This window comes from Saccostrea echinata, unplaced genomic scaffold (assembly GCF_033153115.1).
Source record: "Saccostrea echinata isolate AGI-Se365-2 ecotype Australia unplaced genomic scaffold, CSIRO_AGI_Sech_v1 ptg000022l, whole genome shotgun sequence".
Lineage (NCBI taxonomy): Eukaryota > Metazoa > Mollusca > Bivalvia > Ostreida > Ostreidae > Saccostrea > Saccostrea echinata.
In genome coordinates, this window is record NW_026889771.1 from 8,502,527 (window position 1) to 8,624,706 (window position 122,180).

The window sequence follows — 122,180 nt, forward strand, 5'->3', positions numbered from 1 at the left end:
ATTAAGGGGGTGCAAGCATAAAGTATATGTACATGTAGCTATATGTTTTCTATGGTTTATGTCTGCAAAATTATTGGCGGAGGGGGCAACCCCCAACCCCCATTCCTACGGCCATATATGGTTATTTATCCTGCAACTACCCCTTGCATTGACCTAATAAAGGTAACCTAATAAACCAAAGCTTTATTCGGTCAATGCCCTAATAAAGCCTCGTGCATATATTTCGACGTTCTAAAAGCATTATGATGTCATGTGTATTGCAGTGTTTACGCCATGGCATCTTAGTTTCAGCTGCAGAGATGTGTCTAAATCAGGTTGAAAGTAGCTCGTTTTGGAGCTCTGATGTAAAAATATGTTGCAGGGTAAACAAAATACATGGATATTGTCTTGAAATATAAGCGATATTTGGGCTCGGGTCGAAAACGTGATGGAGGGCTCGGCAAGCCTAGCCCTCTATCACGTTTTCTTACCCTCGCCCAAATATCGCTTATATTTCAAGACAGTAACTATGTATTTTATATATATATACTAATTAAAAGTTGAATTTATAACCAGAAACCCTTTTTACAAAAGAACATATAACTAAGACCAAAATGTTAAGTTGATTTTAAAATCTTGCAAAATAACTGATTCTAGTAAAAAAATTACTTGCATTTAACTATTTCTTCTTGAATTTTCTTTAATACTGTAACAATTAAACCATTTTCAAATAAATGTAAATTAGAAAGTTATTTGCAAAGTAACATTTTTGTCTTTTCATTAGTTCTCTTGTAAGTTGTAAAACGGGGCCCAGAGTTATTGCAGCATCCTTGACCATAAAAGTTGGGTCATAAAGTACTTTACTGAGTAAACAAGCTGGAGCAATGTAAGGGGGCCTGATCCCCTTCTAAAGATAGGCCAAGTAAATAAAAATAATGGACCCAAATTGTTTGATAGAGATAAACCTTTGTTCACCTTCCATGACCTTTGCCTCTACATTATATAGAGCACAGAAACCATCTGTCAGTGTCTATTATTCTAATATTGGCTTATCTATGTTTTAATGTTTTAAAACTTAATTTCAATTTTTGTTTTATTCTTCTTTGTGTGGCAGAAAATTATTTACTGTTGCTAATTGAAAGAGATTTTTTACATAGTTTTTTTGAATCAAAAAATGTAAGTATACTATTAAATCAGGAAGAAAGGAAAACGAAAATTACTAGTGAATAAACTGTGCCTAAAAAGAATTTTAATTAGGATGATGTTGCCCTTTTCGATTTAGATTTTGACATACTTATATGTATAAGTAGTTCATGTAGTTGAGGCTAACATTGAAAATGTTCACCCCAAGAACACCATTGTGAACCAACGTGCAGCCGAGGTTGACAATGGTTTTCTTGGGTGAACATTTTCAATGTTACCATCAACTACATGCACTATTTATTATATTATACTGAATGTCTTAAACAAATACAAATAAAGCTGAAGCTTGTGCACAGATTCCGCGCAGTCAATATTTTTAGCTCACCTGAGCTGAAAGCTCAAGTGAGCTTTTCTGATCACATTTTGTCCGGCGTCCGTCTGTCCGTCTGTCCGTCTGTCTGTCTGTAAACTTTTCACATTTTCGACTTCTTCTCAAGAACCACTGGGCCAATTTCAACCAAACTTGGCACAAAGTATCCTTGGGTAAAGGGGATACAAGTTTGTTCAAATGAAGGGCCATGCCCTCTTTCAAGGGGAGATAATAAGGAATTAGTGAAAAAATAATGGCATCATTTAAAAATCTTCTTCTCAAGAACCACAGGGCCAGGAAAGATGAAACTCATGTGGAAGCATCCTCAGGTAGTGTACATTCAAGTTTGTTCAAATCATGACCCCCAGGGGTAGGGTGGGGCCACAATGGGCGATCAAAGTTTTACATAGAAATATATAGGAAAAATCTTTTAAAATCTTCTTCTCAAGAACAGCAAAGCCATGATGAGTCATATTTATATGGAAGCATCCTCAGGTAGTGTAGATTCAAGTTTGTTTAAACCATGACCCCCGGGGGTAGGGCGGGGCCACAATGGAGGATCAAATTTTTACATAGAAATATATAGGAAAAATCTTTTAAAATCTTCTTCTCAAGAACAGCAAAGCCATGATGAGTCATATTTATATGGAAGCATCCTCAGGTAGTGTAGATTCAAGTTTGTTCAAACCATGACCCCCGGGGGTAGGGTGGGGCCACAATGGAGGATCAAATTTTTACATAGAAATATATAGGAAAAATCTCTAAAAAATCTTCTTCTCAAGAACAGCAAAACCATGATGAGTCATATTTATATGGAAGCATCCTCAGGTAGTGTAGATTCAAATTTGTTCAAATCATGACCCTCAGGGGGTAGGGTGGGGCCACTATGGAGGATCAAAGTTTTACATAGAAATATATAGGAAAAATCTTTAAAAATCTTCTTTTCAAGAACAGCAAAACCATGATGAGTCATATTTATATGGAAGCATCCTCAGATAGTGTAGATTCAAGTTTGTTCAAATCATGACCCCGGGGGGTAGGGTGGGGCCAAAATGGAGGATCAAAGTTTTACACAGAAATATATAGGAAAAATCTTTAAAAATCTTCCTAAGAGTCATATTTATATGGAAGCATCCTCAGGTAGTGTAGATTCAAGTTTGTTCAAACCATGACCCCCGGGGGTAGGGAGGGGCCAGAATGGACTATCAAAGTTTTACATAGGAAAAATCTTCTCAGGAACAGCAAAGCCCAGATTTGTCATATTTATATGGAAGCATCCTCAGGTAGTGTAGATTCAAATTTATTCAAATCTTGACCCCCGGGGTAGGGCGGGGCCACAATGGAGGATAAAAGTTTTACATAGAAATGTATAGGAAAAATTTAAAAAATCTTCTTCTCAGGAACAGCAAAGCCCTGATTGGTCATATTTATTTGGAAGCATCCTCAGGTAGTGTAGATTCTATTTTGTTCAAATCATGACTCCCGTGGATAGGGTGGGGCCACAATGGAGGATCAAAGTCTTAAATAGAAATATATAGGAAAATATCTTCTGATGAAGAACTGCAAACCATGATTAGTCATTTTGATTCAATTTTGTTCAAATGATGACCCCCAGGGGTAGGGTGGGGCCCAATGGGGGATTGAAAGTTTTACATAAGAACATATAGAAAAAATATTTCTTCTCAAGTTCAGAAAAGCTATGTTTAGTCATATTGATACGGAAGCATCCTCAGGTAGTGTTGATTCAAGTTTGTTCAAATGATGACCCCTGGGATAGGGAGGAGCCACAATGGGGGATCAAATTTTTACAAAGGAATATATGGGAAATTTTTTTTAAAAACTTCTCAAGTACAACAAAACCATGTGTTATATATTGACATGGAAGCATCATCAGGTTGTTTAGAATTCATGCCCCCCCCCCCCCCCCCCCCCCCCCCCAGTAATCTTTTCAATACTGAACTGATTTGTGCTTTTGCCTAGCCAATGTGCTCAGGTGAGCGATGTGGCCCATGGGCCTCTTGTTTGGAATAGCATTCTTCGTCATGCAATATTGACTGTTGCTAAGTTCTGTCGCGCTGGAGGGGGTGGTTTTATCATTCAGAGGGTAACTTTTTTTTAACAAATGTTTCGCGACGAATCAAATTCAAGTAATTTACATGAAAGTATTATATTAAAAAATGTCTCCGAATAAAGAGATATAACTCCTTGATCATTTTTGCAAATAAAGATAGGTAGGCATTTGATTTAATTTTGTCAATGAAATAATTATATTAAGTATATATATAAGTCCCTGATGTGTGAAATTTACACTTTGTTATAAAAAGGTTATACAGTAATGTGACACTAGCTAGAATCCTAATCAAATTTTGTTACCATTGAATGTGCTTATTTTCTTGCATTAATAATGATTTCCATTTCTTTGAAGAAAATATTATATCACAAGCAATTTATATCAGAAAGTAGCTACCCAGTTCTTACTCATCTTATAGCCTTCAACCAAAAATTAGCAGGGAAATTGCAAATTGCACGAAGAAAAAACACAGTTTATTCATTAATTAATATCATAAAAAGACCTGCAAGTAAAAGAAAGGGGAAAAAAAAAACAAAAAATAAAAAAATCAGTGATCAGTTCAAAAATTTATCAATAAATGTACATGTACTTCAAATAATTTGAATTACTGTGTTCAATAACACAAATCTTATTTGTCAACCATTTATCCCAAAATCAGCATTATATACAACACAACAATAACATGTACACATAATTATTGATTTGCCCAGCTACAGGACATATGCTTTGACCCAAAGGCACCACAAGGCTTTTACAAAATTCCTTTTTGCTTACACATTGTTTGGTTGTCAAGATATTCAAAGATGGAGGTCAGCAAGAATTCAGCAAAATCAGACATAATTAAAGAAAGTTATCATTTTCTCTTCAGGATAATTCACATGAAAGCATAAACATAATCTATTTTTAAGATGGACTTCATTGATTAATCTAGGCATAAGTAAGTCATCAGTGATACAATTTTGTTATATTTGCAATCCTTGTTGTATACAGGTGTGCTATTTTGATAACGATTGACTTAATTATCACACTTCATATCATACTATCATTTATCGTACCACATCAGATCTCTATGTACATATATACAAGATATTTTGAAATCTGTTGTGATTTTTAATGACTTCTTTCAATATGATCCAAGTCATATGTTCATTTGTTCATGTGAAAATGATGAACTGGGAAATCTAAGATTTAATTGGTATAAAAACAGGAAATATTTTGTACCTTTAATTTATTTTGTGCAAGGTTTGCAAATCACACCATTTATGTGTGTCTATAGTAGCTAGTGGATTACAGATCGTACGTGTTATAGGGTGTATAAGAAGAATGTCTGTGCAAAAATATGGCAGACAACGTGATTCTGAGAGACAATATATTTTGGAAACAGAAAAGGGTAAATTTGATATTTAGTTTTTAATTAACACTTTGATCTAAATTAACTAGCAGTTTCAATAAACATATGTTGATTGATTTTATAAAAAATATACTGAAAGGAAAAAGAAACTTTTGATGTGATTTAATGATGATATTTTGAATGTATTTTCCAATATTGTTATCTAACATTTAGACAAATCTTCAATCAACAAGTTAAGAAAATTTCATTTGATTTAGAAAATAATTCAAGAGAATTTGAAACTCATTTAATGGTACCCCCACAAAAGTGAAATTGAAAATGTAGACATTATTTCCTATGCCTCTCTTATGGATCGGTCACAGCCTTACTACTCCTGTGCCTGGAGGTCTTCGGGGCATTAATTTATCTTTCTCCTGGGGATATTATTCAATCCTTCCAACAAGGTAGTCCTTAGCTGATCAAGAGGGGCTGGGATATTCTGACGCCTTATTACTCTACAGTCCAGTTATATAGTCCCACAAATGTTCAATTGGAGACAAAGGTAGATTGTATGGACACAGTCGAATAAGTTAATGTTATTTTTTGCTAGAAAGTCTTGATATACTCTGGGTGCGTTGGGTGGGGGTAAACATGCTGAAAAAAAAGGCATACAGTGCTCATGTGAGCGTTTGAGACAAGCTCATTTCATTTTCCTTTCAGTATAAAATTCCACTTACTCTTTAATTCATGTAAATTTTAAAGTCTGCAATTAAAGCTTAAATTGGCCTCTTTCTTATAATTGCCCATTGTCAAGTTGTCCCAGACAAGTATATTGCCAGTTATTTTCTTTTATTCAAGTTTAAATTATTCATATTTGTTAAAGATCAATTTCCCTAATGAACATGGCTGATGTAAGAGCTTATATGTATTTGCAGGAAGCTTGAGTCTATTGTCTATCCCTCTGTCTGTCTGACAGTTTTCAAAATACGTACTACACACTCCTCCTACAGTTGTTAGCTATGATAGTGCAAGGCAACATGTTACATAGACAAATCTTTTATCAGTTTTTATTTAGATGAATTATGGGTATTGCCATGGTCACCTAAAATAGATCTTTTGGTTAAATTTTCTTTGAAATGCTATTCCTACTAACAGATATATTTTTAGGTCCAAAAAGTTGGTACATGCACGAGTAAACTTTACATCAAGATATTTAATTCATTTTTTTTTTTTTTTAATTTTTTGCTAAGTGGAATTGCAATGGTTACCAAAATACATACTGCTGGATGTTGCTATGGATACTAAATAGAATTTCCTGTTAAAGATTTCAAACTGCCACTCTCTAGCCACTTTTCACTTTTGATTCCCACGAAGCTTGGTATGAAAAAGAGAATGTTTCTCTGTATAGTTTAATTCGTGTCATGATTATTAAAATCATTAAAATGTTTGTTTGTTTGTTTTTTCAATGATTTTAAGCAGAGATTTCCAGACATTAAGAAAATGAATAGTTAAATTAGTTAAATTTATGTTTCATAACTGGGAATTTACCATGTTACAAATTCTCAGTGAACTCTTTAAAATATATATCATGCCTATATTGATAATACTTTTACATGTTTCCTTTCAGAACCCAACACAATGGCCACATTTTTTCAGCAGTTCAAGGCCCTTATGTACAAAAATATTCTGTATAAGAAAAGAAACAAAGGCCAGCTTATACAGGTGATCATATGAACTATTTCTTTTTTTTTTAATGATATGTTAATTTCAATCAATAATTTTTATTTTGTATTAAAGAATGATAATAATTTTTCATTCAACAGCAAGAAGTAGTTATTGCTTATTTTTCCTGTTAATGTAAATTGTCATTTCAGATAAGAATAATAGTTTTTTTTTTTAAAGTAAAAAGGAAAAGTAATAAGTATATGTATATCAAAAGCTCATGCAGTAGAGATGTAGTTTTACGGTATACAATCATGTCCATAGCATAGAAATATTTCTATATAAGCTTTCTTTCTCTTTGTAGGAAGTATTATCTCCAATTTATTTTGTTGCCATCTTGGCCATGACCAAAGCGTTCCTTCCCCTAGATCCCAAACCCGCTGTTACCAACATTCCCTTGGTGCATCCGGAGAACTTCTCTGTCAAGAGCACAGGGAAAATTCTAGTATGTCCTGACACAAACTATACCCGCTCAATAGCATCTGATGCCGCGGGCATTTTTCAGCAGTTGTTGAGTCTTAACTCCACTCCTACGCTGGAATATTATCCTGATGATGTCGCCATGGTAGCAGCGTTCAAGGCAAATTACTCCGGTATTTCAGGGTAGATATTTCTTATACGTTCTGATTCGGACACAGTATATTTTGCAGCAGAAATTGTTCATGATGTTGCCACATAAATTTTTACGTTTTTGACTTGGTGAATTCTTTGGAATCATTTTAATTTATGGGGAGCTATTTTTATGGTGCCTGAAAATTAATAATTTTGTGGGGATGTAATTTCTTAGACGTTTTTCTCATTATCAACAATATCATGTACATTGTAGACTGACTATTATTCAGGACAACTATCATATGCAATTTCTTTGAAATCCATCTGTGACAATTAATTTTTCAGACTGAGGAAACATTCTTAGACTACGTAAAACACAATTAAATTAAGTTTGTGGAGAAAAATATTTGCCAATAAAAGAAGGTTGTGAAACTCATGGAAATTCATATGGTCGTAAATTTCAATTCAATTCACTTTATTGACAATTACCATGTCGGCATACAGTCATGACATAAAACGAATTAACAAGAATAATACATACATATACAAAGTGACAAATGTGAGTTGAACAAAATAATGTAGAGTATATTCACATATTTCTAAGTATTCATTGCTGACTTTCTTTTCTGGTGTCAAAGCACTTTTTCAAAAAAAACATATCCTTCTAGCAGTTGTAATATTTGTAGGATTGACAATTTTTCTAATGGGATTATCACTAGTATATGTGTTTACATTAAATATATCAGTATAATTGCATCTAAATTGGTCATACTTTGAACAGTATAGAACAAAATGTTTTTCATCTTCAATAAATAATTTACATGAATAGCATAAACGTTTTTCTCTAGGAATAGGGGGTTTACAGTATCTGCCCGTTTCAATATACAATGGATGGGCACTGATCCTTAATTTTGTTAATACAGATCTAAAACTTTTCTTTAAAGGCAGCTTTAAATAACTTTGCAATTTGTATTCATTTTGAATTACAATTTTACTATAAAAAGCTAACTTTCCAGAGTTTGATTTGCTTATATTTTTCAGTTGTTCATGTATCTTGTTTTGGTAATTCTCTTGTAATTTGTTTTTCCAAAGAAGTGATATTTAATTTTTGTAGTAATGAAGACAGTTTTCTTTGCCAAGATATTCTAGATACAAGTTTTTTGTCTTCTTTAAATGCAGAAATCACTAAATAATTATTATAATCATGTTTGTTTTCCATTTCCTTAAGTCTCTTAAAATATTTAAACATATATTCATAACATAAATAGTACAAAGGAAAAAGACCCAATTCACATAAAACAGCAAGATTTGATGCCTTTCTATGTACCCCTAGTATGTCTTTAAATATTAAGTGTTGTGTTTTTTCAAAAGGAAATTGGTCTGAAGACATTAAATCACATTTGAAGTCAGTTATCCATACTTCAGATCCATATGTAATAATTGGTATTATCATTGACTGGTATAATTTTAACATAATTTCAGCTGAAAAATTAATGTTTGCAGGAAAATTTGATTTAATAGTATAATATGCTTTCCTAGCACGTTTTGATAGTTGTTCAGCTGCAAATTTCATTTTTCCATCAGATCTGAACACAACACCCAAATATTTATATTCATTCGTTATGTTAATCATTTTGTGATTGTAATAAAATCTAAATGATGTTTCATCATCTGTTTTTCTTGAAAAAATCATAACATCTGTTTTATCCATATTAACACACAATTTCCAGTCTGAACAATATTTTCCTAAAACATCTATACAGTTTTGTAGACCAACTTCTGATTCTGATACAAGGACCAGATCATCAGCAAAAAACATATGATTTATTGGCATAGTATCTAGATATGCAGGATTTGTGCTTACATTTTTAAGATAATTCACAAAATCATCAACAAAGATATTGAAAAGTGTTGGACTTAAATTATCACCTTGTTTGACTCCTCTATTAGCTTTAAATTTTTCACTCATTTGATTGTTTTTTTTTACAAGAATAGTATGTATTTGTATACATGTCTGTCAAAAGTTTGAGAAAGTTACCACCAATACCCTTTTTATTCAATTTGTATAAAAGTGCAGATCTCCACACAAATAAAAATAATAAATAAAAAATTGGTTTACAATAAATTGATATTTGTGAAGGTTGTAAATTCATGAAGAATAGATATTGCTGAAGTATAAGGAATTTCTTAAGGAAGATGATGCTTTCACAGTAGATTATATTACAGATAGAGGAATGATCAGTCTGTAGATTTTGTCTTTCTATTTAATTTGTCAAGGTTTGCAGGACTACAGTTCATGTATAATAATGGAAGTAATCTGTCATATGCCATCAGGATGCCCATTCAGGACATTGTAGATACAAAGAGTAGCAGCATTTATAGAACTGCAAGTAAGTTCAGAAGATTTCTCCAACAATAAGTAAAGTTTCCAACTTTGTGTATTTACCCAATACAAGTTTCCAATTTTTTGTATTTACCCAATACAGTCAAACCTTGTTACTCAAACCCAATGGGACCAAGTAAAAAACTTCTAGATTTTGTGGTTAAAATATATAAGAAGTGGTTGAGACTTTTAACTCACTTAAACATATCTACGGTATTTGTGATATCAAATAAAGTTCGCGATTGCAAAGTTCAACTGTATTTCAATTTCTTATTGACATGTTCAGCTAAATTTTAAAACAAATTTGGTAATTTGGAAGAAGTACATGTATCAGTAAAATGTTCTACAATTATACTTGAATAGCAAATTTGTCCCTAGAAAAGGATAAAATCTTGTATGTTGTATCAATATTTCAGATGACCAGTGTCGAGGTGGTAATGGTCTTGATTCTTATTCCTGTGACGCTCTGAAGTATTTGCACACTGGCTTCAGCATGATCCAAGTGGCAACAGATACGGCTCTGATGAGGGTATGACTCTGTTTATTTATTTCATAATGATCTAAAAAAAAATGTCAAATTCAAGTTTAAGTATGTTGTTTTATGTATTCAAAGGTTCTTAAAATTTACTGGTATTTTCACACATAGGAGTTTCTGAACAAACATTTTTAAAACTCTATAACTACATGCAAATTTTATGATAAACAATTTCAGAAAGTTTCATCAATGTAGGCCTACATTACAGTGCATTGAGTGTAACTTTTGAAATGTCTTTTTTTTAATAGAGTCACTTTGGCATAACATCAATACAACCACCTGATCTCTCATTCCAATTGATGCCATTAGACAAATACCAGCCAGACACTTCTTACATACAAATCATATCTTCTCTCTACTTTGTGCTGGCCTATGCTCAGTTTGTCAATTTTCTCGCTGCCAACATTGTTAATGACAAAGAGAAAAAGATCAAAGAGGGAATGAAAATGATGGGTTTGAGAGATTCCGCATACTGGGCCTCATGGGCAAGCATATATTTCGTCCTGATAACCATAGTTACAGCTGTTGTGACTCTGATAGCATACTTGGCCCAGTTTTATAAAAACAGCAACATGTTCTTGTTTTTTCTTATTCTGGAATTTTATGGAATGTCTCTGATCACTTTTGCCTGGCTTATAACACCATTTTTCCAAAAAGCTCAGACAGCTGGTGGAATTGCCAGTTTGACCTCGATGTTGACCTCGACACTTTACCTGGCGGTCAGTATGACCCGGACGGTCACCAGCACTGGTGAGGTGACTTACACTATCCCCCCAGTGGGCAGAGGTTTCCTAAGTCTGATATCCCCTTGTGGTGTGGCTTTGGCAATTGATCAGGTAAGGAAAAACTAGAATTTAAATGGACCTCTATCAATTGTCTATCATTGCAGTATCTGACAGCCCTTTGTAAGAATTTAAAATGTATGAAAATTTGAGGTTGTTTTTTTTTTTTTATAAAATTATGCAGGAAAGAAATCAATGCTAATAATGAATTCTGATTCAAACTATTGTTTGCAATGATCGAATATAAATTATATGTTATTATTTTAACCATATAAGAATTATTTTGCAGAGTTTATTCCTGGATATCACTGTTGGGATGGACTTTGAGACAGTTAAGTCTGGAGATTTCCCATTATATGGATACATACTGATGTTGCTGCTTGATGCTGTTCTCTATGGCCTCCTGGCTGTTTACCTGGATAATGTTGTCCCTGGTAAATAAAAGATTTTATCATAGTTTTTATGCCCCCCTTCGAAGAAGGGAGGTCATATTGCTTTGGTGCTGTCTGTCGGTCGGTCGGTCTGTCGGTCCACCAACAGTTTCCGTTCATTTTCTTCGCAGAGGTTGCACATACTGAAATGAAATTTTATATACAGATTTATCATAAGAATATCTAGGTCAAGATCTGTTTTGGATATGATCGAGCAATTTTTGACAGAGTTGTGCCCCTTGGACTTAGAAAAATTCCAATTATTGGGGGGGGGGGGGGGGGGGGGGGCATTAGTGTTTCACAAACATCTCGTGTTTTTTTTATTTAGGTGAGCATTGTGGCCCATGGGCCTCTAATTTTTGATGCCATATTTAAGAAAGACCAACTTAGAGTGTTTTCTTGATATACTGTAAACCATTTATTATTCACAACATCTTTTATTTGTGATTCTTCTGTTTAGAATCCATCCGTGACTTCCAATTTTCGTGACCGTGGCAACATTCTACATAAATACATATGCAAATAATTGATTCATGATGAGAAATATTCGTGAGTAAAAGAAGGTTGCAAAACTCATGGATATTTCTCACTTGCAAATAAAATTTGGTTTTACAGTACATGTCCTCGCTGTGTGATAGAGAAAAGGTTATGTGGTATGTCTTAGTTTTATGCCAAGATTGTAAATGCAAAGCTCTCCAATATTTGAAATTCTAGAGAGTTGATATCACTTGTTTACCTGTATTTGTAAATTCTATTTATTCTACTGTGTTTTCAAATGATAGGTAAGCATTTTGAGTACTTCTCTGGAGGGGGTTATACAATTAATCTCAAGCAAATCTACAACAAGTTAGAACTAAAGAAGCTTGAGATGTTGCCACTGTCTTACAAGCAAGGCCACTAGTTAATTTTTGCTGAAGTTGGTGAGCAGACTGGAAAATAAGCTTAAAAATATCTTCATTTTCTTCATTTGATATAACATTAAAGGTAACCAATTCCTTCTTAAAAGAAGAGGCCCATGGACCACATAGCTCACCTGAGCACTTGGACTAGAGAAAAGCATAAATCAGTTCAGTGTTGAAAAGTTTAAATATATTAATCCCTCAAAAGATTTTTGAAAGATGCCATAAAATTTTCACTCATTCTTAATCATCTCCCCTTGAAAGAGGGTGCGGCTCTTCATTTGAAAGACATTAACCCTCCTTCACCCAAGAATGCTTTGTGGCAAGTATGGTTTAAATTCAGTGGTTCTTGAGAAGAAGCTGAAAATGTGAAAAGTCTACAGATGACAGACTGACACTGGACACCTTTTGATCAGAAAAACTCACTTGAGCCTTCAGCTCAGGTGAGCTAAAAAATTTTTTTTTTTAATTTTAGGGAATTTTGATTGAATTCTTATAATGGGCAATATGTATTGGGGTAAACAATTTAAAAAGTACAATGAATATCATTATTTTAGGTAATTATGGTCCCAGATTTCCCCCTTATTATATCTTTACAAAGTCATACTGGTTTGGAAAAAAGACAAGCAAATACTCCAGCAGGGGGGATGACACTGCATTATTTTTTGGAAATGACACTGAGGCTGTAACTGCAGAAACAAGACAGAAGCAGGGAATCAGGTTTGTATAGCAAATCTGGTGGTGGATCCAAAAGTTCTTATGCATTTTGTTTAAAGTTAATATAATTGAGATCCATCTTTTAAAGAACTACATGTAGCTTGTAAATGGATTTGAAATTATTTTAGGTCAAGATACTTATGTGTATGATATTAATTTTTTTTCTTTGTAGAATTTACAATATTACAAAAGAGTTCAAATCCAAGGAGAAGGGTAAAGGCATGGTCAAGGCTGTTGATGGTGAGCAACTTTGATAAATTTATTTTAGCATTCCTTTCTATATGGTATGATACACTGTGAATTACTTCTTATAGGGCATTCTTTTACTTAAGAAACTTCAGACATTGTCTGGTTTGAACAAAAATGTGCAGACAAAAATGATAGATGAAGAGCACCTGCCTTCTTTTTGTATTTTTTTTAATTCTAAAAGAATGATCGAGAAATGTACACCATATGTACAGAAGCAAAAAATGATTTAAATATTGTAAAACCAAACAAAAATATATTGATTCTGAGTTATATGGACTACATTTGTACTTTATTTTTGTCACAAAAAGGTAAAACGTATGAAGTTAATAATTCAAGTGACATCTTGGTATGAGTGAAATGTTTTTGCTGGGATGTTAAATTCCATAAAGTTGAACAAATGTTCATGTATATCACTTGTTTAGGTATATCCCTTGAACTCTATGAAGGGCAGATAACTTGCCTGTTAGGTCACAATGGGGCAGGAAAGACAACTCTTCTGAATATGTTAAGTGGTCTTGTGACTCCCACAAGTGGTACAGCTATAGTGCAGGGATACGTAAGTCATGCTGTAGTCTTGCTTTTTTTTGTCATGGTTAACTTGTTTTTGCTGAATATTGCTTACTTGTCCAAGTATGAAACAATTGTGATCTCAGTCTGAAAATAATTTTTGAATACAATAAAATGGAAAGTGAATAAGTATTTCAGGATATTTTATAGAAATAAAAGATCATGAAAAAAGGCATAAAAAGTTTGATTTTCCTTTAAATATTTAAATAGGATGTATCTAACCCATCTGATGTGGTGAGAATGAGATCTATTACCGGAGTGTGCCCTCAGCACAACATTCTATTTGAAGTTCTGACGTGTGTGGAACACCTCGCCTTCTACGCTGGTCTGAAAGGAATTACAGGAGATGAACTGACCAGAAGGGTAAGTAAACTGAAACTACAGGGATAAATAAAGCTATATTCAGATAACTGAGTGACTTTTTTTTTGTTTTGTGTGTGTGGAGGGGGAGGTTTACATATGAAGTATTCAGTCTGAGTAAATTTTTTTTTTGGGGGGGGGGGGGGGTTATGGGGATATTTGGACTCAAATCTGTGACAAAATTTCCTACTATCCCCTTCTTTTTTCATCAGTTCCTGCCTAATGCATTTAACATCATGGAAAAAGAAGATTACATTTCTGTTTAATATCCTGTTCATATCCAGGAACAACCTTTGGAAATTATCTGGCAAAGATGTTTTTAATATTTAATAAAAATGCTCACACATAATATATTCTCCCTATTTTAATAGTGATGTATGTTTTGAATATAAAATATGTCTAACTTAAAAATTGTAGATTGACCAGACTATAAAAGATGTTGGACTTGAGGACCAGAAGGACACGTTTGCCAAGGACCTCAGTGGAGGGCAGAAGAGGAAGCTGTCAGTTGCCATAGCAATTGTTTCAGACCCTAAGGTATAACAATATACCTTTGTACCTATCACTGAAGAGAGGGTTTTTTTTTTATTAAAGACAAAGTTACTACATATACTTATATGATAGTTACATGTATGTAAGATAGTGATTGAAAGATTTACCAGTTAAAATGTTTAAAGCTAAGAATATACTGTAAATCACTTTTATACTTGAGAACTTTATTTTCATGTATTTACACAGACATTCTACTCCCAAAAATTTCATTCTCATGTAGGTTTGTATTCTAAAATTCTATAGAGTAATAACCAAAATTCATGAAAATTTTGACTTGGTAATAAGAGTAAATAACTATGTCATGAAAATAAAAGTGTTCTTCAATTTTGGCTAGAATAAATTTTTTTTAAAAATTCTGTCAGATTATTTATCTGGATGAGCCAACAGCTGGTATGGATCCATATTCCAGACGGCATCTGTGGAATGTCCTGAAAGAGAAGAAAAAGGACAAGTTGATTCTGTTGACCACTCATTTTATGGATGAGGCAGACATATTGGCAGGTAAAATATTCTCTGTAGATCAAATAAATTCCAGTATCTCCTATAAAATAAATCAGAACCTTCTATTGAAACAGCTTTAAAGTAGAGTTTATTTTATTTTCACAGACAGGAAAGCTTTCATAAGTAAAGGAAAACTCAAGTGCTGCGGTTCCTCCTTGTTTCTGAAGAGTAGATTTGGCATTGGATATCATTTGAAGTATGTTAAACAAAAAGATGTCCAGTATAGTAGTCTGTTGTTGAAAATTACTGTATGTTAGAAAAATTCTTAGTGTTATGAAGTATATACAAGAATATTTACAATTGACATTGTTAATTGTTAGTATGGTGGTTGAACCAAGTTGTAAGGACACTGAGGTCACAGAGTTCGTAAAAGGTCATGTGGATGGGGCAGAGTTCACTCGGGTTCATGGGAAGGAGCTCTCTTACACACTTCCTCTCAGTAATGTCGACCAGTTCTCAGGTAGGTAATCCCTGACACTATTTCAGTATTACCCTGGTACTTTTAGGCAACCCCCCCTTTGCAGGGGGTTTCCAAGTATTGTGAGAATGAACAAATAATGAAAGTGTTTGCCCGAGACATCTTGAAAGGAAAGACAACTTCAGACTAAAAAATGGCATTGGAAAATTGAGATTCTTGAAAGAAAGTAACTTTTTTAAACAAGAGAGGTTTTCAATTTAGAAATCATGAAGATAAAACTTTTGACATTTTTGTGAAAAGTGAAATAGGGAATTAAAAAGATATCATGCTTTATAAATATTTACATAGTACAAGTAAAATTGTTTAGTGAATGTTTTATCAGTACTACATTTATTAAACTTAACAGGTCTATTCAGTGACTTGGATGGAGGTAAAGCCGAGACTCTCGGTATCAGGTCCTATGGAGTCTCCATGACATCATTGGAGGAGGTCTTTATGAAGCTAGGTATTTGTAAAATGCACAGTCTAATACAGCTTATTTCTTTAAAGGCCACTTTTTCCTTAGTGCAATGCAAATGTAGGGTAGTGATTAAGTGTATTGATCAAAAAAAAATTTTATTAATAAGTTATTCTAGAAAATGATTGCTTGAGTTCATATGGTCTAAAATGACACCATTATTATTGGTATAACTTGAATTGTAATATAGCAAACTAAATATAAATGACAGGAGGAAACAAGGAATCGTGAGTTTTTTTGGCTGTCATAATGTTGCACTTGTATCACTGCAGTGCAGTATTAAGGGCATGTGTGAATAGACAAACCTATTTTAAATATTGAAAAGCTTTCTGCATGTATTGTTGCATTTCTATTTATGGCAACAAAATGTTGACAAAATATTTACAGAGGAAGATGACTCTACTGAGAATTTGCAAGAACTGATAGAGTCAACAATGGACACTGAAAATGTCCATGTCCACAAGAACAGAGTTAGCCCGCTTACTGTAGCTGATGTCCACACCACTGAAGTTAACATTGACACAGATTTGCTGGACCTTGAGAAACAGACTGAAAATCTCTCCAGTAGGCAGTTTAAAGCCATGGTGAAAATGTGGGCTGTTCTCAACTTCCGTAATAAAGCCAATTTGATTTTTGCCCTTGTTTTGCCAGTTGTTTTTGTGGTGATTGGTATGGTAATAAATAAAACGGCAACCAATGTTACAAAGGACCTCACACCAACACCCCTTAGTCTGATGGGCTTGCCGGCATATGCCAGGACAAGGAGTATACCATCAGGAGCACCAAATTTATTACTTCGCAATTCTAATGGTTTGTTTAATTTACTCTATGTTTTAAGTTGAGGTTAAGGTTTTTAGAGAATTTTTCTGATCAAAGTTTCTTCAGGCAAGTATATTTGTGTGTGTGTTGTCGCAAATTTTGTCTGCAAGGTGATCCAGATAATTGGCTTCTGGATCATTTATAGCATTTTGCATAGTTTGTGACCAGAAGGACTCTTGTATCTGTATTTATATGACACAGAGAGAGAGAGGGCAATGTGACTCGGGTGAGCATTGTGTCCCCTGGGTCTTTTAAATTTGGTTCTGTTGAATTAATATTTTTACAGTGGAATTTAAAATCTATAGGAACATTTTCTCCTTTAGTAATTTATGTGAATTGCATAAAATGAATGATCAATAATCCTTAATTCCTAGGACCTCTATATATATGTAGTAATGTAACTTATTTTAATATTTTTTAGGTTCTTCAGCAAATGATTGGATAAACCTGATAAATAGCTCCTACTACACTGATGTTTTTGACAACACCACCAATCTTTTGAGTATAGCCCCACATTATGCTGGATTGGATATCTCCAAGCTTCTGTACACAACTTCTGTAAGTCTTTGTCTCTTCTATTGGCTAAAAATGTGGTTTTAGCAAAAATAAAAACAAATTTTTCAAATAAAGAGACTGTATTTCATAGTGTTTATTGTCAAAAGAAAAAAAGCCATATCTTGTTCATACATATATTGTCAACATGTGGATTACAGTGAAGACCAGAAAAGTGTTTTTCAATGATAAATGTACCAGTATATCTTAATTAAAACTGTACCGGCCATTACGATCAGGTTTTTAAGTAATGTTAATAAAATGTTTTTCTTTATAGAAATATGCACTTTGTTCAATTTTGCGCTGTTGCCTTTGTTTTGTGTCTTCTTTTAGTGTAGCAAAAAATTACCTTCTTATTTCATTTCCTCTTTTTGCAGTTTGCCAGTGCATTTTCCATCTTCTACAACGCCACAGCTCCACACAGTATCCCCATGATTCTTAATGCCTTGACGAATTCCTTATTTAGCCTGCAGGCAAACAAATCAGGTGTGACCACTACGTCTTTTATTTCTGCCACAAATCTCCCCTGGACGGGAAAGGAGGATAATAACAGATACAACCAGGGGGCATTCTCCTCCATTATTCTTATTGGCATGGCATTCATTTCTGTGGCACCTACATTCTCAGTGTATATGGTGAAGGATAGAGAGGTTTGTATAGATGAAATGCATTCATACATCATCTCAAACTTAGTGGAGCCAAGATAAAAATTTTGCGATATCCAAGGATTTGAGAAACTGAGATTAAAATATGTAAAGAAAAGTGGTTTGGACTTCAACTCGGACATATTCATGGTATTCAAGATACATGTACAGTTGAACTTTAGTATCTCGTACACCAATATCTCAAATACCATGGATATTTTGAAGTGATCTGGAAGTCCCAACCACATATTCCTTTAGTATTTTACCTTTGATATCTTGAATCCTGGTACATGTATATCTCTTAGTTTTTTTCTTGGTCCCATGGAGTTCGAGATAACGGGGTTTGACTGTATTTGTGTTCAGGATGCTGAAGTTTAGCTGTATACATATCTTTGCCTTTTCTATGCCATTGATTTTTCTTAATTATTGAGTGAAATACAATTGCATAGTTTATTTTACTGGATTGTTTTAAATACTGTAAATTCCTAAATATACGCGAGGAATAAATTATCACGTAATTACGCGAGAAGCACCATTCGCGAAAAAAAATTACTTGCTTTTATTTTTATGTTGCTTTAATGTATGTAAAATCTCTAGATAAATCACCGATTCGCGAATTACTGTTCCCGCGATTTGACGCTCTTGGGCCATTTCGCGATATTAAGTACTCGCGTAAAATATGGAATTTACAGTAATTTTGATTGGTGGCTTTACAGATGATCTGCCTTTAGCTCCCCTGTCCTAAATTTCAAAATAGCTTTTATGATTCAAATTGACTGGGGATATAATCAAGAAATACATGTAGTTAAATATGATGGGGTTAGAAAAGGCAAAACTTAATGAAAGCCTCCTTAGATACAGTGTATACCTGTAGTGTAGATTCAAATTAATTCAAATGATAGCTCTTGGAACTACATTTGTAGGTGTGGCCACAAATAATTAAGATAAAATTTGGTGTAGGAATTAACATGTATATAGTGAAGGAAAAATTTGTTATTCAAGAACAAAATGGCCACATTTAGTCATATGTATATATAGACATCCTTATAGAGTTTAGATTCAGATTTATCAATCATGGCTTTGGGGGGCTTTGCTGGAACCAAATGAGGGTCAAAAGTCCTATATACTTCCAATATATATTTCAAATTCTTTTCAAGAATAGCAGCAGGGTGATATCTCATAAGTGGACAAATCTATAGATTGTCACCAGTTTTTAAGCATCAGAATTAATCAAATATTTTTATTTTTTAGACAAAATTCCGAACCCAATTGCGTTCTGCTGGAGTCAGTTTCTGGATGTACTGGGGCACTCACCTGTGTGTTGACCTAATTAAATACAGTTTTCCAGGAATTCTGTGTGTAATAGTTGTGCTCATTATGCAGGTATGTTCATAAAACTTCAAAACTCTTTTACACATTTAGTGAAAATTTCAAATTTCATTTTCAGTTTTGGGTCAAAATATACAGAAGTGTGTGATGTGAGTGTGCACAAGTTGTCTTTTATATAGAAAGCATCCTAATTTGTCAACACATCAGCTGAAGAAATAGAAATATTTTTTTTATAAAGAAGGGTGTTTAAAAAAACAGTTTTTGACAGTTTTTGAGATTTGGGCAACAAATGATTTGTTGATCCCTCAGACAAAAATGTTGCCGTCAGCTGCAGGCAACAGATTTTCTCTTCAGGTCAAAGAGTACCAGTCAAACATATCATATATTGCCTCATACTTGGTCACTGTCATCTTTAATTTCTGTTTATAAGTACCTATCATTGTAAGCTTCTGTAATATGCTGCTTTAAGTTTTTATTTTATCTTTATACATGTATTGTGATAATGAAGTATTGAGAAGCTCCATATTTTTGACTTTTCTGTACTTTTTCCAGCTTGACAGTCTCAGCAGTGCTGGAGCGGTGGGGTCCCTGATTCTACTGGTTCTATTCTATGTTCCATCTGCGACCATGTTCTCATACTTGGCTTCCTACATGTTTGACAAAGCAGTGACCTGTCAGCAATTTATTGTAACAATTTTTATATTTGTAAGTACATGTTCCACTGTATTGTATTGTTTGTTTTTGTTTTTGTTTTTCTTTTACCTGAAGGATAAACACAGGTGATTGATTCTATATATATATCCTATCATACAACTACTGGTCAGGGATAAATTTATCATCAGAATAGATTGACAGCTGAAAAGTCTCTAAATATTAATGCTGATGTTTGTTCTTGTAATATTACAATGAATTAGATAGACCATCATAAGTTATGGAACATGTAACAATTTTATATGTTTATACAAAACACAATATTTTCAAATCAATTAAACTGCTAAAATCTCTGTCAGAGAATGCTTATATTTGAGCTATTGGTCATATAAACTCTCAAGATTCAGATTTATTTGATATTTAGTGCTTTATAAGTTTTAAGGACATACACTCAATCCCCATTTTTTATCCAAAACTTCTCTGAACTAGCAAGGTATGATGGCATAATGAAATATGATATCACGTTACTGCTGTAATGATATGGAAAATGCCATATAAACTTTACTTTTTATTTTAGACTGCATGTAAAATGTTAGAACATTATTGCTGAAGACATGTTTTAGTTGTAGTCTTAAGCATGAGGATGCAGATATATTATTTAATACATAGAACATGTACATGTACTACTGTATTTTATTCCTCTTGATTGAAATTCAACATATATTGAATACAAAAAAAAAAGAAGAAAGAAATAGACTTTGACATTTTCCTTGTTTCATGAACTGTGTTTGAAGGTAGTAGTTAATATGTGTGCATAAAAGAGACTACTGCAGGTGATTAATAAGAATTGACTTAAGTCATTTATATATTTCGTGGAAATCCATGAGAGAAGTATGTTCTCGAACCAAATCTTGCATAGGAAAAAATGTGTAATTATTTTGCTTTCTTTTTATGAAATTACAATGCAGAGTGGAAAATACCCACAAGTGTGTGGGTAAATTGAACTCCTACAGAAATATTTTGGGCACAAGCAATACCATGTCTTTTCCCAAGCACTTTTCAGTTACACTAAAATACATTGAGTTCATTTATGTGAGAAAAAGTAATTAAAAAATTGTGTTAATCACCTGTGCCAAAGCGATTGTCTGTCCCATGATCAACCATTAAGTCTTGTGATATATCCTAATAATTCTGTTTTTGTATAGCTAGGAGAACACTGAATTCAAATTTACAGTACATATAATTAACAAAAATCAAAATCAGAACCCAGTTTGCATGCAATGACTTGTTTAGAATGCATTCCATAGCTTCAGGAAGCTTTAACTTAGCTGTGTTAAGAATCCTTGCCCAAATTTATATGAATGTATATATTTGAATCAAGGTAAATGGTACCTTGTGGATTTACTTAAGTTACAAAATTCATCTGATGTCACATAATTCATTTATAAATAGTAATGTTTATTTTTAATATTTTAGCTTGGCTTGTTGCCCTATTCAGCAGTTTCTGTGTTGGACATGTTAGATAAACAGGATGTTGCCAGAATTCTACATATTGTATTCTGTTTGATTGATCCCCCCTACATTATATTTGGGGGACTGTATTATATTGATAAGGTAAGATTTAGCACTGTACTGCATTATTACATTCATTTGATAAGGTAAGATTTAGCATAAACTTTGTGAATCAGATTGAAACGTTGATATCATGCTCACCCCGACAATCCCCCCCACCTCTTTTTTTTTCTCTCTCTCTCTTCTGATTAATTTTCATAAAGGTCTTGTTTTTTGTTTTGTTTTGTAGATTTACAGGGTTAAGGTCTTCTATTCCCTCGGCACTGTGGAAGATGGAGATTACTTCAAATTAGAAAATAACATAGTCTACACCTACATCCTGGTAAGTTTTCATTTTTTAGCTCTACTGGTCAGAGAAAGGAAGAGCTAATGTGATAGTAAAGTGTCCATCATCTATCTGTTTCTCTAAACAAACACTGTGATATCACAATTTTTTGTGGGGGTTTAATTTTCATGATAGTAAGAGACCCATAAATTCATGTCTACCAAAAAATGTAAAAATTTCAAATGCATAATCACTCAACACTTTTAAAACCACAAAATTAAATCCCCTCAAACCAATGAATTTTTCCTCAAACCACAAAAATTTTACCCTTCGAAAATATGTGAGTTTTTATTAAAGTGTTAAAAATGCTATTCCTACTACAGAGTTGCCGAAAAAATTTTAAAATTGTTACGTATTCTTAAGCCTTTAAAAAAAATTGCTTCTTACTGAAAAATTACTTTCAGATTAAATCATTATAATTACTACAAAGAGAAAGTATATTTCATGCCTACACCTGTAGCCTTTGTTGACGAGAAATAGAATAATGTAACTGTGTCTCGGGCTATGCCCTCACCATAAAACAGGTTCATAGGACAATATCATTTTAACTATAAAATGTTCTATCTAGACAAGAAAGTGCCCTGCTCATTGTTCAGACATTCCATTCTAAAACACAGTTAACAAGTTTCAGACTACAGTTCAGTCATTCTACAAAAACATGACCAATTAAGAATTTTTTATGTTGCTTACAAATTAACCGTTGTAATATCTTAACTATAAATTTAAAGGTCGACGTCAACTCTAAGACTTAACATACACACATGGTTTTGTAAATATTTACCAGTATATATGAATTTAAAGTTTTGATATGAACATAATGTAATGTTGATAAACATATTCCACTGAAAATCTTAATGTTGCTTCATTTATTTACGAATTTCAAGGTGGAATTTTCAGCCGTAAAAGTGTTACAAATAGATTGCAATGAATGTTAAAAAAAGTTTTTTATCCTATATAAAAAGAAATCAAACCACTCCTCGCAAAGAAATGCATGGATCTTCTTTCATGCAAAATCATAAACATGTCGCTAAAATTCAATTAACTTCCGTAATGATTTTGTTTTAAATTTCACGCACAGAACGCAGATTTCAAAAAGAACTTAAACTTATCTGAAAGTGACCACGGAACCTTATATCATCGATTCTAGTTGCGAGTCAGCTATTTTAGACAATTACTTTTTCGACATAACAAAATGAATTGGACAAAAACAGTTGTCTCTGTTAAAAATTTACTTCCGTAACAGTAATTCAGGAAAGTTTTTGCAATAAAGGTATAAAAAAAAAATTATTTTTTTGGGAGTGAAATGCTTCATACTTTTGTTTAATATCCTAAAACAAACTTTTATTTTAACTATTGAAGAGAATTTTAACTTTTATTGCTGGGAATTAAATTCCATAACAATTAACCTCTGTAATGATATTTTTCCTGAAAATTTAATTTTAATTCAATTTCATGCGAGACTTCATGAATCTTACTTTAGCGTTCTTTACTGAACATCAGAAATGAAAACATGGTCAAATTCAGCTTTATTTAAAAAATATTAAGGCTTGATCAAGCATTAACTTCCGTAACATTACCTTAAGATCAATGGTATCTTGAAATTGTTGTAAAAAGTTAATGATACCAGATTTGTGGACAATTCTTTGTTTTCAAGTTCACTGATATGTCCTTTAGAGAATTATGATGTTCATTTTGCTATTTGAAACAATTATTTTTTCATGTTTTATACTCTGAATTGGTCCATTTATCGCAGAATGACTGAAGTATCTTTCTGATTTCAGTGTATTGTCGATATAGTAACAGTTTTTGTGCTGTTACGAATGTTGGACATCAAAAACACTGGTGGAGATGTCAAAGAAGCATTTCCTTGTCACGAAAAACAAAATACAATCCCTCATACAAACAGTGATGTCATTCAAAATGAAGACGATGATGTCAAGGCTGAAAGAGAAAGGGTCAAGGCCATATTTAATAAAAACAATTTAAAGGTAAGAAATTTATACAAAGTTGTCCATGTATTTCAGTGTGGATATATTTTATTTACATGCATTTCTCCTAATAGTGAGAGAAGGAATTTGCTTTAAATAGAGGCATATGTAATATTTAAGTTTCTGCTTTAAATAATCAGACAGAGTGCATGTATTATTGGTTATGTAGCGTAAACTGAACCCAATATGCATTTCTTTCAAGGACCCCATATATTTCCGTATTACCCCTCTTAGTGCCTGCGTAAAAAATTTATTCTATCAAAGTTTTTTCAATAAAGTTCATTTTCTATGAGCAAAGCAAACCATTCCTTACAATCGTTTACACTGTGATGCTGTCTGATACTTACGTAACATCAGTTATTAGGTTTCTTGTGAGGAAAACAGTGCTTGGAATTTGATATTAGGTCAGTAGGTCGCGTGGAGGGGGATATTGATTTATATCTGGTCAGTAGGGTCACTTGGAGGGGAGAAATTGATTTGATTTCTGGTCATTATGTCACACGAAGGGGCATATTAACAATATCATGTCAGTAAGGCTGGCTGTCAGGAGGCAGCTTGATTTAGTTTCATACAGTATTCTTCTTGACCATGTAATGAAATTTCAAGATTTTAATGAGAGGCACGATAAATCTACATATTAGTATTTGATTCAAAACTGAATTGATGCAAATAAAAGTTTAAGAATTTTTTTGATACCCAAATTCAACCCAATTAAAGTTAGATTATGCTTTGTCATATGCTCTATGTTGCATTTGTAGGGCCCAGTGGCAATTGCTGAAAACCTGAGAAAAGAATTTGAGAAAAACAAAAGCAAACGGACTTGTTGCGGTAAAGGTGAAAAAGAAATAAAAACCGCAGTTAGGAATGTGTCCTTTGCAGTAGATGAAGGAGAGGTCTTTGGGCTTCTAGGACCAAATGGTGCTGGCAAAACAACATTGCTGAACATGATGGTTGCAGAGATGGGGCCTACCAAAGGACGTGTAAGGAAATGTTCCATTGCTTGTTTTTATACATCTATTCAAATAAGTGTAAATTCTTGGTGCAGATGTACACAGATGAAGTAATTATTATTATTAAATTCATAGGAAACTGTTGCAATAAGTCAGACATGATCACTACTGTATGAAGGTAATCTGTCACAGGGTTAGATAGAAGATGTAGATTTTGTGTTGTTTTTGAGGGAAGAGTCTTTATAATCAGGAATTAAATGTGATGATTACATTTTTTGAAGATTGTTTAAGCAATATGATTTTTTTATACGCCTGATACTGTGTGCACTTAATACATACATGTATAAAAGAATTTGGAGACTTGGGATAATTTTTCTGCATGTATTTTCATCCTTTGTTTTTCACTTTTAATCCCTTCTGTAGGTTGTAGTCGGAGGCTATGATATCCAGTCATGCATGTCAGAAGCATTCCAGGCCATGGGCTACTGCCCACAGCACGACGCCTTGGAGGAACTGATGACCCTGAAGGAGCACCTGCTCCTGTACGCAACCATCAGAGGTGTGCAGGAGGACAAAGTCAATGATATTGCTGATTGGTAAGAACCAGGATGGTGATCTTCTGTATTATCATCTTACATTTACTATGTATGCTATGATGAATTTGACTGATTGAATGAATGTTTTATTTTACAGGTTTATTGAACAGCTGAAGGTTCAGGAGCATGCCAACAAACATTCCAAGAAACTGTCAGGGGGAACTAAGAGAAAGGTAAGACCACAGCAAAGAGATATTTTTTTGTTGTCATAATAGATATGAATTAGACTATGTAAACCAATTTTGTATGTGTGAGAAAGTTATCTATAATGTTTGCTATGAACTCGCACTAAAACTTGTTTGTTAGCTCACCTGAGCCTAAAGCTCAAATAAGCTTTTTATGATAAAAGTTTTCATTGCTGTCCCTGTCTGTCCATCTGTTAGTCCATTATTAACTGTTCCCATTTTCAACTTCTACAAAACCACAGGGGGAAACTTCAACTTAACTTGGGACCAAAAATCTTTGGTTTGTTGGAATTCATTTTTTTTTCAAAGAAATTAAGGTCTGCACTCCTTTTGAAAGGAAGCTTATTACTAAAATTATTATACATGGAGTGAAAATTGTTATTATTTTAAAAACACTTCAGTGCGGTCTCAACAGGGGTTAAATTTGGCATTAAAAAAAATAGAACAAATCTTTAGAAACCTTGTCAAAATTGTATAGGCTACAATCAAACCAGCTAGCATTCAAGCATCTGGTCATACATACAAATTTGAACAAATCACATTCCCTGGGGTAGAATGGGGTCGTAGTAGGGGAATCAAAGGTTTACATTGCAGTAAATAGGAATTATTGACTACCGGCTTAATTCAAATTGTTATCCATCCATTTATTATTATTTTACAGCTGAGTTATGCTATCAGCATGCTGGGAAAACCAAAGATAGTATTACTTGATGAACCTTCAACTGGAATGGACCCTGCCTCTAAAAGATTCCTTTGGTATGCTTAGTATTTCATTCTGCCATTTTAAAATTTCATTTTTCAGTCAACAGAATGGTTCAAGTGACCTTTTCTTAATTTATTTCCAGCATCATCATGTATCTGCTTGTGTCAATTGGTAAACTTTAGAACATTTATAAAAATCATCTTTATATAGTCATATACATGTACCTAACTCACAGAGAAACCAAAAAAATTATCAAAAATTTGTTTGTAAAATAAGAACTTTAGAACCTTGCATATAATAAGAAGGAGATTGCCCTGAGCATACTCAGGTGGCCATTAAGGCCAATGGGACCACATCAGGGCCTATGGTACCTTTGTCTAAGATTTTGAAGGTTTGGTCATTTGAATATCCCTGGTCAGGCATATTCATTTGCTGGTGCCCAAATTGCTCAAAGCACCTGCCCAAAGTTCAATAGGTCAAGGTTCATATCCTTGTCTGACTTTTTTTTCTTACTTTAAAAGTATCCTAAAATTGTCTGACATATATTTCTTTTCTTTCTTTTTTTTTAACCTTAAAAGTATCAAATAATTTTGTAAATTTTTATACATGTATATATTTTTTACCTATAGTTATTTTAATGAAATGTACAAGTATCACTATAACTATCAAGTTTTAAAGTTGCATATTATACAAATTAATCTAGGTTGGAGTTAATGAGTCATGTTTTGACTGGAACAGTATCCATGAAAATTGTGATAATTTTTACAGGGATACTATCAGTAGCAGTTTCCAGAACAGAGAGAGGGGATCCATTCTTACAACTCACTACATGGAAGAGGCAGATGCTCTCTGCTCACGTGTAGGAATCATGGTCAATGGAAAGCTTGAGTGAGTGAGATACTTGTAATATTATCAACAATTTATCTATACATATACTACATATACTTTAATTATACCCCCCGCAAACAAAGTTTAGGGGGGTATATTGGAATCAGCATGTCCGTCTGTCTGTCCGTCTGTCTGTAGACGAGATTTTGTCCGGACCATTTCTTGGAAACTGTTGCAAGGATTTGTCTGAAAATTTGTACACTTATTATTCGCCATATGGATGTGTGCACCTGGTATTTTCAACATTATTGGATAATTTTTCTGCATTTTACAGGTGTTTTTTTTTTCATTTTTATTGACTTGGTCATTTCAGGTTCATTTCTAAGGTTTGAGACATAGAATCTAGAATATCTGTACAAAAATGTGGACTACAGCTTAAAACTACTCATTAGAACTAATAAAAAAATCACAAAGTATTAAAAACAGTTTTTACATTACACAGAAGATAGTGTAAATCCATTTGTCCCTTGGGAGTAATGAGTGGACATGCATCCAGTTAAAGATTAATTAATGAGTTCAGTGTGGGAAGCTGTTAGGGCATCTCTGATCAAGCAGGTCTTATCTATATCTCCAGGGGATTGGGCAGAAAGAAATAAAGATCTCTGTTGTCTAAGTCTCTTAATTGTAATTTATGTCTGTCAAAATACATAGTTACTGGAACCAGCCTTTTATTTTTAAAATGAGTTTGATATAAAGGTATTAAGATCAATTTGATTTTGTATAATTTAGGAATGACTCTAATTCTTGGCCAAATTATTCGAGTATAACCTGGTTTGGGTCAGTTTACACTTTATAATCCGCGAAGCGGATTATAAAACAGCGTAAACTGACCCAAACCAGGTTATACTCGAATAATTTGGCCAAGAATTAGAGTCATTCCTTATAATTTAATTTTAAAATCATTAAATAACTAAGGGTGTAAAATTTCGTTGCTTTTCATTAGTTCAAATTTGCCGCTCAATAATACAACCGTAGTAACGGAAGTAACGGAAGTGATGGGAAGCGAGGGGAGGTAAAAACTGATGCATAGGCCTAGCGGCAGCCTTTTTGTTTGTTTACATGTGGTAAGATCGAATTACTGTTAAGTTAAAGGTACATTTATTAAATCTGGAATTTTCCATGAATCCCGAGGACTGGAAATGAAGGGATTGCATGGATACAGATGATTCAGCTGGTTGTCAGGGGGGGTGTCCCCATACCAAACCAGGTTATACAGAAATAATTTGTGTTCCTTTTTGGATATTAACCAATCAGAGGCTAGAATACAAACAAAATTAAATTATTTAATTATGATGTTTTTTTTCAACAATCAATTTGCAGAGTGTCATGTCTCACGAAGATGACAGATAGTTGCAAACTATTTTTTCAATGTAATGAAAAACACTATACTTATTAGTATTGATGTTTTATTAGGCTGCACCTTAGTTTCATTCATTCGAAAAAATATGAGTAATTAAATTTTCACTCTAAATATTTAAGCAAATTGTGAACACCTCTCACATCTAGAAAACATTAGTGATTTGGTACCTTCTCTGAAAAACCCAGCTGGGGGTATTTGTCCCTTTTGGACAGTTCCAGTTTAATATGTTCTTCAAAGGACTTGTATCTGCTCTTCAAAGAAAATCCTTGAAGTATGTGTTTCAATGCAGTACTATTTACAATACTGTAGATCACTTAATTTTTGCAAACTTTATTTTTGCGAGATAGTCATTGACTCTTTATAAGCATGACAAAATTTTCAGGAATTGTGATTATTGCTCTATATATAATCTTTAGGAATTGTTATACATGTATACATGAGAAAGAAATTTCCGCGAAAATAAAGTTCTCGCAAATAAAGTGATTTACAGTACATAAAATAATGTTTTGTGTTTTTTTTTTTTGGACGTGATGAATTACATACACTCACATAAAAATCAGATATTTTTAGTGCATGTAATATTACATAGTGCTTTAAATCAACAGTAGAAGAATTGATTTTGTAAGTTGATATACATGTACTTTTAAGATGCCTTGGACCTACACAACACCTGAAGAACAAATTTGGCAGTGGATACATACTAGAAGTGAAGCTGAAGGCAGGGGCAGCTAATGAGTCGACAGAGTCCGTGGATCAGAGGATGGATACATTGGAAGAATACGTCTTCACCATGTTTCCTGATGCCATTATTGTGGAGAGATTTGGATTACGAGCTCAGTACAAAGTGCCCAAGAACAACGTCAGATCTTTAGCTCATGTCTTCTCATCTCTGGAGGAAGGTGAGCGAGAGATTTTAATTCATTGAATCTTTTTGTTTTGCTTCAAGTTTAAAATTCAAGAACATTGCAATTTTCACAAAATCCTGTTATCCAATATATGCATGGACTCTCAGATGAACTTTTTTTCATGGATAATGAAAGCATTTTAAAAGTCTTTATTTTAATGTTTAGCATGGGACATAATATGCAATCCATTATATGTAACTGAGGTGCATATATAAACTACTAGGCCTTTTTCTACATAAAGTGAATCTAGCTATTTGTTTAAAAAAAAGTACTTGAATGTACTTTTAACCTTCCTCTATCACTATTTTTTTTTTTTTTTTTTTTTTTTTGCACATGATGCTTTATTAAATTTATATCCAGTTTTTGGGAAATAACATTTTATGGATCTGTAAAAATGAACTTTATTTGAGAATATCTTCTTCCTTATTGATCTAGAATAGGTAGCAAACAAGTTCATCCTTTGTGTGTGGAGATAAAAAAAAGTGTTCCATGGTAATAATGTCTTGCTTCAAAAAAGCATAATCATGAAAAATAAAAATTTTCAAACAGAAAATGGCAGAAACATAATGATCAAATCAATAGGGACATCATTAAACAAGAAATCATAGAAAATTTGTCGACTTTTTTTCTTGCAATGAAATCATCACCCTAACATTAATATGTAAGATTTTATTGAAGTTAGTATACATGTACCCGATTTACTTAGTTCCTTATTAACATATACTATATTTATAATATTTGTTGTAAAAGGTCATATACTATATTTATAATATTTGTTGTACAAGGTCATATATTATATTTATAATATTTGTTGTACAAGGTCATTCTTCATTTTCAGGCAAGAGAACACATGACATGGAGGAGTATAATTTCAGCCAATCTTCTCTGGAGCAGGTGGGTAGATGTAAAGGGAGATAATTACTATCATCGGATGTAGTGTATAAATTATACAATAATTACTTTCAATTTTAGTGGGGATTTTCTTTCAAAATCATGTATATGTATTTCAAAAGCAATTTTTTGTTAGGTTTTAAAATGACTTAGCAATTAATGAAGAAAATATCTGGTCAAAACAAAGCTGGTGTAAAAATTGTCACATTTCTTATCCAATACCATTTAAGTGTGATATATATATTTATATTTACCATTAAGCAAGTTTCTCTTAAATATTTTGTTTTTATATATGTAAAAGGTGTTCCTTGAGTTTGCCAAGCGTCAGTTGGATGAAAATGCCACTGAAGATGAGCGACAGAATGAAACAAATGAACTCACACAATCTATACGGCGCCGTACCTCGTCCAAGGCGAATGTAGAGAGTCCGTCACACACAACCATTTCTGTTCCTTTATAGTTGTCAGGGCACCAAAGTTGTCATGTACATTTGTTGTGTTGAACCGGTACATTGTTATAATTGCTGTTGTCAAAATATTTTTAAAAGGTGAATCAGAGACGATATCAAAAAGAACATACCCTGGTGGTGTTATTTGGGTGCTTTGAATTCTGAATCGGTAGGAATTAATAGAAAGTGCTACGAATGTTCTTAAAAAATGTTTTCTTTTAAAGCCAGCATTTTAAAGTCATTTTTTAAAAAAAATTTTATTTAGATATATGTGATACATGTATATATTGAATTCCATGATTTTATTTTATTTTTATTTTGTTACATTATTTACATCTTTCCATCTATTAGTGATTTTTTTCCCTATAGAGAAATAGATACCTTAATGAAGTTTATGAGACACTTGAATGATATGCATGTATTAATGGAATTTAGTAGCATTTAGTTTTGTGTGTGTATGAACCTAAATCTGTACAGAACAACTTTTCTAGAAAATAGAATTCCACATTATGTATGACCTTATTACCATTATTATAGAAGGAATATTTAAAGTATTAAAAGTAATCATTATTTATGTGTCCAAAGAATTTAAAAAAAAAAAATTACAATCAAACAAGATTACTTTGAGTGAAGAAGATGTCAGGTTTTCATCGAATGAATTTTGTTTACTTGAGAATGAAATTGTTAGTGTCAGTGTTTGAAAACAGATAAAATAAATGTATCAGTTTTTGTTGTAAAGAGGAGAATGATGACATCAACTGTTGTGTTAATCAAAATAACCATTTCAACCTGTTAATATATCTTGTTGTAGTAACTATAGCATAACATCAGAGCCATAGATATAGTTATAGACAATCTTTTAAATTTTGTACACGTACATCTTGTTCTTCTGTACCTGGTAATTTATTTTTTTGTCAAAGTTGATGGATTGTATAATGGCTTTCACTTTGCTCAGATATATTTTCACTTGTAAACAAAATATTTTTACTTTAATTAGAATCTGTGTATATATCTACATGTATATTTTAAGGTTATTTTCTTGGTTTTACTTGGTCAAAAATAAAACTGCTGTAAAAAATATGTATTATGTGTCTCAGTAGTATGAACTTCAATGTACTGCAAAGTTTTTACTCAGGTTATTAAGTAATCAATGTATATGTTCGAGGGTTGTCCATAAATTTTGTAGACAAATGCTATAATTTTCTTAATGATGACCACACTGCCAAGTTTTACTATATAGACCATGCTTTAGTAAATGTTTAAAGATTAAAACAATTTTCAGTTAAATCTGTTATAATATTCCCAGTTGATTAAATAATTATTTTGTCTCTGATGCCGTTTTAATCATATCAACACATAATTTTATGGTTGGATGCAGCTCTGTTCAGATGGCTGACGTTCCTTTTTCTTGCATTTTCAAAGACATATTTCTTGCATTTCTTCTTGATGTTTCTATTTGTGGTCCAAGAACCGATATTAAAGATACAAGGAAAAAATGGGAGTTGCCTTTTTACGAGACATTAAATCTTAATTAATTTATTGAACTTTGACTCCTTTTCTGTATAAGATAATCATTTTAATCCAAAAACTTCATTTCAAAATTTATAACATTTCAACCCTCAGGGCCATTGGCACTATCTGCAACCTTTAAAAATGGTGACTTTGACAAAAAAACTAAGTTCAATCACTCCAAATCAAACTATCCTGACTTGGATTTTCACAACAAATATTTCGGTATACAGCATGTATACATGTATTGTAGAACCACTCAAATTGACAAAAACGCCTTGTCCACGAACTTTATGGACAATCCTCGTACATGTAATATACATGTTTAAGTGGTGCTTGTTTCAGGTACTTTTTCTGAAACTTTTGCTATCTTTTAGTGGCTGTTTTACAAGTGGTATTACATTTGCCTATTATATTATATACGCTGTATATGTACTTGACTGTTGTGCAAGTATAATTACAATAAAGTTAGAGTATTTGAACATATTCAGTATGATTATATGTTACCCGGTAAACAAAAAGCTATGAAATTTATTATACCCATCAACCTTTCTTGATGGCTAGACTGCAAATCAAGATCTGATCAAACCTGGACAGAGTGTACAATGTAGATAAATTAGTGGGAAGATTCACTTTCAGATTTGATAGCTACCTACTGTATGTAGTCTAATTATAATTAATTAGAAATGACTCTAATTCTTGGCCAAATTATTCGAGTATAACCTGGTTTGGGTCAGTTTACGCTTTATAATCCACGAAGCGGATTATAAAACAGCGTAAACTGACCCAAACCAGGTTATACTCGAATAATTTGGCCAAGAATTAGAGTCATTCCTTATAATTTAATTTTAAAATCATTAAATAAATATGGGTGTAAAATTTCGTTGCTTTTTATTAGTTCAAATTTGCCGCTCAATAATACAACCGTAGTAACGGAAGTAACGGAAGTGATGGGAAGCGAGGGGAGGTAAAAACTGATACATAGGCCTAGCAGCTTGTTTACATGTGGTAAGATCGAATTATTGTTTGAAGTTAAAGGTATAGTTATTAAATCTGGAATTTTCCATGAATCCCGAGGACTGGAAATGAGAGGATTGTATGCATACAGATGATTCAGCTAGTTGTCAGGGGGGTGTGTCCCCATACCAAACCAGGTTACACAGAAATAATTTGTGTTCCTTTTTGGATATTAACCAATCAGAGGCTAGAATACAAACAAAATTAAATTATTTATAATTAAATCTCTTGAGCTACCTAAGATATTTATGTGGGTGAATCAAAGGATCTAATTTTTATGCCCCCCTAATCGAAGATTCGGGGGCATATAGTTTATGGTCTGTCCTGTCCATCTATCTGTCTGTTTATCTATCTGCAAAAACTTTAACCTTGCCCATAACTTTTGAATGGTTGCATTGGTTGGTGCTAGGGCTTTCATATTTCACCTGTGATGTATTCCTTGTGTCAGGACCTGCATGCCTTAAGGAACCAACATATTTGATATCTTGACCTTATACATGTAGTTTGACCTACTTTTACAAAATTTTACCAAACCTTGGCCATAACTTTTGAACAGTTGGTGCTAGGGCTTTTATATTTCTATTGTTTTCCATGTGACTGGACCTTTCTTTGGGTACTAATATTTTTTTACATTTGACCTTTGAGTTTGACCTTCTCTTGACAAACTTGAACCTTTAGCATAACTTTTGAATGGTGTGCTAGGGATTTCATATTTCACATTTGTATTCCTTGTGCAAGACTTTTCTTATTATGCCAACTTTTTTTTACCCCATGACCTTGACCTTTGAGTTTAACCTACATTTAAAAAAAAACAAAACAAAACTTTGACCTTGCCTATAACTTTTGAACAGTTGATGCTAGGGCTTTCATATTTCACATACATATTCCTTGTTATAAGACCTTTCCTTTGGTACTAATATTTTTGACCTCATGACCTTGGAGTATGACCTACCTTTGAAAAACTTTAACCTTAGCCATATTTTCTTAATGTTTGGTGATGAGGCTTTCATATTCCACATGTGTATTCCTTGTGACAAGACTTTTCTTTGGGTACCACCATTTTTCAACTCTTGATCTTGGAATTTGACCTACTGGTATGACCTATGATTTGAAAACTTCGATCTTGGCCTTGAACTACCATAAGGGGGGCATCAGTGTTTCACAAACACATCTTGTTATTTTTTCACAATCAGTACCTACATAATGTGATGAATGCATGCATCCTTTAAGAAGGTTGCATAATGGCTAGTGATTGAGGCATTTGACTAGGAAAACACCTTCTTAAAGGGCCTTTGATGGATAATTCATATGGTTCCAAAAATTATGGATTGACTTTGATTTCATTTTTCAAGAATTTGTTAGGACATGAGGAAAAAGCTATAAAAAAAATGCTCTGTGCAATAATTGGCTTTGCATGTTACTTGCACATAAAAGTACTGAGTTAACTTCAAAGCAGTAGCGATCAAGTGAATTACTTCTTACAATTATACACTGTTGAAAAAAATGCACAAAGAGTCAGATTTTGTATTTTTATTTATATAAATACCTTTTTCAAATAGTTCTGTCAATGAAAAATTTTACACATTGTGAAAAGTTTACTACTTGTCTGTCCCTTTCTGCATTTTAAAAATAAAGTTGAATACATTTACAAGGACAATGAAAGAGTAATTTTGAGTAACACACAGGCTTTCAAAAAAAATAGGATTTCATAATGACATCAATGGAAAAGTCAATTCACTGCAAACTATAATCAGAGAAATATTAAAATAACTCTATATCTTGTAAGTACATCCCTGTAAACAGTAATAATAAAGAGCCAATCCACTGAACTGATACAAAAAAATAACCAATATGGCCTTATGATATGAGAATCATTTGCAAATTGCACAAAATTTTCAATAAAATCGAATAAAACCATATTAACAATACATATGAACAATACATACTAACTGAACAAGGCAATTCACAATACCTAAATAGGCCCTCTCCATAAAAAATGGCACACACATAAACTGTTGGTATCAATCCAAAATTTGTAGAATACTGACATTTCAGCCTGTACTGTCAAACAAGAATGAGATCTGTGTGAGGGAAATGACTGCTGGGAGTACATCTATAAGAGGGGTAGATCCAGGATTTTACAATCAATCCTCCTGGGGGTGGGTCCAAAAATGGATCTCTCAAATTCTAGAGACCTCTTTTGTTAGGGAATTGACAGCAAGTTGACAGCAAATTCTAACAACAACTCGAAGCCATTTTCAGGTATAGTTCACCAATTTAAAATCACAGAAATTTTTGGATAATTATAACAAGTCAACAATTGTTTCTAAAAAAAAAAAGAAGGACAAAATTGCTTTGAAATAACACTGTTTTTACATGTATCTTAAATAATGAGCAAAAACAATGGTAGATATGGCAAAGCTAAAACAACTTACATGGCAAATGATGACTACTTAATAATAGTACATGGCAAAAACAAATGATATCATGTAATTTTGAAAGAATACTGTATAGCCGATTATTTTAGTAGGGTGCTAATTTTGGCTTATTTTAGGGTTTTGGTAGGAGCTTGCTAAAATTTTTTTAATACAGCAAGTGACTAAAATATTGAGTATTCTTCTAAATGTTCTTTTTCAAAGTTATGAAACCTTGTGTACGCTTAAATAAATTCTGCCAAAATTACAAAATTATTGGCAAATCCTTTAGCAACCAAAACGCTTAATTTTACATCCACCAAGAAAACCTGCAATACAGTATAGTCATGTACATGTATACCATATATGATTTATGAAGGTCTGAGTAAATACATAATGATAGGAAGTATCTGAAAGGTTAAAAAATTCCAGTTTTGATCTTTTATTTTCTCATTATGACTCAAGATTGTAGGGTTAATATAATATTTCTTTTTAAAAAAAAATTCTACTGTATAAAACCAGTATCAGTAACAATTGACCTATATACTAGATTACTGGTGGATTTAGAGGGGGCAGGGAGTCTGAGCCTCCTTTTTATGATCCAAAATCCAAAATATATAAAGTGTATTAAGATTAAGAAATCAATTTTTTGTTCTTAGATATTGCATTTATTATACATTATGTCTCCCAGACCATTAATTCGTTGGCCCCCCTTTCCAAGAATTTTGGATCTGCTACTGTATATATATATATATATATATATATATATATATATATATATATATATATATATATATATATATATATATATATATATATATATATATATAACATTGGGGTTGAATTGTCTACACTAGCTAGCTGCCTATCAAGGTTATGACTTTATATTTGTTTCCTGGTAAGATGCTTACAATTCTTACTTGTATAACAAACTTCATCAAGTTTTACATTCAATTTTCTTCAAAATACAAAGTAAGGGGATATCACCAATGGGAAGGGTTCAGATTGCCAAATCTAGCACAAATGGTCAAGATATTAAATATTGTAATAATATATCCATATATAGGTACTAAGGAAGGTAGCTGATTTACCTGATATGTAAATACATGTACTTGAGAAATTCAGGACACCTAAAATTATTTGTTAATTCAAATCCTTCACTATGTGACATTTGGAAAATTGAACCATTTTAAAATACAATTGGAATGTTACTATTGGGATACTAGTATTCTTGTGACACTTAATCAAATCTATTTAAATGCAAATGATGACAAACAATGAAAAATATTACCCTATAAAAATGCACATATACATACATGTAGTATTGATATATATATTGAATTTATAATGTGAATGAGCAAATGAATACATATATCACCATTCATAAAATACTTTAAGGAGGTTGGATCCTGCCATCAAAAGTAATGAGAATTTTTTATCAAGTATATTTTTAGAATTTATACATATAACTTTATTAAAAATCAAAACAAAAAATGGGGGTCAATGCGCTTCTTTTGGCGCTACAGAGCATTTAGTTTGACCTTTTTGCACTGTAAATACGTCTTACACATAAATCAATTTTTAAAGTTTTTCCTTCAATATTTTTTTTTCAAATAAATTATGGTGAACAAACACAGTCTTATTTCATCTTAAATAGACACATTAAAATTTTTAACAACGAAGAAATTTTCGAATTACTCCGCATGTTCAATTATTTGACCTTTTTGCACTCAAACATTCTCATTTTTCTGGCATTAAAATTTAACAAGCAAAAAAATCATTTGACAGTAATGACATTTTACTGAATTTAAGAAGAATGGTTAAAAGTATCGTATATATTCAGAAAAGAAAATTAAAAGTGGGGGTCTGTGATGTTAATTTTTAGATATTACTAAAATAGTGCTAATTTTAAGCTTAAATTAGGGCTATTTTTTTCCTTCATTTCCACAATATATTTGCTATATTTATCAAATATGATGATAAAATTCATGACAGTTTATTTAATAGATAATTTAGTACCAGTACAAAACAGTCCACTGCACAAAATACATTGTAACTATGTGTGCAGCCTGCATTTAAAAATAAGAATCCAAACTTAACATACTTTAAATACTTTGAAAGAGAAAAAATGATCATTTTCTTCTAAAAAACCTTCCGCCACAAAATATAGTTCCTCACTTAATTCTTTTGGTATGGAATTTAATCATGGAGTTTTAACTGAATATAGTTAAATTGGCATTGTAGAATCCAAAGTTATTGTAAGAATTAAAACATTATGCAGAATTTTTGAAATATAGGTTAAGATAAGAATCTGCTCAAAAGCTCAGGAGCGAACCTCGTTAATAATACATGAAAACCATGTTTAAAATGACAAAAAAAAATTAAATTCTATGTTGTGGTTAAAAACACTAAGATGGTTTAAAAACAAAATAAACAGGTTCAGAGAACTTGCAGAAAGAATAATTTCTTTAATAATATTTGCTAACAAAATGAGATCCACCTTGAAATTACAGTAACATATACTTGTTTCACAAATTTAATCATTCTCACCAAGAAAAACTCACAGAAACTTATTTGTATATACCTTTGATTATAGATCATCTGGGTGTCAAATTCCTGACAATATTTACACAAACAAACAAGAGCTGCATTAATAATGTAATAGTTTTGATTGATCTAGTTTAATGTATTGCAGCAGATGTGCTTATAAAAAGGGGACATATGGGTGTAAATTACGTGCAAATTTTTTCCATGTTACACTGGCAACATATTGCACTATAATTGCATTGTTCATGTTTTGAATTTTTTACAGTAACACTAGAAGCTTTAATATTGCTTCTTGAAAACTTTCTATATAACTTCATAAACCCTCAAAAACAATGCAATATTTAACATGTCATTTTGGAAGCATGATAAACCTGCACAAATAGAACGAGATCATTCTGTTATCAAACCTGTACACATTTTTCAACTTAAAAAACATGTATGACTCCATGATTTAAAAATATAGCTACAATAATAGTGGCTCTCAAATTTAACTATAATTGCTGAAAACTCATCCTTTGAGTGATTATAAGTTAAATACATGTACATAGAGACTCAAATGCATCATCTTTTTAAAAAAGAAAAGAAAAGAAAGAAAGAATTCAACTTGTACATGCAGCTTTAGTATCTTGACCCCATTTAAGCGCCAAAAGTAAGTCTTACTATAACTAGCTCTTTATGTTTTCAAAAAAAAGAATGGTTTTTGGATTTAAAGATCATTGTGTCAATCTGCATAAAAACACACACACAAAAAAGATATACACTTGACCCGATTTTGTCCGAATACTGGCCGCTGAATAGGAGCAGCTTCTTTGCTTTCGTCATCTCAGAACTTTTTCGTTTGTCTCTGCATGCATTTTCTTCTCATAGTCACGAATGTCTTCTATTGACATACCTATAAGAATATTTTAAAAAATCTCTTTATGCAAGATATCTTGAATTACTTTTTGGCATTTATACACATGTCAGACCAAATAGACTAAGGCGTAAACAACCTTAAATTTAATACATGTACTTTTATAAACAAGCTAGTTCTCTTTTCATTCTCCAATCTACCTTTTCAATCTGGTCTATTTTTGTGCATGTCACCACCAATAAAAAGGGCATACATGACCTTATGAATTCAATATTTTTATAAACAAGTTTTCATTTTATTTGATTTTCCAAGTGACCTAAATGTTTTGATTTTTTTTTTTTTTTTTGGCTACAGTATTTATAAGAACATGAAAACTTTTTTTTAATTCAATCCCTTTCAGATTGCATTTGAATACCTAATTATGATATTAGTTTAAATGGCTCTTGTTTCATTTGTAAATTCAAGATTGCACATTTAATACCTGTTTAGTGTTCATTCATACATATAAAGGTTTTTCCTTCCTCTTTCACCTAAAAACTACTTTCTTTGCAGTACATAATAACAATAATGAATCTGTGTCCTCCAAATTAAACACAGAAGTGGAAGAATACTTCAATTTCTACACCACATCTATAAAACACATAGTCACAATGGATAAATGAAGATTTCTCTGCTAACTTTTGCTTCAAAAAAATTATTTGAGGCTGTTTTGGTTCAAATAAACCAATAAATGGAAAGTGCTTATAAGATTTTACCCAACCCTTACCCTAAAAAGGTCAAGATTGTTCAAATGACCACTGTGATGCAATGACTTTGATTTTAGTTTAAAAATAAAATCTTCTTTTCTCACTACATAAAGATTGGGACGAAGAAGACATTTTTTGAATACAGGTCAAGGTCAAAGGTCCAGACTTTAGATATTCACATAATGCAGTACTGCAACTTGGGAATTTTTTAATCTAAAAGGAACATTTTCACTTCATACCTGAATGTTAAGAGGATGACATCTATAGATTTCAACCTTTTCATTAAAGGTCAAGATCAAAATGTTTTTCTTTTTTACAGGGAAACTCATTTGGTACAAAAAAAATCAATTTCAGCATGCAGACTTCTTATTCATTATGCAATTGAAAGAGACCTCTATAGATTTTGAAGCCACTTGCTCAAAGGTCATGGTCACATTCAATAGGTCGAAATTATAAGAATGGGTACTATAGGTCCTGTATGACTTTGTCAATTTTCTAGTACAGTTTTCATATTACTTTTTAGTGGAAATATAATCCAGAAACCAAGTTTTCAAGGTTGAATGAACACATCCAACTTTAACATCAGTTGTATGTGCTATTGTAGAGATCAGATTGCATGCTAATAATTCTGAGGACAATAATTCCATTCAATTTGTTAACAACACATAATTCAATCAGCAGTTACGTAAACGTCAACTGTTTATTTCTATAAGGCCAATTTTTATGTTAATCTGTTCATCAGGTTTAAAATATGACAGTAGATCTCTCATTAGATGGTTTTCTTCAAATAAAATGCAGGCTAATCCTGAAAAATTTCAGGCAATTTCTATTGGTAACAAAACACAAAGTAAGAACATTATATTTGATTTAGATGGAGTCAAAATTCCCTGTGATGATGAGGTTAAGCTTCTAGGCATCACCATTGACTTCAGGTTGTCATTCGATACACATATCACAAATATGTGTAAAAAGGCAGCAAGGCAATTAAATGTTCTTAAACGAATAGGAAAGCATTTAACTAAGTTAGGTAAACTTACAATATATCATTCTTTCATAATGTCCAACTTCAGTTATTGTCCTTTAACATGGCACTTCTGTACAGAGCAAAACACTCGTAAAATAGAAAAAATTCAGGAAAGGGCTTTAAGATTTATCTATGAAGATTATAAAAGCTCATATGAAAGTTTATTAAATAAATCTAAACTACCATCCCTGAAAACTAGAAGAATGCGAGCCATTGCTCTAGAAACTTTTAAAATTATCCAAGGTTTAAGTCCTGTCTTTTTGCAAGACCTAGTTGTTTATAAAAATAATTCATACAATTTTAGATATACAAATACTGCAGAGGTCCCAAGACCAAGAACAACAAGGTATGGAATGAAATCATTCAGGTATGAGGCAGCAAAGCTCGAACTCCCTGCCAAATGAAGTCAGGAAATTCTCCTCCTATAATCAGTTTTCAAACTACATTTCATCTTGGTGTGGAGAAATAAATTGTAAATGTAGTTCTTGCAGACTCCAGACTTTTAAGCCTCATACCTGATGTCTCCCCCTTTGTAGCTTACTGTTTGTTGGTTTTAAGTTATGATTTTACTATATTAGTGCTATCTTAACCCCTCTTTTTTTTTTTTTTTTTTTTTTTTTTTTTTTTTCTTTCTTATATATGTGTGTGCATGATCTTTGTTATATATGTGTGTGTTTGTGTGCTTTCTTATGTTGTGTCTTTTATGTCCTTTTTATGTGTGTTTACCAGTGTCTTTAGTTCCATTCTTGTGTTTTATGTGCTTCTGTCTATGTCAAATTTAAGCATGTTTTCTCTTATATGTATATGTACATTTTATTTGTGCTAAATGTGTTTCTATGTTACTAGTCGGTAAAAGAGCCTTAAAGCTCATGTTTTTTGTTAAATGTATATATTCCGACTATAAATAAAATTTACTACTACTACTACTACTAAAATACCTACCAAACCACTCATCTATCCAAGTGAAAGCTTGTCTGTGTCCCAGTAAGAGGATGTCCCTGATACACTGTGATAATATAACATCAGATTATTCAACATCTGTTTATATACAATGGATAACAAACACTACTATTCAAACAGTGTTAGTCAAACAGATGCAATCTTCATTTAAAATTCTCAAACTTAGCCTACAAACCTAAACTTAGAAATATAGCATTCAAACATGGGCCCTTTATATATACATATATGTATATACCTGAGTAATAAATTTGGACCAACATGCTTTTTTTTTCCTTTAAAATTTATGATGTGGGAACAATCAGTATTCATACCTAATATATAAAATTCAAATGATAGACATTTTAGTAACATTGTACCTTAATTAAAATGTATAATTTGTACTCTTTGTAAAATATCTACAATTGCAAAATAACTTACTCTATGAGTGAATTCTTCTACTTTTGTTTGGAGTCCCCAGACTTCAAATTTCACTTTCACTGCTTTATACGAGCACATTATAGGATTAACAATATCCTGAAAATCAAATGTTGGTATTTTAATAAATTTGAGGTTAAAATATATTTTGAGAGGAGAGGGATTAAATCATATCAATTATTTACAAAACATCATGTACAGAGCATGTATCATTTTCACACAAAATGAACATTAGTTATATCCGGATTTAATCAAAATATTAATGATTGGACCTGGACAACAAATTTATTTCCTTTGTAACCAAATAAAGTTGATACCTTAGTCAATGATTTTATACAATGGTATATAAAATCATTAATAAGATTGACTATCTGCTACAATGCATCATGATATTACTTTTTTCACTCTTTTTGCTAGAGAGTCTAGTTTATTGTGTCACGTCATTATTTACCCCCCGTTTCAGCTGAGTGTATGGAAATTTACACCCGGCTTGTTTACCAATCAAAACTTGTCGTACAAAGTACATAGGAAATAATTAATTTTACCCTTCAAACCATTTCCTTTGTAAACTTTATTTTTCAGTACAGAGATTAGTGTGACATAATTATATATTGGAAGGAAAGCAGAATATTAATATTACAAATTGATTTACCTTTATATTATCAAATATGATATAATCTATGACATAATCTTGTTTCAAACTTTGAAACATTGTTTTCAAACATAAATTTCCGAGTATTTATTTAGCTCACCCTCCAACCCTTTGAAAGTGGACCTCTTCCTGTTTTCTTGGAAACAAACTTTGTAGGATCCTGTTCACATAAAAAAACAAAAAATTAGGAAAAATCAGCATTTATGACGGAAACCGCACCCTTAACCCTTTCAGAAAGGATACAAATAAAATAATACTTTCTCACAAGTACATGTACAAGTTCTTCAAGATAAAATTGTCACAGGATTCTTAAATACACTAACCTCAGCTTCTTTGTAATGTTTTTCTGAAATTTCATCATAAGCTATATCTATCTCCTCTATTTTCCTCTCCTTTAGGTCAGACTCACATAAGTTACATAACTGAAAAGAGATTATAATTACTTCAACACATATTTTGGAATAAATATTAATATTTCTGATCAAACTTTGTTCCTACTCTGTCATCCTCATTGTTGTCGTTAGCCTCATTGTTATAAACTTATCAAAAATTCATTTTCTTCTCCAAAACAACTGGGCCAATTTCAACCAAACTTGGTACAAAGCATCTTGGGTGAAGAGGATTCAAGTTTGTTCAAATGAAGGGCCATGCCCTCTTTTAAGGGGAGATAATTAAGAATTAGTGAAAATTTAATGGCATCATTTAGAAATCTTCATCTCAAGAACCCCGTGCCAGAAAAAAATTAAACTTATGAAAAAGCTTCATTACATATATTGTAGATGTTTATTCAAATCATGACACTTGGGGGAAGGGTGGGGTCACAAGGGGTGAATACAGTTTTACATTGGAATCTATAGGTAATTTTTTTTCCCCAAAAATCTTCTTCTCAAGAACAGCAAAGAGATGATAAGTCATATTGATATGGAAGCATCCTCAGGTAGTATAGATTCAGAATTGTTCAAAATCATGACCCCTGGGATAGGGTGGGGCAATAATGGGTGAACAAATTTTACACATGGTGAAAAGAGAAGAGAAATGGATTGTCACCCTTGGCTAGCAAAAAATGGGTTTTACATAGGGTGTAGGAAAAATTCTTTAAAAATCTTTTTCTCAAGAATAATAAAGCCATGATTAGTCATATTTAATTAGAACTCAGGTACTGTAGATTCAAATTTGTTCAAATCATGACCCCCCCCCCCCCTCCCGGGGTAGGATGGGTCACAATAGGAGATCACAGTTTTACATAGGTATACAAAGGGGAAAAAATCTGCTGCTGAAGGACAGCAGGGCCACAATTCTCAGGTGAGTGTTGTGGCCCATGGGTCTCTTGTTTTTACAGTGACTTCAATTTTAAAAACATTTATTTCAGACAGGTTAAATTAGCTCCTACATGGAAAAGAAGAATTGGCCAACATTTCCAAAATATAAAGGCCATTTTCAAAACAATAATCTTCCCTTCTAGGTAACAAAAAAAAATATTACTGCTGCAAATCAGGCTTTCTATAATCATAGCTCTAAAAATTGCCTGGTACATTATTTTGTCCTCTTCTATCCATCCAAATCAACAGGGATTAAGGCACAATTTCAACCATTTTGCAATGGCTTTTATAATGACAATGGATGTGGATGACAATGAAAATATGTGCTTTCTAAGACTGCCTATATAGACATATTCCTTGACAATTTAGGCCAGAAAAAGATAATAGACACAGGATTTTTTCAGTTTACTCCTACATGAAAAGGCTTTGAGACATTTTGTGAGAATTAAAACATTAGTTAGACAAATACCTCTGTGCTAAAAGCAATCAAGATGTCTTCCAGAAGGAAGGGGAGGGGGGGGTTGTTGTCAAAAATCCACAGGGCACACACTAAAATTTTCAAGGTTGCCCTTTTACTTTTTAGTCAGTAAAGTTTCAAATATGGAAAATCTTCGAAATTTGGGGTAAATTGACCAGAATTTATTAGGAACAAAAGCCTGTATGAGGCTATCACATTTCTGATGTGAAAAACCTGGCTTTGGGATTACATATACTGTATATATTGGGCAATCCTTAATTATATAAACATGCTGGAGTTCCTGTCATATTACGCTGGGAATTATATTTCATCACATTGTGCCTAGTAAGGGTTATTCTGCGACAAAGAAGACATTAATGAAAATGACCTCACAACATTTACAGAAATTGGTCAATACTTTGCTCCAAGTAATTTTACATAGTCAATCTGCAAGAAAATGTGAGGTTACATTTGCTTTGGTATATAAGAGCAAATGGTTATATTTTATTTGAGACAGATCAAATTATGCAAAAAAAAGAGTCACCATCAGAAAATTCATGAAAGGTTAAAGCAAGACTTCAGTACGTCAGAGAAATTAATCTGTGTCTTCGTCAAAAAGGTTGTAATTAATACATGTAATTAATAAAGTTCAACTGATTATTCAACATGTCTGAGAAACAAATAGATCAAAGAGTAATCTGTTAAGTATTTGAGGCATTATTTCTGAACATTTAATTAATAATAAGATAACCTGTTGTTAAACACCATTCATAATAAATGTACATATGAAAAACTAGAAGATATTTAAACAAACTTTAAGATCAATGATGAACTTACATTCTCGCTGCAACCATTGTCATCTGCATACTTTGTTTCAATGTAGATTGTAAATTTTGGCATAAATGAACACTGAAAAGATAATAAAATTCCAATATTTAAAGGTTTCAGAGTACTGTCTTAATTAAATGTCGATTTGCAAGTTAGCATAAAATTTAAAATTATTACTAAGACTTGTAAAAACTTTAAGTTATTGGTCCATAAATTACTTTGCATTTATTTTGATAATGAAAACTCAGTATACATATGTATTTTTTGATTTATTAGTCAAAGTTATGATGATTCTGAAGATAGCCAGCCTAGTAGGTCAGAGATCTCAAGAGCAAAATGGAAATGCAGTTTGTTTGTAATTACTAACAATTTCTGCTTAGGCATACCTGTATTCTTTATAAAATGTTATTTATATATATACATGTACTGACAAATATGCTCGTGAAATGCATATCTCAATGATCATACCAAATTTTGCTGCCAAAGTCTTTATTTAACATAAACATTATAATTTCAACTAATATTACTGTTAGTATATCAAAAAATTATATGCAAAATTGGTTCATATCACTTTAAAGAGAACCAACAAGAAACTAATTGAAAATACAAATGGAAGTACAATTTTTTTTAGACCAAAAATGCTGCTTTTCGTGTTCTCATATAATTATGATCAAATATATTGGTTATAGAGGAAATGATATTTTGATCACCATAAATGCATTCATAAGAGTCTTAAGTTTATGATTTAATCTGATATTAAATTTTTTTTTTTACACTTACTGTGTATTCTGGAAGGATGATGTCACATGAAATGAAAAAGAAAATTCAGATTTTAGTTTATACTTAAAACAGTTTCATAGATTAAGCATTTATATCATATATCATTCATAAAAATCATTTGTGCATGTTTTCAATACCCTAATACATCTGGATTGTATTAACATGAATACTTTTTTAATAAATTAAAATTCTTATACACAAATGCTTCCCATAACACAATCATTCTGCATATTACATGTTTAGCCTATACCGGCTCTGGTTAGCGTTATGTATACTGACAAGTTCACATGATAAATATAAATGATCACAAGTTAACACAATATTTATTCATTTTCAAGAGAGAAAAAATCTTGCATAAAAACTATGACAGTTTCTCCTCAGCTTAATGAAGATGTTGCACCAGAATCTGACACGTCTGGCACAATAATTCATCATGCACTAGAGAAGTAGACCTCTAAAATAACAGAAATGTGCTGTCGGTACAAAATCATTCAAAATCATATTTTAAAAGTACATTTTTCATGGATTTTGTCTAAGTTATGTCTGCTATTTGAGCCATGTGTAGATCTGAGAGATGAAACAGCTTAAAGAGCCACTGAAAACAATTAAAAGATCATTTCCACTTTGCCTCATTTTGAAAAAAAAGAAACCTTCTTAGTGTAAACTAAAGAAGCTTTGTATGTTAAAACATTAAGGGCTGTCTGTGTAGAGCAGCAGAGATGCAGATTAACATGTACATATAGTTCAGAATGTTTATAATTTGATTACATTATCTTGTCTACTATGTTAAAAGGTTTAAATGTAAACAAATTCAAGAATCCACCATATTTTGAAACCCTTTTCTTTCTTTTAAAATGGAAACAGGATGCAAAACTTTTTGAGAGGGATAATTACGAAGACATAATGTCTAAATTTGACAGATATGCTATACAAGATAATCAATACAGTACAGCAATTTTTTAGTTTAAAGTCTTGAAGCGGTATAAATCTGTTGCCATGTTACCATAAACTGTCATTTTTCAGATTATTAACATCCATTTACCAGGCCATTATGTCCAATTCTTTACATAATACATCTAATTACATGTGGACAAATGGTCAGTAATGAACCAAATTTACCTGTAATAGTAAATGGGTAGTAATTCCAGGCCTTTTCTGTGATGTAGAATATTTTTGGAATCAATTTTTGAATCCAAGTTGGTAATCGACTGAAAAAAAAATTATATATATAAAAAACATTGCATGCCACTTAAAGTGCCTTCATATGTCACATGAACATACTTGATATTATCTAAACAAAAAAATGCTTCCTTTGTTTATATATGGGGATGAGATGTTGCAATATTTCAGAAAAAATACATATTAAGAAGGTAAAATTAATAAACGATTTTTTTTGCAAAGATTGCAACCATTCATCCCTGTATAAAGAAAAAATGATATTTCATTAAATATATTACTGTATATTAAAACTCGGTTACAGCCAAGTCCTTGGGACCTGTGAGTTTACTTCATACTCCATATAATTCATTACATCCAAATACAGTCTCACACTCAATGGAAACAAGAAAAAACTACTTAGATATCTGAGGATTTGAGATATCAGGGGTAAATTACTTAAAGAATAAGTGTTGGGACTTCCAAATCATGGCATACCCATGGTATTCGATATATCAGTGTTCAAAATGTTGTTCTACTGTGTAGAGAATTTGAAATATACAAGTTTCCTTCCAGTATAACTACCGAATATGTTTTGGAAAGTATAAAATACAGAAATTACAATGTACCTTGGATTGCTTAAGTTCTCTGATGAATTTAATTTAATTTCGAACTACAGAAAACTAATGTCAGCTAGTTCAAATCAAAGTAAAAATTTGTTATAAAAGATGCAAATATCATTATTTTTTTAACACAAAATCAGTTTTCTATATCCATAAATTTGTTATATTAAAGTTCATTATAACCATAAAATTTTACATGGAATTGTTAAAAATTTTGTTGGCAATAAAAAACTTGGCTATATCCATAAATTCGCTATATCTATGTTCATACTAAATTAGATTTACTGAACAAGTCTGTTTATTTAAACAATAAAATGCTTTCTTTGGTTGTTAGTATGGGAATTAATGTCGCAGCTGTTGCAGAAAAAATACATAACCCGCGTAAGCGGGTTATGTAATTTTTTTCTGCAATAGCCGCGACGTTAATTCCCATACTAACAACCAAAAAAAGACATTTTATTGTTTATATTCATATCTGTATAAATAATCATTTAAAGTAGGATTAAAAAGATTAATTATTGTATTATTGATATGTACGTCATTGTATGTTTAGTTGATGGAACAGCCACTGAACAAGAAATCTCTACAGGTGATATGCCTAGTGTTGTTCATGAACTGATAAATGGCAATGGTTTTCTTTAGAAATAAAGGAGAAAATATTCAGTGGATGTAAATATAATTAAGAATAGTAAGTGGATGTAATTATACATCAATATGCAGAAACTTGTAATATATGCACATAGTTTCAAATTCACATACACAAAAAAACTTAACAATTCCCTCTAGATGTATCAAAGTTTCTGATTATTGGCATGCATATGCTATAAATAACTTTACAAAAATGTATGAAGTTGCTTAAATTTATAAATATTTTTGTGGTCTCTGCCTCAGGTAGGCAATTTTATATACTCTGCAACATATGTACATGTCAGTCTCATGGGTCTTACTGGTCACCCAACTATAACGCAGTCCATTGGATTTCTCTTTCATATGTATTGAATTAATTCCATGTAAAAATTAGTAAAAACTGTTGTAGCCATAGCTAATATAAATTTCATGTTTTGAACAAACATGCATTCTCTAAATGAGAATCCAGCATATTTTTAGATATGTCAATCCCAATTTTCTCAGATTAGTGAGCTGCAGATCCGCAGCTATCAAATTAGATGATACATAGATTGCTATGTGATATTGCAATTCCAAAGTGTTTTCTCCAAGATCAAATCATCATAATGCAATCTAATTGTTTTAACAGCTTCATATTTCAGAAAATGGTTAGTATCTAGGGTCCTATTTAAAACATATTATAAGCTAGTTCAACATTTATTCAGAACCCTCTACACATTGCACACTAAAGAGTTCTACTGTGAAATTTTCTATTAGAGCGATCTGTCCTTATAGATATAAAATAAATTGAAATCTACATTATTCAATCTGTAAAAATTTCAAAATTAGTGCAACATTTCATTAAACTTTATTTGCATGTATTTTCCTAATTTTAAGTAATTTTAAAAAGCAACAGTGACTTTTGTTAATTAATACTTTGTTGTCTTTGAACATTTTTCTTGGAGGCATATGGCTAAACATCCATTGTTTAAATATTAACACAGAATATAATTTTTTCAATGTCCAAAAAAATGTTTGAAGTAAATCATTTACTACAGTGACATGTGATGCATTTACATCATATAATGGTATGATTCTCATTGGACATACAAGTCAATAACTGTTATGGTGATATTCTTTCAGACATTCCTGAGAATTTGTCATAATTTGTAAATCTAACATAAAATTGCAATTTTTTGTGCAAAGTTACAATTGATTGAGATTATGAAATAGATTATTGTCAAATATAGTAAATTAAATACATATGAAGTTCCTTGTAATGCTTTGATAAAGATCACTTCTTTAGTTGTTATAAACACTGAAGTAGAAAATGGAATTCATCCTCTAGTTCTTTCAATTAATTGTCACAGAATATGCAGGTTTTCTCATTCACCAGTTCCCCACAGTATTGCCCCGTTTTTATATCCTCAGTGGTAAACCCCCACAACAGAACTGTACCTTATTAGTTGATCTTTTTTTGTATGTTGAACTTCATTGATATATGTAATTTTCAAGATCATTTTTTTTCCTTTAATAATTTGGTGTATGTCAATGAATGGAGCAGAACTATTAATATAATTTGTCTCATACATTAGATTTATTACCTCTAATTCTATATACATTGTATTGTTAATTAATTAAAGTAGAATTTGTCTCTAGCATTCATTTCCACCAGGAAGCAAATGTAAATAGCATAAAAACATTCCCAACAAACATTGGCTAAGTCAAGAGATCACATGTAACGAATGCCTCTGAGGTCTAACAGTGTTATCCAATTGATGTTTTATCGGCCATGAAAACATCGCGGCTTGAAGTGTATTTTCCTTACCAAGACTCTTTTTATTGTTATATATGATCAACATCTATTCTAGTTTTCTATAATACTTCCTTAAAATTTTGTCAGCTTTTTAGATACATAATAATATTTCCTTAATATAAAACAACCTCTTTTAAAATATTGATGTCAATTTCTTTTTCATTTACTTTTAAAAATAGATGGGTTTGTATTACAAGTATATCTACTCAAAAAAGCTATTGTATTTCCTTTGTAATTTTCAAGGACTTTGTAATTTAATATTTTAATTCTATACATGTACCAGCTTATCTTACCGGGTATGTTGTTAAACAAAATTTATAGCACAGCTAGAATCCTATGGTTTGAACATATTTTATGGTATAAATAATATACAAATGGTTTGAACACAAGTTCTAACACCTAGAATCCTATACACACTGTAAGAATGTCTCAGATACACTGAATACATCCTAGTCAGTTGAAGATACGCATATTGAAAATACATGCAAAGGCATTTGTATGCAATATATGAAACTTAACAGGCATAATGGTCAAAACTTGCAGGCATATATTGAAAGTAAATGAGAAAATTGTTAGGATTTACCATAAAAAATTTAAATAATTCTTAATGTATAGGTATATAATAACCTTATTTCCTGAAGGAGAATGGCAGACTGGGGTATATGTAATTGGGAGAGTATATTGATTTCTTATTTAGTTTGAAATACAGGTACCCGGTATTTGGATTAGTGTAAAAATTTTTATGGTCTCTGTCAAATTTCATATATACAATGATTTCCTAAATGAATATCTTGATCAAATTTCAATTTAAATTAATAGTCACTTAAACTGCATTTACTGTAAAATATTATAACATGTTGAGTGATAATTTCCGAGTCAAGAAAACTCTGCTAGTTTGATCAGTCATCAAAATCAATATTAAAGACATCCTTCAGATCATCTTCATCATCCTTCAGTCTCTAAACAGGATTTCCCTATTCTTCCTCCCACTCACAATATATTGGAGCCATGTATTATATTTATAGACAGTACATAATTATATACATATAGTCTAAAGTAGGTCAACTGATGGTTTTGTTATATAAAGGAAATAAATCATGTACATGTACTAGCTGTCCTGACCTATGAGTTAGAACTCGGATGATTTAGGAAAAAGAGTAAAATTTTGTTGTCAGGAATAAATATTAAAAAAATGAATTCTCATGGAAAAAAGATTATTAAATTTCAAATTTCTACTCCCCAGTGAATCCGGGATCTACAATAATGTCATAAAAATTAACCCAATCTCTGTCTTAATTAGCCCTGCCTAGTTGTCTACATCCTTTTTGAAAGTAACAGGTAGATAAATGTATGTGCTCTCATGTTTAGCCATCATGCATTGCCTTTCTAAAACTTTCAATTTCAAGAAAAAGTATATGGCTCATTATTTGAAAAGAAATTAATTATTCAATAAAGGAGTATAGATAAAATATTTTTATTACTATATATATTCTTGCAAGACAAAACCTTCTACTGTATTTATTTCTAGGCTTTGATACCTATTATACAATAAGCTTAGGCTTTGCCCCCATGGCCTTCACTAAGGCTTTGCTCTGGACCCAGTGGGGGCCTTGAGGTGGCCAAAGACCCCCTGCCTAATCACCTAGCACCCCCTTTAACTTTGAATCATGGATCTACCCCTGACAATTTATCTTGTTCTCTTTATATCAAAAATAAAAAATATTCTTTAAAACGTAATTTAGATAAAAATGTTAGTGCTATGTGTCATTATTGTAGAGTGATGTTTGCTAATTAAAGTATCCAATTTTATCTCTGAAGAAATTTTTATACGCAAGTTCTTTTTAATTTTGTTGAGAAACTAAATTAATTTCCTTGATGGGATTTAAATGCATGAGTCTTTTAAAAAATACAACATTAAAGCAACAGATGAATCATCATGTACAAACAGTTTCTTCCTCAGACTATAACCAGCTAACAACTTAACACATATAACATTTCCTTAATTAGACTTTGTAAATAAGGCTAAAATGACAAAAACAGAACAAGACCTAACCAATTTCTGCAGCTAAAGTACATGTATTTCCTTCTCCAGAATAAGGTCAATTAAGGCATTGAATGTCTCTGATTTGTAAGATCATGGTCCAGGAATATTTTTTTCCTGGGGAAAAAAAGAAAGTCCAAATCAGGGAATGCATATGGTGTGTTCATCATGAAAGAAACTGAAATAAACATGACCTTGACCTACCTTGAGAGATGAACTCTTTTTTCTGTGAACTGTCCTTGACCGTGAACTGAATGTTCACAGAGTTCATTCTTGATCACTTCCACACCTTCCCCTTTCTCACTCTGTTCATGGCTGTGTTTTGCGATCATATAAAGTTGTCCAATACGATACTAAAAGAAACAATATGTAAAATTTGTCACATTTAAATTTCAAGACTAAATCAGTAAATGATAGAATGGTTATTTAATACTGATAGCTCTAAAAGGTAATCTGTCTCACCATGACTAATGATGAGTTTTTGACTCAATGACAATTAAATTATTTTTTGAACATGCAAAATTTAAATAAATTGAAAATACTAGGAATATTTTTTTTTTTCAAATTGTTTTAACATTATTTTTATAACTAAGTTTTTCATCATGAAAATAAAGATTCAGATAATTTTGAATAGCACTTTCAGTAAATACAAGGGCTTAAACCATTTTCCCTTATTAAACTCATTAAAACTCTCAAAAAGTGCAATTGATACAATCAGCAAACCTCTTTCATTTCTCATGTTTATTAAATATATATATAATTATACATCTCTTTGCTGAAACATATATATCAAAGTGATCATAGTCATACTATATTATTACATATGTTTTACCCTTCTGTGTGAGTCAGATCTCTGGAAGTTTGCAAAATTTTCTAAGCATTTGTATACATGTACTTTCATTTCATTTGTTGCCTAATAACCTCTTTTAGTTCCTTTCTTTTTTAAATGAAAAATAAACTTATTATTCTAATTCGTGTTTGAGTTTTTCAGTTTATAAACGTAATGTGGAGTACATGTACCCTAAGGGGCATTGACTGGATTTAACCCTCTGTTTTTATATTTGTTAGCAAATTGACTTGAATATCTATCATACTTTTCTGATTTTTTTTCTCCATGGTCTACCTCATGCATAATTATATCTTTTTCTATATCAAAAAGAAATCAGTTTTTTTAACTCAACCTACCATGCAGCTCCAGTGATATGAATTGTCCCTGGTAATTAATTAATTAATTACTTTAATTAATTAATTTATGTGTTTATGAATTAATTTATTTATTAATTAGTTAGTTAATTAATTGATTAATTTATTTATTTTTTGCAAGTAGTATAGTGAATGTAATCTTGAAATACATGCAACCTGTACCTGATAAGATCGAGAGTCACAAAACATTATGAACACAGGCATTTACATGGGGTACTCTTCACAATCTGAGAATTTCGTATATATATCATAAGCTTATTTCAATATCAATATTTACTTAAATATAAATAAGAGTAACTTTTTATCTTATGATATGGTTAAAAGTCTGCATATGACCTTATCCCTGTTCCAACATACAGTAATACAAAATATCTAATCACTTATAGATAATTTAATATTTTACTATACATTCAATTTATTCAGTAACTTTAATAAACCTACATCATCAGCAAAGGAAAAGGCAAGAATTAATGTCACCAATAACCAAGGGTCATCTATCAGTATATCACATGTATGATTTACTTTCTTCAATGACCTACAAGCACATGCAAGCAGCAAATCTCTATTGAAATTTACCTCTGCAACTGTCATTGGCATGCATATTCTGTATTCCTTCAACAACATCGTACACAGTCTTCTTGACGTTATAGAATGAATTGCAAGCCTCCTAAATCCATCTGCACTAATGTCATATAAAAATCAATATGCCCTGAAGAAGTTATTTACAGAAAAACACAGTCAAGCTTCTGCTACCTTGTTTTTCGGAACACATCGGAGTCCATCGGGGGATGAAGTAGTTCTAAAGGCAGAAATGGTAACGTTTATGTTTCCGAATATATACTCAAAAGTGATAAAATAAAATGAAAAAAAGATATTTATGTATGTCTGTGTGATTTGAGCATTGAAAGTAGATTTGATTTATATTGATTTTTACAATCTTGAAGAAAATCCGTCTTAAAATTATCTTACCAAGATGAAACTTGTCTTTCTCGATTTTTCTCGTTATATACGAGATTGTGAGAAATCATGGCGGACACCGGCGATGAAAAACAACAAAAAATGGAAGTGGACTACAGCTCCACCGTAGATGAAAAACTGCCAAAATGTGAAAAGCTTGCAAAGGTATGTATAGTCTTACAAGTGTTTAATAAATTTTCATATGATTAATCTAAGTTTTTCTCACTTTTTCGTATTATTGTTTTAAGCTATGCCTCGTGACAAAACAGCTTTGTCATACTTGCTAATAAGCATTTTCAGTGATCATATATCCCCAAATTTAGTTCAGTATTCAATTTCCAAGCAACCTTCTTATACTTACAAATTTGTACAAATAGTTAATTTAATGCTAATATGTTAGACGGTGTGACCGTTGATGAGGGCGGAGCCATCAAGTAAAAATTTCTACATTTAATTTTATTGTTTTAATTGTGTGTAGTTAGTGTCAGAAAATCATAACAAAGACCTCAGTCTTTTTTTTTTTTTTTTTTTTTTTTTAAAGAAGCTGTAAGTTCTCTTACCTCAAATATTTTTCATTTCAAATAAAGAAATTTAAGGGTATTTAGTTTTATAAATCTGGAATACTTTTTCTAAGATATTTCAACATGAATTGCCTAGCCAGAGCACTCAAAATCAAGTAGCATAACGGGGAAATAATTAAATAACCACATAATTAATAAAAAGGATCATATATGGAAGATTAAAGAAAAAGATATTTTAGTACTATTCAACAACATTGACCTCTTTATGGATCACCATGGGTAATGTCAAATGAAGATTCTGTATTTGCGGGGGTATTTTTAAGCCAAGAGAACATTAAACTTTATTAATATACATGTCATGTGTTGAAGTCCCTCAATGTATTGTTTAACTTGGTTTTTCTCATATGATTTTGGACTTTATACACTATCATAACCCACCATAGGTTCCAACTGGCTGAATAAATTTTCTGTTCTATATTTTTAAAAGTACTTTTTAAAATAAAAATTAGAAATCAATTTCTTTTATCATTTAAAGCGTATCCAAAAATGGAGCAATGTGTTTGCATGATGTGGTAGTTTAAGCTTCAGACATGTCCAAAGATTCTTCTTTTGATGGTGAACTTCACGAAATTGAATTTTGACACTTAAAAAAATGATAAAACTTTTGAGAAAAAAAATTCACAACAACAAATATGAGACACAGGCCTCCACCTGCAAATGTATATAGGATCAAGCAGGTAATCAAAGACAAGAATAAATGAATGAATTAATAAATTAAAAATTAAAAAAAAAAATGAAATGCATACCCCTTCCCCCTTCTTGAGTTCATACCAGAATTCAGTAAAGCTTTTCATGCAATATTTTACCACTGAAACATTTTAAAAATGTATTATTCAAGAGGAAAATTATACCACGTCACAAAAAAATCTTATACTTCTAGTTTGTGTATTGAAAATAATCCTGAAGACATTCGTAATTAATAAATTTTATTAACAAATAAATTAGAGTTGTTTCTTTTCCCTAAAGTCTGGTGGAAGGGGCCACAGAAAGATCCGCCCCTCCATAGTACGTAGTACGCAGTCTAGACAGTGACGTCACTGGAATTCGTTAAACTGTTTTTTGTTTCACCAAAAACATATTAAGGTTTATTAAAAGGTGAATAAATTTGTTTTTAAAAAGAAAGTATGCATATGAAATATCAATTATTACAAGTTGTTAAAAATCCAACAGTCTCCGCTGATTCATGCAGTCAATGAATGACGTCACATGTCAGGTCTATGACGATCGAGTGCAAGTTAGGCTAGGCCTAGATGAAAACAAAAGTAACAAGGATGTGTACTATAAGGGTGTTTTTGATTATTAGAATTTTTAAAACTTCATTCACGCAGGATTGGAATTAAAATTACGATTCTTCAGCATCTCGTTTATGCGGGAATTTGTCGCGAGATTCAAGATGGAAAAGATTATGGACGCCATATTGGCGACAAGGTTCTCAGTTCCATAGGTATTGTAATAAAAATATAGTTTACAATAGAATTCAATATATTTTACATACATACGTGTTACCTATAGGGAGAGCTTCTCTCTCACGGGCCCTTCGGGCCCGTGAGAGGGCTCCGCCCTCTATCAATTATATCACAGAGATGGAGACATTTTTAAATCAGTCCGAATTTCCTTTGATTTTTTAAGGAACCATACATTTCCCCAAGGTCCGTTTATGGTATATTTAATAGAGGGCGGAGCCCTCTCACGGGCCCGAAGGGCCCGTGAGAGCGAAGCTCTCCCTATAGGTAACACGTATGTATGTAAAATATATTGAATTCTATTGTAAACTATATTTTTATTACAATACCTATGGAACTGAGAACCTTGTCGACAATATGGCGTCCATAGTCATTTCCATCTTGAATCTCGCGACAAATTCCCGCATAAACGAGATGCTGGAGAATCGTAATTTTAATTCCAATCCTGCGTTAATGAAGTTTTATAAATTCTAATAATCAAAAACACCCTTATAGTACACATCCTTGTTACTTTCGTTTTCATCTAGGCCTAGTCTAACTTGCACTCGATCGTCATAGACCTGACATGTGACGTCATTCATTGCATGAATCAGCGTAAACTGTTGAATTTTTAACAACCTGTAATAATTGATATTTCGTATGCGTACTCTCTTTTTAAAAACAAATTTATTCACCTTTTAATAAACCTTAATATGTTTTTGGTGAAGCAAAAAACAGTTTAACGAATTCCAGTGACGTCACTGTCTAGACTGCGTACTACGTACTATGGAGGGGCGGATCTTTCTGTGGTCCCTTCCACCAGACTTTAGGGAAAAGAAACAACTCTAATTTACTTGTTAATAAAATTTAGTAATTACGAATGTCTTCAGGATTATTTTCAATACACAAACTAGAAATAAAAGTTTTTTGTGACTTGGTATAATTTTCCTCTTGAATAATACATTTTAAAAATGTTTCAGTGGTAAAATATTGCATGAAAAGCTTTACTGAATTCTGGTATGAACTCAAGAAGGGGGGAAGGGGTATGCATTTTAATTTTTTTTTTCATTTTTCATTAATTAATTAATTAATTCTTGTCTTTGATTACCTGCTTCTTCCTATATACATTTGCAGGTGGAGGCCTGTGTCTCATATTTGTTGTTGTGAATTTTTTTTCTCAAAAGTTTTATCATTTTTTTTAAGTGTCAAATTTAGTTTCGTGAAGTTCCCCATCAAAAGAAGAATCTTTGGACATGTCTGAAGCTTAAACTACCACATCAAACACATGTTCCATTTATGGATACGCTTCAAATGATAAAAGAAAATGATTTCTAATTTTTATTTTTTTATTTATGTGGTGAATAGGGATGTCACAAAACATTGATACTTCCCAGAAATGTACCCTAGCTATTATTCACAAGTTTTGGTTTTAAAATTCTAATAGTTTTGGCATAAACAATTTAATATCTGTAAAAAAAAAATCCTTTTATTGAGTTAAATTTGTTTTTTCCAGAAAAGATTTTTATCTTGCTTTTATGTTAGTTTTAGAAAGCACTAAACACTATTCGAATCGGATTAATTTTTTAAAATGCAGAAATGTTGAATTTACTGTACATTTTTTTCGTTAAAATTAAGAAAATAATTCTCAGAAATTTTGCGATGCTGATACTTTTAGCCCTCACGATACACAGCCCTAGTGTTGGTCAGAGGATCAGTTTCCGAGTGTCCTGATAACCCAGGAGTTAGATCATCTTTCTGTAGTTTGGGTCCCAAGTTCGACTTCCGATGTATTCGATCCTAACAATTGTCCTTATTTGTATTTGATGTCATGACCATGCATTGGAAGTAAAAGATGAGAATTAAATGACTTGATTTTTCTGGATTGGGATTTTTAAATTAAGTCATGAAAGATAAAGAAATGTTGCTCAGGCATATTCGTTTATTAATATTGTTGGACAGATACATAGGTGAAAGAGTTCTTGGGCTTTGGTAGGTTGAATCCTTGACTGGTCCAGTGCACGCTCTTTCCCCGTTATGCTACTTGATTTTGAGTGGCTAGGCAGTTCATGATGAAATAACTTAGAAAAAGTATTCCAGATTTATAAAACTAAATACCTTAAATTTCTTTATTTGAAATGAAAAATATTTGAGGTAAGAGAACTTGAAGGTTTTTTTTTTAAGAATGAGGTCTTTGTTATGATTTTCTGACACTAACTACACACCAGTCCAAACGAACGCCAAAAACAGCGTTTCCGGAAGTAAGAAATTGAGACTGAAAAAGACTCCGAAAATAGAGTCCGTGGTCTACAAAAACTGTCCATGCAAAGTTTTGGAAAGTATGGCAATTACACCAGTACTCAGAAATGCTAAATAAAAGACTTCGGAAGAGATTTTTTATTTTATTTGCAAAAAAGGAGATATTTTCTTTCAAAGTTGACGTTTGAAGTCAGATAAATTACAGAGAAAATGATACGTTTGAGAAGTAAATATGTATAATAAAAGGGATATATATGCAAAATTGGACAAAATACAATGTAACTGTTAAAATCTTGACTGAATTTTACACATAAATTAGCATTCCGTTTTGTTTTTTGTTTTTTTTATCTGTGTACGATATCTGAATTAAATGCGCAAGTTCTTATCATTGTTAATTACCGAATTTTTATCACATACGAACAAATATTATTATGAAAACAGTTTAAAAACTATAATCTATCAATATGAAAACGAAAAACCACTCTTCTAGAAATTAAGGTCACAACATGTCTTCTAAAAATGAACCTGTGAATATCTCTGCTCCGTGGTGAAAAATACGCAATTTTCTGATTAAAATAAATACAAGCTGGTGTCTTCAAAAACAAATAAAAACACCTTTATTTTAGAAAGGACATAAAATTTAGATCAAGGAGACAATAAATCAAATAAGAAAATAATTCTTACCGGCGGTATTGAATTCGATCTCGTATATCCAATTTACTATTATGCAAGAGTTTGAAGCGATGAATAAGTCAATATCCACAAAATAATTTAATAAATGTAATTATCCATTCAACAAAAATTAAAATAAAGTCACGATGAACTAAATACAGCCATTATGCAGTCGTATATTTTGGAGAAAGCGAACGACAATCCATCGTTTGTTTACATCGGACGCCATTTTGCCGCAATGCATGATGGAGCCAAAGACTTCGTTTTCGGAGTTCACGCCGTTTTTGGAGTTGGTCTAGACTGCACACAATTTGATTTTAACACTGACTTATCATTAAACAATAAAATGTAGAAATGTTCACTTGATGGCTCCGCCCTCACCAACGGTCACACCGTCTAACATATTAATGATTAATTTCTGTGAAACTTACTTTTGTGTGAATAATTTACACGTGGTATTTAACTTTGTAATATTTTGATGGTTTGACTGTTTGAGCGAGTGCAGCTGTATGTTATTCACTTTTATCTTAATGTTACATCTTCCTCTTTAAACTACATGAGGCATTTGGAAGATCTAGACTGTGACATCACATGACTTTGTTGTGTTATTTGCATTTCCATAACAAAGTCTGAAAAGTGCAAATTTTTGAGAAAGAACATTTAATCTATTATCTATTTGTATTATCCATTAAATCAAGGCAAGTTTATTTTTTGGCAAACTTTGTTGTTACTGCTAGAATGTAGTATGTGGCAAGTCACAAATTGCAAAGATTGTGGGTCGAGAGGTAATTGCGGAAAAATGCTATTGGATCATTGTGCAGCATTCCAAATTTTTTCTATGCTCATGCAGTTTCTTTGCCCATGAAGGCTTTGTCTTAAGAGCTCATGCACCACTGCTCACACTATAATTTTTAAATGAATAAAGTCTCCTGCATATCAGCATCATCATATTTGTGGATTACATCACAGGTGCTTGGGTTTTAATCTATAATATGTTGACGGTGCGACCGTTGGGGCGAGCGGATTGTTCACTTAATTTTAAGATCCACCTCTTCAAACCGCACGAGACATTTGGAACGTCTAGACTGTGACATCACATGACGTCGTATGTTAGCAGCATTTCCATAAATGAAGTTTGAAAAGTGCAAAAATTTTAACAAAGAACGTTTAATCTACTATCTGTATGCAATATCCATTAAATTAAGGTGAATTTATTTTTTGTGAATTTTAGTTGTTGTTACCACGCGAATGAGGTTAGAAACGAGAACAACAAGCGATGCATTGTGGGTCCAGAATTACTGTGGAAAAAAATTCTATTGAATGAATGTGCAGTAGTCCGAATATTCTCTTCGCCCAGGTGTTGTCGTTAGAGCTCACAGTGACGAGCGGCACATCGCGCCGCTTGCTGCGCTCACTATGAAATGTATGATACCTAATATACATAGGCTTGATAATGGCAACTGCTGTCTGGGTTATTTACAGAGCTTGTTATTTGAAAATGAAGCTGCATCTACCATGTTCAATGCACAAGACATCTTAAAACATTAATTACTCTTAAAAATTCTGGAAGCATCCTGAGAAATTTTCATAGGTTTTTCTTTTAACATACATATTCATACAGATTGAAACCCTAGAACCCATGCATCACCTCAAAATTTCTTGGCCTTCAAACATGGTTTCATCAGTGAATTTTTTTCTCTCCAAATTTTCAAGAGTTCAACTAGTGTTTAACATAGGCAACAAATTTGAAGTATGCAGTCAGGGAATTAACATTAAATATAGATCAGTATTTGACTGTTTGCTGTTGCTTGCAGTCAGCAATGAAATGAAATGGTAAACATTCTGATTCAGAGTCAATTTTGAAGTTCAGTGACAGGAAAATACTTCTCCCTCTTGTTCTTGATAGTAATTGTCTAAATTAACATTGTGAATTTCCATAACCAATAAAAAAATCATTCCAACTGGTTTGCTTCAACTTGCTTGTATCCAATCTTTATACTATAAATGGTTTGGAAATGATAAAACTCTAAACATTGAATGAAATTTACTTCCAATACATTTTGCTATCCATAGTGTTGTATCATTGATACACATTTTCTTCAAAAATTTCATTAGGAGCTCATATTTTATTTTTCCAAGGGAAAACATTCTAACTCACTCCTTTTTCAAAATAATGTCCTGTACCTTTTTTAGCTCACCTGAGCTGAAAGCTCAAGTGAGCTTTTCTGATCAACCGTTGTCCGTCGTCCGTCCGTCCGTCTTTCTGTCCGTCTGTCTGTAAACTTTTCACATTTTCAACTTCTTCTCAAGAACCACTGGGCCAATTTTAACCAAACTTGGTACAAAGTATCCTTGGGTGAAGGGGAGTTTAAATTGTTAAAATGAAGGGCCAAGTCCCCTCACAAGGGGAGATAATCAAGAAAAGACAAAAATAGGGTGGGGTCATTAAAAAATCTTCTCAAGAACCACTGGGCAAGAAAAGCTGAAACTTATATGGAAGCATCCTGGGGTAGTGTAGGTTCTAAATTATAAAAATCATGACCCACAGGGGTAGGGCGGGGCCACAATAAGTATCACAAGTTTTACATTGAAATATGTAAGAAAAATATTTAAAAATCTTCTTCTCAAGAACAACTGGGCCAGAAAAACTGCAACTTATGTGGAAGCATCCTGGGATAGTGTAGATGCTAAATTGTAAAAATCATGACCCCCGGGGATAGGGCGGGGCCACAATAAGTATTACAAGTTTCACATTGAAATATGTAAGAAAAATCTTTAAAAATCTTCTTCTCATGAACAACTGGGCCAGAAAAACTGAAACTTATGTGGAAGCATCCTGGGATAGTGTAGATGCTAAATTGTTAAAATCATGACCCCCGGGGGTAGGGCGGGGCCACAATAAGTATTACAAGGGGGAAATCTGGTAAAGAACAGCATGGCCAAAGTTACTCAGGTGAGCGATGTGGCCCATGGGCCTCTTGTTTTTTCATGTGAAATGAAAAAAAAAACCTTATGAAATGAATTTGAGAAAATAAATGAACAGAGATAGTAACAATTTACATGCATAAAATGATCATTATCAGGAATGTTCAATTTTTGGATTATCAATCAACATGTCATGATGCTTCAGATTTCATTCAATAATGAATTTATCCAGTTTTGGAACACTAGCTACCATCAAAGATTAGGTGGAAGCACTAAATATGGGACAGACTATAGTAAAACAATTTATATAGTCAACCCTGCTGTGATTATGAAATGCTTTAGCAGGGGTTCAAAATTCCTCAAGCCTGACATCTGTGATTTGGTAAATTTGGTTTCGGACTCAGCATTTAGAATTGTTAAAAGTTTGAGGACTTGTTGTCATTAATAATTTTATAAACCCCAGAAAAATAGGTCCAAAAATCTTAAATAGTATGAACATCTCTTGATTATTTCATAAAAGTATAATTTTGGGAATTTTTTATCTCAATAGTTTGAGTGTTCTTAGAATTACAATCTGTCTTTTTTTTTTTTATTTTCTGTTTTGATACGACCCACATTTACTCAATTTCACAAGCTTCCTCCATCTGTTGGGGTGTCAGGGGTTGAGTGCTGGTTTTATGGTATATTTTATGTAGAAAAATAAAGATATGTAGTTACATTTTGTTTTTATTTATTCACATCAAACAAGTTGTATTTATTTATCTCAAAATGATGCTATCGATTCAGACTTGGACAATTCTTCCTTGGACATCACTAAAATTCAACCTTCAAGTCCAGGACTTAAGCATCCAAAAAAAAAAAAAAAAAAAAAAAAAATTGAACCCTTGTTTTGTTCATCCCAATTAAGCCAAGAATATCTATATCTGCCAAGGGTGAAAAAGAGGAGAGGAGCAGGGCCCTGTTTTACAAAAGAACTTAAGACTTAGACTAAAAACTTCAGCTGAATGTAAATTCTTACAAAATTATCAATTCTGTTAAAAACTTTCATGTGCAAAACATATCTTAAAAGTAAACTCTTTGAAAGTATTTCTAGTACTGTTTTTAAATTAATGTAAAAGAAGGAAATTACTCACAAAATTACATTTTGGTCTTAGTCGTAAGTTCTTATTATGTAAAATGGGACCAGATTCTTATCCTTGGCTTAATTATGAAGATGATAAAAGCTTTAAATAACTATAGCAAAGACGAGAACTTAGGTGGCAGTAAGTCAGAGACAAAGGAAAGTTGATTTATTATTGCTTATTTCATAATATTCATTAAAAAGAAGAAACAACTTTCTGTTTTTTATTAGTTCATCAGACTACTGCTAAAATTTATTTTACAAAATCAGACCAAAATTTAGTAGACTTGGGCATGGGGCTTGTGAGATTTCATGAATTAAACTGCAGCAGGCTCAATAGTTAAAACTGAATATATTTATAAACCTTTTTCTTTTTCAGCAAGGGAAGTTGACAGAGGCACTTGAAACTTTATTGTCACTTGAAAAACAAACCAGAACTGTGAGTATTTTAGTCACATACATGGTCACTGATGTTAGGTTAATAATCTACCTTTCAGTTCTACTGGTCAGAGATAGAAAAGCTTATTTACCAATTTTCATCTTCTGTTCATCTGTAATCAATTTTCAAAAATCAAAACACTTTTTTGTCTGATTTAAAAAAAAAATGGTACACATGTAGACTTTGTCAAGTCTCTTAATAATCTCTTAATTGTATTATAAACCAGTTTAAGATAAAAAAGAAAATCTGTGAAAATCTTTAAAAATGTTATTCCTTCTATGGTTTGGTTTTGATTTTAATCAAACTTGTTACAAGTTTAGAATTTCAGGATACCTGGTTCAGTATATATAAAACTTTAAAATTTTAAGTCCAATTGCAACTTTTCTCATCAGACATTTCTGGTTGTTTAATTTTTATGGCCTAGGTTATGATAAACTTGTTAAATATTTGAAATAAGTGTATTTTTAAGCACTGCATGGATAAAAGTTTTAATTAGTTGCAACTTAAACACTGATTGGAAGAGCTGAGCTGTCTTGATACTAGAGTTGTACTAATAATTGTATGACTTTGAAATTTAGGTGCAATATTTTAATGCCAAGGTGTTGTCTCTTACTGTTCTTTTCATTTATTGCAGGCTTCTGATACACATTCCACAAGTCGTATTCTGGTTGCCGTGGTGAAAATGTGCTTTGAAGCCAAGAACTGGGATGCTTTAAATGAGAACATTATACTCCTTACCAAGAAAAGGGGACAGATTAAGCAGGTACAAGGTCAACAAATCAGCAAGAGTTCACCAAAATCTTGGGAGTTTTTCATTTCAATTATTGTAATCAAATATTTTGTTTCATGCAAATCTTACATGCATGTTTAATGCTTATAGCATGCCTTGTTCCATTTTATTTTAGGCTGTGACAAAAATGATACAAGAGGCCTGCACTTATGTAGACAAAACACCAAACCTAGATATAAAACTGAAACTCATAGATACTTTACGGACAGTAACAGCTGGGAAGGTAGGTTTAGGTCCTGTTATAATTGTAATCAAGTTACTCATCTTCTTTTGCTTAGTATGGAAATTACCATCATTATTTGAAATGGAATGATTCATAAACCTACAAATGTATGCTTATGGAAGGTTAAGGTCTAGATAATACATATGGAATACACAAATGAATAATCTTGCTTAAGTGTGATGTATGATTTTGTAGATATATGTAGAAATAGAAAGAGCGAGACTGACACGAACCCTAGCAAAAATCAAAGAGGATGCAGGAAAGATTGCTGAGGCAGCAACCATCTTACAAGAACTGCAGGTACATAGAATTAAAAAAAAAAATTCAGTGAAGATATCCGTCTATACTCACCTATAAGATGGATGTTTGGGAGTTAGATTTTTGCCCAAACTCTATGTCTGACTTAAAGGGGAGTCCTAAAATCATTGGTATTTTTTTTATGGTAAAATGTAGGGACAAGGGATATACCTTTCCAACAAAAAACATTAAAACAAAAATTTAACAAAATACAGTCAAACCTCGTTTTGTCATAACTCAGTAGGACCTAGAAAGACTTTGAGATATCCAAGGATTCAAGATATCAAGATTTAAAATACATAGAAAAAGAAAAGTGGTAACTTCCAACTCACTTAAAATTGTTAACGGATTCTGTCCGAAAGCTGTATTAACTTTTCAGAGGGTCAATGGCAAATCCTTCAAGATAACCTTTAAAAAAAAACGGATTCTGTCCGAAAGCTGTATTAACTTTTCAGAGGGTCAATGGCAAATCCTTCTAGATAACCTTTAAAAAAAAATACAACCGACTTATAAGCAGAAGGACTTATAGGTAAGGATATACAGTAAATATCCAAAACATCTGCAATAAAGGAAACATTAGAAGTAAAGTTTCATAAAAAAGTATTCAGTGACATTGCAGAAAAATTCAGGTTCCAGTTTATAGATATTCCAAGGTTTACATTCTGATTTATCAATGTGAAAATACATGTACAGTGTATTTGGATTAGAGCACTTTGTTTTGTAGTTGGGAGGTAATGCTTGAGAGTTATTTACCACAGTAATTTTCTCCAGGACCATTTGAGTCTATACATTACTTTGTTACATGGTCACTTTAATTAATTTATTGTATTGCATTTACATTTCTCTTGATACCTGGAACTTTTTAGCCATACTGCTGAATTATAATTTTAGGTGGAGACGTTTGGCTCCATGGAGAGGAAGGAGAAGATTGAGTTTATCCTGGAGCAGATGAGATTATGTTTGGCAAAGAAAGATTACATCAGGACACAGATTATCAGCAAGAAAATCAACACCAAATTCTTTGAAGATAAAAACACCACAGTAAGAACACATATTATTGTAACAAGATAAAAACACCACAGTAAGAACACATACTATTGTAACAAGATAAAAACACCACAGTAAGAACACATACTATTGACACAAGATAAAAACACCACAGTAAGAACACATACTATTGACACAAGATAAAAACACCACAGTAAGAACACCTACTATTGTTTCAAGATAAAAACACCACAGTAAGAACACATACTATTGTAACAAGATAAAAACACCACAGTAAGAACACATACTATTGTAACAAGATAAAAACACTACAGTAAGAACACCTACTATTGTAACAAGATAAAAACACCACAGTAAGAACACATACTATTGTTTCAAGATAAAAACACCACAGTAAGAACACATACTATTGTAACAGGATAAAAACACCACAGTAAGAACACATACTATTGTAACAAGATAAAAACACCACAGTAAGAACACATACTATTGTAACAAGATAAAAACACTACAGTAAGAACACATACTATTGTAACAAGATAAAAACACTACAGTAAGAACACATACTATTGTAACAAGATAAAAACACTACAGTAAGAACACATACTATTGTAACAAGATTAAAAAAAACACCACAGTAAGAACACCTACTATTGTAACAAGATAAAAACACCACAGTAAGAACACCTACTATTGTAACAAGATAAAAACACCACAGTAAGATCACATACTATTGTAACAAGATAAAAACACCACAGTAAGAACACATACTATTGACACAAGTACATGTAAATCAGTGGGTTCTGTTTTGAGCAAAAGGATTCCTAAATGTCGTGAACTTTCGTGTAGAATTACTGCAGAGTAGACTAGAATGATAGATATAATATTTTATGTGGTTTATTTGTTATTTTCACTCTTAATCATTTAAAAGAGCCAATTTTATGAAAAATAAAGTCTTAGATACAGACTGGAGTAATTGAGTTGTATACATGATCTACTCATAGCTAACATTTATTGCCTCATTTGGTTGAATTTAATTTTGAAATACTTCCTGAATCCTATTGCAGTTTGACTATGTTTTGTAGGAGCTGAAGTTGAAGTATTATCAGTTAATGATAGAGCTGGATGAGCATGAAGGCTCGTACTTGGCAATATGTAAACATTACAGAGCTGTGTATGAAACACCAGAAATTAAAGAAGATAAGGACAAAATGAGAGAGGTGAACACTGGCTTCTGTTTTTAAAGAATTGAAATATTCACACTGATCTCTTACATAAATATGTATTTAATTACAAGTATATCAGTATAAAGAAAGGAATTGGTTTAAAGTAAATGTACAAATTTAATACCGAACTCTTGATGTTGTGTGTTAAATAATGAGTGTTATATTTAGGCACTACGGTATGTGGTACTGTATCTGATCTTGGCCCCTTATGACAATGAACAATCTGATTTGATTCATCGAGTGAAAGAAGATAAACACTTAGAAGAAATCCCTGTGTACAAGTAAGTGAAAGAACTTTTATTAGCTTTGTGGTTAAAAAAGAAATATTCCTAGTATTTTCAACACGTCATTTTTAGTGTGTTTTTTTTCTAGCAGGAAATTTTAAACTTGAATGTAAAATTTTTTATTATACATGACAAGTTTTTATTATACATGACATTTCAGAGAGCTACTGAAATGTTTCACGACAGCTGAGCTGATTAACTGGAAACAGTTGTGTACTACATATGAGAGTGAATTGAAGTTTGGCTCCGCCTCAAGTCCTGCTACTCATGTGTTCAATACAAAGTTGGAGGGAGGAGCAAAGAGATGGACGGATCTCAAAAATAGGGTGGTGGAACATGTAAGTCATAGTACTGAAGTACAGAATTTTTTTTATATACATGTATATATTTAATTATAGCTTTACAGAAAATAAATAGTAGTGGTGTTCCAATCATCGATTATAATCGAAAATCAGTCGATTGCTGGCATAATTCAAGCGCTTGATTACAAAATTTTTATTCCGATTAATCGGGTTATCTATTTTATTTTACTAGCATAATAGTTTTAAGCTGAATATTCCAGCTGCAATTTGTCTATTAACTTATTTGTGCATCGTAATGGCGCAGACGAACAGACATTGTATTCATACCCGGGTAACAACGCTAATTCCCGGGTATGGACGTACTTCGGATTCTACAAAATGAATGTTGAACCAGCTGGACTAGATAGAACGTTCTATCGTTAAAATGAAATTGTCCTATGGACTTTGGCTTGTCCCTAGACACAGTTAGATTATTCTAACTACAGCTGGACCGCCACAGAAAGTAGTTATTCACCTATTCTTACCATTTAATAAACTAAATTGACAGACTTTGTAAATGTCCAATTATAATTGATAATTAGTTAGTTACAGTAGCCAGATCATCGATTATGAAATTCTTACCGATTCCCATCACTAATAAATAGCATTGCCAATGTATAGATCATTGTTAAGCACCTTTACATATATTTGGTAGGCTACTTATTATATATTTATTTAATGTTAAGTCTGACTTTTTTTGTTTGAAATTTTGTTTTTACTTGGTGATTTTCTTCATTTAAGAATATACGAGTGATGGCCAAGTACTACACAAGGATAAGGACAAAGCGAATGGCAGAACTTCTAGATCTGGCAGAATCGGTAAGCTTTTTATACAAAAAGTCATGTTGTTTATAATCTTTTTATTAATGAACATGACACTTTTCACTTCAGAAATAGAAATACATGTATATGAAAAATCTAACTGTAATACAGGGAATTTTCCACCAGTTTCATTTTTGCCCCTTTCGCCGTCATTGCAAGTGGGCAAATTTAATACAGGGAAAATTCAAGGAAGACTGCATTATCTCTTAAACACAATTGTATTGGGGCAAATTTAAAATGTGGCAAAATTGCAAGTGTGGAAGGGCAAAAATAGCACAGGACAAAAATAACCCTGTATACAGCAAATAGAGAATATAGTGCTACATGTCCGTGTACGTCAAATACATTGCTCTGTTTAAAATGCCATTTACAGAAATTCGCTACCTTTCTATAAAACGTTTAATTTATTATATTTTTGAGACGAAATGGTTTCTTAAAATTTACAATTTGTTTTTTTTTTTTAATAGGAAACTGAGGAGTTTCTCTCTACTTTGGTAGTAAACAAAACAGTGCAGGCCAAGATTGATCGCCTGGAGGGAATTGTGCATTTCAGTGAACACAAAGACCCCAGTGACATCCTTAATGATTGGTCATTTAACATAAACACCTTAATGCAACTGGTCAACAAAACTAATCACCTGATTACAAAAGAGGAAATGGTCCACAAACTCCATTAGTGCTAAATTTCTGTGTAAATACCTCTAAATTTTACAGTGTATCAGTGGATAGCTGTGTTGTGATATACATGTAAGGAAAAATTCCTTATGCCTTCATACGTTTCACATGATTTAAAAACTAAATAAATATTAATATTGTCCTTTTTTGTCTTTATTTATATAACTTTGATGATTATCTGTTTTACATCTTTAAAGTGCATGATTTTATGTACATGTATAAGTGGGTGATTTTTGTCCCTTCTGATTGTCTGAATTTGGTATAATTGAAGTCATTGTACTACATTGTACATAGTAGTACTTTAGTACCTACATGTACCTGAAATGTAAATTCAACCCTGTTGAACTTTGGTTTTATTCATATCAGATCAAGGATTAGCATTTAACAAATTATCGTGCTTGTAGTCTTGTTGTCTAATTTTGTGCTAAGTTCTATTTCAATTAGACTAAAACTGTTGAAACAGAATTAAAAAAAATTTAAAGTAACATATCGTTAGTGACAGTAACTATGGCAAAACTACTCATTGAAATATAGCATGTACATGAAATTATGTATCTTATCAACATTTACACAGATATGAGCCGTTATCAGGGAATAATTTTATGGGAATCCCGATGTCCATTCTGTCTCCATACTACTTCATGTTCAGTCTTTTCGATGGAGGCAGAAGCATTTACTTCGCACATAGGCAGCTAACTACCAGAGGGATTGACATGACCCAATTTATGGTCATTAGGACAAGATGTAAAATCATGTCTGTTCCAAGGCTTTGTAGACATTGTAGTTGCTTATGACTGAGATTGTATCATGACCGAGAACTCCCCTTTAATGATTTCAAGACATTTGATATAAAGCAATATCTTTTGCCTGTCTATTAGCATTTTAAAATTAAAATGCATAATAACTAGTCACTTTTGAACAAGTTATTTAAAAAGAATTCACTTTGTACCTGCTGAGAAATTCAAAATGCATTGGACAGTCTTTTACAAAGGAATACTGAAAACCAACTATTATTCGTGTCAAGTCAGTTTGAAATCAATTCATGACGATTAATTGTCGCGACTGAGGAAACATTCTCTACAAATACAAAGCAAAATAAATGATTCGCAGCGATTTATATTCGCGAGTTAATGTAGGTAGCGAAACTCGTGAATATTTCTCGCCTGCGAATAAAAGTTGGTTTACAGTACACATATTACCTAGTTATGTTTTGGTCCCAACAAGTTACCTTAATTACAGGAAAGATGCTTCACCTCTTTGAGCAGAAAAAATAACAAGCTTTATATTAATGAATCTTAATTTAATGGTTTAATGATGGATGCAAACAACATTCAGACAATAATAAGGTTGTACAATGCATAATTCTCAACCAAACAAAGCATTTATAAATCATTCAGTAAAATGTTGACAGTGGTGGAATGTTATACAGGACTCTATAAAACCTGGTCCCAATTTTCTGAAAGGCACGCTATATACTGGACCTCCCTCACTGTTTCTAGGGGAAATTTCTTAAGATTAAAACATGAAAGCTACAGAAGAATAAATTTATGGGACAATACGTATATTCTGTATGCAGAACTCAACAAAGACAAAAATTAGCATCTGGTAAATAATTTGATAACATGTTTAAATAATCACTATGTGAGATCAGTTATAGGATTAATTATTATGCATTCATTACAACCATTACACCAATGTTATTACCCCTCAGCTGAGGTAAAAGTATCCTTTTAATTAAAAGGACGGTTTTGGATATATCACATTTTAAAATCTGGTTAAAAACTTGTACATAAACGTACATTTCTAAAAATAAATGGCTACATTTGGTGTAATATTATTTACATTTTAACTGCATTGAAAAATCTCATCAGTGTATGAATATTTCAAACTGAAAAAGTGTGATAAAGCAAGTTTTGCCTGTTTTATCTTATTCATCTCTTCAAAAGAGGTTGCTAGATTGCACATGTCCTTTTACATCTCCACTTATTCATGTACCTTGTTATAACAGTACTCTAAAAGAAAGATCTTTGGAGATTACTTATAAAGTCAAAGGTTTTATAATTTACAGAAAAATATTCTGATATCTCAACTTTCATTCTTCACTTGAAATAACTTTCACATGGACAATTTGTTTCTAAGACTGTAATACAACATGCTTTAAAATTCATTATTAATTCATGTACATCAAATACAATGTAATTGAAACATTCCTTTTATTCTTGATATGATGGAAGAGTTCCTTATCTTGGTAATGAATAATGAAGAATTAATAATTGGTTTAATTAAAACATCACTTGCTATCGATTAAAACCTGCAAGTTCTCTAAAACTACAACATTCATCCAAAGCTTCCACTAAACCTGCTAAATTATGTACCTAAAAATTGGACAGTTCTGATGTGAACATATACATAACATTCTTTTATATATGTTTATATATACATACTGTTAAATTTCGTTGACATATTGAAATACTGGAGAATTTGATAATATAGAACAAATCAATTTCTCTTTGTTAATTATATTATATTTTAGTGAAAACACATCATATAAGTACTTTCTAATTGAATGTTTCATTTCTAAGTAGGCATAAAATAATGTTAACTTGAACCTTTTCTCATCATTTCTTTACTAGCTAGGGATGCTTTGGCAAGAAAATATTTTTTATAAATACATGTACATGTCTATATATAAATATAATAAAAATCTAAAAATTACCAATATTTTATAGCTGGTTTTAAATTCTTGTAGAACACAAAATTTTCAAAAGTCAGGCAATGATAATATATACCTATATATCAAGATTACTTTGAAATAAAGAAAAAAACCCACAGAAATAATAATTTAAATATTACAGTAGTCTTCATTTTATCTTAACCATGTATTATTGACCTAACCATTCCTACTCCGTACCAAGTACATGTATCTGAGATGTGTTCAAGACAATAACAGCTACCCTAGATGCTTGACAATATATCTAGATTTATTGAATGCACTATGAAAGCTTGTTATCCCTACATGGCAGCTATACTAGCACGTCACTCAAGATCACAGATCGATGTAATTGCTACAATCTTGAACACATCCCTGTATTTAGCCTCTAGCAATCTTTTCCAATTTGCATAGAAAATCTGATATGCAAGTTGATTTCACTAATAAAAATTATTTCATAAATACATATAAATCGCAATACTTCTAAATCTTTTGTACCAAAGACACGTATATATCACGTATAAACATTTTAGTAACAAAAATTCATTTGCTTTTACCAAGATTAAACACAAACACTTCTCAATTCCCTTTTGTACATGGATTGACAAAAATTATTCTTCAAAGAAAATAACACAATAAGCCATATTTTTATAAAAATGTTTTTAAAATACATGTAAGCTTGAAATAAAACACTTAGCAGTACATAGAAATATCTAGTGCTAACAATCACTGAAATACAAGCCATTTTTGGGGTCATATATAAAATTTGATTTGGGAAACAGAAAATGGCAGAAAACTATAGCACCATTTTTTTTTAACAGAAAAGGTTTCTCAGTTTTACTTGCATGTCAAACATATACACAAACTTGAAATGAACACACTAGTATCTACAATTAAAAAAAACACATGAAAAGAGAAGAGAGCAGAAAGTTAGACCCGTTAGATAGTAGTTTGGAATGAAAGGTTATAAATATGTAGAAAAGGGATTTTTGAGCCATGACATCTTGTGGAATGATTTTTGTTTTCAAAACAAGAAAAAAAACTTCCAGGGAAAGACGGCTTAGAAATTTGTGAGCAAAACAGAAAAACATAAATAGTCTGTAAATTGCCAATATAAAACAAAATAAGAAATCTGTGATCAAAAAAATCAATTCTTGTATAAAAATATCCTATAAACAAAAAAGTGATAGCACAAGGTTCATCTTCCAAATGTAAATGTTTTAACAATTAACTTCCATGCCATTCATTCAAACTTTAAAGGGCTTTCACCACCCTATTATTGAAGACAAAGATGACAAACAATTGGTTCAACATCAAATAACAAAAAAATCTCTTTGACTACAATCAATGTGACATTGGCTTTCACATTCCAACAGAACAACAACCTGTGTTTTTTCTTCTGGTAACAAATCACAATAGGGTTTTTAAACATTTTTTGGGATCAAGATACTGGACTTTTTTTCTTTTTGGTATGAGATCATATCACAGCTCTGCAATCAATCTCCAGAATAATTCTGTCTCCAGATAATTCTCTGTCTCCAGATAATTAACAGTCTATGGATAATTTTCAGTTTTTGTCACCAGTCTCCTGCTCTGTAAGAGGTAAAAATTAAAACATTTGAGTTTTTTTTTTTAACAATAATCCTATTTTAAATATGATACTTTATTCAAGTTTTATATTATACATATACATTACTTGCAAAACATTCTTTCATGTACTATAAAGGCTAATTTTTAAAGCTTTGCATGGACTCTTCAATAAATAGTTTCACTTTCCAAAAAAAAAAAAATGATTTTAATTATCTATGTAGATTGAATCTATAAATCAAAATACCAAGATTAAATTAAAATTGGAACACTTTCAAGCACATTTGTTTTTATTATATACAGTTATATGAATATTGTAATCTATCAGGATAAATGTACATTGTATATACTTTATTTTCATTATCATACATGTACATCGTCATCAATAATTCTAGCTCTATATACAGTCTGTTGTAAAGGGTGAAAGGATGTTTCATGCAGAAAGTCTATAATCATGTTCATTTACAGACCTAAGGACTTATACTGGATAGGGATTGTCATGAGGGGCTCTGAATTCTTTATTCTAGCCCTAGAATCATGCAATACATAGTAATATAGTCAGTTGCAATTCTGCTTAAATTGTTTTCACATTTGTTACATTTCATAATGGTAATTTTTTTCAACAATTTTCCTTTTGCTGGGAAGGTTTTGTTTCTTTTATTATCAAAATTCAGTAAGCAAAGCCACTTGTAAAATATCACAAAACAAAGACAAAAATTATTCAAAATGAATCCCCAAAGTGCTCTTCTAACTAGTGTTTAGCAACACATAAGACCAACAGTCAGTATGCTTACAAAAATTAACACCACAAAAAGCAGTATATTTTATGTGTCGTGCATATTTCTCAATTTTTTTTAGTATTTTATATCTTTTAACAATTTCATTACGATGGAATGAAAATACGGGAGAAATAATTAAACTTTTGATATACATGTACACATGTATTACATGTAAAATAAGCAAACAGAAAATAAGAAGAAAATTAACTCTCCACCATAAGTAAAGATCTTAATTCAAATTCTTTTAAGAATCCACCACATCTTTCAATATTTGCATTCTCCCAACCAAAAGCATTTTCATTTCATCAGACTTTTATCCAAATTCTGTCAATTTAACACAAGTGTTTACAACTAATTTAAAATTTTATGCTCTCTAAATAAACATGCAGAGAAGACTAAAGTGATAAAATAGTGATATGAAAAGGAAACTAATATTAGTCAGAACTTATTATCTGCCCCTGAGTCAGCTGAAAAACAAAAATGATTTATCTACAAAAAAAATCTCTCTACAGAAGAAAAAAAAAATTCTTCTAAAGAAGTGAAAAAATAAACAACGGTGAAGAAAATGTGATTAAAGTCATAAATAGATATTGATAAAGGATAGCAGTCAAGATGATGAAAAAAATATGCCTAAAAATATATAGGAGAAAATTTCAATCCTACAGCTCAAAATGCACATTCTATTAATAAGCTTTCATTCCATATGAAATTGCACACATAAATATAGATACAATTCAGCATATTTTCAATCCCTGAGATTTATTTCTTATAAGTGATTATAATGAGCTATATTCTGATTATATACGACTACTTACAGTGCAGATAATTAGTATCGTTGCTTTGTGGGCAGCACTGGGTAAGCCTCATGATGCCCTGGGCTGGGGTAGTTTCGGGAGTCATGATAGGAAGGAGGGGGGTAGTCTCTCTCACCCTGTCTATAGTATGGGTCCCCTCGACTGCCGCGATAATCGTCATGGCGATAATCATCACGGTACTGATTTCCACGGTGATAATCGTCACGGCGATCATTGTAGTAGCCTTGGTTGACCGCCCCATTGTTTGACCGACCATATCCACCATTTGGAGGACTAGGATTAGAGAATGCAGAGGTCAAATTTTAAAAGCCCCATGTTTTTATCATAAATATTACATGCTGACTGGCTTTTGAAACGGTAAAATTAAATCCCAGAACTTAAATTATTTAAGGAATGAATTTAATAGCTACCCAATTTATAAAGTGGGTTGAGGCAGTTTACAAAAAAGCGTAAACTGTTCCAACCCACTTTATACCATATAAATTGGGTAGCTATTAAATTCATTCCTTATAATTTAATTTTCATTCATTTAGTGTAAGAAAAAAGATAATTGCACATAAAAAATGACTTCAAATTGTACAAAATTTAAATGTAACGTCAGGCGGATCGATACATTTTTGACGCAAGTCATTGTGACACAGGCAACCCAATTTATACAATTTAAAGTAAATTTTTTATCCAATCAAATTGCACATTACAATCAGAATTAAATTATAATGAGTTATTTGGAATTAAGGAGCTAATAATGAATCAAGCCAGTGTTATGGAGGGAAATGTGAATAGGGTATTCACACAGTGATACTGTAAAAATTATATGTTTTACTCAACTGGCCATGTTGTATCTAAGAATGTGAATATGTGGATTCTAGTAAGGACATTGCATAACTTCGAAAAGAAAGACCTTGACCTCAAGTATAAATCACTACATAAAAGTAAGAACAGTGCAACGAATTCCAAATCATTTCACCCAATAGTTAAAAACAAAGTATGGACCTGACAAAGCCTGTGATCATGACCTCTAATTATGGAGGTATGGGTGGAGGGACAGAGCAAAACTTACGTGCCTATACCCTTAACCTTCACCCTTATAAGTACATGTATTGTTATACTACATCCTACACCTATACATGTAAGCATACAAGTGAAAAAGGTGGAAAGGATATCAAAAATGTTTTCAATAGAGAAAAATATGTTTGTATGAATTAACTTATAAAAAAAAATTAAAAATTGTGTAATATTAGGTGATAAAATTCAAGATTTGTTATCTTTAACAAAACACATTTAATTAAAGTCCACCCCAAACCACAAACAACTATACCCACAGTGCACCACAACAGGAAATGCCTAGACTTTACTCACCTGGTTAATGGAATGCTATCATCATGATACTGCTCCATCATTCTACAAAAATTATTTCAGTAGATAAACTCTCACTTTTGTAATATCTAAAACTGAACACTAAAGCATGCCTCAGTAGTTTTATAAATATTGATAATTTTTAAACATTTTATTGATTATCTTTAACAAGTCATTTTTTTAAGGAAAGAAAGTCAAAATCAGTTAATCTGATATTGCCTGCATAAGAAGTTTGCTGACATCTTGTTCTTATAAAAAAAAAAAAAAAACATTACTAATGAATGCATTTTCAAATCAAAAGATCATCTGAATCAGTTTATTCACTTAAACTCTATTAATAATTACAGGGAGTAGGGGGAGGATAATTTCAATATGAACATACGGGCTGTCGAAATCCTGCCGTTCTTGCTGCTTCTGTCTGCTCTCCTTCTTGGCTTTGTGAAGGTCTTTATCAAATTTCTCCTCTCTCTGGTACATGTTTGCCAGCAGTAATGCAAATATTATGCTTGGAATGCAGAAAAATATTCCCCAACCTAATCCAAACCAAAAGGTATTCTGAAGAGAAAATACAAATATTTATTTCTCACTCTATCAAGCAGAAATGCATATTTTTTACTATAGATCACCATATTTTTGCAACACCTTATTTTCAAGAGATGGTAATATTGTATTTATAAGCAAAACAAAATTTTCACAAATTGTGGTCACTGTTCTGTTTTACTAGCATTCCATTCCAGTAACGGCCATCACTTTGCTTGATCAACCGTAGTAAAATTTTACAAATTGATTACCATATTAGTCATCGATTGGATGGTTGATTTCGATGAAATCAATACTACTTTGCATACGAAACAAAGAACCCAGCAATACCACTGACATTGTTCATGAGTATGCAGTAAACAACAATTACAGGTGGACAATCAAAGCAAATTTTACTTCCTATAATGTTGATATCGATAGCTATAATATTATATAAATACTGCATGTAGTTGAGTGTAACCTTGAAAATTTTCACCCCTTGAAAACCATTGTCAACTGAGGCGCAGCCGAGATTGACAATAGTTTTCTTGGGGTGAAAATTTTCAACGTATTTTCAACTACATGCAATATTTATTATAATATACTGAATGTTTTATCCAAATACAGTGAAACTTGTGCTCATGAATTCTATGTCGTCAATATTTTTGGGAATATCACCCGTTATCAAGCAATGTTAAATGTTGCTATGCTGGAGGGCATAGCTTCATTATTCAGCAGATAATAGTGTTTTTTAACAAATGTTTCTCGAATCAGAAGAAACTAATTTACATGAAAGTATAATATAGTATCATAGTAGCCTTACTAATTCCATGCTTTAAATTTTCTTATGCATATTAACTCCATCATGTCAAATCACACCATATATGACACATGCTTTTTTGAGGACAGAAAACGGGCTTTGACTGCATGACCACATGTTGCTGCTGACTATAAATGCCATACTGGTAAACAAACATTCAATGTGATTAGCCAGTATTATCAGGGTATTATTGGATTCTCTGTTTCATACGCAAAGTAGTACTGATTAGATTCAAAAATCTTTGAATGACAGAAAGGTATAAGACAACCACAATGAAAGAAGTTTACAACAGAATACTGAGAAAAAAGTGCTGCAATTATATACAGTAATTTGCTCAGTCTAAACTGACATGCTGATATGCAGATCAGAAAATCAGCAAGAATAAATTTTCTTAAAAATTGGACCTCCAAATCAGAAATTTTGTATCATCTTCCAAAATTTATTTTGCAGATCTGCCTTGCCAAATTTTGGCAGTATTTTCATCTTAATTAAAATACCAGTACTAAGAGGAATTGGATGAATTAACTTACAAATGGGTCCAGTAAGACAACACACACAGCATTTGACAGTTTCTGGGCTGCAGAGTACACTTTTTCACACTTTCCTATGTTTTTGGTTGTCTATATATCAGTAAAATAAAAAAAAAAAACACTTTTAAATCAATACAAGATACGAGGTTTACTGACATGGAAATGCTCTTTTAACTGGGTATTTACTATTTATCATGAAAGCGAATATTTTTTGAAGATTTTCTTTTCTTTTTTTCCTTCTTTTTTTTTTTTTTTTTTTTTTTTTTTTTTTACAAACTCTTGAACATTCGATGGTCTTAATATGAAAGAGGAGGAAGCTTCAATATTTAGGATTTAATACACTTTATAAAACAAATTTGACTTTTTTTCCCTTTTGTCTTTTTTTTTTCTATGTAAAAGTTACCGGTAATAAAATGTCACCTGCACATCACAACCAAAAGAAAGGTGATCATTTAAAAACACCTATTAAGTTTCCATACGCAGTGAAAAAAGGTTTTATAAAACAAATCATTTCAATCTTCATTATATGTGTACATGGGACATTTGAAAAGTTCTGAGAACTGTTTGATAAAATGTTAACCATTTAATGGAGGTCAATGAGTTTGATATCACTGAAAATATCAGGAAAATATATACATATTGTGATGTCCCTTTGTAATTTTAATTAGATAAGTACTCCAAATAAGACTGACTATAAAATTGATGTAACATGAGACATAATTTCAGCAAAGTAAAATTTAAAACTCAACTTTTGTTCATTTCTTAGATGCTTTCTAACAGACATAACTGCCAGTTGAGAGAATGTTTTTATAGACTAAAGTCCATCATATGGAGTTAAAATCAGGAGCTTCTATATTTTTGAGGTGGTTTAAGAATGTGTCAAACATAGCATGTACAATTTAATTCATAAACAGTAAGAGCACTGTTACTCGAAGATACATTTGTGGAAAACTGTATTGTTACACAGAGGAGAGCTATATAAAATACCGGTAACTGAATGTCCAGCTATATTAAATAAATAAACATAGGTAATCAGAGATTACAGAGCTCACCTAAACAAATGTTGTCTTTAAGTAAGGCAAAGCCCCACACTAAACTAATAATCTAGTAGTGTGCATCCATAGATGCAACATTTATGCAATTTTGGTCTGATAGGGCTTGCAGTTACTTGGGAATGGACTTATCTAAAAACTTTTAATTAGTAACTCATCCAGAAAATGTAGGTCAAATCCAGCATCCGAAGCAAGTTTGAAAGTGTTCACACTTAACGCATCATCCATGATAGTTTGGTTCAAAAGGCCTTATAGTTTCTTGGACCTGCTCCAAAAACTTAAACCTGATCACTCATCCGGAAGGTCAGATCCAGCATCCGAAGCAAGTCCAGTAGTGTGCATCCTTAGATGTATCATCCATGCAAGTTTGGTCAATATAGGGCTTATAGTTACTCGGAAATATGATCTGCTCCAAAAACTTTAACATTTATGCAATTTTGGTCTGATAGGGCTTGCAGTTACTTGGGAATGGACTTATCTAAAAACTTTTAATTAGTAACTCATCCAGAAAATGTAGGTCAAATCCAGCATCCGAAGCAAGTTTGAAAGTGTTCACACTTAATGCATCATCCATGCAAGTTTGGTTCAAAAGGCCTTATAGTTTCTTGGACCTGCTCCAAAAACTTAAACCTGATCACTCATCCGGAAGGTCAGATCCAGCATCCGAAGCCAGTCCAGTAGTGTGCATCCTTAGATGTATCATCCATGCAAGTTTGGTCAAAATAGAGCTTATAGTTACTCGGAAATGAGATCTGCTCCAAAAACTTTAACCTGGTCACTCATCAGGAAAATGTACATAAGATCCAGCATCTGAAGCAAGTCCAGTAATGTGCATCTTTAGATGTATCATCCATGCAAGTTTGGTCATTATAGGGCTTATACTTACTCGGAAATGAGATCTGCTCCAAAAACTTTAACCTGGTCACTCAAATGTAGGTCAGATCAACTATCCAAAGCAAGCCTGGTAGTGTGCATCCTTAGATGTATCATCCATACAAGTTTGGTCAAAATAAGACTTATAGTTTTTCAGAAATGAGATCTGCTCCAAAAGCTTTAACCTGCTCCAAAAACTCTAATCTGCTCCAAAAACTCTAATCTGCTCCAAAAACATTAACCTGGTCATTCTTTAGCTGAAAATGCAGCATCTGAAACCTTGACTGGTACAATGAAACACACTAGAGGCATCCTCCATGCACCTCTGATTGATATAGGGCATAAAAGTACTTGAAAAGAAATCTGCTCAAAAAACTTTAACCTGGTACGCCGACGTTGAGGGTATTACATAAGCTCCCCCAACTTCGTTGAGGTGAGTTAAAAATCTTTTATGAATGTCTATGGTAGCGTAACCGGTCATAAATCATGCTTATTAACCAATCATAGAATGAAATATGGGATTGCTGATTTACTGTACCATTCTAACAGTCTTACTCTAGATCCCTGCAAATTTTCTTCGAAAAATCTTTTCAAAAAAGCTTTTCTGGAAAAGGATTCTGACGTCATTTTTGGAGTTATTATGTCAAAAAAAAACAGTGACATACACATAAGTGCATGTTTTCCTGCTCTTTTCAAATATATCAAAATCATTAACTTCCATTAAATGGTTAATAATTTATCAAGCAGTTCTCAGAACTTTTCAAATGCCCCTCATAAATGTACATGTATATAAAAATCAACACCTTAATTTTTGTAATATTCAGTTGTTGTTGATTAAGAGATGGAGGCCACTTTTTTGTCTCTGTACATTTGTGCTATTCAAGACTACATACAAGACTGTAAGCTCTGTACTTACATCTTTAGCTTTCTCTATGCCTTTCATTACAATATCTGTGACATTGTTCACTGTATCGTTTAATCCCTGGAAAAAAATATAAGATTATAGTACAGCTGTAAATAAAGCTTTCATTTAGTCAATATAGGATTTTTTTAGTATGATAATATGTATAAAAATGAGTTGGATTCTATAATCTATACTACCAGTGGATGCTTCTACAGTCATATGATTCATCATGGCTTTGCTGTTCTTGGGAAGAAGAGTTTTAAAGATTTTTCAAATATATTCCCTATGGTGGCCCAAAGGGCCACAATGGACCCCAAGGACCATAATCTGAACAATTTACAATACCTCAGTTAGCTGACAAATAAGTTTCAGCTTTTCTGCCCCAATGATTTTTGAGAAGAAGATTTAAAAGATTTTTCCTATATATTAAAATGTAAAACTTTGATTCCCTACTGTGGTCCCATCCTATCCTCAGAGGATATGATCTGAACAATTTATATTCTACACTACTTTAGGAAGCTTCCACATCAGATTCAGCTTTTCTGGCCCAATGGTTCTTGAGAAGAAAACTTTTAAATATTTTTCTTATATATCTCAATGTAAAACCTTGATCTCCACAACCTACCCCCAGGTCCATGATCTACACTACCTAAGAAAGCTTCCACAAAAGTTTCAACTTATCTGGACCAATGGTTCTTGAGATGAAATTTTTTAAAGATTTTTTCCTATATATTTTAATGTAAAACTTTGATCCCCTATTGTGGCCACACCCTACCCATGAAGGCCATGATCTGAACAATTTAGAATCTATATTACCTCAAGAAGCTTCCACATAAATTTCACTTTTCTGGCCCAATGGTCCTTGAGAAGACTTTTAATGATCTCACCATATTTTTCCATTTCCTTAATTATCTCCCCTTGGAAGGGTGTTTGACCCTTCATTTTAACAATTAAGAATCTCCTTTACCCAGGTATGCTTTGTACTAAATTTGATTAAAAATGGCCAATGGTTCTTGAGAGGAAGTTGAAAATGTGAAAAGTTTACAGGTGGATGGATAGACAGACACTGTCAGACAGACAGCTAGACAGACGGACAGTCACTGGACAACCGGTGATCAGGAAAGCTCACTTTAGCTTTCAGCTCAGGTGAGCTAAAAAGAAATAGTATATCCAAATAGATTTAGAATGTGTTGCAAAAATTCTAATTACTTTTTTAATCAGTTGTTGGCTTTCATTGTTAAATTTGTCCTCTGTCCCCTTCAAAGAAACTTGCAGGTGAGCCACTTCTGCCTGCAAAACAAAGATTAACATTTCAAAAGAGGCCCAAGGGCCTTAACGGTCACCTGAGTATCCTGTTAATCTCCTTAGAATGGTAAATATACTGAAAGGAAAAATCAAAAGCCTGAAAGGCTTCAATGACGTCGAAGAGGAAAAACAATTTCAAAAGATCATTTTGAATTTGAAGATAGCAATAAGTCAAGTGAGTGACTCAGGAAACGTAATAAAAAAATAGTTTTAAAAAATATCAAAATTACACTCTAGGGCCTTATGTCATGGTCCGAATGGAGCAGGGTTCGAATTGACCAGACACCGTCGAATATGTTCATGTCTTTTCAGTCAGTTGAAGAACTATGAAGGATTTCATGAATTTATATAATATTTTTTTCTAATTGCCAATGTCAAAGCATTGTATTAGTGATTGCATCTAAACTACAACCAAGACTCTGTTCTGTTACAATTACGATCGAGTTACGATCGGGCGTGGTATACGGTATACCGGGAAATTGAGGAAATGGAGAAATACAGCAATACTGGTCAATATCATCGGTTTTTAGGATAGAGTTGGTTAGAAGATTGTATAAGTAAAGCTAAGATTTAGAAATTCAATCTTTTCAGTCTTGTAGTATTCGTGTTTATGTAATTTTGTAATTATTTTACCTCCTGTTGTGTTGTTTATGTTACACGGTTATCGTTCCGAAATGTTATTCATGTCATTCAACGCACCCTTTCTGTAGAAATTCATCCGCAACAACCATCACGTTTTTCTTGTGTGAGAATAAAACATAATATTGTTGTTTTGCAATAGAATTAATTGCAGATATAATTGATGCAGTTTTATTCTCAAGCTATTATTCATTTTGAGCGTTTTCAAAGAAATTGGTTTATAGCTATTGCTACTTTCTATTGCGGATGCATCGACTGACACATTCGGTCGCGTACATATCCGGTCACGATTTCAACTGGGCGCTTGCTAGATGACGTTCGAGCTCCAAGAGCTCGACGTCATAAAAATGCAGGGTAACATAATACTGTAAAAAGAGAAAATTTGATGCATACAGATTTAAGCACAAATGCAAGTGGGAATGCAGTGGCGCAAACAAAATTTAGCGCTTGTGTTTGTCATTAAAATATAAAATTAATGTGATATATTTTCCTTTGATCCACACCCGTATTTGATTTTGTGGTCACTCAACCTGTGAATGTACTTAAATATATCATTGTGGAATGCTAACGCATTTTATTCATATTAAAACCGTACAGGCATCAAAGGAAAGTTGCTTGGATAGCTGGTCTGCAAGGTCTATCACCATGCTTGAAGGCATTGTTCACCTCGAGGCGATAGATGGACATAGATGATTGACACAGTGAGAAGCCCAACTTTGAAGGTGCTAATGATAAGTACAGGGTAACAACTAACAATAGTTAAATTAATTTCTGATTTCGCAGAACTTTCTCGATCGATCCTACAGTTTACCAGTGTGAGTGTTTATACAAATATACAGTGACATTACGTAATCGTGCATTCTGGTTAACATGTACTTAACGGTAAGTGTTAGCTTTGAACACAAAAAAGTTTTTAAAATTTAGATATCCGTTAGTGCACAATAAATTTTAGCATTCAGTGGCGCTTGCACAAAAAAGTGCTAAAATGAGTAGTAGTGCGCCATATTTTCTTGTTTTACAGTATTCGAAAAGTATTTGACTGCATGACCGAAATTCATGAAAACTGGTCAAAGGGGTTTCTTGGTAACTGTGCACTCAAATTGGTGTTCAGAATTACACAACCACGAAATGTATGACAACATGGGAAATGGTAAAAAGCCAAAAACATGTGCATATTGATGATGACAGGTTTGTCAGCTCATCTTGTAATACCACCTGATGCACTGAAGATATACATGTATTTTGATATTTAAAGACAATTTGAATTTTTTGTAATCATGGTATGGCTGACAGAAGTTCCATGGGGTCTTATTCATAAGGGAATAATAAAGGGAAATAACTTTCAATTGGTTCAGTAGTTCCAGAGAGGAAGCTGGTATGTTCAAACGTTAACACACAATGCACAGTGATGAACAAAAATAGATAGCAAAAGGTCACCCGAGTGACTCAGGTGACCTCAAAATGCCAAACCAAAGAGTGTATCTTGTAAAAGGACAATATTCTTAGACCAAACAATTTCATTAATAAAAGTTAATCTAACTTCAATCAGTTTAATTGCATTTAATACTTGCCTGTAGTGAAGTATGATTCTTCAGTTTGTCAAGACCAACCCTCAATTCCCCCTGAAAAACAAGTTTTATCATGTAAAAACCGATTGCAAAGAAACCTAGTTTGTTCAAATCTAACAAGGTCAGAATGGATCCACATTATAATAAGAATGCTTAGGAAAAGTTTTAATCTTCTTTAAAGAACAAGGGTCCTAATTAAATTGAAACAGAAGCATACCCAAGTTCAAATCTAGCAGAAAGGATGGGGAAAGGGCACAATGGGGGAGGGGATCAAATTTAACATACCGTATAAGTGGAGTTTTTAGTGAGACACAAATTAAGCCATTTGCCCTTAAAAATCAGTATTAATTTTATTGAGAAGTAATTTTAGCGATTTATGGTGCACAGAAAGATAACAGAAACCTCTAATGTGGAATAAATTGTTATTGATATTTAAGTTTAGCGATCTTAACACCCTCTCTAAAAATGTCAAAATTGAATCCTCACTAAAATTTCTGCTTATACGATAGGAATTTATAGTTTTATGGATAACAACAAAGCTACAATTCATTAGAATTGTCAATTAATAAAGTATTGAGTTCAAGCATTTTGTGGCATTCTGTAGTTTTCAACTTACCATTTTACTTTCAAAAGCTGCAATTTCTTCTTTTTGTAAATTTTTTACAATATCCGCTTGTACAGTCTACAAATAATAACAAAAATGAATGCATTGTAAAAATGTATCTGCAGCAACAGAAAGTCTTAAATCACTCTTCAGGTTGTGTGACTTTCAGTATATATCCTGACAATGAGCTGGTAAATAAATCAGCGAACGAATTCTTGCTAAAAGGCTTCATAAAGTCTACGATATTATATACAGTTAAACATCATTTATCTTGAACTCGACAGGACTGATTCAAAACTTTGAGAAATCTCAGAATTCAAGACATGAAGGATAAATTACATAAAAGAAAAGGTTTTTCCTACTTCCAAACCATGGAATTCAAGATATAAAAGTTTGAAATACCAAATTCAACTATCCGTTTTTAAAAATTGAAAAGATTAAAATGTTATTAATAATTAATCTCTACACATGAAAGAAGTTGAACAAGTAAATTCAAAGAATTTTGGTCCCCTGCTTACGGTGTCTTAGTGGTTAGGATGCAATTATTTATGGCATATTGTAACTGTCCTGTTCATTTGTCCTGTCTTGTTTGTGCATTATAAAGAACACATAAATTATTGAATTTATAATAGTTATGGCAAAGATTAAAGCTTCTCAAAACTGCATCCAACTTCAAGATCAAGGTCATGAGGTCAATTAATATCATAAATACAATCTGAAAGATCTTTTCGCAAGTAATGCACATGTAAAAAAAAAAAAGTATGAAAGCCTTATCTCTTCCGGAGCAAAAGATATGGCCAAATTTAAAATTTTTTTATAAGTATGTCAAAATTCTAGGTCAAGGTCATGAAGTAAAAAATGATATATCTTTCTGAACGGTGTTGTCATAGGTAAAGTACATGTAAAAATATGAATGCCCTATCTTCTCTCATTCAAAAGTTATCACCAATGTTAAAATTTTTGAAAATTAGGTCAAACTTCAAGGTCAAGGTCAAAGGGTCAAATATCATTATCATATTCAGAAACTTTACGACACTGTAATGCACTTGTCAAATATGCACACCTTAACATCTCTCATTCATAAGTTATCACCAATGTTTAATTTTTTTAATTAAGTCAAGCATGAAAGTCAGGGTCACAGGGTCAAAAATCATAGCATGTTTGGACACATCATGTCACAGGTAATGCACAAGTCAAATATGAAAGCCCTATCTTTTCTCATTCAAAAGTTATAACCGATGTTAATTTTTTTTTAATTTTGTCAATATTTTGAAAGGTTTTCTCACAGGTAATGTTCACATGAAACATGAAAGCCCTAAGTTTTTGTGACAGACTGACAGAACGGACAGTCTAACAGATGAACGAGATTTTAGTGTCCCCTCACTTTTGCAAAAGCAGTGGACAATTAGCCATATGGCACTGTCATTGTCTAAGAATTCAATGTCAATGCAGACCAAGTAAGAAAGAAAGGCCTTGAAGAGCAACTACTGACAAATTAATTCATTCAAAATTTATATTTTATAATTTAGTTTATCTAATAAATGAAGTTAATGTTGACAACTGAGAATACTCCATTAGTACATGTTTAACATACCAATCCTCTGTTTCGTAATTCCTCAGTAAGCCCACTTAAATTAGCAATTGGGGTCTTGTCCAACTGAAAATAATTTAACTCTTCATGTGAGACAGCATACAAATTATTTTTGAAAAAATATAAACTTTGCCTGTAATACATGTAATATTAATATCTTTTAAATAATTCTCTTAAAAGTAAGGTGCATATTTGAAAATTAAAACATGCTTGATAGCATTCTGTCAAATAAAGATCACAGATGGAAATTACATTATACCCTGTATTATACATTGTATATGTAAGTATAATCATTTTCAAACTAAATACATTCTTTCTTTCTCTGTCATAAAAAATCCTACCTGCTCTTCATACGAAGTGAAGTTTATACTGGTTATCCCAGAATTGGCAAAATCTGACAAAGATTTATTGAGACTGCCTGACAGAATGACAATGGGATCAATGTTAAAATTACTGCTGCTCGTTAGATTTCTGACTTCTTCCAAAACAGCCTACAATTACAAATATATACAATGTATCTTCTTTGTAAAATGATATATTAATAAATCATTTTATCTAGGTCTGTTTTACAAAATAACTTACAAATAAGACCAAGAAATTTAGCTTTTTTAACATCATGCCTACCTTATATTTTTGATTAATTGCTCTAAGAAAATTTTTCTAAACTTGATCCTATTAAATTAGCAGTGATGTTCTTGCCATCAATGATTACAAGTATTTTTTTTTTTTTTGGTTTGCTTTAGATTACTCTAAGTTTTTTTTTTTTTTTTTTTTTTTTTACATCTCTTCAATCATAAAAGTGTATGCAAAGACATGAAAAAGATGTTTATTTGTTTTTTAAATATAACCAGTAGGTAATTAGTTACAGAAAACTCATCATTGATTATTTATATGAAAATCTTACCGATTGATTCCCATCACCATAAATTAGATTATATAACTTTTTCAAATTAATATAAAGAAGAAAATTTGCAAAAACATATTTTGGGCTTAAGCACAATTTTTTATGATGTTGTAAAATGGGGTACAGAGCTACACATACATAACCAGCCATCTAGGACAATGGATTTTACTTCAACTTGAAAATTAACAGCTATGATATCACATATTTTATGTCTTTTGCAGTACTTGCATATATAATATACAAATAGAGAATATTTAATGTTTCTAGTTAGATATGGAATTCATTTCACCAGTGAGACAGGATTTTTTTTTATATATATTTTCAAGAGTGCAAAGCACAAGTGAAAATATCAAAAAATCCTGTCTCACGAGTATGTTGAAACTACAAAACATTGAATTTTCTGTTTACTACATTTTCTTCAATTTTCATAATCATAATCATAATCAGTATCATAAGCTGGGACATCAAAGTTGAGCGGTTGAGACTTCATAGCTTAGTGATTGTGAGATTGAAAACATTGTAATCACAGGAATTTCAACAAAATATTTGGAGAATTTTTGGCAGTTTTAGTCTCTGTCAAGATGGTTATTTATTATCTCATTTAACAGACCAAAAAGTTTTTTTAACACTCTTTGTGAAGGGAATATTGTTGTACTTCTGATATTCTTTCACACTATGACAAAATATCATTTTGATATTCTTTCACACTGTGTCACTTTGATATTCTTTCACACTGTGACATCACTTTTATTCAATAAGTAAATTACAGTATTTCACTGTTGAAAATGTAATAAATGAGAAAATTAAGTAAAAACTTTGCTTTAAAACATTTATACATTATACATGTACAATGATACAGACAGAACATCAATTCTTAACAAATCTCTCCTCCTTTCTACATGTACTGTAAATTACAGACTGAAAGGCTTGAAAATAACCCAGGCCTACTCAATATAATACTTTTAAATCTGTTTTCTTCAAATGAAGTCACTTACTTGAGTATCCAAGACTTCATCAATGTTAAATTTATTCTGCAACTGAAGGGCTGAATATATCCCCTTGTTGCTTCGACAATCCCTGGAAAAGAGGAATTAAATTTCAAAAATAAATGTACATATTTCAAAAAGTGCAGCGAGAATAAATGATGAAATGGAAGAGCACTAGACAATCAGTAACAGTATCATTTTTCACATTTACCAACATGACAGAAAGAATTGCATGTACATGTATGTGTTTTACTTGATTGTTTTCATTGCTGTGCATACTTTAACTGTTTCTTATGCTTTTACTTCATGTGATACAGTGAAACTTGTCTAAGTTTGATGTTGTGTAACCCAAAATCTTGTTTATTACAATGAAAACTGTTAGTCCCTTTGTACAAATTCAATTGTTTAAAACATTGTCTAACCTGAAAGTGCTTCATGATGTCATTTGATGTTGATTATTTCATGCTTTTCATTTCATTTTAAGAACAAGATTTTGTGTAATGCAAGATGTTAAAATATGCAAAGCATATTTTCCTTAAGAAGTCAATTTTAAAGTTTATTCCAAAAAACCTCATTTTAACTTACTTTATATCAATGTAAAGCATCTGTCATGACCACTTTTAGAAATATGCCACAATACTAATTCAAGGACTTAAAATTTTTTTAAGTACCAAAACTACATAAAGTATAACACTTACATTAGTGCTTGCTTGACTGAGAAGTTTGAGTTATCACTGTAATTAAGAAGATTCTTGATGTCAATATCATATTCCTTTAGCAGTGGTTCATAGTCCTGAAACACAAGAAACGTATAAAAAAAATTAAAAATTGTTTTTTGGAATTTTGAATATCTAAAAATATCTTAATTTAAGTCTTCATTTCTAAAAGTTCTACGTTTACTTTGTTATTTTTGAACTTTTTTCCTATCATGTAAAACATCTTATGCATACCCTCATCACCAAATCTATTACTAACTATAATTCTTACTGTTTGTAGAGAGTTAGGTAATTTACCCCTATATTTTCCACACCCTGGTTAAGGTTTCGACACACACTTGTATATAACAGTCCTCCAACAAGAAAGATGATCAGTACTATATACATAAGCAGCCAAAACAACAGGTACGTCCACACTACCCCACTGTAAGAACAAAAAGAATTCACAAATATTGTATTTATATGTGTGTCGGTGTCAGTATGGCAAAAGGGAGCAGACATCCATGTTCCATATAAAAAGGATAAACTCAAAGTCTATTCATCAGTTTTTACACAAACCACTTGATAATTGTGATGAAGAACATGACGAAACCACCCTGCTAGTACCCAATTTGTGAACAACTTGTTTTTCAACAAAGTATGTAGTCCTAGTGTTCACTTCAAATTGATTCAAAGAGCATGTACAAGTACATACATGTGTCCTGACAAATTTGATGTTTATCAAAAAGTATTCTTTTCAAAATTCTCATTTTTTCCTTGACATGCCTGAAATTTGGAGATACTGTATACATGCATGGTTATTTTTGCCCTGTGTTATGTTTGCACTTGCACATTTCATGATTTGCAAACATTTTTGCCCGTTTTAAATTTGCCCAGACACAGTTGTGTTAAAGATATAATGCTGTTTACTTTAAATTCAGCTCATTTTTAATTCGCCCACAAGCGATGAGGGTGAAAGGTGTGAATATAAAATGGGGCAGAAATTTTCCTGTAAACACATATAAAACTTCATTCCTACAGTTAAAACCTCTCTTCTGATACATAGCTATTCATACACATATTACTTTAAATTTATTATTATTAACCTGACTAAGAAGTTGGAGCCAGTTCCTCTGTTACAGCAGGGTGCCCCATGTCCTGGTCTCTGTCCACACAAACCAAACATGATTCCGAGGTAGTAAAGCACTGATGTCAAAACAATGATACAGGGCAGGCCAATTCCTCCATACCATCTGAAACAATATTATATTCAAATTCAATCTTCAAACCATCCACTTTAAAATTTTTAATACATGTATGATAAACAGTAAAAATATTTACAGTAAATACCTGCTAATTGCATACTAGGAATATTTTTTTTTAACTGGGAACAGTTACTTCAAAATACCAAATGGATATAACAAAAACATTTATTACAATTCAATGGTGATATACTGTAATATATCCATTGAATAAAACTGATATTTTCAAGGACATATCATTTTCACACAGTGAAAATGATCACTTTTTATTCGTGAAAACCTTATTTTCACGTTATTACACAATACTGTCTCCTCGCGAAAATTTCATTCTCGCTTACATTTTTATTAGTAAAGAATATATAGGACAATAGTCAGAATTTGTGAAAATTTTGTCTCGCTTATAAATGCAAAATACCAATATCACGAAAATAAGGTGTCGCGGATATTTGGTGATTGACCTATAGTAGCTGAAACTACTCAAAAGGTAAACAGGAAAAAATGTTATGAACGATAAATTCAATGATTTGTATCATGATTTCACTCATGAGACCGGATTTTTTTTTTTACTCGTGCTTCAACTTTTGAAAAAAAAAAAAAAAAATCCTGTACTGCTCTTCTGCAACAAAATTTACCCTAGATGCGGGTAATTTAATCGAAATATTTACAAATCGGGGGCACATAAAAATTGAATGGAAATATGAAAAGGAAGAAGAATGTATAACGAATTTATTGATGTATGCATATTCCATGTTTTCTTATTCTTTCGATAAATAATCAGGCGAAATTTAAGCGAGGTGAGGCAGACGATGAGAAAAGAGTTGCAAGCCTTCTCTCTTTTTATGTATCAGTCGAAAACGATATATTTAAAAACAGCATATAGAGACAAAAGAGTTACATTATTGATAACATACAGTGCATATTAGAATACAAAAATAGGAAAAAGGTGACTCGACCCCAGATTTAAAAAGAAAAAAAATGGAAAAGGGGGGGGGGGGGTCCATACCCCAAGTGCCTGTGTTTTTTTCTTAAAGAAATTAATACAGTATTGTAGAAGCACAATTTTTCATGGGGATAAAAGTTTGTTGTTTTGTCATCTAAAGGTTTCATGGGCATTAAATTTCGTTGTTTCGAAAGTAGCCCTATTCTATATATAGTCATATAAAAATTTCGTGTGAGACTTAATTTCATTGATAATTGTTAACAACGAAATTAAATCCTCAACAAATATTTCTGCTTTTACTGTATATACTTTGTGCACAGCTTTTTCATGATAAAATTAAACATGTGAAACCTTACTTTAGCAACACAGTACCACAGAAACAGACATTAACAATGTAATACTCTGTTGTTACTTTAGTCATTACCTTCTAACTTATAGCCATACTTACATGTAATCAGCATAATCTCTCAAATACTTGTCAATGTTGTTAATTTCCTTTGAGGAATCATTCCTGAGACCATCGGCCTTTCAAAAAAAAAAAAAAGAAGAAAAAAACAGATTTACATTCAAAACTTGTAGAGTAACTCATATCAAATAAGTATTGCAATACCAAGATTTTCAATTAAGAATAAAATTTACTCTGTGAACAGACCTTAACTGAATAGTCTGTATGTCTATACAACCAGAAGAGCTATGAATAATGTTTAAAATATTACAGATGTTGTGATCAAATCTGGAGAAACTGCATTTACTTACAAATTGCCTGGTAGTGTCAGTGAGTTTTGATATCTCTTCTTTAAGATTTTTCTCAATGTCATCAGATTTCTTCATGGCATCTTTAATTTTGTTTTAAAAATCAAACCATATATTTATATTAATATTAGAGGTCTAATTTATTTGTTTTTACATTTTGTTTTTAAAAAAGTTGCTTGAATATATCATTATATTGACCATACCATCTATTTCTCCTTGCAGTGAAGGATAGACATTATTCACCACTTTGTCAAATTCTTTCTTGGCCTGAAATGAGACAAATTTCTCTAAATAAAAATTCCCTTGTTTTTTTTTTTTTGTGAAAATTATGTTAATTATTATGCAAAGCAGTACTTTAAATTACTTAATTTTTGTGACACCTTATTTTCATGTGATGTTTCGTATTTATAGGAGAGTCAAAATTTTCACAAATTCATTTGTTGTTCTGAATAATCTTTCATGATACAAATATACATGAGAATGAAGTTTTTACGTAAATACATGTAATAGATGCCTATTGGAACTTTGTGATATTGTTAGCAAATTTACAGTACTAGGTTAGCGATTATTTATCAAAGATAATGAAGCAATTTTTACGCTTACCTGTTCTGTTAAATTTGATATATCTAAGGAATCTTTAACTTTATCTATCTCAGAAGTAAGGTTATCCAACTGAAATGAATAATTATTTAGAATTGATGATTTCATAATGGACAGGTCTTTTAAAATACTGTAATACTTCATGCAAGACCTGTCATTACCATTGTTTACTTGAAATGTTTAAAAAATGCCATATAACTTCATTTTCTTAAAACAACCTTTTCTGTGACTTCAAATTCTCAAATTCACATTACGTGTCAAAATTAAATCAAATGTAACATATATAAAAATCTCTCTATGTAGTTAAACCTCATATTCTTGAATAATTCAGTGAAAACTGACAAGATTCTGAGACACCCAAGAGTTCAAGATGTCCTAAGTTTGGGAAATACAGTCTTAAAGATTTAGTATTAAAATCAGCCACATACTAGTACATCCTATACTGGCATATCCTTGATATTCCACATATCAGTGTGGAAGACACGAATTATAAGCTGAACTCTGTGATGCAGTTAAATAATACATACATGTATATCTCAAAATAGTTTATGCATAGTAAGTTTTGAAACTTAACACGGTTACACCAATACTAGAAATGTAAATATTCTCCTTTTTTTTGGCTTCTAAAACTCTGGCAAGTTTAAAATATAAAAAACTACTGGGGAAAAAAACCAGTACACATAAATGTACATATAAAACAATTAGTCTGATTGACATGAAAAATTCGTTAGCACAGTCTTGCTTTCTTTTACATGTAAGTGTCTTATCAACTATTATGGATATATTGTTATGTAAGTGACCTGGCGTAACAAAATCCCTTACCCCTGTGAAATCATTGGAAAGACCTGGTATTTGAGGACAAGGTGACACAGATAGATTGGTACAGGTATCTGTAAAATTCTTGTTGATTTCATTTATTTTTGAGTTAAGATTACTCTGAAGTGTCCTTAGATTGTTTAGATTTGTTATTATATCCACCAAGTCATCATAGGCCTGCTTTGCCTCTATAAGCAAAATAAATATCAAATGGTTACAAACTAATATATTATATATAATATAATATAATATATATATATATAATATAGTGACTCTAAATTTGAATTTCAAATGCAAAATAAAATTAAACATCTGTAAATATATAACTGTGGGTCAAAATACTACATGTATCTGTTCACTTTCATCATATAATCAAAACTGTCTATCAATATTTACATACAAGGTATAAAATCAATCCACATGAAAAATTCACAGTATTGCAAACTTTTTAAATCACCAAGATTTTTTTTTAATGAAATTGGCCCTGTGGTTCTGGAGAAGAAATCGAAAATGTGAAAAGTTTACAGAGGATGGACGGACAGACTGACTACAGACAGAATCAATGTAATCAGAAAAGCTCAGGTGAGCTTTCAGCTCAGGTGAGCTAATAAACCAATTTAACGAGGTTGGCTCCTGAGCTTTCGAGCAGATTTATATCTTAACCTATATTTCAAAAATTCTGCATAAAGTTTTAATTCTTACAATAATTTTGGATTCTACAATGCCAATTAAACTATATTCAGTTAAAACTCCATTATTAAATTCCATACCAAAAGGATTAAGTGAGGAACTATATTTTGTGGCGGAAGGTTTTTTTAGAAGAAAATGATCATTTTTTCTCTTTCGAAGTATTCAAAGTATGTTAAGTTTGGATTCCTATTTTTACATGCAGTCTGCACACAGAGTTATTTTGTGCAGTGAACTGTTTTATACTGGTCCTAAATTATATATTAAATAAACTGTCATGAATTCTATCATCATAGATGATAAATAATTAGCAAATATACTGTGAAAATCAAGAAAAAAATATCCCTATTTTAAGCTTAAAATTAGCACGATTTTAGTAATATCTAAAAATTAACATCACAGACCCCCCACTTTTTATTTTATTTTCTGAATATGTAAGATACTTTTAACCATTCTTCTTAAATTCAGTAAAATGTCATTACTTTCAAATGATATTTTTGCTTGTTAAATTTTTAATGCCATAAAAATGAAATTTTTTGAGTGCAAAAAGGTCAAATAATTGAACATGTGGTGTAATTTGAAAAAAAATTTTCTTTGTCACAAATTTTAATGGGTCTATTCAAGATGAAATAAGACTGTGTTTGTTCCCATAATTTATTTGAATAAAAAATATTGGAGGAAAAACTTTAAAAATTGATTGTAAGACATATTTACAGTGCACAAAGGTCAAACTAAATGCTCTGTAGCACCAAAAGACGTGCATTGACCCCCATTTTTTGTTTTGATTTTTAATTAAGCTATGTGTATAAATTCTAAAAATATACTTGATAAAAAATTCTCATTACTTTTGATGGCAGGATCCAACCTCCTTAATATATGATTATCTTTAAATGAAACTGCGAAAATTACTTACTGTTTCCTAGGTTTTCTGTCTGAGTTAGTAATGCCGAGGCATTAATAGATGATTTTACACTTTCCACTGTAGATGAAACTGATCCTAATTAAAAAAAAAAAAATTCTAAAGCAATTTCATCATTTTACTCATTAATTAAATGAAGTGTCCTGGTGTGTGGAGAGAAAAAACTTTAAAAAAAATAGCTGACTTTTATAAGAAATATTTTGAAGACACATACTATAAGAAAATGTTGTACTTAACTATATCTTCTAGATTTATATTTGTCTCATAACTTATCTTATAAAGAGAGAAATAGAAGTGACATTTAGTTTAAAGTTGACATAAATACCATTTATTTGCTGCTTTATATCATATATGGTGCTGCTCACAATCTGTTTAGTATCTTTATCAAGATCCTATAAAAAGAAAAAAAAAGTTTAAACTTAGAGAATGTCATAGATACAAAAGCTGTTTACTGACCATGCTGAAATTCACAAATTTCAGTCATATTGCAAATTTTCTTTATAGGGCACAATTTTTTTTTTCAGATTTATAATAAGCTACAAAAAGATTTGGAACCACATATCAAAATAATGCATCAATGCTGTTAATTCATGAAGGTTTCTAAGCTTTGAATAAAGCTTCTCCCAAAATTGCTTAAGATACTTCAAAAACCAGGACTGTGCACCCTTAATAAATTAACTTACTGAAATGTGCACCCATAATTTACTGAAATGACCAAAATGGAAACCCTGTTATAAATGAATACATTTCCTGATGCATCAGCGTTAAACTCTACAACAGACTGAACTTACTGCAGTGGTTTTGTCTGCATACAACACAAGGTCTTCCAGGCCACTATTCAGATACTGAACTGGTCCCCTCTTATCTGAATTCTGGAGCTTAATGTGAAGTAACTCATTGGCAATTATGGATACAATTGCACCAGTTCTGAAAAGGATAATGCATAAAATGAATCTTATTCAATATACTCATTACAATTTCTTTTCCCCTTAAGTAAGTTCTCACGTTCATTCAATTGAACATGCGGGCACTGATAGTCAGAGGTGTTTACCCAATTCTGCAGTTTTCAGTTATTTAATTGGTTACTATCTGTAATTTGAGCTTTTCATTTTTATTTAGTGTTGGCAAAACTGTTTCTTAATTTTCTAATTACACATTTGATAACTTTTAGATATGAATGATTTTTGATTGTTGTTACTATCCATTTTGTCACCATGTATCATACATAATAGATAATGCGAATACAAATCAGTGTAATTTCATGGTTTGCTCCCCGAGTGTCAAAAAAATCATAAATCAATTACTAAAACAACACAAGGAAGGAAACCATCTTGGACCCCTTCTTTGCTTCAACCTTTGTGTTCACTTTATTTCCCCATATTCTACTGCCTCACTGCCTCAGAATTTTTCAAGTAATGATTCTACTATTAAAGATACAATGTTAGAACTAACCCTTTGTGGCCTTTACAATACACATTTTCAGATGAAAACAAAGGTGATCGAAGATGGTTTCTCCCTTGCGTTGTTTCAGTAATTGGTCTATGATTTTTTTTAAATATACACTCCAGGAGCAAGCCCCTGTGGTATGACACCAAAAAAATTAAAATTTGGAGCATAACTCAGAAGTATAACTTCAGGAGGCCAATCCGTAATCCGTATTTTGAAACAAAAATCTGAGATAAATACTGAATTTCCATAAAAGTAAACAGATCTGCTGATATTAAAGATAATCTAACTTGGTAATGGATAAGAGATTAAAATGTTAATCTTAATTACTTACAGCATCATGGTTGCAAATACAGCCAAGAAAAAACAAAATGTAGCTCGCTTGCAACCAGCTGATTTTGGATCTGATTTTTCCCGAGCTTTTCCGCATCTTTTGCAGCAACAATAGCAGCAACAGAAGAACATGCCAATGATGGGCATAAAGATGGCAAACAGCAACCCAACCACAATACAGGCTGCATAGCCACCAAAAACTGACACCAACTGAAGAAAATCAAAATATACAAAGTCTTATTTATGGTAATAGGTCCGAAAAATTAAAAAATTTGACTTGTTTTGGGTATATTAATTTTTAAAATATATTGATTTTATTAGTAATCTTTATTCATTGCCTTTACATCACTTCTTTGTACTTACATCCTGCCATCGATCTGCCAATTCTGATAATGTGCCATTTGTTATATATCTCTCTACGTCTTTGTATGCTAAAACAAAAAAGAAAATCACATCATTTTTAGTGTATATCAAAAAATATAAACTACAAATGTTATTTTAGTCCATCAAAACATTTGTCTCTCCTTCAAACTAATTAATTCAAAGATCTGGGTCAGAATGAGATCATTATGACAGGAACACTTTTTTAAGGAAGCACCTCCAGGTAAAAATCATAAGTGTGAAGTAAAAATCTGAAAATAGGGTGCACATGTTTTCTATCCCCCCCCCCCCCCAATTAATAATTTGATTGTAAGATAAAAAAAAAATTAAAGTGTGTGTGGCTCATGACACATTTTCTGATGATTATTGATAACTCCATTATTTCATATAATTGGATTTTAAAAAGCTAGGTCTTGCAACTGTTTTGAAGCCAAGATAAAGATGACTTGCATGTCTTGACACACAGACTCATGAATTTTTACCCACAATGTGATAATCCGTAAGTTATAAGTCTAGGATAAGAGACATTAAGAGGTTTTCTTAACCTAAGAGGAAAAAAAAACAATAAGGTTGAGATCAAAGGTCAAGGTCATACTTAATATTTGTAAGTCATGATCGTTCATGACATATCACTTTACGTTCATATACCTATATGCTAAAAAGAAAGAATTCAGGGTAAACTTTTGTTATTGATATTTTCTGGAAAAGGTTCCTAAAAGCAAGAAACAAAAAAATGTTTTGGACAAAAAACCATTTCTCCATCCCATATTATATCCTGGCCACAGGATCATCAAAGATCTTAAGCTCAGTCAAAATATGGCTATTTGCACAAAAATGGTGTACAACTTATACAATCCAAAATGAAAATATTCAAATTTGCTGTTTTCCAGAAATTTTGAGTTTTAATTCATAGTTAAATGCATCTTACCAATGACTGACATTTTGACTTTATCAGTTTGATTCATGATCCCAAGCCTAGGCCATTACTACATGATACCTTGAATAAGTATATTAATTAAAAAAACTCCTTATATGAGAAAAACATGCATCTCAAAATCATTAAAATCATGACCTAAACATGATGCTATTTCAATATCTCACTGGCCAATGACCTTGACTTCTGAGATATTCACCTCTAACCTTATGTCAGGATAAAGGCACATCCTGCAAGTCAGTCAGACAGTGAGACAAACAATAAGAGAAGCAGACATAGTTAAAGTCTTGCATGACAGCCTATATAAAGAAGATGAAGAATCGAGCCCCAGACAGTTAACAAACTTTGGGGTTTACAATGAAATACCGGTATCTCTTCTAAAATATTGGGTAAAAATTGCTGAAGCTGGACCTTTCTAAGACTCAGGTCGGCCAAATAAAATCTTGTTAGTAAACATAACAGAGATCATGATGTACAATTCTATTCTACATGAACATTAGTACAATGAACCAGGAAGACAGTAGAGGTTATCTACACTGTCCCAGATTGACACTTAACAACACAATACTCAGCAATTTTTCCATTAATTTAACACTATATGATGGTCCCTAAATCTAACAAATGTCTTCTGTTATCAAACTTCAAATAAAAAATGCTAAAATAAGCTTATGTTGCAAAAGGAGAAGATAAGAGCAGTCTGCTGTCAAAAACATTTACAACCGCATAAACTGTCAATGTTTCTACTTTGGTACAATTTTCAAACTTCCTTGAAAGATTGTTCAGAAGTATGCAGACAGTGTCAATCTTTCCTATAGAAATCTTATCATATGTAAAGATATTTAATTTGCTGATTTGTGATTGATTGATTGTATGTTATTTAACGTCCCTCTCGAGAATTTTTCACTCATATGGAAACGCCACCACTTGCCGGTGGAGAACTGCAAATTTTGTCCTATACTCAGCACTTACAGCCATTGAGCATCTTTTTCGTGCCAGCATCTACTGCGACACGGGACCTCGGTTAATACCGTCTCATCCGAAAGACCAGTCTCCACGTCCCACAGTGGGATTCGAACCTGCGGCGTAAGGATCAACTCCTTACTTCGCAACTCTAGAGCAGACGCTCTAACCACTGTGCCACGCGGGCGACGCTGATTTGTGATGTTTCATTCCAAATGATTAAATGGAGCTTGTATTATTTAATTCAGAAATTAAAATGATTTGTTACCATGGAGCAACTTAACAGCACTGTAACATCATAAAGTATAAAGGAGTTTCTCCTAAACATTAAGACTCTCCCTAAACATTAGGACTCTCCCTAAACATTAGGACTCTCCCTAAACATTAGGACTCTCCCTAAACATTAAGACTCTCCCTAAACATTAGGACTCTCCCTAAACATTAGGACTCTCCCTAAACATTAAGACTCTCCCTAAACATTAGGACTCTCCCTAAACATTTACACCCCAGTCTGGCATATATACCCACTTATTCAAAAATATTTATAAAAAAAAATTTATACCATCATGACCATTTTGCTTTAAGTTTGCTAACAATTTGTTTCAATAGCATGTTTGTACAGAGACATGATTACAGACGAAATCAAGAGCATAATTTGTAAATTACTAAATTTTGACCTGTCCCATGATCCTATTTTCATAGTTTTAAATTTTAAATACATATCAGGATATATTTGATATTTTAAATTTAAACCATTTGAAATCGTTAAAACATGTCTACCGAATTTAGATATAATATGACTTTACCTAAGTAAAAAAGTTATGAAATAAGTCTGCAAACTTTACGAAAAGCTCTTGTAAACTCATTGCACTTAAAAAAAAACTAATTTAAAACAACTTTGTTGTAAAGGTATGCTAAAACCTTTCAACTTTATGCAATTATATTCATTCAACACATTTCATTTACCGTATACATGTACTCCCAATTACATATATCGGGGCCTTTAGCTCTTAAAAAATTGCATGAAGGGGGTGGTTATTTTGCATTTGCCATGAAATCAAATGTTTGTGTTTATAGAGTTGATTCAAGTCTATGCTCTTACCCTATCCATCAAAAGTTGGGCAAAACAAAGTTTTCAAGATTTTGTCAATCACTCTGTCTCTGCTCACACAGATCAATGGCATGGTCATTGAACATATTTCGATTTTCAATTGGTTTTACATGTAGATTTGATGGTTTAGAAAACTCTGATGAGACCATAAGTTAATAAAGGGGAACCCTTATATTCATACAATCAGAAAATACTCCAGGATGCACTTAAAGGGGTAATTGTGCAAATAAAAATAAATAAATAGAAACTTTTCCATGAGAAGAAATTATCAGTGACAGATTTTTGCAAAGAATAAGTATGTGAACCTGTATAACATGTCCTAGCTTTCTAAATTGTATAAAAACAAACTGTTCAAGCTGACAGGAACTGAACCAAACATATTAACAATTCTCTAAGACGTTAGTACTTCTATACATGGCCCATAAGGATCATGAAACATCTCAAGTCAAAATGTATATATTGCTCTGTAACTATGTTGCTGAAGTAAAAATAAAAATGCTATTGAAGATTGATCCATTATATCAACAAATTAATTTGGCTAACAATTAATGTAAGTCTATTGTCTGTTTCATCATCAGGTGAGATTCTAGGTATACTATGTAAATATAGGATCTCCCATCATGCCCACAGTTTGTGATTGGATATGATCATTTTTTTTCCAACCAGCTGTGCCTGAGCCTTTGGTAAGGGGATAGAAAACACAGAGTGAGTTGTTTAAGAATCTCACTACGTACAAATCAGTAATATTATTTGAAACATATCAACAGCCTTGACCTTAACATTTTTCCCCTGGTATTAAACAAGGTTATGAATTTTTGAAGCTAATGAAACTGTGTGTTTCAAAGAAATGGGAGACTGTAGAATTAGATTCATAACATTAAGAAAGGCTAATTAGGAACAGAAATCTTCTAATTGCAAAAACAAAGCGCACAATCTCTCTCTAAGGAAGATGGCAATCAATACGAAGCAAGAGCAGTGCACAGGTAATACCAGGTAGGTTGTTACTATAGGTAATCAATAAATTTTGTCTTATCTCTACTATATTTTCCAACTGAAATAGCCAACTGGAATGGGAGCCCTTATCAAGTCAGCTGATAACCCAGTCTCCATACCAATTTACAGAAACACTATACCAACCCCACAGAGAATTTGCCAGCTAATCGAATTACATGTAGATCTCTCTCTCTCTCTCTCTCTCTAAAATCTGTAATGATATGTGCTATACTTCTTCAACTGATGTCCAGTAAAATGCAGTTCAACCATACAGGTTCATTCCTACAGTTGCCTTTTACATTCATCAAGAAGCAATAAAACAATTATTTCACAATGCCCATGAGTTCTATTTCTGAAACACTAATAAAATTCATTACACTGGAACTGGAGTCTAACATCCTATACTATAATGTGTTAAGTTAAAAAAAAAAAGAGTTAATTTTGGTATTAATTAAAAATTTATCATATATTGATTACCTATGACTGAGTAAACAGAATATAATAATGAATCCAAAATTTCCTCTTCTAACAGAACTAAAGGGTGACTTGCGGAAATGGGTGAAACAGACTTTGGCCGATATCATACCATGATCAATTTACTCTCACTTATTAGCAGTTTATAAGCACTACTTGATGTAGCTTGCAATCATGCACCAGAAGTTACCTACAAGTTTTAAGATACTATTGTCATCTTAATGCATTCTGATGCATACTTCTATGTTCATTATCAGATTGGGATCTTTGCATATATGCTGAATACATTAAATATTCAGATACTAAAACTAACAATGATTTGTCTATAATAAAGGAATTCCCAAAACATCTCTTGCAAGGAAATGAACTCATTTCAGAATGTAACTATAAATTCTCCAATGTTTATGTTTTGTACAAAATGAACAGATAAAGAGCTTTATAGACAAAGATTAGCCATCAGCTCAAATCAATCACAACATTCTGTGTAAAAGTTCTTTCATTCACAGTACATCTGTATCATGGTTTACAATTCGAAATATTGTTTTGTGGCCCCAATGTTGACTCATAGGAACTACAATGTATTTTTTTACATAAGGAAATAGGATACTCTTCACATATGTACAACGCAATGATGCTGACCACATAAGAATTGTTTGTATATGACATCATCATAAATTACTCATATATATACATCCTTTTTGTACGATTTGTAAGTTGTATTTAAACACTGTAATTTTGTAAGATTATCAAAATACCACTGAAAGAAAAATCAGTCCCAACCACAACACAACTGGTGTGTACAATGGACTGGAGTCCGATACTTTTTCTAGAAGTAATTTGATAATATATATATATACATGTACTTCTCCAAAACTTAAATAAAAATTCCTTGCAATGTTCCCCCATTTTGATTTTAAAATAGTTTTTCACAAAAACAATAAAATCAATTTGTAAAAATTCCATGGAGTCTTAAATAAATAATTTCAATGTTTTTAACACTGATTTTTAAAGCTTTTACTCAAAAAAGAGAGACATGATATAATGCTAGTTATCTCTTAATCCGTTTCAAATGGATACTTTCCTACACCACATTTAGAAAAATATCCCCAGGCCACAGTATAATCGGTGTCTCATTTTTGTCAGACCTATCTTTAAATTTCTATCTGTAACACAAAGAAAATGTGAAACCCTGGCATTTTTTTCAAACAGAAACCTTGTACCCTGGATACGTTTTCTTTGTTGGATAAAAATCTCCCAACCTGTGTGTAAAGAAAACAAAAGAGAAAAACATATGTACGTTAATGCTTAGTCGAATAGCGTAATCATTTCCTAAAAACAGCTTCCGTAATACTTAAACCAGAATGTGCACACTTAGATAAAAACAATAAAAGGTTAAATCAAAGTCACATAGTGCTTACAAATTACAAATCACTTCAACTTCTTGTAAGATTGGCGTAAAACACTAAAGAGAAAGTCATTAAACGTGCATGTCATCTTGTCGATTTCACTTCAATCCTCAGGTTTTTTAAGTGATTGGATGTTGTTAATGATAGAAATGTGCTTCCTAATGATACAAGCAAACAAACCATTTATTTCTTTATCTTTCAATACAGATATCCATTACGCATTAACAAAAATGTTTGTTATTGTAATATCTGTAACAACTTTTTTCTTAATTAATTGTTAATGAGATTATTTTTTTCTGACAATGGATATCATTTTTATACATCAATTATCATTATTTCAAAAATCACATACTAGGTAAGTGGGTAAAACTAACAGTATTGAAAATTCTGTATTACCTAGATCATAAGCTTGGACAGTCGGTCTCTCCTTGCAAGTATCACAAGGCAGTTTTATAAATGATTAATTGTAATGTTTTTTCATCAGGTAAAATGTATTTTATAAATAATGAAGATTTTATCTTCCATCATTTACACATTCCTGCATTCTTAAACCTTAAGAAAAATAGAAAGTATTTTTATCATTCAGGTATTTTTACCCAAATAAATAAATTTACATGTATGCAATGACTAATGACACTTTCCATTTTTTGTTTAAGTTGAATACATAAAATATATCAAAATAATTGGTATACTGTTTTATATGCAAATTCTAAGTTTCAATATTTTTTTTTAAATCATGAATTTCTTTGTTACGTGTCTAACTTTAGATTTGAGGGTGTGTGTGTGTGTTTGCATCAATGATCCTTTAAAGTGTTAGTCAAACAGTTTAACATATGTTAAATAAGATGTCCCATAAAATCAACTGATGACCTCATGTAAATTCAGATTCACAGTATGTCCACCCTTGGGGCAAACATCCCAGAACCTAATGATGTACTCTCTCTAAAACTGTCAAAAACTCAATTATTCACCAATTAAAACATGAATCCAAGCTTTTTTCCTGATGTATAAGTACATGTACATGCATTTGATCCTTAAATCAATATACAAGCACACAAACTTGAGCCAATTCATCAATGTTATAGACAAAATACTTAAATACATATAATTCCTACATCATGGATTGATACTATATATAAACATGAAAGGTTTGTCAATTAAATAGACATAAACATTAAAGAGAACAATATTATTAGACGAGGAAATAGGACATTATAATCCGGTCATAAAACCAGGTTACCTTAGACCAGTCTAAGACAAAAGGTGTTCAGGTGTGTTATGTGTAGACACATAAATGTCTCTTCCTATTTAGCAGCCAGGAAATTTACATGCAGTGGATATCACAGATAATACATGTGAGGGCTGACAAATATTGATCTGAACAGTAAATATGAAGCACTATCTTATCTCACTTTATGCCCCATTGTTGAATACCATAGGAAAAAAATATTATCTAGGTTTTTCTTGGACTTTCATTTATACTTCATTTGGCATTCATCTTGATTAATTTAAGTTCACAAGAATTATTCTGCTGAGTTTCTTTTTCTGACTCGATATTAATCCTTTTGAATAACTTCCATTTGAATTATCATCAAGTTTCAAAGGTACTAAAATGTTTAAAGATTTAAAGGCTTACTTGGTACAACATTGACCTACATGATAGACACATGATGATGTGTATTTCAAAATACAAAAGAAACACCCAAACTATGCTACTTGCCATGCATTTGTTGTTGTTGTTGTTGTTTTTTAGCTATTTATGTCATAGAGAAATGTGACTCTAGGAACACTAATTCATTTACTAAATACAATACAGAAGGGGGACCCCCTTCTTTATAAATATCACAGGCTTGGTTTCAGTTACTTTAAATTCACACAAGAGTGCATTTTGACAATAAAATTGTATGGAATGTTAAATTTTATCCCTTGCACACTGGCCCCACAACACTTGACCTGCTGCCTTTTAGAATTACTGAAGTTGAAACTCAGAAAATTCCTCTATGTACAACATGTTTCCTTGATAAGAATACTTCCTGGTTCAAAAAGCAATTATCAAACACTTCAATCAATTAAAATAGATAAAATGTGTCATTGAGACATTGACAAAACTAACAATCTGAAAACATTGTACTGTGTATTTCCTTTTCAACTTTCACACAAATTTTCGCTATAGATATGGGGACAACAAGAATAAGCTATTTCAGATAAAATCCTATAGAAATGTCAGTTGTTGTTGATTTTAAGATCAATATTTGTGTCTGTGCCTATAGGTTCAGTGTAGAACAATGTACAAGAAGGTCTGTTTCCAGGAAAAACCTTTATCAAAACAATGTAATGTATTTCATGTTCAAATTTATGACTGGCTGAATTCAGCAAGATACAATGTGACATCTCTGCTTGCCTCTTGAGCCAAGTAGCACATTTCCTGAATTAGTCTAAAACTAGTCCCAAAAATAACAGTATCAACATGTGTTACCAATTTCTGTATTCATCATGATGTAACAAACAATGTAACCAAACCACAAGTTCCTACATTTTGTATTTATATACTATTTACTAGTGGCTATCTGTTTTGGGTAACTGATGTTGACTTTGCCTCAGTGAGATAAAAATAAATGTGGATGTTCACATAGAAGTTTCACAAACAACACAATGAATGTACTGATTACTTCTTTCCCCTCTGTGTGTATGAAATTTAGTGAGTTCAGTGGCCTTCTCTTCTAAAATTCTTCTCAATCTCAATCAATAACTAATGTATGTTGGCCTACACACTTGGTTTTCTAATTAATGATATTTTGGGAAATGTAAGGTAGAGTTTTACATACATATAAATGGTGACTGAGATCGTGTTATAAGACACGTAAATACTCATAAAATTCTACATATTATACACCTCAGTAACCCCCCATCCTCTGCGAAATTAAAAGGTAGGATATTTGAACTGCAATATCAGATTACATCTAAGATTATTTTTTTAAAGAAATACACTTACAAATCCTCCTTTTGTTTGGCTCATTCAAGTTTTTAAAACCTTCAAACGGGTTTAAAAACAATACTTACTAATTTTTGAATCACCATTGGCTACTATAAAATTATCTTTCTGAACACTGTCTAAAAATCCATGCACCAAATCATATAAAGGTTTTGCTCCTTTTTCTAGGGGAGACTCGTCTCCCAGTACAGATTTACCATCGGTGGAAACTGGCTGCGAATTTGAAGAATTCTGTCCATTAACAAAAACTACACATGTCAATGATACAACTATTAGAACGCCCAATTTCTTCATCGTCACAATTGAAATGATTATAATGTTTATAAAATCGTGCATATATCAACGTTGATTCATACTGTCAATAATCTTTCCCGCACCGCTGTTGTTCAGGTAAATGCGTGACTGTGAACTCTCGACTTTTTCATACATCTTCTTCCGGTACATGTATAATAGTCAAACCGTTCATGTGACGTGACACACCTCGTGCAGAAATGCTCGATTCTGGACGAAAAAAACTTGAAGGGCCATTAAAACACTACATGGAACACGTTTTTTTATTAATATTAAGAAATTTTTATCATTTAAAAGGTGTAAATCTCAAACTTCGAAAAAAAGGTAACACAGAAATATAACGATTATAAATCTTTAATATTACACGGGAAAATAACGTAATTCAAAAAAATAAAAAAATAAAAAAAAAAATAAATAAATAAAAAAACAACAACAACAACAACAAAACAAAACAAAACCAAAAAAAAAACAAAAAACAAAAAACAAAAAAAACAACAATGCAGTTTAGCCACGCCCTTCTGCTGAATACCATGTATATGGTAAAAAATGGGAGTTGAATTTATATGCTACAGTATATGGCCATTTGGGAGTCAAAAATTTTGCATTTTTACACTATATATTTCATTGAAAAACTAATTTTTATAAAAAAAAAAAAAAAAAAAAACTTATTATGATGTCAATCTTAGCCCAATTTCCATGCTTTTTTCACTAATTCATGCATATTTGTTCAAATGTTCTTGTCTTATAATGCAAATGATACACAGATCATTGAGAATAATTGAATAATTTATTAAATCGTCAAGACAAAAAGAGGAGCCAATTAGGGCCTATTTTGGCCCTGAGAATTTCTGAAAAACCGAAACTGCTCAGTTTTGTTTGAAAATGCATTATTTATAACTTGGACCCTTGGTGACCGTGTATCTATTGAACATGACGTAATTTTCTCTCTAGTCAATGCATTATGACGTCATAAAATGCGTCATTTTTCCCATATCCTGTAAATTTCCTTAACGAGGTTGGATCCTGATATTTAAAGTCTTAAACTTTTTTTGTCAAGTATATTTTTAGTTTCTACACACATAGCTTAATTAAAAATCAAAACAAAAAATGGGGGTCAATATGCTTCTTTCGGTGCTACAATACATTTAATTTGACCTTTATGCACTGATATTTGTGTCTTAATCAAAAATCACATCTTCAATGTTTTCCCTCCAAAGTTTTTATCCAAATAAATCATGGGACAAAATAAACTATTAGTCTATTTAAAAAAAGACGCATTAAAATTGTGACGAAGAAAAAGTTTCAAATTGCTTCGCATAATGAAATATTTGACCTTTCTGCACTCACAAAATGTGATTTTTATGGCATTAAAAATTTAAAAAGCAAGAAAATTATTTTAAAGTCTTAAACTTTTGCTGAATTTAAGCAGATTGATCAAAGTTATCTTATACATTCAGAAAAGAAAAACAAAAGTGGGGGTCTATGATCTAAATTTTTAGATATTACTAAAAAAGTGTTAATTTTATGTTAAAATTGGCTCAATTTTTTCCTGGACTTTCAGAATATATTTACTATATTTGTCACAATATAATGAAAGAATTCATAAGAAATAATTTATTAGATATTTCAGAACCAGCATAAAACATTTCACTGCAAAAAACAGCTCTATGTGCAACCAGCATGGAAAAATAGTAATCTAAACTTAACAGTACTGTATATATTTCAAAAGGGAAAAATTGATCATTTTCTTCTAAAAAACCTTCCGCCACAAAATATAGTTCCTGGCTTAATCCTATTTTAATGGAATTTCATCGCAGTTTTTTCATTGGATATAGTTTAATTTGCATTGTAGAATCCAGATTCAATGTTAGAACATAAAAATGATGCAGAATTTAAGAAATAAAGGTCCTGACCAAAATCTGCTCAAAAGCTCAGGATCGAACCTCCTTAAAAATGGCCAAAAGTTGAGGTGGTTTTTTTTCCCAATATTTCATATAGAGCATGGCCGTAGGAACCGGGGGGGGGGGCACGGGGGACCGTGCCCCCCCTCCCCAATAATTTTGCCGATATACAGAATACTATAGAAAACACAGCTGCTATATGCTTGTGCCCCCTCAATAATAACGACTGATGACCTTTTTTTTTTTTTTTTTTTTTTTGCTTGTCAGGGAATTTTGGTAGTTGATAGTGCCCCCTCAACTGAAAATGTATGGTTGTGCCCCCTCAAAGTGAAATTGCTTCCTACGGGCCTGTAGAGCACAACCTCTGATCCAAAATATGCAATTACATGTACATAATGAAAGATCTGTTTCTGAAGATTACAAAACATGTTTTAATTTTTGGATCGTGGGCTGTGCTCATATTTTAATTCTTTGCTGAATGTAGTCAAATATACGCATCATTGTTTTCTGCAAATTCAAGAACATTGCATTTTCTCAAAGCCTGTTTTCCAATACCTGGATTCTAAAGAAATTTTGTTATAGGAAATAAATGCACTAGGTCTCTACTTTATTTTGATATATGAAATGTGACAGAGGGTGATAATCAATTAATTGAATATAAGGACAGAACCATTTTATGCATAAAGTGAACCTAGCTCTTTCTAACCTCAAATTACTACAATTTCTTAACAATTTAGAGTCGTAAAATTTTTAATTCGCATTTGACGTGTGATATCACCGTAGTGCCTACAGAGAAAATAATTTTGAAATTATATCAAGAAACTGCAAGGAATTCTACATTTTATGGTGTTTTAGTCATAAAAAATGATCAACAAATAACACTGCAATATTATTTTAGAAAAATGCATTTTTCAATGAAATATATAGTGGAAAAATAAATTATGACTCACTTATGGCCAGGTACTGTACTATGGTTTTACTTGCAGAACGCAGGGCCGTCGAAAGGGACCGTGCGAACCTCTTAAAAAATAATATATAATAATAATTTTTAAATTAAAACAGGCTGATATTTTGCACGGACTCTGTAAGTAAATGTAAAAAGAAAGTATGTGTGTATATAAATAATAAAAGTACCTTCCTTTTTTATACACGCACTTACTTTTTTTATATTTAGTTTTTTTAATATTATTTTTATTATTATTTATTTCTTATTTATTTATTTTGATTTTGGTTTCGTGCACAATATTTAATAGAGGATTGATATCTTTTTGCAGAAACTTGATGTTATATCAAGTTTAAAAGAAGTCATTTTCCCATGTCAAAGTCAGAAATCATGAAAATATCATAAATGCAATGTAGCAGGTATTTAAAACACACTAAATATCAAAATCACCTTATTCTGTTTTTAACAAAACAGACCATTTTCTCAAGTTAGACAATTAAAATACAAATTCAAAGGTCAGGGTCACCAAATTTTCGATGACTCAGCAAATATTTTCGAAAAGGCCTGTTTAAGGTTTCTTCTCCCTTGCACTTTTAATGACTCAAAGTAGACAAACTGCAGTTATTTCAACTTAATTAATACATGTATATCTTAAAGCTGTTTACAGTTAATTTTATGTTTAACCTCACCCGCCCGCTAGGTTTTTGGGAAATAGTCATTTTGAAGAAAAGAAAAAATAAAACAATATCATTATTTCTATTTAAAAAAAAAAACTTCCGTCTTAGATTTACTTTGAGCAGCTTACACGAACAACATAGTTGGAGTCCTTTTTGAAGTATATTTCGGAGAACTAGGCTATCAGATTTCTTTTTTAAAGCCGTCATGGTACTCAACTATATATTCACAGTCTTTTGATTCGTGTAAATAAAAAGCATTACAAAAACGGCGACTTGTTTAATTGACATAATTTTAAAAGTAACGTTGTTACTACTAAGTACTTTGTAAATATATAACAAAGAAACCGGTTAAGGACACATCTTACACACATTTGGTGTTTCCCATAGCAAAACCTGGATACTGCCATTCTTTCTGTAATATTGGGAGTACCCACCTCTTATCCGCAACTCCTCCTATACCACTGAATTCTTTATTGTACACGTCCTAATTTACGTTTTGATGTATTTGGGGTTTCTCATATAGCAGAACATGGACACTGCCATTCTATCTACGATATCAGGGGATACCCATCTCTTATATGCAGCTCCTCCTACGCCATTGAATAAAATCTAATGAAACTTTCATAGAATCTTTATTACAATATAGTGCCATTGTGCACCTCATATTTTACGTTTTGATCAAACAGCTATTATTTGGGGTTTCCCATAGCGAAACATCGGACTTTGTCATTATACTATGGGAGCGGTGGTATCATTTTGTGAGCTCAGTGCTCACATTTCTAAATTATCTATTTGTTTATTTATTTGTTTGTCTTTGGTTTTGTTTTGTTCTATTTTGTTTTGTTCTATTTTGTTTGTTTTTTCTTTTGTTTGTTTGTTTTGTGAGTTAAGTGAGTTTAGTTGCATTTACAGGTTAGGTGCCGATACACTTTTTAAAATTAATTTTCAGAAAAGGATTGATCCCAATTTAAACAACCCTTATATAATGTCAGTCTAATTTAAATTACTTTTCAAATGCTTTTTATCATTATGAGACGTATCTTGGTAGTGTTTAATTATATATTGAAAAATAATTCTTTATGATTACATTATGAAATAATTTATATTCCTGCAAGTCCACGTCGTTCTTGGTTTTACATAATGGGGTGTGATTAATAGACGGATACAAAGAAATAATTCCTATCTATTGTATAATCGTAAACAAACAAGTTCTGCGAAATATATTCACGCCTCCTAGTGGTACAGATGAGAATGAAGGAATACTTACATAGAGTACTAATAAACAAAAAATCAACTTATCAACAGGAACAATTATGAAAAGAAAGGTTGTGCAAATTTCTGTCATTTCTGCAGAAATACAGTATGTGCGAACTCCTGTAAAAGAATGAAATTTTAGCTCATAGTTGATATGTTAAAAACTGTTTATGAACATATTCACCTTTAAGTACTCTGATAGCTGAAGCATTTTTTTTTTTTTTGTAAATTGATTTTATCCATATATGAACACTACCAAACCATTGGTAGATCCACTGAGAGGAAGGTTTCAGAGGTTGGATCCCCCTCCTTTCTCTGGGACATATGTTAGTTTTTATAATATTGTTATAAAGTATTTTATTCTTTCATTTTTAATAGTAAGAATATCAAATATTGAATGAATAACTAGTTCTGACTAATATTCCCTTTGATTCTTTTTTTATCGATTTGGACATGACCTTCTACAGTTCCTAGGTCATTTGTTTAGAACCCCCACTTTTCGAAATTAATTGCTGGATCCGCCTCCCGCTTTTGCGAAAGCAAAGGGATATTAAATCTCACTCGTTTGTCCGTTTGTCTGTCACAAAAACATTAACCTTGGTTATAACTTTTGAGAAGATATGGGGCCTTCATATTTCACATGTACATTACCTTTCCAAATATACAATGATTGTTGACCCCTGACCTTGACCTTGAAGTTTTACCTACTATTCAAAATTTGAACAATACTTTTACCTTGGTCGTAAGTTTTGAATGAGAAAAGATAGGGCTTTCATATTTCACATGTACATTACCTGTGACAAGAAGTTTCCAAACATTCTATGATTTTTGACCCCGTGAACTTGACATTAAAGTTTTACCTTATTTTCAAAAAAAAATTAATATTGTGATAACTTTTGAATAAGAGAAGTTAGGGTTTTCATATTCGACAAGGGCATTACCTGTGACAAGAAGATTCCGAATGCGCTATGATATTTGACCTCGTACGCATGACCTTGACCTTGAAATTTGGCTTATTTTTCAGAAATTTTATTATTTCCGTTTTTAATTTTGAAAGCGAGAAGATAGGGAAATCATATTTGACTTGTGCAGTACCTTTGACAAGAGGTTTCTAAATGTACACTGATTTTTACCCCCATGACCTTGAAGTTTGACCTAGTTTTCAATTTTTTTTAGCATTGATGTTAACTTTTGAATGAGAAAAGATAGGGCAATTATTTGACACGTGCATTACTTGTTTCCGAATGTACTATGATTTTTGACCACGTGACCTCCACCTTAAACTTTTTCATTTTTTATATTGAATGAGACAAGATAGTGTTTTCATATGTTACTTGTACGTTACCAATGACAACACCTTTCAAAAAGGTATATCATGTTTGACTTCATGACCTTGGCCTAGATTTTTTACCTTCTTATCAAAAATGCATGTTGCTATTTTTTTAATCAAATGACCAGTTTGGGTATGCGCAAAAGATCCAAAAGAACACTCCTTGTTGACTGATGAGTGGATTTGTTTGTTTGCAAGAGAATTTATACTGTTTACCATAATAAGGCAAAACAGTGAAAAGATATAAACTTTCCTGTTTGACTGATGAGTGAATATTTTGAAACTCAATCAAAGCGCCGATGACTTTGTAGAACAATCAAAGACGCTTTTCAATACTGCTTAGCAGTACTTGTTTGGTGAGATAAGCTCACACTAAGTCCTTTACACGCAACATGACCGTTATTTACTCTGACTTTAACACAAGGTCATTTGTGAATCTCTCTCTAACGTCTTATATATAGTATACAAGCCTGTTACTCGTTAGCATTGCTTAAATATTTACATAACAATGATCGTTTTGTCTACGTTGTTCAAAGGGACATAATTTGAGTTATCGAACTTTGAAACAAAACTTACATTATGCAAATCTCCAAATAAACATTCAATCACAGGGACAAATTGTATATAAAAGCTGTCTTTGGAGGGTGGATGGTGGGGAATATTTCTAATACATTGACAAGTAAAATAATTGTGCTCGTTTAAATACAAGTAGAATTGCACCATACTGCAATCTGCTGCAATACAATGCGATGCATTGTGATGCCTGCCAAATTGTCCAATCAAAATTAACTTAGTCCATTTTTTTTCTTAATTGAATTTAAAAACTGATTGAATACACACACTTTTTTTTTCATTTTCTGCTTTGAAAAAAAAAAAGGTTTCAAAAGCAGACTAGAGAGCATTTCTTTTATTCTCATATTTTTAAATATTTGTTTTCTTTGATATGAATCAAAATTCACAATCAGTAATTAAGTCAAAGGACTTTCGCAAAGTTACGTGTTGCTGTTTTTTTTAATCGAATGACTAGTTTGGGTATTTTGCGAAAGATCCAAAAGAAATGAACACTCCTTTTTGACTGAGGAGTGGATTTTTTTGTTTGCAAGAGAATTTATACTGTTTACTATAATAAGAATTTAACTGCACTTTATTGCACTGCACTACAATGCAATGTCAATCAATAAAATGAAATCCATTTTTGCTTTACATTATGGTATTGAAAATAAGGTGTAAATTAACATATTTTCTAATATATTTTTATTTTTAAAAAAAGTTTTGAAAAACAGTCTGGATGGAATATTTTCATTCACATTTTCTTATATGATTGTTCTCTTTCATATGAATCTAAATTAACAATGCAGTAATAATGTCGAAGGATTTTTCGACAATTTTTGTCATTCCTGTTTATTATTTTATGCAACGCCTAGTTTGGGTATATGAAAGATTGAAAAAGAGAGAAATCTTTGGTTTGACTGATGAGTGTAAATTTTGAGAGTGATGCAGATAAGCACCAGGAAGGATAAACAGAATATATTCTGGTAACAGTACTTAGAGCTAAGTTCTCATCAAAGAACAGTTACTTTTGCTGATTTTTTTTATTGAAAGACTGCTATGGATATATGCCGAGGAAAATTGGAGTGTCAAGTGAAGTTCTTTAATTGCAAGCTAATAATTTTGCTTTTAAATAAAAATATAGCATTGCATTGTAATGCTTGATGTACTGTCTAATTAAAACATACTTGGTCAATTTTTATTATTAGGCAAAACAGTGAAAAAATATAAACTTTCCTGTTTGACTGATGAGTGAATATTTTGAGACTCAATCAAAGCGCCGATGGCTTCGTAGAACAATCAAAGACGCTTTTCAATACTGCTTAGCAGTACTTGTTTGGTGAGAAAAGCTCACACTAAGTCCTTTACACGCGACATGACCGTTATTTACTCTGACTTTAACACATGGTCATTTGTGAATCTCTCTCTAACGTCTTATATATAGTATACAAGCCTGTTACTCGTTAGCATTGCTTAAATATTTACATAACAATGATCGTTTTGTCTACGTTGTTCAAAGGGACATAATTTGAGTTATCGAACTTTGAAACAAAACTTACATTATGCAAATTTCCAAATAAACATTCAATCACAGGGACAAATTGTATATAAAAGCTGTCTTTGGAGGGTGGATGGTGGGGAATATTTCTAATACATTGACAAGTAAAATAATTGTGCTCGTTTAAATACAAGTAGAATTGCACCATACTGCAATCTGCTGCAATACAATGCGATGCATTGTGATGCCTGCCAAATTGTCCAATCAAAATTAACTTAGTCCATTTTTTTTCTTAATTGAATTTAAAAACTGATTGAATACACACACTTTTTTTTTCATTTTCTGCTTTGAAAAAAAAAAAGGTTTCAAAAGCAGACTAGAGAGCATTTCTTTTATTCTCATATTTTTAAATATTTGTTTTCTTTGATATGAATCAAAATTCACAATCAGTAATTAAGTCAAAGGACTTTCGCAAAGTTACGTGTTGCTGTTTTTTTTAATCGAATGACTAGTTTGGGTATTTTGCGAAAGATCCAAAAGAAATGAACACTCCTTTTTGACTGAGGAGTGGATTTTTTTGTTTGCAAGAGAATTTATACTGTTTACTATAATAAGAATTTAACTGCACTTTATTGCACTGCACTACAATGCAATGTCAATCAATAAAATGAAATCCATTTTTGCTTTACATTATGGTATTGAAAATAAGGTGTAAATTAACATATTTTCTAATATATTTTTATTTTTAAAAAAAGTTTTGAAAAACAGTCTGGATGGAATATTTTCATTCACATTTTCTTATATGATTGTTCTCTTTCATATGAATCTAAATTAACAATGCAGTAATAATGTCGAAGGATTTTTCGACAATTTTTGTCATTCCTGTTTATTATTTTATGCAACGCCTAGTTTGGGTATATGAAAGATTGAAAAAGAGAGAAATCTTTGGTTTGACTGATGAGTGTAAATTTTGAGAGTGATGCAGATAAGCACCAGGAAGGATAAACAGAATATATTCTGGTAACAGTACTTAGAGCTAAGTTCTCATCAAAGAACAGTTACTTTTGCTGATTTTTTTTATTGAAAGACTGCTATGGATATATGCCGAGGAAAATTGGAGTGTCAAGTGAAGTTCTTTAATTGCAAGCTAATAATTTTGCTTTTAAATAAAAATATAGCATTGCATTGTAATGCTTGATGTACTGTCTAATTAAAACATACTTGGTCAATTTTTATTATTAGGCAAAACAGTGAAAAAATATAAACTTTCCTGTTTGACTGATGAGTGAATATTTTGAGACTCAATCAAAGCGCCGATGGCTTCGTAGAACAATCAAAGACGCTTTTCAATACTGCTTAGCAGTACTTGTTTGGTGAGAAAAGCTCACACTAAGTCCTTTACACGCGACATGACCGTTATTTACTCTGACTTTAACACATGGTCATTTGTGAATCTCTCTCTAACGTCTTATATATAGTATACAAGCCTGTTACTCGTTAGCATTGCTTAAATATTTACATAATATAAAGCAGAAATCAATGATCGTTTTGTCTACGTTGTTCAAAGGGACATAATTTGAGTTATCGAACTTTGAAACAAAACTTACATTATGCAAATTTCCAAATAAACATTCAATCACAGGGACAAATTGTATATAAAAGCTGTCTTTGGAGGGTGGATGGTGGGGAATATTTCTAATACATTGACAAGTAAAATAATTGTGTTTCTTTAAATACAAGTAGAATTGCACCATACTGCAATCTGCTGCAATACAATGCGATGCATTGTGATGCCTGCCAAATTGTCCAATCAAAATTAACTTAGTCCATTTTTTTCTTAATTGAATTTAAAAACTGATTGAATACACACACTTTTTTTTCATTTTCTGCTTTGAAAAAAAAAAAAGGTTTCAAAAGCAGACTAGAGAGCATTTCTTTTATTCTCATATTTTTAAATATTTGTTTTCTTTGATATGAATCAAAATTCACAATCAGTAATTAAGTCAAAGGACTTTCGCAAAGTTACGTGTTGCTGTTTTTTTTAATCGAATGACTAGTTTGGGTATTTTGCGAAAGATCCAAAAGAAATGAACACTCCTTTTTGACTGAGGAGTGGATTTTTTTGTTTGCAAGAGAATTTATACTGTTTACCATAATAAGAATTTAACTGCACTTTATTGCACTGCACTACAATGCAATGTCAATCAATAAAATGAAATCCATTTTTGTTTTACATTATGGTATTGAAAATAAGGTGTAAATTAACATATTTTCTAATATATTTTTATTTTTAAAAAAAGTTTTGAAAAACAGTCTGGATGGAATATTTTCATTCACATTTTCTTATATGATTGTTCTCTTTCATATGAATCTAAATTAACAATGCAGTAATAATGTCGAAGGATTTTTCGACAATTTTTGTCATTCCTGTTTATTATTTTATGCAACGCCTAGTTTGGGTATATGAAAGATTGAAAAAGAGAGAAATCTTTGGTTTGACTGATGAGTGTAAATTTTGAGAGTGATGCAGATAAGCACCAGGAAGGATAAACAGAATATATTCTGATAACAGTACTTAGAGCTTAGTTCTCATCAAAGAACAGTTACTTTTGCTGATTTTTTTTTATTGAAAGACTGCTATGGATATATGTGAAACATCCCGAGGAAAATTGGAGTGTCAAGTGAAGTTCTTTAATTGCAAGCTAATTAATTTTGCTTTTAAATAAAAATATAACATTGCATTGTAATGCTTGATGTACTGTCTAATTAAAACATACTTAGTCAATTTTTATTATTAGGCAAAACAGTGAAAAAATATAAACTTTCCTGTTTGACTGATGAGTGAATATTTTGAAACTCAAACAAAGCGCCGATGGCTTCGTAGAACAATCAAAGACGCTTTTCAATACTGCTTAGCAGTACTTGTTTGGTGAGAAAAGCTCACACTAAGTCCTTTACACGCGACATGACCGTTATTTACTCTGACTTTAACACATGGTCATTTGTGAATCTCTCTCTAACGTCTTATATATAGTATACAAGCCTGTTACTCGTTAGCATTGCTTAAATATTTACATAATATAAAGCAGAAATCAATGATCGTTTTGTCTACGTTGTTCAAAGGGACATAATTTGAGTTATCGAACTTTGAAACAAAACTTACATTATGCAAATTTCCAAATAAACATTCAATCACAGGGACAAATTGTATATAAAAGCTGTCTTTGGAGGGTGGATGGTGGGGAATATTTCTAATACATTGACAAGTAAAATAACTGTGCTTCTTTAAATACAAGTAGAATTGCACCATACTGCAATCTGCTGCAATACAATGCGATGCATTGTGATGCCTGCCAAATTGTCCAATCAAAATTAACTTAGTCCATTTTTTTCTTAATTGAATTTAAAAACTGATTGAATACACACACTTTTTTTCATTTTCTGCTTTGAAAAAAAAAAAAGGTTTCAAAAGCAGACTAGAGAGCATTTCTTTTATTCTCATATTTTTAAATATTTGTTTTCTTTGATATGAATCAAAATTCACAATCAGTAATTAAGTCAAAGGACTTTCGCAAAGTTACGTGTTGCTGTTTTTTTTAATCGAATGACTAGTTTGGGTATTTTGCGAAAGATCCAAAAGAAATGAACACTCCTTTTTGACTGAGGAGTGGATTTTTTTGTTTGCAAGAGAATTTATACTGTTTACCATAATAAGAATTTAACTGCACTTTATTGCACTGCACTACAATGCAATGTCAATCAATAAAATGAAATCCATTTTTGTTTTACATTATGGTATTGAAAATAAGGTGTAAATTAACATATTTTCTAATATATTTTTATTTTTAAAAAAAGTTTTGAAAAACAGTCTGGATGGAATATTTTCATTCACATTTTCTTATATGATTGTTCTCTTTCATATGAATCTAAATTAACAATGCAGTAATAATGTCGAAGGATTTTTCGACAATTTTTGTCATTCCTGTTTATTATTTTATGCAACGCCTAGTTTGGGTATTTGAAAGATTGATAAAGAGAGAAATCTTTGGTTTGACTGATGAGTGTAAATTTTGAGAGTGATGCAGATAAGCACCAGGAAGGATAAACAGAATATATTCTGATAACAGTACTTAGAGCTTAGTTCTCATCAAAGAACAGTTACTTTTGCTGATTTTTTTTTATTGAAAGACTGCTATGGATATATGTGAAACATCCCGAGGAAAATTGGAGTGTCAAGTGAAGTTCTTTAATTGCAAGCTAATTAATTTTGCTTTTAAATAAAAATATAACATTGCATTGTAATGCTTGATGTACTGTCTAATTAAAACATACTTGGTCAATTTTTATTATTAGGCAAAACAGTGAAAAAATATAAACTTTCCTGTTTGACTGATGAGTGAATATTTTGAAACTCAAACAAAGCGCCGATGGCTTCGTAGAACAATCAAAGACGCTTTTCAATACTGCTTAGCAGTACTTGTTTGGTGAGAAAAGCTCACACTAAGTCCTTTACACGCGACATGACCGTTATTTACTCTGACTTTAACACATGGTCATTTGTGAATCTCTCTCTAACGTCTTATATATAATATACAAGCCTGTTACTCGTTAGCATTGCTTAAATATTTACATAATATAAAGCAGAAATCAATGATCGTTTTGTCTACATTGTTCAAAGGGACATAATTTGAGTTATCGAACTTTGAAACAAAACTTACATTATGCAAATTTCCAAATAAACATTCAATCACAGGGACAAATTGTATATAAAAGCTGTCTTTGGAGGGTGGATGGTGGGGAATATTTCTAATACATTGACAAGTAAAATAATTGTGCTTCTTTAAATACAAGTAGAATTGCACCATACTGCAATCTGCTGCAATACAATGCGATGCATTGTGATGCCTGCCAAATTGTCCAATCAAAATTAACTTAGTCCATTTTTTTCTTAATTGAATTTAAAAACTGATTGAATACACACACTTTTTTTCATTTTCTGCTTTGAAAAAAAAAAAAGGTTTCAAAAGCAGACTAGAGAGCATTTCTTTTATTCTCATATTTTTAAATATTTGTTTTCTTTGATATGAATCAAAATTCACAATCAGTAATTAAGTCAAAGGACTTTCGCAAAGTTACGTGTTGCTGTTTTTTTTAATTGAATGACTAGTTTGGGTATTTTGCGAAAGATCCAAAAGAAATGAACACTCCTTTTTGACTGAGGAGTGGATTTTTTTGTTTGCAAGAGAATTTATACTGTTTACCATAATAAGAATTTAACTGCACTTTATTGCACTGCACTACAATGCAATGTCAATCAATAAAATGAAATCCATTTTTGTTTTACATTATGGTATTGAAAATAAGGTGTAAATTAACATATTTTCTAATATATTTTTATTTTTAAAAAAAGTTTTGAAAAACAGTCTGGATGGAATATTTTCATTCACATTTTCTTATATGATTGTTCTCTTTCATATGAATCTAAATTAACAATGCAGTAATAATGTCGAAGGATTTTTTGACAATTTTTTTCATTCCTGCTTATTATTTTATGCAACGCCTAGTTTGGGTATTTGAAAGATTGATAAAGAGAGAAATCTTTGGTTTGACTGATGAGTGTAAATTTTGAGAGTGATGTAGATAAGCACCAGGAAGGATAAGCAGAATATATTCTGATAACAGTACTTAGAGCTTAGTTCTCATCAAAGAACAGTTACTTCTGCTGATTTTTTTTTATTGAAAGACTGCTATGGATATATGTGAATCATCCCGAGGAAAATTGGAGTGTCAAGTGAAGTTCTTTAATTGCAAGCTAATTAATTTTGCTTTTGTCCTACAATACATTGCATTGTAATGCTTGATGTACTGTCTAATTAAAACATACTTGGTCAATTTTTATTATTAGGCAAAACAGTGAAAAATATAAACTTTCCTGTTTGACTGATGAGTGAATATTTTGAGACTCAAACAAAGCGCCGATGGCTTTGTACAACAATCAAAGACGCTATTCAATACTGCTTAGCAGTACTTGTTTAGTGAGATAAGCTCACACTAAATCCTTTACATGCGACATTACCCTAAAGCTCCAATTTTCGCCGTAAATTATCACAAAAGTGAAGACTAATTAAGTACATTGTAGATTGTGATTTTTTTAAAATCCCACTCATTTCTGTTTAAATTTTTAAAAATCTTTCAGAAAATTCTGGATACACATTTTTATAGGACATGTTTTTGAAAGAAACAGATTATAGCAGTTTCCTGTTTACTGCCAATTATATTTATAAAATCGGTTCTGCCCTATAACCTTAGAATTGGTCAACCTAAACCACGTGTCTTGAATTTAAATCACAATAACATTAGTAAGGGTGCATCTGTCATTCACAAAAACTTTAACCTTTGTCATGTAACTTTTGAATGTGAAATGAGAAGGGCTTTCATGTCTCACATGTACATTACCTGTGACAAGAACTTTCCAAATATACTATAATTTTTGACATCATTACCTTGACCTTAAACTTTGACCTACTTTTCAAAAATTTAACCCATAATGAATAATTTTACTTTTGTTGTAACTTTTGAATGAGAAG

The 122,180-nt window shown here is 31.7% G+C and overlaps 4 protein-coding genes across 4 annotated transcripts; 2 read left to right on the forward strand and 2 right to left on the reverse strand.

Annotated features, from left to right (window-relative positions):
• The first annotated feature begins 6,520 nt into the window (after positions 1-6,520).
• On the forward strand, positions 6,521-32,875 carry LOC133190346 (cholesterol transporter ABCA5-like). The gene is made up of 31 exons (XM_061325921.1): positions 6,521-6,615; positions 6,920-7,218; positions 9,445-9,557; positions 9,967-10,079; positions 10,334-10,921; positions 11,157-11,301; positions 12,755-12,917; positions 13,087-13,154; positions 13,586-13,719; positions 13,941-14,093; positions 14,508-14,627; positions 15,005-15,143; positions 15,249-15,339; positions 15,464-15,603; positions 15,968-16,066; positions 16,466-16,888; positions 17,319-17,455; positions 17,827-18,099; positions 19,345-19,476; positions 19,975-20,127; positions 21,550-21,687; positions 21,875-21,967; positions 23,752-23,958; positions 24,717-24,938; positions 25,332-25,504; positions 25,602-25,677; positions 26,351-26,445; positions 27,161-27,280; positions 29,289-29,539; positions 30,384-30,439; positions 30,738-32,875. The coding sequence occupies exons 1-31, from the start codon at positions 6,532-6,534 to the stop codon at positions 30,894-30,896; spliced, it is 5,157 nt and encodes a 1,718-aa protein (XP_061181905.1). The 5' UTR covers positions 6,521-6,531; the 3' UTR covers positions 30,897-32,875.
• Positions 32,876-38,218: 5,343 nt separating this feature from the next.
• Positions 38,219-54,622, reverse strand: LOC133190864 (cytoplasmic phosphatidylinositol transfer protein 1-like). The gene is made up of 10 exons (XM_061326548.1): positions 54,425-54,622; positions 52,850-52,998; positions 47,524-47,612; positions 46,405-46,412; positions 45,634-45,705; positions 43,344-43,442; positions 43,121-43,180; positions 42,372-42,467; positions 41,937-42,000; positions 38,219-39,263 (listed from the first exon to the last, which is right to left on the reverse strand). Exons 1-10 carry the CDS (start codon positions 54,470-54,472, stop codon positions 39,190-39,192), a joined length of 759 nt encoding a protein of 252 aa, XP_061182532.1. The 5' UTR covers positions 54,473-54,622; the 3' UTR covers positions 38,219-39,189.
• A 216-nt stretch (positions 54,623-54,838) lies between these two features.
• Positions 54,839-70,047, forward strand: LOC133190347 (26S proteasome non-ATPase regulatory subunit 12-like). The gene is made up of 11 exons (XM_061325922.1): positions 54,839-54,970; positions 64,181-64,240; positions 64,875-65,003; positions 65,146-65,253; positions 65,449-65,553; positions 66,442-66,591; positions 67,644-67,778; positions 67,953-68,065; positions 68,229-68,406; positions 69,151-69,228; positions 69,699-70,047. Exons 1-11 carry the CDS (start codon positions 54,875-54,877, stop codon positions 69,906-69,908), a joined length of 1,362 nt encoding a protein of 453 aa, XP_061181906.1. The 5' UTR covers positions 54,839-54,874; the 3' UTR covers positions 69,909-70,047.
• A 1,144-nt stretch (positions 70,048-71,191) lies between these two features.
• On the reverse strand, positions 71,192-107,511 carry LOC133190349 (prominin-1-like). Its single transcript, XM_061325923.1, has 26 exons — positions 107,219-107,511; positions 98,263-98,330; positions 97,901-98,109; positions 96,912-97,047; positions 96,446-96,512; positions 96,115-96,198; positions 94,521-94,702; positions 93,702-93,770; positions 93,302-93,365; positions 93,102-93,181; positions 92,794-92,870; positions 91,250-91,396; positions 90,462-90,588; positions 90,147-90,241; positions 89,458-89,539; positions 87,900-88,049; positions 87,562-87,624; positions 85,980-86,045; positions 85,363-85,417; positions 83,061-83,137; positions 81,864-81,929; positions 79,023-79,112; positions 77,536-77,708; positions 77,157-77,198; positions 75,798-76,070; positions 71,192-74,209 (listed from the first exon to the last, which is right to left on the reverse strand). The coding sequence occupies exons 1-25, from the start codon at positions 107,484-107,486 to the stop codon at positions 75,809-75,811; spliced, it is 2,799 nt and encodes a 932-aa protein (XP_061181907.1). The 5' UTR covers positions 107,487-107,511; the 3' UTR covers positions 71,192-74,209; positions 75,798-75,808.
• Between the last annotated feature and the right edge of the window lie 14,669 nt (positions 107,512-122,180).

Bases quoted from the DNA above. Each gene is read 5' to 3' on its own strand.
- LOC133190346 (XM_061325921.1), top strand. From the start codon at position 6,532: ATGGCCACATTTTTTCAGCAGTTCAAGGCCCTTATGTACAAAAATATT. The intron at 10,080-10,333 runs GTATGACTCTGT...TTTTTTTAATAG, and splicing joins CAGATACGGCTCTGATGAGG to AGTCACTTTGGCATAACATC. The intron at 21,688-21,874 runs GTAAGATTTAGC...TTTGTTTTGTAG, and splicing joins GACTGTATTATATTGATAAG to ATTTACAGGGTTAAGGTCTT.
- LOC133190864 (XM_061326548.1), bottom strand. From the start codon at position 54,472: ATGTTGTTGAAGGAATACAGAATATGCATGCCAATGACAGTTGCAGAG. The intron at 42,001-42,371 runs GTAAGTTATTTT...ATATTATCACAG, and splicing joins TAGAAGAATTCACTCATAGA to TGTATCAGGGACATCCTCTT. The intron at 39,264-41,936 runs GTAGGTATTTTA...ATATTCTTATAG, and splicing joins TTGGATAGATGAGTGGTTTG to GTATGTCAATAGAAGACATT.
- LOC133190347 (XM_061325922.1), top strand. From the start codon at position 54,875: ATGGCGGACACCGGCGATGAAAAACAACAAAAAATGGAAGTGGACTAC. The intron at 64,241-64,874 runs GTGAGTATTTTA...CATTTATTGCAG, and splicing joins TTGAAAAACAAACCAGAACT to GCTTCTGATACACATTCCAC. The intron at 67,779-67,952 runs GTGAACACTGGC...TGTTATATTTAG, and splicing joins ATAAGGACAAAATGAGAGAG to GCACTACGGTATGTGGTACT.
- LOC133190349 (XM_061325923.1), bottom strand. From the start codon at position 107,486: ATGCACGATTTTATAAACATTATAATCATTTCAATTGTGACGATGAAG. The intron at 93,771-94,520 runs GTAAGGGATTTT...TATTCATTTCAG, and splicing joins TTTCCAATGATTTCACAGGG to TTGGATAACCTTACTTCTGA. The intron at 85,418-85,979 runs GTAAGTTGAAAA...CTTGTTTTTCAG, and splicing joins CAGCTTTTGAAAGTAAAATG to GGGGAATTGAGGGTTGGTCT.